Source organism: Pongo pygmaeus, chromosome 18, assembly GCF_028885625.2.
Source record: "Pongo pygmaeus isolate AG05252 chromosome 18, NHGRI_mPonPyg2-v2.0_pri, whole genome shotgun sequence".
Lineage (NCBI taxonomy): Eukaryota > Metazoa > Chordata > Mammalia > Primates > Hominidae > Pongo > Pongo pygmaeus.
Genome location: NC_072391.2, coordinates 34,138,071 through 34,268,693, shown reverse-complemented (window position 1 = coordinate 34,268,693; position 130,623 = coordinate 34,138,071). Strand labels below are relative to the sequence as shown.

General features: G+C 43.4%; 2 protein-coding genes and 3 pseudogenes across 2 annotated transcripts; all 5 read left to right on the top strand.

The window, feature by feature from the left end:
* The first annotated feature begins 25,159 nt into the window (after positions 1–25,159).
* LOC129015219 (vomeronasal type-1 receptor 90-like) lies at positions 25,160–25,882 on the top strand. The gene has a single exon (XM_054452838.2). It carries the CDS (start codon positions 25,160–25,162, stop codon positions 25,880–25,882), a length of 723 nt encoding a protein of 240 aa, XP_054308813.2.
* Positions 25,883–42,086: 16,204 nt separating this feature from the next.
* LOC129015118 (N-lysine methyltransferase KMT5A-like) lies at positions 42,087–43,346 on the top strand (annotated as a pseudogene).
* A 24,446-nt stretch (positions 43,347–67,792) lies between these two features.
* On the top strand, positions 67,793–100,222 carry LOC129015117 (cyclin-Y-like protein 1B). The gene is made up of 11 exons (XM_054452744.1): positions 67,793–67,988; positions 68,193–68,271; positions 74,233–74,278; positions 77,067–77,198; positions 77,339–77,439; positions 80,424–80,459; positions 82,531–82,582; positions 83,174–83,293; positions 87,391–87,557; positions 98,242–98,410; positions 100,037–100,222. Exons 1-11 carry the CDS (start codon positions 67,793–67,795, stop codon positions 100,148–100,150), a joined length of 1,212 nt encoding a protein of 403 aa, XP_054308719.1. The 3' UTR covers positions 100,151–100,222.
* A 20,284-nt stretch (positions 100,223–120,506) lies between these two features.
* On the top strand, positions 120,507–121,735 carry LOC129015116 (double homeobox protein 4-like protein 4; annotated as a pseudogene).
* Positions 121,736–128,822: 7,087 nt separating this feature from the next.
* LOC129015218 (nicotinamide phosphoribosyltransferase-like) lies at positions 128,823–130,301 on the top strand (annotated as a pseudogene).
* Positions 130,302–130,623: the final 322 nt, after the last annotated feature.

Here is a 130,623-nt window from a genome sequence, read left to right as displayed (position 1 = left end):
AAAAGAAAAAGAAAAGGATCTTGCTTTTAAACTGTCATGTTATCAAACTACCAACAGTCTTCAAAAGCATTTTGAAATGCTCATTCCTTTGTTCTGGTTTACAGATTTAGTTTTCATGTTTTATCAAACTTTAGTAGGTAGATTTTATGTTTGAGGGATATATAGTTTTCTAAACGTATGCTTTTAAAAATATCAAACCATTATAAAATGAGAATTTTTAAATTACATATTTTGCAAGGATGGCTTCAGAGGGTGGGGTGGTAAATAGTGCAGCCTTATTGTGCTACCTCTGTTTGACAGATCTGTACAGAACCCCAAGCAACAAAGTTGCTTCGAATTTGAATCTAGTTGTTTATCAGCTCATTTACTTTCAATTTAAGTCCACTTGATGTGAATAGAACCCAATGACAAAAAACAAACAAACAAACAAAACAAAGGAAAGGCATTCCACTTCTCATCCTTCCAAATTAGTGTTGTTCTTTTAAATTAAAAAAATTAATCTCCTCTCATCGTTTATTATGCCAAACTCAAGATATTTGAAGACACAGGATGACAGTAGATGCCACTAAACCTCTCTAAGTCTCAAGCAGAGGCCTTTGTAAAATCAAGGTATATAGGCTTAGGCAGCAGTTCAGTAACGTTTAGGAAAACAAAGGTTACAAGACCCCATTTCTACAATTGTTTTCAAATTAGCTAGGTGTAGTGGTGCATGCCTTTATTCCTAGCTACTAGAGAGGCTGATGTGGAAGGATCACTTGAGCCCAGGAGGTCAAGGCTGTAGTGAGTCATGGTAGCACCACTGTATTTCAGCCTAGGCAACAGAGCAAGACCCTGTCTCAAAAAAAAAGTTGGGGGTGGGTGTGTGAAAAACAACTGTCTATATGTAGATGAGAAACCAGCAAAAAAGACTTGAAAGGAGCAATAGGAGGAGAGAAGCAAGAAGAGGTTGATGTCCTAGACACAGGTGAAGTTAGACTATACCTTTCTCTGGAACTCGCTGGAAAGACTCCATGACCGTCAACACATGATTATCTGGAATAACCAGATTGCACAATAGGAGAAAAAAATGCAAGTTGCTGGAATCCTATTTACAGATATCCTCAAATATGTTACATGTCCAGGTAACAGGCTCTTGAAGATGCTCCAAATAAATGTCCTTCCTCAATTTGTAAACCACAGAGATCTCTGAACCAAATCTTCTCTACTTTGAACTTTAGTTCTCGAGTGAAAGAACAGACAATTGAATACTTTGTAATGTTTTTAATATGAAAATTTTTAAACAATTTATTTTTGACAAAAACTGGAAGGACAACCACCATCTTACAGCCCTGAGTACAATACGAAGGCTTGACAAAGCACACAAAGAGGGCAGGGACATGAGGTCCAATCTTGTAGCAGCTTCTGAGGAAGATCTCAGTCCAACGGCAAGTTCAAGTCCACACGTGAAATGGCCAGGATGCCCTCCTGGAAGTGGAAAGTGGCAGAGCCCTGTGAGGAGGAGAGGCGTCCCTGTCACACAGCAACATCTGCATCAGCCCTGTGACATCAGAGACGAGATGGCGAGGAACCAGAGAGCAGAGGGCAACAGACACCCAGAGAAGGGGACAGAGACCCAGACAGAGGGGCACAGGAATGTGGAAGGACAGAGTCCTAGAAAGAGGAGGAAAGACAGAGCCCGAGCAGGGTCAGGGCACAGGATGGGGGTTAGACAGAGATCCAGAGAGAGTGAAGAATGAGGGCACAGAGTCAGAGAAGGGGAAGAGGGTCCTGGGATATGAACAATTCAGGGCTATGGCTTCATGTACAAATTCTGATTTCAACACTGCATGATGGAGACTTTCCACCCCCACAAGACAAGGATAATAACAGAGCCCCATGAGTTTGTAGTGGGGGCTAAATGGGATCATTCCATTGAAATCTCTGGTGGAGGACGTGACCCCCAAGAAAGCTCACCTGTTATCAGTTCTATAACTGGATGTTGAAGTAAGCCACCAGGGCATGCACATAGTCATTCTGCTTCACCTGCAGGCAGAAGCAGGGGTGAAGGTCCAGTCTCCCACCTTTACAGTGTAGATGTCCACCTCCTGCAGGACCGGAGAGGGAAAGCTCCGGATGTGTCTCCACCCCACTTCATTTCCTCCTCCCGACCCTCGCCAGCTCCTGGAGGGCCCGTGACCTTGCTGTCCCCTTCCTGCTGGTCCTCACTCACTGGTGCCCGGCCTCGGCTCCTCATTCATTTCTCATCCTGCCTGTCTGGCTCCAAACTAACTGCCCCAGGTTCAAGCCTGTATTCCTTGTTCCCTTCTTTCTCACACCCAAACCTGGGAGCTCCACCCTAACTCTGTCCAGTGCCCACTCCTGCCCCGCCCCCCACCTGGCCAAACTTCACTCAAATGCAGGGGCCTTGCTTTGTCCTCTTCCTGAACCCTTCTTGACAAGTCCGCTAACGTGATGACCTCAAATGTTGACCCAAACGCCGACCTCAAACCCTGCGCCAGCTCCCCATGCTCTCAGGAGGGTGGCTTGGGTGGGATGCCTGCCCTTCCAGCCTCCTCTCCTCTGCCACTCAACAACTTCCTCTCCCCCTCAACAACTTCCACTGTCCCGCCGTACCAAACCCCACCCCCCTAGCTCCAGCTCACTAAATACTCACTATCAGCATACTTAAAACAAAACAAAACAAAACAAAACAGGGTCTCTGAAGAATAAAAAGAGAAAAAACAAACAAATAAACACTGTTGCCCAAGTTGTAGTGCAGTGGTGGGATCACAGCTCACTGTAGCCTTGAATTCCCAGGCTCAAGAGATCCTTCCGCCTCAGCCTCCCAAATAGTTGGGACCACAGGCACATCTCCGTGTCTTGGCCATGATGTGATGTGATGATGGCCATGAGACTGCAGATGGAGGCAGTCTCAAGAATTTGTAATAATCATATTCCAAAGCTGTATCTCTTCTGATGTTAAAACTCAGCAGAAAGCTGCAACAGAAACTTGGAGATAATAGGCTAGGGAACTGCTCAGTAGCATCAGACCCCAGCAAGTAGGCTACTTTGATGGGATTGACTTTATTAAATAGATAATAAGGAAATGTATTCAGTGCATGTGTTACTTGCCGTTGACTACATCTGAAGCCCTAGTTGCAACAGAGGGATCTGAGCATGCAAGAAGAGTGCACTGAATCCACAGCTACTGTGTTCTCCACAGAGCTTTTTTCTTTTTTTTCTTTTGAGACAGGGTCTCTTGCTCTGTTACCCAGGCACGATCATAGCTCACTGCAGCCTTGACTTGCTGGGCTCAAGCCCAGCCTCCTGAGTACCTAGGACTACAGACACATGCCACCAAACCTGGCTAATTTTTTATTTTTGTAGAGACGAGACCTCCCTCTGTTGCCCAGGCTGGTCTTGAACTCCCGGGCTCATGAAATCCTCCTACCTCAGCCTCCCAAAGTGCTGGGATTACAGGCATGAGCCACCATGACCAGCTAATGTTTGCATTTTTTGTAGAGATGGTGGTCTTGCTATGTTGCCCAGGCTGTTCTCAAACTCCTGGGCTCAAGTGATCCTCCTGCCTCAGCCTCCCAAAGTGCTGGGATTACAGGTGTGAGCCACCACACCATGCTCCAGAGAGCTTTTTGAGGGAAGAAAAGACATCTTTAATTTCTTATTGGAATGCTGTGATGTTTCTTATTTTTTCACTCTTCTATCATTCCTTGTGCTCTCTGCCCCCACTTTTCCTCCAACAGTCTCTTGAGTAGGATTTGTGGAAAGTATGTCTGGTTGTTTCTTTTTTTTAAGTTAGAATTTTATGAGTATTCTCATGAAATTAGGAGTTATGTGTGTATTTTGGAAGCACAGTTTTAAAACCTACAGCTGTCACTTAATAATTTCACTGTAAGTATAGCTTCAAAAAAATACTTGCACTCTTAAAGCATTTAGATGAACACATTAGAGATAAAGGAAAAATTCACATCCCAGAGCTCTCTAATGTCCTAAAAGTGGTGCTTTATGTGTGCTAGACATCATTCTCAAATGTCACAGAGTCTTTCCTTGGTCTGAAGTTCGCATTTCCCAAGTGCCTTTTTCTTTTCTTTTTCTTTTCTGTTGAGACGGAGTTTCGCCCTTGCTTCCCAGGCTGGAGTGCAATGGCGCGATCTTGGCTCACTGGAACCTCTGCCTCCTGGGTTCAAGCAATTCTCCTGCCTCAGCCTACGAGTAGCTGGTATTACAGGCATGCACCACCACACCCAGCTAATTTTTGTATTTTTAGTAGAGACAGGGTTTCACCATGTTGGCCAGGCTGGTCTTGAACTCCTGACCTCAGGTGATCCGCCTGCCTCGGACTCCCAAACTGCTGGGATTACAGGCATGAGCCACCGCATCCTGCAGCCTGGTGTCTTTCTCATACCATCTTGCCCTCAGGAAAAGGGGCACACTCAGGTTCTGGTCAGAACCCTCCTCCTAGCCTCCATTCTGGCCTTGACCTCATTCTCTACAGCTATAAAAGTAATAAGTTGAATAATACTCTGAACAGAGAGATCCTGCAGCTCTGAGTTTTCATGGTTCCAAGAGCACAAATGAAATAAGAGCATCACCTAAATGTTATAGGAACATGACACTCGACTGTTGTCTAGCCTGTGTGTGTGCATGCGTGTTTTAGTATTCTGGGAAGATGAGAATTACAGTGAATGTGCTTCCAAGCAATGATGAACAATAAAACTGGGTGCAATATGGCTGACCATCTCTACGGCAACCTCTGTTGACCTGTGTATGCATGTTTTACTTATTTTAGTACACCACACTTTAAAATATAAATGATCTTATGTTGATGATCATGCATTTGTGACCATCAGTTATTTGTGACTGTGACAACTTGGCTATTTTTTTTGCTCTGGAATCTTAAAAAAAAGCTGTGGAGGAGTTTGGGGGAGAAGACACCAGGAGAGAGATGCCTCATTTTAACCTTTTCTGGAACAAAGAGGTGATTACTTCAGAAAAAGATGACTTCAGTATCTACTTCCTCCCACCACCCCCATGAGCTTTTCATGGTGATGTAGAAATACCTCAGTTGGCCCTGTCCTTTAAGCACTGACATTAGGCTGGCACTTCTGCTCTGTCACCCAGGCAGGACCACCAGGGCACGATCACAGCTCACTGCAGCCTCCATCTCCCAGGCTTAAAGGATCCTCCCACCTCAGCCTCCTGAGTAGCTGGGACTGCAAGCATGCACCACCTTGCCTGGCCAATTTTTAAATATTTTATAGAGATGGAGTCTCACTACTTTGCCCAGGCTGGTCTTGAACTCTTGGGCTCAAGTTTCCCACTTTCACCTCCCAAAATGCTAGGATTGCAGGCATGAGCCACTGCACCTAACCATCTTCTGTATTTAAATGAGTCTGGGGGAATCTTTTTGGTGAAAGGCTCTGTTGTCTTATGCTTATTTGGGACAACTCTTTGAGGGCCTCAGTTGCTAATGTCTCATCATGGTAATTTAAGAACTGCTATGAAGCATCTTCAACAGCAGTTTAATCATCATTAAACCGGATGGCCACGCAAACTCTTACATGGCAAATCTGAGGTGTCCTGAGGTCACAACTAAGACAGTGAGTTATGGATTTAGACCATGGCTGGGTGCCATGACTCATGACTGTAATCCTGATGATTTGGGAGACCAAGGTGGGTGGATCGCTTGAGGCTGGGAGTTCAAGAACAGCCTTGCTATGTTAGCAAGACTCCATCTCTACAAATAATTTGTTTTACAAATTAGCCAGGTGTAGTGACACTTTCCTGTGGTCCCAGCTACTCAGGAGGCTGAGGTGGGAGAATTAGTGCTTGAGCCCGGGAGGTTAATGCTGCAGTGAGACAAGGTTGCACCACTGCACTCCAACCTGGGTGACAGAGCAGGACTCTGTCTCTTAAAAAAACATTAGATTCAGCCACAACATCTGCAAGGCAGCAGCATTTGAGAAGTCGCTTCTCTCTGTGGTCTGGTATTGGTTTTCATCCTGGTATTAGAAATGCATCAGTGCTCCTAGGGAAGTAGCAAACATCTCTGGCAACTGCCCCATGTACTGTGAAAATGCACATTATAAGAAAGAGCCAGACAGGGCCTGAGTCACTCCTTGACCCATGGGCTGTGATAAAGGTGTCATGGTGGCCACAGGAAGCATGATTGTTTTCTCCTTGTACATTGCAGAGGACTGGAGGTTGAAGACGTGACTTGTGCTGTTGTCCTAGAAGCTGGCACTTTCTCAGGGACTCTTTTCTTGTGATACCTGAACAACCACCCAGAAAATGCGAATTGGTTACTCTCCAAAACTATTGTGAAAAAGCAATGCTTTGGGCTTGAATGCTCCATCACAGTTTCCATCTCATCAAGAAACCCTAGGCCAAGCTTGTGCAATCCTCGGCTGGCAGGCTGCATGTGACCCAGGACAGCTTTAAGTGCAGCCCAATACAAATGTGTAAACTTTCTTAAAACATTATGAGATTTTTTTGCATTTTTTTAAAGCTCATCAGCTATCATTAGTGTTAGTGTATTTTATGTGTGGACCAAGACAATTCTTCCAATGTGGCCCAGGAAAGCCAAAATATTGGCCAGCCCTACCCAGGCTTTTCCAATTTAGCCCTTCCACGTTTCCCACAGCAGGCCAGTCTGTCACACCAGTCTCAATGGCCAGCAGGGCTTTTCCTCACAGACTGACAGCTGTGGTCGCTAAAGTGTTCAAAAGTGATGTTAACATATTCAAGACTCTTTCTTAAGGCTTGAGGGTTCCAGCAAACATCTCTGCCATCTGTCTGCCTGCTTTCCTGCTGTTTCTGTTAATCCTGAAATTCTGACATCATATCCCATAGTCAAAGCAACTGACTTCTGTGGCTACTAGAACTTTCTTTTTTTTCTTCTTCTTTCTTTTCTTTTTTCTTCTCTCTCTCTCTCTCTTTTTTTTTTTTTTGTGAGACAGGGTTTCATCATGTTGCCCAGGCTTGTCTTGAACTCCTGAACTCAGGAAATCCACCTGCCTTGGCATCCTAAAGTTCTAGGGTTACCAGTGCCGGCCACTGAGCTTGGGCCACTACTAGAACTTCCTTCCTGCTTTTCCCACTCTGCATTTCATGCTGCTATGGATGAAACTCAGCTTCTTATTTCTAGGCACTCTCAGAGTAAGAATCCATGGGAGGCTTTGATTCTCAGAGCATATAACCCCATCTTTCCTCTAGTTCTGACGTATTTTTCTGTGCCGTTGTTACTGTGGTTATACCCAGAGAAGTAGCATTATGTTTGCATTCCTAAAAATTCCTACATTTCCCCACAAAGAGATTTCACCATGGTTGTCTATTTTAACAGACAACATGTACATACATTCATTTTCTGAGTGCTTGAAAATAATTTTCAGCTTCTGATCTGCTATATTGTTCTTCCCAGCTACAGTTTTTGGAAGTACAGCGGAATAACTTGCTACTCTTTTGAAGGTCATAATAATAAAACAAAACACACCCTTTTCTATCATCACCCCAAAAGCCTTAATGCATGCAACAAAGATTGTGAAATGGTCAGAGAATAGTTTGTCATACAGAAAGGATGTCTTTGTTTTTTGGCAAAAAGCTGGAACATGAACACCTACAGCACAACAGGATTGTGACTTCCTTCCTTCCTTCCTTCCTTCCTTCCTTTCCTTCCTTCCTTCCCTGCCTCCCTCCCTCCCTCTTTCCTCTCTCTCTCTCTCTCCCCTCCCCCCAGCCCCCAGGCTGGAGTGCAGTGGCACAATCACCGCTCACTGCAACCTCCACTCTCGGGTTCAAGCAGTTTTCCTGCCTCAGCCTTCTGAGTAGCTAAGACTGCAGGTGTGTGTCACTGCAACCAGCTAATTTTTGTATTTTTAGCAGAGACAGGGTTTCACCATGTTGGCCAGGCTGGTCTTGAACTCCTGACCTCAGGTGATCCACCCACCTCGGTCTCCCAAAGTGCTGGGATTATAGGCGTGAGCCACTGCGCCCAGCCTTGACCTGCTTTCTTAATGTGAAATAGTTTAAATTACTTTCAACTTTAGTGTTAAATGGATTTTTTTGGCTTTCAAATCTTTGAAAAGTTAATAATCCAAATGTGGCGTGAGTGGTATTATTTTAGTAGTTAGATGAATGAGCTACCAGATCCCAGTATTTCCCATTTTACCAAATAAAAGGGCATCCTGTAGAATTCTGCTAAACCAAGACAGGCCTTTCCACTGAGCAGTAGTGACAAAGGTGTCTAAATATGTGAACTAGTGGCATTTAAAAAATTTAATAATATTATAATAGAAAGATGGTCCCTCTACATTGCCCAGCCTGGTCTTGAACTTCTGGCCTCAAGTGATCCTTCAGCCTTGCCTCTCAAAATGCTGGGATTATAGGTGTGAGCCACTATGACTGATGGTGGCATTTTTGTCTTCTTCAAGGAAAACATTAAAAGATGGGTTGGATAACTTTGTGAAAATTTTTGTTTCTTAATTACTATTTTGGAAGCGTTTGAGAGAGAGATTGAATGACTTTCTATGAAATGCCAAGACCAGCTGCTCTGAGAGATGATGAGAGAGAGGCCACTAAGGAAAGTCAGGAAAGCAGACGGACACCTGAGGGATTACAACCCTCATCTGCTGGGCGTTAATCAAATCTGCAGTGAATATGATTTACCTTATTAGTGTTAGAGTGCAGTTGCAGCATTTTTATAAATGTTTAAGCTGAACTTTTGAACATTTAGATTTCATTAAGTAGTACAGTATATCAACATGATTTGGCCAGACATAGTGGCTCACACCTATAATTCCAGCAATTTTTGACAGATCGCTTGAGCCTAGGAGTTTGAGACCAGCCTGGGCAACATAGCGAAACCCCATCTCTGCTAAAAATAGAAGAATTAGTCTGGTGTGGTGGTCCAGGCCTGTAGTTCCAGCTGCTCAGGAGGCTGAGCTGGGAGAATCACTTGAGCCAGGGAGGTTGAGTCTACAGTGAGCCAAGATTATGCCCCTTCACTGCAGCCAGTGAAAAGAGCGAGACCGTATTTTAATATTTCCTTATAAAATGCATTTTCGGGATCAATTCTACATATTACAATTGCTCCAAACATTTTCTTGGGGAAAATGGTGTGAGGTGTGTTATATGGCTTCTGTACTTCCATGTATAGACCTATATTGCTAAGTGTATAGATATTTTCTGAAAGTCTGCGGTTCCTAGAAATCTAAGTTTTAGGAAAGCATTTGTGCTCCATTTCTTCTTTATTTTTGCTTATGGAATTAGGATTTTCTTGCTGCAAGTAACAGAGTATTTGACCTGCAGTGTCCAATATAATAGAAATTTGTTTTTTTCAATATCAAGGAGTCCACTGTTGTTTTAATGGCTCAACAATGTCAAGCTTCTGGGCCAATTTTGTAAGGATTTTCATAGCTTACACCTGGTGCCCAAGAGCTTTGACACTGGATTCCAAATGACAATGTCCAATGCAGCAACAGCGGAGTGAAGATTTATCCAGAAGAAGAGTTTATCCCCAAAATGCCCTGGAAGACACTTTCCTGTATGTCTCATTGGCCGTGATTGGGTCACATGCCCATGTCCTAACAATTACTGGTTGGCTTGCAAAGTGAGTCTCTGTTGCTTAAAGCTTTTGTAATAGAAAGACAGCTGCACCAGTAAGGAAGAAAGGAGATGAAAGGGCTTCATAAGAAACCCACTCTCGCATCTAGTGCTCTCATTTTTGAGATTAGGAGAGTGATTATGCACTATTGCATAATCAATGGCTCAAATGCAGATTTCTCTCCATCAAAGAGCATCTCTTTACTCTCACAGAGAGAAGAAATGCTGTGTATAAGTGATGTACTGAGAGAAAAAAAAGAGAAAAAGCATGTGTCATTTATAAAATGAACACCAGCATGCTAGAAAGCATTTCGAGGAAAGTAGTGGTATAACTTTGTGCCCTATGCTTCTGAGAGAGTATGTTCCATGTAGATTAAACTCATGTTTGCTTTTCTCCTTTCCTTCCTGTTTACCTGGGTGCCCCATAACGTTCTAGCAGTGGCCTTTGAATAGCTCTGGTACGACACACTCTCACTTGAGTTATAGACACGGCCCTTCCTAAAAAGGCTTTCCCCCACTGAGTCCACTGCACACACCCATTACCTTCTGGTAGCACCTGTGTGTGGCAGGGGCACTGGACATTAGTTGAAGCATGTCTCATGTAATTTCCCCCAGAGAGATATGCATTTGTATAGAATAAAACTATTTCACCAACCCTTGCAGGGAAAGGTGTTCTGGGCTGGGAGAGACAGGAAGTCTTTGGGGGTTCCAGTCCTTCTGCTCATTCCTGGCATCACAGGGATTAAGATCATGCCTGTTATGTTCCCTCCAGAGATGAAGTCTGGTGAGTCTTCATCAACTAGTCTCTGGGTCAGTCTTAAAAATGTTGGAAGATTTCTTTCTTGCTATTAGACTCTACCTTTCTTGCCTGCTATAGCCATAGCTAGTTTCCCAATGACCAAGTTTGGGCTAAATTATAAATCACTTACAATAGGTAAATATAGAGTAGTGGAAGATTTTTTTTAAAAACACAAGCTCCACTTAATCACCTTGCAGGCTCAGGTGGCTTGTGCCCCTGCCTGAGGCACCTGGTGGGACAGGCACTCACCACTGGGGCTTCTCTCCTGGTATCTTATCTTGCAAGGTTGAATTTCCCAACAGGTGCATTCATCCTGAGCCAGCTGTTTTTATGCCAAACCTATTTATGGTACTGCTCTTTGTCATTATAATTATGTGGTACAATGAAATATTCTAAAAATGAATGAAATATTTTAAAAGAGTTAGTGTGACTATATAATAATAGCAAAAAATGAAAATCACTGCCAAATTAGCTGTAAGCAAGATGACTGTAAATAATGTGGGATTTTTTTTTTTTTTTTTTTTTTTAGAGTAGAAGGAGCATGCACAAAGATAGACTTCATGGGTCTTAAGTTCTTGCCTTATTCTATAGTAACCAAAACCTTGAAGTTTTAGATGATCATTAAGAGTTGTTTTTTGCCAAAAAAAAGTCTCTGTTGCCTGTAGAACAAGATTCAAAAGGGAGAGTTTTAGCTCTACAGCTAAAGCTTGGAAATTAATATATATTTCCATTTTTCTGAATTAAAATAAACTGGTTAAAAAGCACTTTTTGAATTGTTTTCCTCTTTAACTGATATTTTTAAATTAAATTTTAAAAGTTGAGAGTTTTTGCTGTATCCCTTTCTTTATACCTGACATTTTTCTGTTTGAGGATGCCTTGGGATCTGGCAGCGAATGCCAGACAAGATCCTCCCTGGCTGAACTGTATAGACACCAGCTCCTGTCTCCCAGTCCATTGCAGAGAAGGCAGGTCCAGGTGTGGGCGGGAGCAGGTGATGTGTTCTATGGATCCTGGACACCATGGCAACCCTGGGTCAACTGGTAGGCCCAGTGGGAACACCCAGTCCTACTTTGTTCAGTTCAAGGCCTGGAGCACTTCATTACCTGCAGAGATGCCAGTGTGTCCCCATGCTTGCTCTGACCAAAAACTCAGCCAGTCTTGCTTAGGCTTAGGATTTCACAAATGGAGCTCCCTCACCCAGCAAATCAAAGGCTGACCTGTTTCGAAAAAGTTATGGAAGGGCTTTGAGTTTGTAAACAAATTTTTCTTCTCTGAAACTCTCCGTATAATTATGAACATTTCCTATTTGTAAGTTCTCCTAACAGTGAGGATTTAGTTTTGTTGTTTCCTTTTGATTTTTAAAAGCTCCTGTATACCCAGTTCCTATACCATTTTTCCCTATGCACTCTGGCATGTGTACACCAACATGCACTTTACACTTTACATATCTACTATTTTTACTCGGTCTAAAACTAACTGATTTTAACCTGACACCAAAGTTTTCAAACTCTACTATGAATTATTACATAATTTTATAAATATATTTCAATTATACCTACATTTGGCTAACAATATAACTTTAAGTAAGTCCCTGCAAACCATGGTTTTCATGCAATTCAGTCAAACTGAGGGTAAATGCTACAATACTGTTGGGAAGACATATGTGTTCAGTGATGTGTGTATCAGTGTTGGGGGGGTCCTGTGAAGATGAAGGGCAGTAACATTGTTTCTTGACAACACTCACTACTCTGATAAAAACGAGACATTATTACAGTGATTTCTGCCTAACTGGATGTTACATGCTTGGCTTCTCCAAGCGGTGACATTTGCTTGTCACATCAATGATCCAAGTTCAAATCATATTTTCTGTGTGACAGCAGTAGGCTGTCATGGGTGAAATGAAACTTGTCAGTTTCAGGCACAAGAGCAAGTGCTGATTTTTAACACTGACACTGTCAGAATTAAGACTGTCATTTCTAGGAATGAGAATGAAAATAAATATATAATTAAATCTGTCAAATACGTGTTGGTTATTAAATTTGTGTGACCAGTTAGAGATACATTATTTTTGGGACCCTAGTGTGTAACAGCAATGAGAGGTGGCCCATCTTTACTGGAGTCCTCATTCCTCAAAAGAGGCTTCTACAGTGGCTGGGACTTAGGCTGTAAAAAGCTGGCTCTTACCAAGCTTTGTGGTCTAAAGGAGGAATGATTTAGAGTCCTCATAACTTTATTTTTTTCAAGCCATCCCTAACTTATCTACTTGATATCTATGAGACAATATAAAAATAAAAAACTATAGAAATAACTGTAATTTTAAATACGTGTATTTAATTTATATGTTTAAAAATACATGCAACTGCAAAATATGAATTTACAGGGTTTTCAATTTTTTCTTTACTTTTTTTTTTTGAGATGGAGTCTCACTCTGTCGCCTAGACTGGAGCGCAATGGTGTGAACTCAGCTCACTGTAACCTCTGCCTGCTGGGTTCAAGCGATTCTCCTGCCTCAGCCTCCTGTGTAGCTGGGATTACAGGCACACACCACCATGCCTGGCTAATTTTTGTATTTTTAGTAGAGATGGGGTTTCACCATGTTGGTCAGGCTGGTCTCAAACTCCTGACCTCATGATCCACCCACCTTGGCCTCCCAAAGTGCTGGGATTACAGGTGTGAGCCACCATGCCCAGCCAGAGTTTTCAATTAATGAAGTATATGTATGGAGGAGTGAATCATGACATTGATGAATGAGTCTTTACTGAGTGCTGTTTTCTGATAGAAAACATTTATGTCTTTTATTGGGTTTTAATATAATTTGAGTGTTATTAATAGCTCCAAGCATGCAAATTATACTTTCAAGCAGTCACAAAAGGATAGGGGACCTTCAATCTTCAGTGGTTCGTTTATTCATTCATTAAGTATGGATTGAGTGCCAGCTATGTGCATGCTCTCTTCTAGGTTCTGGGAATACAGTAGTGAGCAAAACAAAGTCTTGCCCTCAGGAACTTTATATTCCGGTGTGTTTGGGAGGGAGACAGGAACAAACAAGTCAACGTACATGTGATGCTAGTAAATGCTCTGAAGTAAAATAGAGCAGATGAAAAGGACAATGAGTGCCAGGGTAGGAGTGGCCATTCTAGTATTCTACATATGGTGGCCAACAAAGACCTCATTACTACCATGACATTGGAGGAGAGACCTGCAAAAACTGAGAGGCCAGCTATGCAGATAAGTTGAGGAAGAGTATTCCAGAAAGGGAAGTCAGAACCTGCACAGGCCCTGAGGCATTATATGTTTAGCAAATTCAAGGTACCCCATGAAGGGCCATAGCTTCAGCGTTGTGAATGAAGGGGAGACAGAAGACAGAGGTGAAGTGTGTGGGGTTGGGGACTAGATCTTGTATTGTCTTATGAATGAATGTAAGGATTTGGGCTTTTACTCAAGGTGAAATGGAATCATTTGAGGTGTTTGGAACCAAGGAGTGGTACGAACTGTCTTATGTCTTTAAAGGATCATGCTGGCTGTGTTGAGAATACACTCTAGGCAACAGGGACAAGGGGAAAATGTTATAGAAAGACCAGCAAGGAAGCTACTGCCCTAATAAAGACAAGATAATGGCAGAGAAAGATGGTGATAAATGGCTGTTGTATGCACATATCTTGAATGTGGAACTCATGGGATATTCTGCTGGGTAAGCTGTAGGATGAAAAGAGTCAAGGTTGACTTCAAGGATTTTGGTCTGAGGAAGTAAAGGACAAACCTGTTTGCTGGAGAGAAATACGGTGGGTGAAGCATGCTTGCAAGATCAAAGTGGGAGAGACCAGAAGTCTGAGAAGATGTTAGATATTCAGAAAGAGATGCTACATAGTCAGTGGGATATAAGAGTTTCACATACAGGGGAGAGGTTAGGATTGGGGATGGTACAACTGATGTTTGAAGCCATGACAAAGGAATAATGGGGAGGAAGCTCTTTAGAAAAAAATCACATCTGTGGGTTAGAAATGATGACATGGTCTTCTAATTGAGTCTTTAATGCCGTTTCTATGTAAAGCCAACACTGAGAATTTACCACTTTAAACAGTTCTAGTAGAGTGATGGTAGTGTGCTCTTAAATGTCTGCTGTCAGGAACTCAATCCATTCATGGCAAGCATCACATGTACTTAGAATAACTAGCAATATACAATCTGTAATAATGGAACAGAATCAAGGAAAGCAGCCTGAGTAGAGGGTGAAGAGTCATTAGCTCCTGTTCCCACCAGCTAAGCTTGATTTAGTCCAAAAGCACAGTCAGTTCTTTGATGAATTTTCCTGTTTATACTTTTTTTGTTTGTTCTTTTTGTCATGTCATAATTTGCCTCAATTACAGCATGATAACACTTGTAAATAAAGGTATACTCATCTTCCTAATTCAACTTGAAATGTGTTTATTCTTTTTTAACCTCTCTTAGCATTTAACATTATTTCTTAAAAATAAGAAAACGTGATATTAAGCTACATACACCATGCACAAAGCACCTGGCTAGATGGTATTCAACAAAATGTGCACATAGATTAAAAACTGAGAAAACATCTACAAGATATTCCAAAATCTGACAATTTACACAGCGTATAATAAGAACACAATTTAGTATTAGTGATTTTAATATTATGGATGGTGAGATGGTTGGCTCTGTGTCGCCACCCAAATCTCATCTTGAATTCTAATCCCTATAATCCCCATAATCCCCACATGTTAAAGGAGAGACATGTGGCGGTAATTGAACCATGGGGGCAGTTTCCCTCATACTGTTCTTGTGGCAGTGAGTTACTTCTCACGACAACTGATGGTTTTATAAAAGGCTCTCCCCACTTCGTTCAGCACTTCTCCTTTCTGCTGCCTTGTAAAGAAGGTGCCTTGATTCCCCTTCGCCTTCTGCCATGATAGTAAGTTTCCTGAGGGCTTCCCAACGATGCTGAACTGTGAGTCAATTAAACCTCTTTATAAATTACCCAGTCTCTGGCAGTTCTTTATAGCAGTATGAAAATGAACTAATAAAGATGGATTTTAAAATCTGTGTAATAAGTGGACATTTTGATTTTCTCTAACAGTCGATTACATGCAAGTAGATTTGTAAGAGTTTTATGTTTTTTTCTTGGTACTCCAAGATTAAGATTAAGTTCCAGGTTCAGCTTTATGTTGCAGAAGAACATATAAAGCAGGGGAAATACTGAAAGACTTATGGTATCAACACAAATATGCCATTGCCCAAAATGTGTTTGTGTAGACTAAAAGTTGCATTGTAAACTGGATGTTACGGTATTCCTGTTGAATTGCAGAGCAACGCAGGGTGCCAGAGGGAAACCAGAAAAAAAACCCTGGGTTTTAAATGTTGTCCTTCCACTGACAAACTCTATGACCTTGGACATCTTATACCTTAAAAGCTGGACACAAAGAGAATCTCAAACATCATGCACAGGGCAGGGTACATAATGGGTTCTGTTAAAAAAAATAGCTGTTATTGCCGGGCGAGGTGGCTCATGCTTGTAATCCCAGCACTTTGAGAGGCTGAGGCGGATGGATCACCTAATGTCAGGTGTTTAAGACAAGCCTGACCAACATGGCGAAACCCCGTCTCTAGTAAAAATTCAAAAATTAGCCGGGCGCAGTGGCGGGCGCCTGTAGTCCCAGCTACTCGGGAGGCTGAGGCAGGAGAATGGCGTAAACCCGGGAGGCGAAGCTTGCAGTGAGCCGAGATCCGCCACTGCGCTCCAGCCTGGGCGACAGAGCGAGACTCTGTCTCAAAAAAAAAAAAAAAAAAAAAAAAAAATTAGCCAGTCATGGTGACACACGCCTGTAATCCCATTTACTTGGGAGGCTGAGGCAGGAGAATTGGTTGAATCCGGGAGGCGGAGGTTGTAGTGAGCCGAGATTTTACCACTGCACTCCAGCCTGGGCAATGCAGTGGATGCCGTCTCACAAAAAAAAAAAAAAAAAAAAAAAGCTGTTATTACAGTTGGTCATTTAAATTGAAAGCGCCAGGTAACAGAGACTGCTGAATTGAGACACACATGGTAACAACATGAGACAACAAATAGAAATGTCATGTTCTAAGAGGGGTGCCCCATAAAGACAGATTTTAAATGTGATGCATACCGGTCACATTATGTCTTGGGTGCACAGACATGAACCGTGTAACTTCTATAAATGATCAACCATTTTTTTACACCATTTTTCCATAGCATTTGTTATAGAAATATGTTTCTAAGTAAAGTCAGTTTGTCTTAGATCTAAAGAAACTTGTTCTAGGGAAAGTCATTAAAATCTTTTCTAAAATCAAAACAAACTTCCAAAATAATTTTCCATGCTCTGAAACTAAGGGCCAAGTAAATCATGCAACAACTTTTCAGTAGCTCCAAACTCTGAGTAGTCACTGCACTGTGTTAAAGCCATCCTGTCCCTCACAATGGTATTCAGGTATTAAATGGTATTGAGGTATTCAGGTATTAAAATCTGAATCGAAGTTGCCTCCTTAGTGTGGGAGGCAGCGCATCAGTCTCATAAAATCTTAATTTGAAAATTTCTTTACCACAATATTGTTTAACATTGCAACAACTATTATTTCAGGAAGGCAATTTGCAGGACGCATTTGAAATATATTACTCTAGAGAAAAGAAGAAATAATTTGAGGAATGGCAAAGTAAAAGTAAAATGATTTCTTTAATATATGGTGAGAAGAGTCGTATACACACATACATGCTTCTAATATATGATAGAGAAGTATCTAATTTAATCTGGGAGCATAGTAAAGTGACAGGTTCTGTTCTTAGGAGACACCTCCTGCCTGTAGGTGGAATACATTAGTCCGTCTGTCCTCCATCTCTAACTATGCAGGTATGTCTTGTTCATTGATTGGCTACACAACAAATAATCTGATCTGCCTCATCAACAATTCCTGCTGTTTACAGCAGGTGTCAGTGCTTTATGAAGTGACACATGCTTCTTTCAAACAAACAATAATTGGTTTTGAAGTCATTCCAAACTTATGGAATAGTTACAAGGAAAGTTACAAAATGTACAAAGTACCTTTATTAGATTCACCAACATTATACATTTTGCCATATTTACTCTTCCAATCTCTCTCTCTGTATGTGTGTGTGTGTGTGTGTGTGTGTGTGTGTATCCCTCTTTCTCTCTCTGTGTCTCACTCTTTCTCTCTCTCACTCTCTCTCTATCCCTTTCTGTCTCCCTCTCTCTGTCTCTCTCCAACCAATACTTTAATGTTATTGTCTCAGAAGAAAATCAATCTCTTACAATAACTGTACTACAACTTTCAAATTCACAAAATGTGATTTAATGCCTTAATCACATGGCAGCCTACCACATTTCAAATGTTGCCAGAGGTTCCAACATGCTGAATTTCTGTTTATGCTGAATTCATCTCTATGCTATATTTTTCTTGATGCTACATTTATTTTTATGCTATATCTCTCTTTATGTTATATTTTTCTTTATGCTATATTTCTCTCTATGCTATGTTTTCCTTTATGCGATATTTCTCTGTATGCCATATTTATTTTTCTCCTGGCCAAGGATCCATCCCAGGCTCACACATGGAACTGGGTGGTTCTGCCACCCTGGTCTTCTTCGATCTGGGATGTTATTTATCTCTTCTTTATCTTTCACAGCATGAATATTTGTGAAGAGTGCAGGCTATTGCATGTGCCTCTTGAACTGAAGTTGCACCCCAGGACAATGTCACCCCACAACCTTAAATTCCTATGATTTATTCCTTCCTGGGAATTTCATTGCCATAACAAGGGCTGGACTCTCTACTTCCACTTCACAAAAGAAAAGCCGTGTTGACTCTTAAGAAGCACAAAAAGTGGCAGGAGAGAGCTGCTGAGATGTTTCAAAAATGCATGTCTGGCCCTTGAATTTGGAGATAGTTATGGAGAGAATGATGCGTAATTGTGGAGGTTAAATTTTTTTTTTTTTGTATCAGCCTTACCCAAGTCTACCTATCAGAGCAATGGGCACAAGCATGCATACTCCAAATTAAGCCAGAGAGGAATGAAGCCAGCCCGTGGGGAAGAGGCAGAGGAATGAAGGCACGGCCAGACCAATGAGGAAGGATGGATGTCCTTGGTCATTATCCATGGAAGACATCCCCTCTAGCCTCAGAGGAAGTGCTAATGTCAAGTCAAAAGCACTGTTTAGGAGTGCTGGCCAGGCACAGTGGTTCTGCCTGTTATCCCAGTACTTTGGGAGGCCGAGGAGGGCGGATGACCTGTGGTCGGGAATTCGAGACCAGACTGGCCAACATGGTGAAACCCTGTCTCTACTAAAAATATAAAAATTAGCCAGGTGTGGTGATGGGTGCCTGTAATCCCAGTTACTCGGGAGGCTGAGGTTGGAGAATCACTTGAACCTGCCTGGGCAACAGAGCGAGAATCCATCTCAAAAAAAAAAGAAAAAAAGAGAAGGTACACCTTTGGCAGGAACTAAGAAAGTTACTCATTTTTAGTGGTTCCCTGACTGCTGCTTTGGGCGGTTCTACTGAGGATCAGGGAAACAAACTCATGCATTATGAATGGTCCTTTCCCTCGGAATGCCAAGGACGAAACTGCCAAATTTTTATTTACATTTCAAAAGGAAATGATTATTATCTTAATAATAGGTGCAATGTTTTCTTATTTTCAAACAAGGTTCTTGATGTTGAATTAAAATAGATTTTATGGTAATTTCTTATTACAAAGCAATACATGCATAGAAAAAGATGGAAAATGCAAAAAAATGGAATATATTTTAACATCTATATTTTAATATATTTACTATATTCTATATTTCTACAATTCAAAAAAATTACAGTTAACATCTCAGCATATCACCTTTCTTTTTCTACATACATGTGAATGTAATTTTTATTCAAATATGACAAAATACTGTATCACTGTTTTTGTTCCCTTTTTTCATTTTACATATTCTGAATTTTTTTCTGTGTTAATAAACATTCTTCAGAATGCTTTTTCTGGCTGAAGAGTTTTCTATTTTGTAACTCTGCCACAATTAACTTAATCTGTCTTTTTTTGTTGGGAATTTAGAATATTTCTGGTTTTTGTTAATGGTATAACAGAAATTGCAATAAATATAATGTAACTAGTGTTTTCTATATCCCTGGAATTATTTTTGTGGTACTTTTGACAATATAATTTATGAGTCAAGAGTTAAAGGAAAACATTGAGAAGATCATAGTATTTATATCTAACTTGACCTATGTATATAAAAACATTTTAAACAATGGAGTTATTCTTCTTGTAGGCCAACATCATTTTAATAGACATCTTTGTTTTGGTATGTTTTTGTATTTTTCTTAACTTTTGTTAAAATAACCTAACTTTTGTCTCCAGATGCCAGCAACTTCTGTGTGCCTTGCAGAGCCAAATAATATTCTTTTTTTAATAATGTTAAAACGTTTATTTTATGACTTGTCTTTTTACAAGTGAAGAAAAACTTGTGAAAATTTTGTTTTTTCATTAGCATACTAGCTTAAATCTTTGTTTTTGTTTTTTTTTTTTCCAAAGGCAATGTCCTACTCTGTACTGTCTCAATAACTCCCTGTGATTTCTACAAATGCAGAAGGCTGACTCTTTCCATGATATCTTCCACTGCTCCACCTCTGACCACACAGCCTCTCCCATTTCTTCCAGTTCCCCACTTGCAGTAAGTAAATCTCCCCTTTGTGATTTGCTGTCTTTCCCCTTCCTCTGAGGCCAGAAGGTACACAGATTCCTGAAGTGCAGCTTCAACCTCAATCTGGCTAATCACAGTGTTTTTCTCAATTAGGATAGGTCCTTGCTCAGAGTGTTTCAATTGCAGCTGCTGAGAGAACACAGTTATGGGCCTGGGGGGAAACAAACTGGCAGCATTTCTTTCTTAGAACCATGTCTCAGGGACCACAATCCACATGCACAGAATCACTCCAAGACTCAGCTGCTGAGTATCTGTTTCTCCTTCACTACTAGTGAGTGCTCAAGACTCAGGTGAACGGTGGGAAGAGGTAGGATTTTCTTCATAGTGTCTGTGATTCTCTCATAATTTTATTTTTACTTCTCACTGAATTATGACTAATTAGTAAGAATTTCCAGATGAAATATAAATGTTAATATTATGAGCACACAAATTTACATACTCATGTAATGAAATTTGTGATTTTATAATATCACATTTGAATTGAAGCTTTACTAGGCTATTTTTGATTACAATAAATTAGTATAACAAAGTATTTTATGTATTTATGAAGAATTCTATCTTTCAACACACAACAAATGGAACTAATTTAGAATAATTTAATCATATATCTTTTTTATGGTTTAGAGATACTTCAATATATTTTAATACTTTAGCACTATTTAAATAATGATGTCATAACATAAAATATTTTCAACATTTCACAATACCAATAAATTAGCAGATGACCATAAAACATTATGTTTTATTGGATTATAGTAATTGCTACCAGAAGGATTTTTTTCTTGATAACACAAACTATCTGGCACCATCATTTTTTTGTTATATATTAAAACTCAGTAGTGTGAGTGACCAACTTACATGAATAGAGGCTGGTAATATCCAGTACAATTTCAAATATTTCTTTAAATTTAGTTTGATATTTAGATTTTCTAAATGATCTGAAACATATAAGATGTGTGTATTCACTTGTATAAGATTAGTTAGGAGAGAATAATAATTTGTGAAATCTTCTAAATTTAGTATCTCAAGTGACAAGTAATTTTTAACTCAATTGTTGAAATTCATAATTAACATTTTGTGTATTTAATAAGGTTAATGCCTTTTAGTGTCTATGTTTCTTTAAAATGAAAGACAGAGAGAATGAAAACAAGACACTGTTGCAAACAGAAGAAACAAAACGACAATGACAGAAGTTGTCCATTTTTTACTCACAAGGGCATGAAAGCCTTAAGAAATTTGATCAGTAGCAAACTTTTCTATATCTGTACCATGAGAGAATTTTAAGTTTTTCTTAAACGAGTTCATGTTAAAAGCCTTGTACTTCATGTAGAAGAGGGAAGATGTCTGAAAAGATGGGTCTTAATGGATCCTAATCATTCCTGATCAGGGTACCTGAGCAGAAAGACATGCCCTCCATTTCCTTCTTAATACAATATTTGACACAGTTAATATTAGTATAATTTTTCTGTTACTCTGATGCACAGGGATATGATGGTAAAATACCTTGAAAGCATTTAGGAAAAAAAGTCCTATATTTTGCTCAAAATTTTAGAGTTTGGTAATCAGAAAAATTGCACTGGCAGACATAATTTTATGATTTCCAAAAAGTTATAGCTCAGAATTAGTGATCGAGCCCCTCCCGGGTGGTTTTTTTGTTTCCTACCTCTGCAGTGACACTTTCTTCTCCCATATTTTTTTCTCAGATGAGGTGAAAATAAAATGTCTTGAGATTGTGAATATCTGCACTTGTGAGCACTGTGCTATCATCTGCACTCTTTGCTAAGCTAAATTACAGTAGAATAGTAGATGCATTCCAGTTTCATTTCTCAATGGTATCTGGAACTTGCCAAAATCATTCTTTTGTCATTTGTACAATACACAAACGATATTTATAAAATTGTTTTAGCTGGAAAAGGTGACTCCCTTTTCTGATGTTGCCAGCTGTGTTTGTCAGTTTACCAACTATTGCCAGTGAATAAAAAGACCTACTGCCCTGCCAACTAGGTCATGTGCAATTCTCATAATCACTTCATTCTTCATAATCATAGTTGATGGCCAGTAATATGTTTTAGGACACTGTTCATAGAATACGGTGAAATTGATGAGAATATGACACCTTTCATTATTAAACTAGTAAAAATAAAACAAGGTGTTATTTATTTTCTGATATGGATTTTTAAGCATAAATATATGTCAGGAAGAATGTAAAAAAACTATTAAAACATATCATTAAAAATACAATTCTAAATAGTACATATTAATATAATAATGAAAAGATAGATTTAATCAAACTTTATCTTGTCCAAAATAGCATATTCTGTAATGCAAAATAGTGACAGGTTTGTGAATGGCTTCTTTCTCTCATGACAATCTTTTCTTCTGATGTCTGATCAAGGCTGTTGACTTTATAATCAGCCTTTGGTTACTGGTCCATTGAAAGGTATTGTTTTCCCTAACATCCACGATTGTGCATATCCTTTGGGGCTTACAGTATTAAGAATATCCTGAGAGGAAAGTGAGAATAATGAAGATGAACTTTATGTGTATTATCTGTCTTCTGAGAGTGCTCAGGGGCTTCACCCTCAACCCAAAGGCAAGCTGATTGCCAGATCTCATAGTGAGTGCTGAGAATTGCTTTTAGATTTCTAAGTGTGTACTGCATCAAATAGGACCCGATTCTTACACTCAGATCAACCTATATGACCTCGTGGATTTTTTTCTTCTATTTAATTTCTCTCAGTGGTATACCATGTTTTCAGATCTCATAATTATTTTATGTTGGAATTGCCAGACTCAGCAAATAAAAATACAGAGCATACAGTTAAGTTTAATATTCAGAAAGAAAACAAATAACTTTTTAATATAACTATAAAATATTTAAACATTTGCATGTAGAATTCCTATGCATAACTATTATTACATATTACATATATATACTCACTTTTTATTTATGTGAAATTCATATTTAATACTCTTGTACTTTATCTGTTGATCTCAATCCATAAGAATCATAGTCCTCCTCGGTGTCCAGGCTCAGCACCAATGACCTAGAGTCCCATTGAGTAGAAGGTCACATGAGAGTCATTTACAGAGTAGGGGCATGAATGAAAAATGGTGAGAGGGATGTCTTTGGGGTAAAAAGAGAAAATATTAAAATTATTATTTATGTTACTTTTTCTATTACATTTATTCTCTCTCTTTGTTAGATAATCTACAATACCTGAAGAATAATAATAAAAAGATTCTGGTCCATAGTTATTAAATAATTCCATATGTGTTAGTGATTCATACTCAAATTTTGCTTTTACTTGTACTGGATTGTGAACCTTATAATGTGAAGATCATTAAGACTTTCTGTCGATATTCTTCTGGTGTTTCTCCTGAATGGAATATGGCAACAGATTCAAACTGAGCTGAGGGTGCAGATGTATATTGTCGAGAACTATCAATTGGTTGGTTCTGTAAGTTGAAATAAATATGTCCCTTTAATAGATTAAGTGCTTGAATAAAAAGTAAAAATTATTTGCTGCAATTTTTTTGATAAACTCATACGCATCAAGTGGTCTCAGAGCCTTAGAGCAATGTCTACCTCAACCATTATTTTCTGAGTATGAGCCAAAAACACAGACTATCACATAATCTGCGTTGCCTTACATATTTACACTTAGGGACCAGTTAATTTTAAGTGACCTTGAAAACAATTGAATACTTTTACATCTCAGAAGAAAAATAGAGTGCCTACAGATTTTGTTTCAGTATTATACAGCTGAATTTTTCTATACCAGTATTGAATTGATTTAATAAAATAATAATGCCAGCATCCAGAGCAAATAACAAGAGAACAATTTTTAAACTATTCAGTAAAATTTCAGAAAAATTATTTTGATACAGAGATCTTTCAATTAACATATGATGAAAATTCCCTTTACTATTGAAGAGCAAAGTGTTTTCGAAGGCATGGGAGGGTATTTCTGTATTAAGTGAAGGCTCAAGAAAAAGATCTTCACATAAGCATTTTAATGTAAAATTATGGATGCCATAAACTTGAGAAATGTGTTGTTCATTCCCTTGAAAATTGAAAGCAGGGTTTTTAGTAATTCCTTTCTGAGATGATGAGGGTTTAGATGAGGAGTACCATATTAAAACTAAGCTTCAAGAGAACCAGGACCATTTTGAAAAGATACAGTTAGTACAGCAATGTTCACATCCTAAACCCCAGATCCTGTGAATATCTTAGCTAATACGACAAAGGAAAATTAAGTACAGATGGTGTCAAGGTTAATAAGCATCTGACTTCATGACAGATTATCTTCATCATTAGCAGAAGCCTTATCTAATTAGAAGGGTACTTAAATATGAAACGGAGGCAATAAGAAAAGCATTAGAGTGATGGGATATTGGATTGATTTGCTGCAACTTTTTTCAAAAAAATTTTTGGTGATTCTTTTTCCATTAGCACAAAGTTTACCTCAGTTCAGTTGTAAAAGCATCCATGATTTATTTTATATGCATGTTATTATGGTTGGTGAAAATTAAGCAAACAATACAGAAAGTAAAGAAATTCTTTTTGAGGAGTGAGCCACAGGTACTATATGAGTATAGATAATGTGCACCCTACATAGGTGTGATTGTGGATGTGTTGATATTTGATATATACATGAGTTATTTGTTATAAAATATAATACTCAGGCTGCATTTAAAATTTTTATATGAGATAGTGAGGGTTAATCAAGATAAATGGGTAAAATTAAAATGGTAAGGTTGGTAATAATTTTGACTATACAGTAACAAACATTGATGATAAGAGGTCTATTGCTTTTTTTCAGTTATATAAAATATAATTCCTCTTCATCATTAAGATGACCATGTTCAACTTAAGGTACTGCTAACAACTGCCCTTCTTTTTCAAGCTGGTATTGGACTCACAGCCAACAACTTCCTCCTATTCTTCAGAATCTTCTCACTCCTTCAGGATCAGAGGCCTAAGCCCATGGACCTCATCACCTGTCACCTAGCCCTTGTCCACTTAGTGATGTCCCTCACTGTGGTCTTCTTGGCATCTCCAGACCTGTTTGAGTCACTGTATTTTCAGAGTGACTTCAAGTGTAAGACATTCTTCTACATGCACAGGGTGATGAGGAGCCTCTCCATCTGCACCACCTGCCTCCTGAGCATGCTCCAGGCTGTAGCCATCAGCCCTGGCACCTCCTGGTCTTCAACAATTAAACAGAAGTTCACAGGTTACATCTTTCACTCCTTCTTCTTCCTATGGGTTCTCAGTTTGTCTCTCAGTAGTAACCTGCTCTCCTCCACTGTGGCTTCTTCTAATGGGACCAAGACCAATGTGCTAAGTATCAGCAAATACTTCCATAAGCTACATTATCAGGAGCTGTCTTTCATGCTGCCACTGCTTACGAATGTCTTCTTTGTAGCTATCATGCTGCTCTCAAGTGCATACATGGTAATTCTCTTGTCCAGGCATCAGAGACAATCCCAATACCTTCATAGAACCAACCTGTCTCCAAAAACCTCCCCAGAGAAAAAGGCCACCCAGACCATCCTCCTGCTGGTGAGTTGCTTTGTGGTCATGTACTGGGTGGACCTTATTATCTCATCCTCTTCAGCTCTATTATTGGCTTATGACTCAGTCATTGTGAGTGTCCAGAGGCTTGTGGGCAGTTTCTATTCCACTCTCAGCCTTTTCACACTTATTAGTTCTGATAAAAGAATAATCAAAATTTTGCATAATGTGTGATATAAATATAAATTTTTAATGAATTAATTATAAAATAGTCTGAAAAATAGATTGCTTTGACATTAGTTAAATTATCCAAGAAGTAGATGATTTGATATATAATCTAATGACACTTCTAATCTATCTAAATTCTTTTGAAACCTATGCTGCCAAAGTCTTAGTGGTTTCTTGAATTCAATGTCCACCCTTAGAGTCTCCTGTGTCTACAGGTTCTTTATCTTTAATTTTGATTCCCTAATTTTTCTATAAGACAACTTTTCTATCTTGAAGTGTACACTCAAGAAGCTCCTGTTGGTAAATAGGAGCTTTCTTTCTCTCTCTCCCTTTCTCTCTCTCTCTCTTTTTTTTTTTTTTACTTTTCCAGATAATTTAGTTTACCCTTATTTATTAAAAATATGCTAGCTATGTATCCAATTATAGGTTGAACAATACTTTTTTTCAGAACAGTTCATATTTATTTCTCAGTTTTCTGGGTCTATACGGGCTGTGGAGATTTTACTCTCACCTTGTAGGTTATCTCTCCTTCTCATGGCTTTTAATTGTCTTCATTCTATTTGGTGTTATGCAGTTTGACTGTTATTTTGTTAAATATCTTTCTTTATTGCTCTCTTTTAGACACAACACACTTCTGCATTTATGAGTTTATATCTGGTTTTTAATTTTAGAAATTTGAAAATAATTATTTTATTAGTGTGATTTATTATTTGTATGGACTTAAGTAAAATAATTGTGCTTTGTTCCTTCTTATTCTGTTACTTATATATGTATAATTACATTCATATTGCTATTATTTTGTTTCTCTTACTGTATTTGGCTATATTCATTCTGTTCAATAGTCCAATTCACTAATCCAGTTCACTAATCCTCTCGTCATCAACTCAGTCTAATTTAATATTTAACTCATACATTGTATATTAATATGATTTTAAATTATTCCATTTCTATTTGACTCTTTTCCAAATTTGCTTGTTTAGTTTTCTGATTATTTTGATATCTCCTTTTCCCCATTTGCTTAAAAATTTAAACATATTTTCAACATGCCTAGGTATTGTGATGCCTAATTTCTTCTGACCCCTTTACCTGATGGCTTGTTTTCTTCTGTTTTACAATTTTTAATTTGCTTCTCACACAAATAAAGATCTCACATTGAAACAAAATAGTATGGCTTGGCTTGTAATTTTTGTTAAAAGCAGTAGTATATGTTGTATAAAGCAGTATATTGGGGGTAAATAGTTTTTAGGTTATTGATGAGCAGTTTTCCTTCAGATAGGCCTTAGAGTAGGGGTTTGTGGTCATGTAGATGAGAGGTAGACTGGGATTGAAATTTGTTATGGCAGTAATAACCTTCTGAGCACCAGGGAATTCAAATCCTTTTCAGGATACTTTGCCAATACCTCCCAGGTTTGCTGTGCCTTCCCTTCGTGCCTTTTATCAGAGATGGTCTCGTGCACAGCTGTATTTTACTGTTATTTTTACTCCTTTTTTTTTTTTTTTTTTTTGAGATGGAGTCTTGCTCTTGTCATCCAGCCTGAAGTGCAATGGCACAATCTTGCCTCACTGCAACCTCCCCCTCCCAGGTTCAAGTGATTCTCCTGCCTCAGCCTCCTGAGTAACTGGGATTACAGGCACCCACCACCACGCCTGGCTACTTTTTGTATTTTTAGTAGAGACGGGGAGTCACCATGTTGGCCAGGCTGGTCTTGAACTCCTGACCTTAGGTGATTCACTTGCCTCGGCCTCCCAGAGTGCTGGGATTACAGGTGTGAGCCACTGTGCCCGGCCAACTCCATGTTTTTAACTTGGTGGCAGGGGGTGAGGGAGTGAGGATCTCTCTGATGTTCTGAGGAAGCCTCAGACAGCACTGTCAACTGGGGTGTGTGGTTACTGACGTTTAAAGATTTTCCTGCCCGTCTGTAGATGCAATGCAGGGACACGAGCACATTTCCGTTTCTCCCCCAGTAGTAGAGAGGCTCCTAGTCCATGTTTCTAACTCCCAGTGGAAGTGGGTCTGCAACAGTGCCCTGTAAATTAACGGTTTAGTTTATTTGTTGTTGTTGTTGTTTTGAGACAGGGTCTCACTTTGTCACCCAGGCTAGAGTGCAGTGGCGCAATCTCGGCTTACTGCAGTCTCGACCTTCTGGGCTCAAGCGATCCTGCCGCCTCAGCCCCCCAAGTAGCTGAGACTACAGGCATGTGCCACCATGCCCAGTTATTTTTGGCATTTTTTGTAGAGACAAGGTTTCACCATATTGCTGGTCTTGAACTCCTGGGCTCAATTAATCTGCCTGCCTCGGCCTCTCAGAGTGCTAGAATTATAGGCATAAGCCCTGCGCCTGGCTAGGCTTCAGTTTCTTTATGGGAGATGCATCTGTGCAGAGATGTGGACGTTGGCCTTGTTTCTCCACCATCAGCTGCTGTGAGTTTTTTCATGGTTCCCTCTGGCTCATGTTTGGATGCTCTTACACTGCACATTGGGTCTTGTATTCTATAGGAGAGATGGGAGAGCTATGTCTCCAGAGTTGTAGCAGTGGGTGGGATAGTGGTCCCTCCCCATCAGCATTGTTGGGGAAGCATTCTCAGGATTCTACCTCATCTTCCCTGACAGGCCTTGTAGGGTTGCTAGAAACACTCTAACAAAGCTGTAAACCTTATGTCTGTAGACTCCAGGGTTTCACCTTCTCCTTCACCCACCTACACACAGGCACCAGGTACTACTTCAAAAGTTCTGGTTTAATTTTGCCAGTGTACATGGTCTTTTGGGTGCACATAAAAGCCTGGGGCCCCCATTACCTGCAGGCTTCTGCATCCCCTGATGTTGGGTTTGTTGTCTTCCCTGTGAATTCAGGTGTCCACATGGCTCAGAACAAGCCATTCATTCATTTGAAGTTTCTCCAGCTTTTTTGTTTGTGTAATGTATGAGCAACTCTTTGTCAAGTGTCTACATCTACAAACTTAACTCAGAAGTGAATATTTTTAAATACATTTCTTTTCTATCATACTTTTAGTACTTCTGTACAATTACCTATGCTAATTGTTCTTTAGTATTTTTTATATTTGTATGTCTTTATCACTCTATTTTATTTATTTATTTATTTATTTATTGAGATGGAGTCTCACTCTATTGCCCAGACTAGAGTGCAGTGGCGTGATCTTGGCTCACTGCAACCTCCGCCTCCCAGGTTCAAGCGATTCTCCTACCTTAGCCTCCCCAGTAGCTGGGATTACAGGCATGTGCCACCATGCCTGGTTAATTTTTGTATTTTTTTAGTAGAGACAGGGTTTTGCCATGTTGGCCAGGCTGGTCTCAAACTCCTGAACTCAGGTGATCCACCTGTCTCCTCCTCCCAAGGTGCTGAGATTACAAGTGTGAGCAACTGTGCCTGACCTAGTTAGAAGTAATCTTATTTGTTTATTTTTAGTTTTGTTCCCTGGAATTTTGAGGTTAAGTTCAAAATCTCGTTGCTCAGACCAATGTCATGGGACTTCCACCCTATTTTTTTTTTGTAGCAGTTTCAGAGTGTCAGCTCTTACATTTAAGTTTTTAATAAATTATGAGTTAATTTTTATATATGGTGTAAAATGAAGGTGTTATTTTATTGTTCTCTGTGTGAATACCCAGTTTTCCCAACACCATTTATTGAAGAGACTGTCATTCTTTATTGTGTATTTTTGTTACCTTCATCTAAAATCAATTAGCAGTAAATGCATGAATTTCTGAGCTTTTTATTTTGCTCCATTAACCTATGTGTCTGTTTTTATGCCCATACCATACTGTTTTGGTTACTATAGCTTTGTACCACATTTCATTGTCAAGTAATGTAATGTTTGCACATTTTTTTTTTTTAGCTGATATTGCCCTGACTCTTCAGGGCCTTTTTTGTATCATATAAATTATAGAATTTTTATCTTATGTCTGTAAAGTATGTCACTGATATTTTGATAAGAATTATATTAAATCTGTAGATTATCTTGTGTAATATAGACATTAAAACAATATTAATTCTAGAAATTCATGAATAAGGGACATCTTTCTATTTGTTTTTATTTAATTTTAGACCTCAATTTTTAAAGCTTTTTTTTTAGCTTTTAATGTAGAGATTTTACCTTTTTGATTCAATTTATTTCTGAGTGTACTTTTTGTATGTATTATAGATGGAATTGTTTTCTTGATTTCTTTTTCAAATACTTTTACATAGTTTCCTGTTAGTGTATAAAAACCCTATTGACTTTTGTATGTTGATTTTATCTCTTGCAAGTTTACTACATTTCTACATTAGATCTAACAGTTTTTTAGTGGAGTTTTAAAGGTTTTCTATATAAAATTACGTGGTCTGCAAAGAGTGACAAGTTAACTTCCTTTCCAATCTGTATGCCTTTGATTTTGTTCTCTAATTTCTCTGGCTTGGATATAGAGTATTGTATTGAATAAGACTGAGGAAAGTGGGCATTCTTGTTGTGCTCCAGGTCTCATAGAAAAAGCTTGCAACTTTGTCTCATTTAATATATTATTAGCTGTTTATTTGTAATACATGGCCTTTAATTGGTTTAGGTGAATTTATTCTATACCTAATTTGTTGAGAGTTTTTATCATGAATGGATGTTACTTTGAAAAAAATTTATTCGTGTATTTAAACGTTATACTTGGTCCTGTGGTGTGTCTTTCTGATCAGAAGCTGAGATGTGCATCCATACCTACAGGAGGGCATAAGGGCATCATTTCTCACATTCTGTCAAAATGACCTGCTCGTGAAGTCTACTGTGAGTGTCTGACTCCATAAAATAAATTGAGGCCCAGGAACTGTCATCTGCTTTCTTCGTTGAATTGTGCCAAGTGTCTGAAAAAGTGCTTAATATATACATGATGAATACATAAGCCCTAACTCTCACCTCTTTAGATATATCTGACTGTGACTTTCTCAGCACCCAGGGATATCCATTCTCTCTGGGTCAAGGACAAAATCCAGCTAAAATGAAGCTCAATTGTCCTTTACAAATGTAAGAACAGGTTTGTCTTCTCTATGATTTTCCAATTATAGAAGGACATGAGTCATTGAGACATGAGAAAAAGCTTCTTGGGTGAAAGAACAGAAAAAAAAATATAAATATGAACAACCAGAGCATGCCCAGCAACCTTTCCAGCAAGCCAGGCACTAGGGATCCACTTTTCATGTTCTATGTCATTCATTCCTCACAAAAACCATACGAGGTTCATTGTACAATTCTTTTCAGAGATGGAAACTGAGGCTCATAGAGATGCACTGTTATTCTGAAACACAGTAGCTGGCAGAGTCTCCACTGTGCCTTGGAGAAAACAGAAGTTTGCCTACTGAACAGCTGGTCTGGGAACTGTGGAGTGGTGGTGAAGTCCTGGTAAAAGTTCAGGAAAATGGTAAAGAAGAAGATAGTTTGGCCCCGGAAGTCTGCTGCCAGGGACTGCATCAGCTTCTCCCTTGTGCGTGGCTGGGGGGTTGGCTTCATTCAAATCTCTAGGTTCAGGATAGACTCATTTTCTACTTGTGTGTGTGTTGTGGGGGTGGGGGCGGGGACAAGAAGGAACATACAGTTAGTGATGAGACCATGAAACACCAGAGGACTAGAATGTGTGGCTCAGACCAGGAGGTCCCCATCCTTTGGAGACTTGTGCATGTGGAGGATATAGATGTTCATGGTGAAGAATATTTAGTCTTCCAATGTCAAATTTGATGTGGAGGTAAAGAATAATTACTCCATTAATAACTTCAAGGCATCTTCATCAGACCGTATCAGCTGTAGAACAACAGCACTCACCTGTATTAATAACCTTTATGAAGAGCACTATCCCAGAGAGTTCCCAAAAATCATTCTCAATGTAGAAATGAGAAAACACAGGCTTTGTGATGTCAAATGGCTGCTCCAAAACACATGGGTCAGAATGAAAATCTTTCATGGTGAGGGTTGCATGAAATTTCTTCTAAGCTACCTGAGGCTCAGTCTGTTCCTGACATAAAGGGGAAGGGCATGGGGAAGCCACATTTTCTCTCTGTTTTAAAGACAGGGCACAGGGAAAGAAACCCTAGCACAACCCTTTGTACTTAAAGCAACATAACTGGGTTTTGTAACCTCAAAGGGAGAGAAACAGCTACAGCAACCCCATACCTGGCAAAATCGTCCATGCTGGAAACTCCGGGGTTGGTGAAAGCCCATCAGAGGGCCAAGGATCTGAAGAGATAACTCAGTGAACAGAAAAGCCAAATAAGTATAAAACAACTGAAAGGTAACTCAAACATACCAGTTGGAAAAGTGGAAATAGAAACATAATTTTCTTTGCCACATTGATACCAGTATATCAAATAATTCAAAGAAGGTTAACATCCCAGGGAGTCTGGATCCAAAATGGCAGATACATTCAGAAACTCCTGTTAGCAGTGTACCTGTCACAGCCCTTCTGGAACAGAAACCGGCTTAGCTATTCACACTTTACACATGCCTATTCTTTCACTGAGTCATTTCTTTCCTGGGAGACTCATCTACCAGGGATTAGTACATGTTATGAGCTAAATTGTGTTCCCTTCCCAAAATTTATACTTTCATGTTTTAACACCTAGTGCCTCAGAATGTGACTATATTTGAACATATAGTCTCTGCAAATGTAAGGTTAAGTGAATTCATTGGGACACATCCTAATTCAACTTGACTGGGGCCCTCATTGGAAGAGGCAGTCAGGGCACAGAAAGCACGAGAGAAGATCCTGTGGACACAGAGATAGAAGATGATCAGCTGCAAGCCAAGGACAGGCCTCAGAGAAAACACCTAGCCACCAGCTTCAGGTTGGATTTCTAGCTTCCAGAACTATGAGAAACTCAATTTTTGTTGTTAAAGCACTTCAGCCTGTGTTACTGTATTATGTAAGCCAGAGCAAACTGTCATGGCCTATTAGGACACACATAAGATGTTCCCTGAAGCATGAGTAAAATGGAAATAGAATTTATTACGTCAGGCTCCATCAGGATTAAAAGGCTAAATTACTGAGAAAAAGGCTCTCCCTTATGAAATATTATGAAGACATATGAGGGCACAGGTCCTGCCCTGACGGGGCTATAGGGATGAGTTCTGTGAGATGACTAATGCATAGAGTAACATAAGACCCTTTCTGTGTAACCTCCACTATTTGGATAAAACCCTTCTCTAGTAAGAGTGTACATTTTTAAATCTTAGAAAAGTTCTGGCAGAGAAGGCATTGAAGCTGCCTGCTGCAGGAGGTATCTGGGGTGGGTAGTTAAAACAACAAACATAGTAGCAACCTGCAAAGATACTTGTGGCCTAGTGTAAAGTAAAAACAACACAGAAGTGTTTTCTTTGATATTCTTACAAGTATATGACTGGTGACTGTGCACCTAAGTTGCTATTATGGACTAATGGAGGCCAGATTCCTTTGGGAAGGGATTGTGGGACACTTAATTGAGAAAGCTCTAAAACATTTTCCAGGGAGTCCTCATATTTGGGTCTGGATCTTGGGCCTTCTCTGGTCTTTTGGGTCTCTTTGGAGACCCCACTGTGCCCACTTTCACCCTAGACCAGCTCTGCCCATGGTTGTTGGCATGATGCATCTGCTGTTTGTCCAATGAGATAAAGTAGCTGGACTCATCAAACAGCTCCTCATGGATCTCCTGCATGGAGCTCAGCAAAGAGAGTGCCTGGAAGCCTGGCCAAAAGGTGTCAATAGCATGCCTGGCTTTCCCCACAGGGGACACTCCCATTAGAAATTCTGCCCCCCAGATCAGGCACAAAGGAACATTTGCATTGACCTCCTACCAGGGAGAAAATGAGATGACAGCTTGACGTTTTTAAATAAACATCTGAACAGATAAAGGTGGTCCCCAGCACTCAAATTTCTATCCTGCCAGCCATAACCTGGGGTATAAATTTGACAGACGTGTTAGCTTCTCAACAGCTGGAAACCTGCTCCTGTCAGAAAAGGACCCATTATCTCTTTCTTTCTCACAAGACATGGTGCTGAGGAGAGGTGTAGGGCTGCCCAGATGATATCAAAGGTGGGGCCTGACCTGGATGGGCCTGCCCTGCATGGCCTTCTGTTACCTGTGGGTGCCCCTTTCCAGAAGAGCCAGGGATGACGAATGAGCCAATGTCTACGTCATAAGAAAATGCTGTCAGTTCAAGCCTCCCTGAGGTGAGAGCCTCAGAAATCCACAGCAGGAAAACATCTTGCTGTCTTCAGAGTCTTCTTACTAAACACAGGGATATCTCTAAAATGAGGGTCCCAGTTTACCAGAGTTCTAAATTCTCTTGGAGTCTGTAACTAAGGAAGTGAGGTCACTTCAAGATTCCATCACCTGGGCTCCTTCCTTCAACAAGACCGACCCACAGGCCCTGCTGGGCTCCTGACTGCTCACCCTCCTTTCCCATGTAAACTCCTCACCTGTTCACAATTATGAGAACCCAGCCCCTAGTCCCTTTCTCAGCTTCCTGAGAAGAGCTGGATGTGGTCGAGGACCCAGGTTTGAGACAGACGTGGGTCAGAGCATCTTGTCTTACTCTTTCTGTGACCTTAGACAAGTCAGTGTGTGTTTCAGGACCTTCTCTGTCACCCAACATGCACAATGGTAACAATGCTAGAATCTTCTTCCTGGGAAACTCATCAGGTTTATATGAGGTAAAACTTATAAAACCCATGGTATGGCATCACAAGTAGATAATGCGCAAACTTAAAGATGCAAAAATTACCATAAGGGGTGGGAGGTGGCATGATATATAATTTAAACAGGCCTGGGGTCCAGCAGTGTGATCTTCGGAGAGTCATTTTCTCTCTGTGCCTTATTTTTAATTTTGTGCCATGAGATGTTGAAATTAAATGAAATTCAAATATTGTCATTTTCTAACATTAACCCTTCCAGTGTTTTCTCATATTTAGAATTAGACCCATGTGCCTCACCTTGATATATAAAGTGAGCAGCTGCATAAAATCTCCCAGCATGAAGACGTTAGTGACTCACTTGTGACCAACAGAATATAACAAAAATGTTAGGATAACACCTCAAACTTCAGGCTGCCATAGCAAGGAACCATAGACTGTATGGCTGATAAGCAATGAAATTTTATTTCTTATAGTTGCAGAGTCTGGAAGTTGAATATCAGGATGCCAGTATTGTCAGCCTTTGGTGAGAGCTCTTCTGAATTGCTGACTGCAAACTTCAGGTTGTATCCTCACCTGGTAGAGAGAACAAGAGAAATCTCTCTGAGATTCCTTTTATAAAGCCAGTAATCTTATTCATGAGGACTTCATCCTCAGGACCTAATTATCTCCTACTTCCTAATATCATTACATTAAGGGTTACAATTTCAAGATATAAATTTGGGAGAAAATAGACCATCAGTCTATCATGACTCCCAGAATTACATATGAAAATGTTGTAATTTCCCTTCTACTCACTCTGTCTTGTGCTTGCTCCCTCAATCTCTGTTCCTGTCTCTGTATCTCTCTGGGTCTCTCTGTTGTATTCCTCACATTGCAGAAGCAAGCTCCAATGTTGATGCTATGAGTTGCTATGTGTATGGGTCCATGTGGCAGAGAACTGAAGGAGTGACAAGGCCAATAGACAAAGAAAAATAGGCTCTCAGTCTACACTGAATTCTGCCAACAGCCACGTGAGAGAGCTTGAAAACAAATTCTCCCTCAGTTCAGCTTCAGCCTCATGAAAGACCCTGAGTCAGAGACACCCAACCAAGCTGTGCCCCTATTCCGGTTCCAACAAATTGTGAGATATTAATAATTTATTGTTTAAAGGTGCTGTGTTTTGGGGGCACTCTTTTCAGAGAAGACCAGATTACTACCCTCATCTTTCAGCCCCCAGGATCCTCCCTCTCTCTGTTTCTCTTTTCCCAAGGCTCCCTGCAGTGAAACTGGCCTTTTGCTATACAAAATGCCTATTTTTGGTATATATAAGAAAACCGTCAGTTGTTTAGCCCAGATAGTTGAGATAAATGTCCAAAGATACAGAAAAATTAAATCCATTTTATTGTTTACCTTTATTCATGGGAACCATGATTTCTTCCTGTCCAGGCCCAGTACTGATTCCCTCAAAAGCCTCATTGAAAAAATACAAAAATGATAATCCAGAAAATCTAGTTTTTTCTAGCATGTAATCATCATGTTTAAAGTAAGGAGCATGAATCAATGAGAATGGGTTCAATATCTGCTTGAGGTGAGACAAGAAAATGCTAAAATTATTATCTATTATTTTATCAAATTTTTTGAACTATCTGGTTTTGATGTTTTGCTTGTCATGTATGCAGTATATTAATAAGATTAAATAGACATTCAGTTAATAAATGATTGAACATTTTTTAGTTCCTTCCAAAACACTTTTTTTACTAATACTATAACAAGCAAAAGTTTTTCATACTTTGTGTACATGTGTCTTTTTCATATAATGACTTATTTTATTTTGGATAGGTATCCATAGGGGGATTGCTGGATCAAATGGTAGTTCTATTTTTAGATCTTTAAGAAATTTTCATACTGTTTTCCGTAGTGGTTGTACCAGTTTATGTTCCCACCAGTAGTGTAAAAGTGTTCCCTCTTCATCACATCCATGCCAAAATTTATTTTTATTTATTTTTTATTTTTTAATTATGGCCATTCTTGCAGGACTAAAATGATATCTCATTGTGGTTTTAATTTGCATTTCCCTGATAATTAGTAATGCTTAGCTATTTTTTATATGTTTGTTGGCTGTTTGTATATCTTCTTTTGAGAATTATCTATTAATCCACTTTTTGATGGTTTTTTTCTTGCTAATTTTTGGGGCTTCCTTATAGATTCTGGATATAGTTCTTTGTCAGATGTATAGTTTGCAAATATTTTCTTCAACTTTGTTTGTTGTCTGTTGACTGCTGATTATTTCTTTTGCTATTCAGAAGGTTGGTTTTTAGTTTAACTAGGTTCCATTTGCTTATTTTTGTTCTTGTTGCATTTGCTTTTGGAGTATCAGCCATAAATTATTTGCCTAAACCAATTTCCAAAAGAGCTTTTCTGATGTTATCTTCTAGAATTTTTATGGTTTCTGGTCTTAGATTTAAGTCTTTGATCCATCTTGAGTTGATTTTTGTATATGGTAATAGATGAGGGTCAAGTATGGGGCAGTTTGGGTCTTTGAGGAGAGGTTGTGGACCTCTAAGGCCAGACGAGCTATAAAAAATTTTATCTCCTCTGTTTTCTGAAGTTTAGCAATTGCAAAAAAGTATAGAACTTGAATGGAAGTCCTCCAATGATACTGGGTCCCCAGGTCTTTGGACATTCCTCCTCAACCCAGAAGACAGCCACTTCTTTGTCACTTCAACAACAGCAGGAGCATGGCTGTTTCCAAACACTTTCTACAACTCTCCTCTCAACACACAATCTATACCCCTTAGATTCTGGGTACTTGGTATTGCACGGTTAGTCAGCAACATCCCATCCCTGAGCCCTAGAGGCCCCAACACATACCCTGAAATGACTGAAGCACTGAGACCCCATCTCCTGACACCCCAAACCAAGAGAAAAAGGCTGTTTGTGTCCTACGTTTCTACCAGCTACCCCAAGGCCACATGATTCACAAGTGCACTTCATGGTTCAAACCACCAGTTCCTGCCCCACCCATGGCAGAGTAGACCTTTTTTTTTTTTCTCTACACTTGCAGGGCAGTTACTGACCATGGAGAAAAAACAGTCATAAATTTTGGCCCTACTGTTAAATCTAAGTCTACCCACTAGACCCAAGGAACCATGTACATGATAAAGGGTCAAGCCTTTCTGTTTGCTCATGAGAACTGCACCAAAAAAAAAAAGGGTGGTCCTGTTCGCACTCCATTAGATAATGCATGTTCTTGCAGAGCCTGGTGTTAACCCTTCAGAGACAAACTGTTCCTGGGTAGAGATTTCCTACATAGCAGAGCAGCTCCCTCACTCTGATATATTTATTGAAATAATTGCCATGAGCGTTTGTCCCACAGCACTCAAGGGCGCTCCTCAGGTTCGTACTTTTTTTTTTTTTTTTGGGATAGGGTTTCTCTCTTATCAACCAGACTGGAGTGCAATGGTGTGATCTTGACTCACTGCAATCTCTGCCTCCCCAGTTCAAGCGATTCTCCTGCCTCAGCCTCCCGAGTAGCTGGGATTATAGGTGCACACCACCATGACTGGCTAATTTTTTCATTTTTAGTAGAAAAGGGGTTTCACCATGTTGGCCAGACTGGTCTCAAACTCCTGACCTCAGGTGATCCACCCTCCTGGGCCTCCCAAAGTGCTGGGATTACAGGCATAAGCCACCACACCCGGCCAAGGTTCATCCTTTCTTTCTTTCTCCACCCCGTGGGGAGCAGTGTTCATCGCTGTCCTGCTGTGAACCCTGCAGTATTGATGCAATAGCTGGTCTTTTGAGCTGTTTTTACCTGTGCCAGTAGAGAGGGCTGGAGGCCCCACCTACCCTGTGGGCTTTTGGAGGTGACCAATGCACCCCAAGGCTAGGGGACAGGCATCCTGCCTCTACTCCACTTTCCTGGGGCTTGCTTACTGGCTGGGATGGATTTTGGAAGTGGTTGGAGCTGCCTCCCAACCCCTGTTTTAGGGGTGGCCACAGGCCAGGTAATAGTGAGTATGAGTGGGTCAGGAAGGCTTCCTCTGTCCATGCTTAGATCCCTTCTCTATGATGGAGGAGAGAAGGTCAGACCTGAGCCTCCCTAGAGATGCTCCTCTTTGCCCAGTCCAGGTCAACCAACATGTGGTGTGGTGGGCTACCACTGGCGGGCAGCAGATGTAACCACTCCAGGAAGTTATCAAATGGATTATATGAGTGCCATGGCTACTATGTCTTCTCAAAAAGTCAACCAGATTTTAGGTCTAGGGGTGGAGTGGAGAGAGGGCCCACACTGGCAGGTGGGCAGCCATAGGTCCATAGGTGAAATTCATCCTTAAGGTGGAATGTGGAGGGGTCCAGAGGTTTATGCCAAAAGTAACATGCCATAAAAGTTACTAAAAGTAAATTATAGAACACTGTCAATTATAAACATATAAACTAAACATCAACAATTACAATTACTATTGTTATTCATCATTACTATCATTATTACCACTATTAGAAGCAGTAGTTGTTGTTGCTGCTGCTGTTGCTGTAGGAATGGTAATAAAAACACTAGCAAAGCTCTACCACCTCCTTGCTGGCTTGCTAGTTTGCTAGTCTGGCACAGACTTAGGACCTCTAAGGAGGGAGGAAGGGAAGGGAAGTAAGGAAGTAAAGAAACAAAACTGAATCCTAAATAGTTTTCCCTCCAATTCCGGGGTCTTGTTTTTTAAGTCAAATTCTTGTTTAAAATGAAAACAAAGAATCAAGTTTTTCTAGCCTCCATGTGTGTCTGTTTGACGGAAGACAACAGAAGAGAGGCTTAGGTTCATGAAAAATGTTTAATCCTTCCCGAAGCCCGCGCCTGCTTAAGAGCCCCCTACAGGGAGCCTCACAGGAAATTTTGTGAAGCTGAAGCTTTCAGGCTCCACTGGGGCCAAGGAAAGTTTGAATCAAGACTGAGGACGGGCGGGGCGCGGTGGCTCATGCCTGTAATCCCAGCACTTTGGGAGGCCGAGGCGGGCGGATCACGAGGTCAGGTGATCGAGACTATCTTGGCTAACACGGTGAAACCCCGTCTCTATTAAAAATACAAAAAATTAGCCAGGCATGGTGGCAGGCACCTGTAGTCCCAGCTACTCGGAAGGCTGAGGCAGGAGAATGGCGTGAACCTGGGAGGCGGAGCTTGCAGTGAGCCGAGATCGCGCCACTGCACTCCAGCCTGGGCGACAGAACGAGACTCTGTCTCAAAAAACAAACAAACAAACAAAACAAAACAAAAAACAACAAAAAAACCCTGAGGACAATGATCCTGTGTATTTGAAGGTAGCAGGTAGGGTGGTACTGGACTGCAGCTGAAAGGAAGGAGGCAGGTATCACTTAGTGAGTTAGTGGAAGCCTACATTGAATGACAGAGTTTGTTCATGAGAGAGACCAGATTCCAGTTTTATGAGCAGCGATCAGTAAAACAGACACACCTGCACAGCCGGAAATGGGGGACAAAGATAGAATGTATGTGTTCCAGCAGCAGACAAGGTGTCTACTAAGAACACACCTGCTACTTTACCTTAGAACTCTGTTCTTACAGACCAAGCAGACATTCTCATGTGAAAAACACCATATGTTTCCATCACAACCTGACAGGAAGAGACTGGTAGAGTATCCTTCTCTCTATCCTTTGCTTTCTCCTTCCCCATTTCTCTGCCTTTGTCTTTCTTTCTTTCTCTTTCTTTCTTTCTTTCTTTCTTTCTTTCTCTTTCTTTCTTCGTTCTTTCTCTTTCTTTCTTTTTCTTTTCTTTCTTTCTTTCTTTTCGTTCTCTCTCTCTCTCTCTTTCTTTCTTTCTTCTATTTTTTTTTTTAGAGGAGTCTGGCTCTGTCACCCAGGCTGGAGTGCAGTGACACCATCTTGGCTCACTGCAACCTCCACCTCCGGGATTCAAGCGAATCTCCTGCCTCAGCCTCTGGAGTAGTAGCTGGGATTACAGGTGTGCACCACCACACCCGGCTGATTTTTGTATTTTTAGTAGAGACAGGGTTTCACCATGTTGGCCAGGCTGGTCTCAAACTCCCGACCTCAGGTGATCCCCCGCCTCAGTCCCCCAAAGTGCTGGGATTGCAAGCATGAGCCGCCACACTCGACCACCATTTCTTTACTGTTCAGAAAGTATCTGGCGTAGGTGTACAAGCATACTGAAGTTTCTGTGTGCCTGCTTGTTTTTACTAAATGACCAGTGGGGTCTGTTGATTGACATCCAGTGGAGATAGAGTGGGAACAGAGTCCCTTTCTTCAGTGGCTCCTCACTCAGCCCTTACCCTCATCTACTAGTAATTACTTTGCCCTCATTGATGTTAGAAACAAGTGCTTGTGCCACAAAGAAAACCAGCACTTAGACAGAAAACTTCTCAGCAGGATACATTTACTTCTGCAGAAGGGTGCTGCCTGCTTCCTTCTGATTGCAAGAGCACATCTAGCGGGGTAGGGTAGGAGTTTTTTACCCTTAACGCAATTCCTGTTTCTGTGTCCTTTCCCCATTAGCTGGAGTCAGACCGCACAGTCTAAGCTAACCCTATTGGCTACTGTTTGAAATTGAGTATGGCTAATTAGGAGGGAAGGGAGAGGCTGTACTTTGCTAAGGCGGGAAGGGTTGTTTACAGAAGAAGTACAAGGCATGTCTGGGCACGGGGAAAGGTTGTTTACAGAGTAAAAGAGTAAGAGGTTTGCTAGTTACAGATTAAGAAGAGAAACAAGTGCTCCTTAACAGATTAAGCAGGAAGGGCTGTGTACAGAGCAAGAAAGACTAAGGAAGCTTTGAAGAGGAACTTATTGGTCTTAACCAAAACAAGCACAAATAAACCAAAAAACAAAAATCTGCAACAATGTAAAAACTTTTGCATACATTTTTACACTGGACGATTTTAATGCTTTTTATTATTATAAATTCAAATAAATTTTGTAACTAATCTTTCTGCATATCTCCTCCATATATGACAGTATGTCTCTAGGTAGGGATAGGTGTTTCTAAAAAGAAGAAGAAGAAAGAAGAAGAAGAAGGAGGAGGAGGAAAAAAGAAAAGAGGAAAGGAAGGAAGGAAGGAAAAGAGAAAAAAAGAGAGGAGGGGGAGAGGAAAAGGAGAGAGGAAGGAAAGGGAAGTAAGGAAGTAAAAAAAAAAAAAAACTGAATCCTGAATAGTTTTCCCTCCAATTCCGGCAACTTGTATTTTAAGTCAACTTCTTGTTTAAAATGAAAACAAAAAATCAAGTTTTTCCAGCCTCCATGCGTGTCCATCTGATGGAAGACAACAGAAGAGAGGCTTAGGTTCATGAAAAATGTTTAATCCTTCCAGAAGCCAGCGCCTGCTTAGGAGCCCCCTGCAGGGAGCCTCGCAGGAAATTTTCAAGTCTTACTTAGCCCAGAAGGTGCCTGTGAGGTGAGGGGTTCCTGTCCTGTATCCCCATAGACGTCTCTTTATGGTAAGATTTCTATTTCTTTAGTATATATCCAATAATAGGATTGCTGAGTCGAACGGTACTTCTGTTTTAAGTTCTTTGTGAAATCCCCACTTTGCTTTCCACAGTAGCTGAACTGAGCCCCCTCCCCGGGCCAGGCGCCAGATGGTGGGCAATGGCAGTGGAGAGTGGGCGGGGCCGCAGAGGACAGGGCTCTGCGCCTCCCTCCCTGTGTCTTGTGCTCAGGGCGGCCCGGGGCTGCGGTGGCGCAGGTCCCCGACCCTGCCTCTCCGGACACGGGGGAAGGGGAGCCGCGGGGGCGCTAGTGACGGCGGCATCAGCTGCCACAGCGGCGGTGGCGACTCCTGCGAGAGCGCGGGGTTCCTCCGAGGGCCAGGCGGGGCTATGGGCAGAAAGACGCCCAAGCCCCGCGCGGTGGAGGCGGCGGTGGCAGCGACGGCGCGGGCTGGAGATGGTGGAGTGGAGGGACCCGGGGAGCCCCGCACAGATGGGGAGAATGTATTCACCGGGCAATCAAAGATCTATTCCTACCTGAGTCCCAACAAATGCTCTGGAAAGCGTTTCCCGTTTCAGGAAGAGAGCTCAGTTACGCATCACGGAGTCAAATGCCAAGGAAACCATTAGCCGGAATCTCCAGGAAAAGAGAAGAGAAAGGAAATGCAACAAGGAGCACCAGGAAGTCAGAGGAACAGAAGATCAAACATGCCAGGAGAAGTTCCCTGGCACCTTTTCCAAACCAATAATCTGAAACAGCAGAACCTCCCAAAACTCTAACCTCGTTTTGTGATTCCACCAATGCAGTATCGCCAAGCAAGCTCTGAGAAAGCCCTTCAAGGGCACAGAGCCCCGCCATCCCCCACTCCGGAAAAAAGCTCAAGGAAAAACGCAACAGACTCGCAAACTCTCGGATTTCTACCCTGTACGAAGCAGCTGCAGGAAGAGCAAAGGTGAGCTGCAGTCTGAAGAAAGGAAAATAACAGATGATTTGATTGAAGATGGGAAGAAAGAAGGAATGAAGATTGACCTCGTTGATGGCAAAGGCAGGGATGCGATCGCCATCAAGCAGTTCTCCCAGAGTGACTTTGTGGTGAAATAACCACGAGGCCTCATCAAGACCGCGACGCCAAGATGCAGGAGGCTTTTTACGCACAGGACCCTCCGTAAGCTGCTATATCTACCGTTTTCAGTATCTGAGCAAAACCTGCTGGATGCAACTAGAGACACAAATCCCTTAGGAAGACTGATCAATCACAGCAAATGTGGGAATTGCCAAACCAAACTGCAGGACATCGACAGCTACCTTACGTCATCCTCATCGCCTCCCGAGACAGTGAGGCCTGGGAGGAGCTCCTGTATTACTGTGGGGACCGCCCCAAGGCTCCCTGGAAGCCAACCGGTGCCTGAAGCATTAACCCTGGGCCGGGCGCCCTCTGTGCCCCACCTTCCCTTCTTCAAAGGACAAAGTGCCCTCAAAGGGAATCAATGTTTTTTTACACACTTAATCTTAGCAGATTACTTCAGATGCTTTTAAAAAGTATATTAAGATGTCTTTTCACTGTAGCATTTAAATATATGTTACAGGTTTCCAAGGTGGACTTGAAGAGATGACCTTATATTACCAAAACTTTTCTCTTATAGTTGTTTTTGGACTTTTTTACATGAAGTCAAACGTTTGTGCTTCCCAGCATGCAGTCAAAGACACAGCACAGGTTTTAGAAGAAAGTCAAACACGAGCATGTTCTCCTTTCTCCAGTGGAAGAACCAGGACTGTCCCCTGACACCCCAACATCCAGGGACAGGATGTGAGGAAGATGCTGCCTCTCAACTGCCTGGATGGGATGTTTCCAGGCTCATGTTCTCCTAAAGTCTGAACAGGCATTCATTGAAGCCTGTTAATATGGTTTTAAAAGGTTTCACAGTAAGCTAGGTTTCCCCTCTGGCTTTCTCCAAAGGTTACTGAGCCTGTGGCCCTGAGCAGTGGCCAGGCATAGATTTACTCTTCCAAGCTGCTGCTTTTCTGAATATCTTGAAGCATCAGGGTGCATAATAAAACTAGATGTGGGCAGGGAAACTGTTGCTTACCTTCCCTGCTGCAACAGGGTTTCCTGAAACTGGGTTAATTCTTTATAGAAATGCAAACAATAAGTTTATTTTAATAAAATAAATAAAAAACACAGAAAACAACTTATAGATGTCTTCAAGTGAGTGAAGTGGCTGTGGGTTTTGAGAGCTTTCTTTTTTGCTGTAGATTTTTATATATAAGGAAGTGATTCAGTTTCAATCTTATGTATATGGCTAGCCAGTTTTCCCAGTGCCATTTATTGAATAGGGAGCTTTCTCCCAAATTACTTATTTTTGTTGAATTTGTCAAAGATCAGATTGTTGTAGGTTTGTGGCTTTATTTCTGGGCTCTCTATTCTGGTCCATTGGTCTATGTGTCTGTTTTTGTATTGGTACCATACTCTTTTGGTTACCATAGCTTTGTAGTATAGTTGGAAATTGGGTAACGTGATGCTTCTAGCTCTGTTCTTTTTGCTTGGAATTGCCTTGGCTATTTGGGCTCTTTTTTGATTCCATACAAATGTAAAATAGCTTTTCTTCTAATTCTGTGAAGAATATAATTGGTAGTTTGATAGGAATAGCTTTAAATCTATAAATTGCTTTAGGCAGTATGGCCACTTAAAATATTCTTAAAATATTGATTCTTTCTGTTTATGATGATAGAATATTTTTTCATTTGTTTTTGTCATATCTGATTTCTTCGAGCAATGTTTTGTAATTCTCATTTTAGAGATCTTTCACCACCTTGGTATGCTGTATTTTTAGGTATTTTTTTGTGGCTATTGTGAGTAAGACTGCAATCTTGGTTTAGCTCACAGCTTGGATTTTGTTTGTGTATAAGAATGCTACTGACTTTTGCACATCAATTTTGTATCCGGAAACTTTGCTGAAGTTGTTTATCTTTGGAGCTTTGGGGCAGAGACTATGGGGTTTTCTAGGTATAGAATCATATTGTCTCCAAACAGAGATAGTTTGATTGCCTCTCTTTCCATTTGGATGTCTTTTATTTTCATCTCTTTCATGATTGCTCTGGTTAGGATTTTCAGTACTCATTTAGTATGTTGAATAGGAGTGGTTAGAGAGAGCATCCTTGTCTTTTTCTGGTTCTCAAGTAAAATGCTTCCAGCTTTTGTCCATTCAGTAGGATGTTGTCTGTGATTTTGTCATTGATGGCTATTATTAAGTTATGTTTCTTCAATGCCTAATGTGTTGAGGATTTTTAACGTGAAGGAATGCTGAATTTTATGAAAAACTTTTACTTATGGCTGGAACCATATATGACAGTCAAAATTTCAACTGTGGACTGCATCCATGAGAGATTCAGGACCTCAGCAGTGGGCATTGTCCATATGTGAGGGTGACAAACTTAACTTTTGACTGGATATACATATGAGTCACAATTTAAATTGTATGCCAAGCATTATTTGACATATTCTGTACCATGTGAGAGAATTATACCATATGCTAGAGTTTCATAGTCCTCTGAGACTTCTGTGCAGTCAGGAAACCCAGGACATTACCGATTGCCCAAAGCCTAGGTATGGTCAATATCTTCTTTGGGCTTGGTCTAGGTACAATAGTCAAGATTGTGCTTGTGATATGGATGCAGAAATTAGTCAACATCCAGCCTATTGCCAGATCCACATATGACAGTCACAATTCCAACAGTGGACTGCACTCCACTGCACTTCACGCAGATTGTGTGAAGGTGACAATCCTAATTGTTGGCTGTATGTGCCTATGAGAGTCACATTCTCACCTGTCTGGTGGGCCCTGCTGTCACTCTTTATACAATCCAAAGGCTTTATAAAATACATGTGAGTGCTGTAATCTTCTGTGACCTTTTTAAAATTAGGAGACCAAGGACCTTACTTGTTGCACTAAGTCTACCTATGAAAGTCAAAATTTATCCTATTGGCTAACTCCATGTAAGAAAGTCTTTATTATGACTGTTGCGTGGGCCTAGGTATAGGTCACAATCCCACCTGTTGGTAGGACGAGGGAGGAAAGTCACAACACCTGAATGCTGGGCCAGGGAAATGTCCATATTTCTCCACAAACAGGACTCATGCAGGAAAGTCACATCACCTTTGTTCTAAGGTCAGTAATATGTCACAATTAGGAAGGAAGGAAAGAAAGAAAGAAAGGGAAAAGAGCAGTTTCTAAGATGTGTATCGGGAATACACATTAAAACATATAAGCTATAGATTGGCTACATATTGTTCTTTGTATTAGAGATTCCAGGAACCTGAAGATAATGCATGAGGCAGTTAGTCAGGAACAAAATGTCTTTAAACTAGGAATGGGCAAGGGCCATGGCTGAAGCCCCATACTCATGCTCTCAGGGCCTGATAAGCTTTGCAGACCTCACAGAGCTCAGGCTGCTCTGAGCTTTTCTTCTTTTCTTACCCTTGTGTTCAGAACACAGGAACACTTAAGCAAGTTCAAACAAGAAACTTGCTGAGCCACAAGGAAAATAGCCTGGCAGTGCCCTCCAGGAAGCTGGCCATCACCCTTTTTCCCCACCTTGACTTCAGCTTCCAATACCCACATACCCTGGATCACAAGACCAGCAAATCCGCTCAACAATCTGAGGAGACAGAAGCCACAGAAGGCCCTGGAACCACTGCAGGACCCCTTGGATCACCCTAGGATATACTCACAGCTGTTCTCAGCATTCAGGGGCCGTTTATTTCCATCTTCACATAACACCAAAGAATTTTAAACAGTGACAGGTAGACTAGCTGAAACCTGGAGCTTGGGACAGCTCAGCACTGTAGTCCCTGGTACACATCTGCCCACCTGCCACCCAAGTGAAGATGCTATTGTCAAGAAATCGGAGTCGCTGCAATGGTGGCACATCAACCTATGGTGCAACAGCAACCAGCCAGTGAAGACTCAACTCAGATCCCTTTCATTATCAAGTGATTGGTTTAAACTTCACAGGATAAAATAAGATATTTTTATTAGCAATTAATATGGGTTAATAGAAAACAAATACAGAAATAACTAACTCTACATTTTTCAGAATAGCCTATCCTAATTGTTTCATATACCTTCTACTATAATTCAAATAGGCTTTGTCCTACAATTTTGCAATGGATGTTAAGATAAAATCATATTTGTTAAGTATGTGAAGATAAGCTTACCATGGAGTTCTTCACTCAGTGTGATAACTTAGAGAACACAATGTTGCAGAGAAAAAAGCAGATGTTTTTGAAAGAATTATGAGGGACACATTTTTAGGTATTGAAATGTATATTCTGACATCAGGAAAATGTGCATCTTATTTTGGACTTTGGTTCATAGTAGGTGCTACTGTACATCTGCTGATGCTGCTGAACTTGTTCTTCACCCTGCAGGTGCAGTGGACATAACCTGAGGTTATCACGCTCTCCGTGACTAGGCTCCACTGCTCTTGGTACAGTGAGATGTCAGGTGAGAGAACTGGACCACAGGCCCTGCCCTGCTGCCCCCACGTTCCACCCCCACCTCCAGGCACACCTTGTTGCCCTGATGTGGTGCTCTCTGAGGAAGTCTTGCAGCTCTTCCACCCAGAGGTGGAGAGAGTGGGGTTGCCGATGGCCAGGCAGCAAAAAGCAAATGGGCTGGGTGGCAGGCATGGCAGGCAGCTTCCTGTCCATTAATTGGGGCTAAGTCCATTAGGGGCACTTCTGGCAAAGCTGCACAGGAAGGCCATGGCGGAGGTGGGGTGCAGAGGCCCATCTAGCCCAACCCCCTTCCAAGGCTGCCCCTGCCTACCATCCAGCCTCAGTTTACCCTACTCTGTAGGGAGAATGTTGGCCATTCAAGCCTCTCTACCTGGACTTGATAAGGCTCCCAGGAGCCTCAACACAAAGTCCCCCAACCCCAACCCTCAGAGGTGGGCCATGCATCTTCTCTCCTTCACCTCTTCTTCCTCCAAATGGCCGCTCCTGCTGAGGCCCAGGGTGCTCCAGCTGGGCCTGGAAGCCTTCAGGGCAAAGGGGCATTGTAGGGGGTGCCCCCACCTACTCAGGGAGGCACACTGTGGCAGGCCCACCAACTGGGAGACCCAGAACTCATCAGGCAGCCCAGCTGTGTGAGTGAGCCAGGAGAGGCCTTGAAAGCAGTTAACCAGGAGACACTCCCAGACACCTGCAGAACCAGGAGCCTCAGAGGCAGCCAGGTGGCATCGGTTCACACTGGAATTCGAGACCCTGCACCACCTTCTGCAGAGCTCCAGGCCCTGGCAGGCAACGGGTAAGGATAGCGCCTGAAGCCCTACCTCCTCCTCTTCCTGAAGTCCAGGGCTGCCTCCACCCCCACCCTCACAGCCCAACTGTTTTTTCCCCCCTATGGACTAAGGTGGGACCCACCTTCCTGTTTTGTCTCATGGGGAGGCTGGAGTGCATCCCCCAGGATGGAGGCATTAAGGCCCCAGGACAGGGGAGAGGTAGCCTCCTCCCAACAATGACCTCATGCCATCCACCCTCAGAGATATGCCCACCTTTAAGAGGGGGCTGCCAAGGCACAGGTGGATATAATGTGGACAGACACTAGGAAGAGGCACCTCCCAGAGCTCTGATCTACCCTCTCAGGACTCCCAGGCTGGGGGTTGGAGATCCCTGGGGTGACGGAGAGAGCCCAGCAGGCTCTGGCAGTGGTGTTTCTCAGGACTGGAAGACCACAGTGAGTCAATGCTGCCCACTGCCAGACAGTGCCTTCTGACAGGGGGCCCTCCAGTGACCCGCACAGCCTGAGCCCACCAGGACAGAAACACCTAACACCTGCCTGGGATGGCCGGGTGGGCAGGGGCAAGCAGAGACTCAGGGCAATGGCACCAGGGTGTGTGGTGGGGGCAGGAGCTGCACAGGCAGCTGAACTGGATAAATGTTTATCCTAACCCAGATCTGATCCTTTCCTGGGATCTACTACCCTGGGTTTCCCCCAAGATCTGTCTCTTTGGCTGGTTCCTCTCACCTCCTTGCCTGCTGCACCCCAGAGGGCTCAGGCCATACACCATCTGTCCCCAAGATGTAACTATCCCCACACATCTGTCCCACAAGGACCCTCAACAGCACTTGCTTATCTCTTAGCATTTCCAGTATCAGAACTCCACATCCCAACTGTCTCCACTATGGCTGGGCAAAGTCCACCCGCGACTGTTCCAAGCCAAAATGGCTGGGCATGGTTCCCCTGAGCGCTCTCTCACACCCACAGCCCATCTGCTGAGAAGTGCTGCAGCATCCTCCGTACAGCCCCCACAGCCACTCTCCCCTCCTGCTGGACTGTGACAATCGTCTCCTGCTTCCCTTAACCGTTCACTCTAGCCACCCCGTAGCAGCCACCTGAGCCCCCATGCCTGGTTGTACTCACCCCTGTGGTGGTCCACCTCACCCGGAGCCAACATCAAAGTCCCCACAGGCCAGCGCTGGCCTCCTCATGACTCTTGGAAGCCTTGGAGCCCTGTGCCTCAGTCTCTCCATCTGCAGCATGGGAGTCCCCTGCCGCCCACCCCCAGCCTGCCTTCCAGAGCCCAGGGCCAGGCATCAGAGCCATCCCAGTGGCCCGGCCCCTCCTTCATCCTGAGGAGACCCCTACCCTTGGTGTGACCCCAGGAAGTTTGTCCCCCAGTCCTCAGTCCCTTATTGGCCTCTTGGGGGCAGGGCTTGGTGGGTGGAAGGCAGGCCCCACCCCAGCCAGCCTGTGTGCCTGAAATGTAGCCTCACTGTGCTCTCTCATCTTCCTCACCTCCCGAGGATGGTGCATCTGCAATGCAGGAGACGGGGTGAGTGGCTGGTGGCCTCATGACAGCCCATGTCCAGGCACATGCAGCATCTCAGCTAGGGGACGGAGTCTTTCTTTCCCAGGGCGGAGTCTCTGACCTGCCCCAGGAGGATTCCAGGTGCCCCTCACGCAGGCAGTATCTCCTGTGAGTACCCTTCTTTCTACCAATTATTAGAGAAACTCTGGGGTTGGGGTGCTACAGCCACACCTCTTGAGACCCCGGCAATTCCCCGGAGTGCTGGGCCAGGCAGCTACTCCCTCCCCAAGCAGATGCTGGCAGTGTGCTAGGACCACACCTCCCAGCTGATCTCCATTCAGGTGGTTGGTGGCCAGAACCTTCCTCCTCTCAGCCAGAGTCTGCTTCTTTTCCCACTCAGTCAGCCTCTTTCTACTTTTTCTGTCTGAAGAAGTGACAAGTTGGAGGAATTAGCTAGAATGACCCATATCCCTCCCCAAATTCCCTGTTGGTGGGGGAGATGGAGCGAGGCCTGCAGAAAGACTAGCTTCTTATGCTCTTGTTGCTGCAACACCTTGCACTGTCAACTACCTGGATTCCCTGGGAAATCTCAGGCAAGGGCACGGGGAATCCCAGCAGCCCCGCCTTTCTTTGCCTAACCAGTCCATTCCACCTCTCTTCAGGCTCATTCTCCTCACCCAGCCCAATCTCTGCACTCCTACCCTGCAGCAAAGTGCCTTCCCCTCCCAGGGACTTTTCCAAAACTACGGGGAGGAAGAAGGTCTGAGGTTTTATTGCCCACCTGGGCCTGATAAACCAGGAAACCATGAGAAAGAGCCCCAGAAAGAAAGACCAAGACTACAAAAGAGGCACAGAGAGAAGGCAGAGAACACAAAGGCAAAGAGAGACACAGAACAAAAAAGGAGATAATTCAGACACTTACTATTGGCAGCCTGGTTAACTAGGACTTGAGTGTGGTAGTTAGGGCTGGGACTATTTTGATAGCTGGGTGATGCCAAAGGCTTGGTTAGTACAGTAACCATAGGGGCAGAGGCAGGGACTCTAGCCTAGCTCTAAGCCAGCAACTTTAGAAATCTAAGAAAATGTTTTGTTGCTTTCACTAAATAGAGAAAATGAATTGGACATAAACCCTTCTACCTTGAGAATGGAGGATCTCAGAGGAGTGGGGGACAAAAATCAGGGATTGAGAGTGAGTTCCCAGGGACAAACAACCTCACAGCTGTGTGTAGCACATAGACATGATCCATCTTGGCTCATTTGAGCTTCTTAAAGCAGCAGGGAAGGCAATATTCATCTCAGATGAGGTAACTGAGTCTCAGAGGTTGCATAAAGCCACACATCTCTATGTGGCAAAGCTGGGTCTTTAAACCGAGAGCTCTGACTCTAGACACAGAGACCTAGCTCCACCAGCCCCCTGGGAAGCTCCTGAGCACTGCTGGAGGCAGGGATGGGGTGCTGCAGGGATGACCAGATGCTCCAGGCTCTGCCTGCAGCCCCTTACCCCAGCAGGCACTGCCTGCAGCCCTCTACCCCAGCAAGCCCCTCCTAGTGAAACAGAGGCTGAGCACCAGCTCAGGGTTTGGGCATGAGGAGGTCTCAGTTTTACAACAACAGCAGCTGGGAATATCTTTCTGGAATCCAACAAAAGTCTGCCTGCTGCAGTGGACACCTAATTCCTCACAAATATGCCAGGACTTCCTGGGGATCCCTGCTGCTCCCCTTCTTCCTGGATGTATTCTCCAAAATGCATCATGTTTGACGAAGCCTTCTTTTTAGGGTGTCCTCCTCAAATTTCCTTCTATTCTCCTCATCCTTTCACTGAACCCCATCTTTCTGATTTTCAGAAAGGGGAAAGACAGCAAATGAATGACAAGGACAGGAATCCCTGATTCTTGGCTGAAGCTGGTGGTCTTTATGGGTAAGTTCACCTTCTTCCCACTGGGCAATGAGCTTCCTGAGTGTATACTTACAGCACAAGGCTGGCACACAGGAGTCTACTGAATGAATGAAAAATGAGCAAATGAATCAGATCCAGATTCTTGAGTGTTAGTTTCCATCATCCCCTCCAGCTTGGAGCTACCCGAGAGGGCCTGTTACTGTGATGTCTTCAGCAGTTGCACAAGAAGGAAGCTTCACAGGAAAAGAGCTGGTTTCCGGAAGTTCCCCTGAAATGGGAAGAAGCCTGTGGGTATGCAAAGTGCCACCTGCTGGTAGGTTTAGCATAATCAGAAGGGAAGTACTCCTTGTCCCCCACCTCCACAACACCCACTGCCTCTGGGTGGGCCTCACATGTGTGTCAACTAGCCACCCTGCCCTGCCCCTTTTTGGCTTTCTGAAGCTGCCATGCCCAGGCTGGTAGAGTTTCATTTCTTTTTTTTTTTTGAGATGGAGTCTTGTTCTGTCACCCAGGCTGGAGTACAGTGGTGTGATCTTGGCTCACTGCAACCTCTGCCTCCTGGGATCAAGTGATTCTTGTGCCTCAGCCTCCTGAGTAGCTGGGATTACAGGCACCTGCCACCATCCCCAGCTAATTTTTATATTTTTAGTAGAGATGGCCAGGCTTGTCTCAAACTCTTGGCCTCAAGTGATCCGCCTGCCTCAGCATCCAAAATTGTTGGGATTACAGGTGTCAGCCACTGTGCTGGGCCTCTATTGATTGTCTTTGAGATCAGCAGTAAAGTAAGAGATGAGCGTGGGATCCCCCAGATTCCTCCTGTCTTCGGTATGTTAAGGCTCAGCCTAGAACTGTGCTCAGCCTTCCCATTGTGGCTGAATGTGGGACTCAGGGCATGTCATGTAATCTTTCCAAGTTGAAATTTATTGATAAAGCCCAGATAACAAAAAATAACTTCCATTTATCTCCCTAGGTGTTCTGAGCCTTAAGGTATGGTTGCAGCAATGACGCATTGCAGAACCAAACAATTTAGTCCTTAGGGTAGACTATCCAAAAGCCAATAAACAACAACAAAAAATAAGCTTTCAAACTAACAAGAGAAGACAAGATTGCAGCGCTTTCATAACAGTGTTGCTTTATTGATGCAATGCAAGAAAAACTACGTTAGAATCTATTGATTCTCTTTGAGATTTAGTGATATGCTTTATTCAAATTCTATTCACAAACCACTTCCTCCACTGGTCTTTCACAGGAACTGAAATTGGCCAGTTACAAGCAGAATTGGTTCTACTGTCCTTAGAATCACAGAAGCAGACATGTTTTAGAATACAAAGACACTAAGCTTTCTTTGGGAAACATGTCCTGTTGAGGAAAATAATCTCACTTCTAAACACAAATTAAAAGCATGCCTAACTTTAGATTTATTTGATTACAGAGTCTTTCTCGGGGCAGTTTTAGAACAGGTTCCTGTTGGCATCAGAGAGCCAATAAAAAATCCAGGAGAAGAAGTAACACAACAACTTAGAGAAACAAGGTTGTTCATTTTTTAAACAGCATTGAATTCATATTTACACTGGTGAGTCAACTTATTTATACATACCCTGTAGGTTTTGCATCTCCAGAATTTGTTAGCATTCCGAGGATGATAAACTGTATCTTGAATTATTTGTGAAAAAATAGTAGATGACACCTGGTGGTGTTTATTGAAACTATTATTCAGGTGTAGAGCCAGAGAAACTCAGCAGAAAGGAAGAAGGCCAGGTTTTTAGATGTCACGATGGATGGTTAAGAATTTCAGCTTTGGGGCAGTGTTATAATACTCAAGTTATTTGCCTCTGGTCCTCATTTTCTCCATCTCTAGCATCGGTTCTGAACTCAGGGTTTTCTGCAAGTATTAAATGGAATAACGCATGCTGAGATATCTGTGTGGGCCCGCTCAGGGTTAAGAATCCAATAAATGGTAGCTCATATATCATCATTATTACAGAGAATCTTTGCATGTTTATATTTCATCTTTGGAAAAGAATTAAATTTGTTGAAAAATAAAAAAAGGAGAGTAAGTCTCAGACCTCCTTAGCATGTGTTCTCTCTCAGTTCTAAGAAGGGATTTTGTCTCCCTACGCCCCCAGCATGGAACTGGCAGGATGGAGGGGTTAGTTAGCAGGCAGGGTGAGGAAACACGCAGAGGTTTCACTTTTTCCGTCTTCCCTGTGTAGCTGCAGCATTTGGCTTGATAACTTGTGAATTCCAAGATCAGAAGACCCACCTGAATTGAATTACCAGTGCCCCAATCTTTCCAAATTATATAATGATTTTTAAAAAATTAATTAATTAATTACTTTTATTGAGACAGGGTCTCGCTCTGTTGCCCAGGCTGGAGTACAGTGGCAGGGTCTCAGCTCACTACAACCTCCGCCTCCCAGGTTCAAGGGACTACCCTGCCTCAGCCTCCTGAGTAGTTGGGATTACAGGTGTGTGCCACCACACCCAGCTAATTTTTGTATTTTTAGTGGAGACGGGGTTTCACCATGTTGGCCAGGCTGGTCTTGAACTCCTGATCTCAAGTCATCTGCCCGCATTGGCCTCCCAAAGTGCTGAGATTACAGGTGTGAGCCACCATGCCTGGCTCATGGTAACAATTATAATAATATTCTTCTTTTTTTTCCATATCACTGTGTTATATTGTAGCACAGGACACTAAAGTTGGACCAATGACCATTGGCTAGGAGCCCACTGGGATTCTGATGGTTATTGACTGCATTTGTATGTCCCCTGCAGATTCACATGTTGAAATCCTAACCCCCAATGGGATGATATTAGAAGGTAGGGCCTTTGAGAGGTGATTAGGTCATGAGGGTGGGGCCGTTATGATGGGATTAGTGCCCTTATAAAAGAGACAGGAAAGGCCAGGTGAGGTGGCTCACACCTGTAATCCCAGCACTTTGGGAGGCCAAAACAGTGGATCACTTGAGGTTGGGAGTTCAAGACCAGTCTGGCCAACATGTTGAAACCCTGTCTCTCCTAAAAATACAAAAGTTAGCCAGGCATGGTGGTGCATGCCTGTAGTCCCAGCTTCTTGGGAGGCTGAGGCAGGATAATTGCTTGAGCATGGAAGGCAGAGGTTGCAGTGAGCCAAGATTGTGCCACTGCACTCCAGCCTGGGTGACAGAGTGAGTGAGACTCTGTGTCAAAAAAAAAAAAAAAAAAGGGAAAGAGCTTGCTTCTCTTTCTGCTCTCCACCATGTAAGGTCACAGTGAGAAGGCAGCTGTCTATGAACCAGGAACAGGGCCCTTGCCAGAATCCAATCATGTTGGCACCCTGATCTCAGTCTTCCAGCCTCCAGAACTTTGAGAAATAAATGTTTCATTGTTTAAGCGCCCCAGCCTATGGTAATTTGTGACAGCAAACTGGACTGACAAAAACAAAGATCATTCCAAAAAATAAGAGCCCTTTTTTTGTTTTTCTTTCTGATTCTGGCTCTCAGGTACCACCATGGCAGGTTATTTGGGCTCTCTAAACAACTGATCTGGGATCAAGAGAGATACAGATTTCCCATTTGTCTGTCTCCCTCTGTGAATGACAACTCTAGATTTTATCTAATATCTGTGGGAAAAACATTCAGCAAAGGGAGAGGCCAGTCCACCAACATGCAGAGGCAGCAATGGTCAGGAGAATCCGCCTCACATCATGCAGCCCTCACCCTACCTTGTCTGAAGATGATAATCATGCTGCCATTTATAGAGTGACTCTCTTAGGGGTCAGATGGCGGTGGTAATTTGACAAATTTTATCTCTGAATCTCACAACACATTTTTAGGCAGTTATGATTGCTCCCATTTTACAGATGAGGTAACTGAGGCCTGAGCGTCACAGCTAACAAGTAGAAAGGCCAGGATTTTGGCTCCAGAGCCTGCATTTAAACCATTATTCTATTTTTACTATGTGATTTTTGGGAAGGCACATAACCTTTCAGAGGATCAGTACCCTCTTAAGCAAGACAGAGATAAGAATTCTATCACGCCTGTAATCCCAGCACTTTGGGAGGCTGAGGCAGGTGGATCACAAAGTCAGGCGATCGAGACCATCCCGGCTAACACAGTGAAACCCTGCCTCTACTACTAAAAATACAAAAAATTAGCCAGGCGTGGTGGCAGGCACCTGTAATCCCAGCTACTTGGGAGGCTGAAGCAGGAGAATGGTGTGAACCCAGGAGGCAGAGGTTGCAGTGAGCCAAGATCTCGCCTCTGCACTCCAGCCTGGGCGACAGAGTGAGACTCTGTCTCAAAAAATAAAAATAAAAAAATAAAAAAAACCCAAGAATTCTATTTTGCAATAAGCACAGATAAAGATGTTCAGTCAGAGAAATGCAAATTAAGGAATCCTTGCCAGAACAATCAAGCGAAAGAAAGAAAGAAAGGACATGCAAATTGCTGATGATATGATTGTATACATAGAAAACCCTAAAGACTCCCCCAAAAGACTTCTAGATTTGATAAATGAATTCAATAAAGTCTTAGGTTACAAAATCAATGTATACAAATCAGTAGCACTGCTACTCATCAACGGCCAACCTGAGAATCAAATCAAGAACTCAATCTTTTTTTACAATAGCTTCAAAAAACAAAACAAAACAAAAACAATCCCAGGAATATACTTAACCATGAAGATGAAAGATCTCTGCAAGGAGGACTACAAAATTGTGCTGAATGAAACTGTAGATGACACAAACAAATGGAAACATGTTCCATGCTCATGGATTGGAAGAATCAATATCATGAAAATGACCACACTGCCCAGTGAAATCTACAGATTCAATGTAATTCCTGTAAAAATACCAACTTTGTTTTTCACAGAATTAGAAAAAACAATCCTAAAATTCATATGGCACCAAAAAAGGGCCCAAATAGTTCAAAGCAATCCTAAGTGAAAGAACAAATCTGGAGGCATCATATTACTTTACAAATTATACTACAAGACTATAGTTATCAAAACAGCATAGTACTGATATAAAAGTAGATACATAGACCAATGGAACAGAATGGATAACCCATAAATAAAGCCAAATACTTACAACCAACTGATCTTCAACAAATCATACAAAAGCATAAATTGAAGAAAGGACACTCTATTCAACAAATAATCCTGGGAAAACTGGATAGCCACATGTAAAAGAATAAAACTGGATCCCTATCTCTCACCATATATAAAAATCAACTCAAGATGGGTTAAAGACTTGAATCTAAGACCTGAAACTATAAAAATTCTAGAAAAAAAAAATTGGAAAAACTATTCTGGGCATTGGCCTAGGCAAGGAATTTGTGCCTAAGATCCCAAAAGCAAATGCAATAAAAACAAAAATAAATTCAGGGGATCTAATTAAACTAAAAGCCTTCAGCACAGCAAAAGAAATAATCATCAGACTAAACAGATGATTCACAGAATGGGAGAAAATATTTGCAAACTATATATCTGACAGAGGCCTAATATCCAGAATCTACAAGGAGCTCAAACAAATCAGTAAGAAAAAAACAAATAATCCCATCAAAAAGTAGGCAAATGACATGAATAGACATCTCTCAAAAGAAGATATACAAATGAAAAAATGCTCAACCTCACTAATCATCAGGGAGATGCATATTAAAACCACAGTGACATACCTCCTTACCCCAACCAGAATAGCCATTATTAAAAAGTCAAAAAGCAATAGATGCTGGTGTGGATATAGTTAAAAGGGAATGGTTATGTCCTGCTGGTGGGAATGTAAATTAGTACAACCTCTATGGAAAACAGTATAGAGATTTCTCAAAGAACTACAAGCAGATCAACCATGTGATCCAGCAATCCCACTACTGGGTATCTACCCAAAGGAAAAGAAGTCATTCTATCTGGAAGACACCTGCATGCATATGTTTATTGCAGTACAATTCACAATTGCAAAGATAAGGAATCAGCCTAAGTGCCCATCAGGTGATGAGTGGATAAAGAAAATGTAATATACATATACCATAGAATACTACTCAGCCATAAAAAAGAAAGAAATAATGTCTTTTGCAGCAACTTGGATAGAGCTGAAGGCCATTATTCCAAGTGAAGGAACTTGGGAATGGAAAACCAAATATCACATGTTGTCACTCATAATTGGAAGCTAAGCTATGGGTTTGCAAAGGCATATACAGTGGTATAATGGACATCAAAGACTCAGAAAGGAGGAGGGTGGGAGGGGGTGAGGGACTGAAAAACTGCATTATTGGGTACAGTTTACACTGTTTGGGTGATGAGTACACTAAAATCTCAGACTTGACCACTGTACAATTCATCCATATAACCAAAAACTACTTGTACCCCTAAAGCTACTGAAATAAAAAGAATTGCAAGTGAAAACCACAAGGAGCTGTCACCTCACACCTGTTAGGATGGCCATTATCAAAAAGATCAAAGAAAACAAGTGTAGCCAAGGATGCAGAGAAAAAGGAACCCTTGTTCACTGTTGGTGGGAATGTAAACTGGTACAGCTGCTATGGGAGACAGTGTGGAAGATCCCCCAAAACCTAAAAATAGAACATGATCCAGCAATTCTACTACTGGGTATATATCCAAAGGAATTGAAATCAGTCTGTTGAAGAGATAACTGCACTCTCATGTTCATGGCTGCACTATTCACAGCAGCCAAGATGGGAAATCAAGTTAAGTGTCCATCAATGGATAAAGAAAATGTAGTTTATATACACAATGGGGGCATATTCAGCTATTACAAAGAAGGAAATCCTGTCATTTGTGACAAGACAGATGAACCTGGAGGACACTATGCCAAGTAAAATAAGCCAGGTACAAAAAGACAAATACTGTGTGACCGCACTTCTTCTTCTTCTTTTTTTTTTTTTTTTTGAGATCGAGTTTTGCTCTTGTCACCCAGGCTGGAGGCAATGGCATGACCTTGGCTCACTGCAACCTCTGCCTCCCAGGTTCCAGTGATTCTCCTGCTTCAGCCTCCCGAGTAGCTGGGATTACAGGCATGTGCCACCATGCCCGGTTACTTTTTGTATTTTTAGTATAGATGGGGTTTCACCATGTTGGCCAGGCTAGTCTCGAACTCCTGACATCAAGAGATCCACCCGCATTGGCCTCCCAAAGTGCTGGGATTAGAGGCGTGCGCCACCTCACCCAGCCTTGTGTGATGTCACTTCTATGTGGAACCTAAAAACGTTGAACCCTTAGATGTAGAAAGTAGAATAGTGGTTACCAGGGGCTGGGAGTGGGGAGTGGTGGAGTGGGGAGGGAATCAGATGTTGGTCAAAGGATACAAAGTTTCAGTTAAATATAAAGAATAAGTTTTTGAGATCTATTGCACAGCATGGTGACTGTAGTTAAAAATAACATATAGTATATTGCAAAATTGTTAAGACAATGTATTTCAAATGTTCTCATCACAGAAAATGATGTGCATGAGGTGATTAATAGGTAAATTAGCTAGATTTGATTATTCCATAATGTACACATATATCAAAATGTCACATCATACCCCATAGTTATATACAATATACAATTGTTATTTGTCAAAGATAAAAAATATGTAAAAATATATTTTTAAAAAAAGATGCTCAGCATTATTAATCATCAGAGAGATGCAAATTACAACCACAATGAGATACAACTTCATACTCACTAGGATGGCTATAATAAAACAGACAATCACAAGTATTAGCAAGTGTTGGAGACATCATATCCTTCATACATTGCTGGTAGGAATGCAAAATGGTTCAAATTCTTTCGAAAACAGGTGTTTCCTCAAAAAGTCCAACATAGGCCAGGCATGGTGGCCCACACCTGTGATCCCAGCAGTTTGGGAAGTTGAGGCAGGAGGATGGTCTGACCCCAGGGGTTTGCAACTAGCCTGGGCAATATAGTCAGAATCAGTCTCTTAAAAAGAAAAAGTTAGTGGTGTGTGCCTGTAGTCCCAACTACTCTGGAGGTTAAGGTGGGAGGATTGCTTGAACCCGGGAGGTCAAGGCTGCAGTGAGGTATGATTGTGCCACTGCATTCCAGCCTGGGTGACAGAGCAAGACCGTCTCAAAAAAAAAAAAAAAATCAACATAGAGTTATCTTATGACCCAACAATCCCACACCTAGGCATATACCCAAGAGAACTGAATATATATGTCTGCACAAAAACTGGTACACAAATGTTTAGAGCAGCATTATTTATAATAGCCCAAAAGTGGAAACAACTCAAAGGTCTATCACCTGATAAATGGATAAATAAAATGCAGTCTATCCATGTAACAGAATATTATTTGGCAAAAAGAAGCAATGAAGTGCTGATACTGCTATAACATGGGTGAACCCTGAGAACATGTTGAGTGAAAGAGACCATTCGCAAAAGACTACACATTGTATGATTCCATTTATATGAAATGTCCAGAAGAGACCAATCCAAAGGGAGAGAAAGTAATTAGTGGTTGCCTCGGGCTGGGAACAGAGCAATGTTGGGGAGTGACTGCTCCTGGGTACAGGGTTTCTTCTTGGGGTTATGAAAATGTTCAGGAATTAGATGGTGACGATGGTTGTGCAACTTTGTGAATAAACTAAAAACCAGTGAATTGCACGCTTTAAAATAAAGTGGTGAATTTTATGATATGTGAATTATACCTGAAAAAAAAAGTCAATGAATGCTTAATGCAGAAAATAAGAAATGAAGGAAACAGAAATTGCAATTGCAGCGTCCGGAGATAACCACTGCAAATGTTTTGATGTTGATTTCCAGACTCTTATGTAAGTCTATACATCTTTGGAAAATAAACTGGGATCATATAGCCCATATGCTTTAGTGAAAGTTTTGTTTTTATGTTGTTAGTACTTTTCCTCTGCATTAAGAAATAGTCTCCCGGCCGGGCGCGGTGGAACACGGCTGTAACCCCAGCACTTTGGGAGGCCGAGACGGGCAGATCACGAGGTCAGGAAATCAAGACTAATCGAGACCTGGCTAACACGGTGAAACCGTCTCTACTAAAAATACAAAAAATTAGCCGGGCGTGTTGGCAGGCGCCTGTAGTCCCAGCTACTTGGGAGGCTGAGGCAGGAGAATGGCGTGAACCCGGGAAGCGGAGCTTGCAGTGAGTAGAGATCGCGCCACTGCACTGCAGCCTGGGGGACAGAGCAAGACTCCGTCTCAAAAAAAAAAAAAAAAAAAAAAAAAGAAAAGAACACAGAAAAAAAGAAATAGTCTCCCTAAGTATCTGTGGGTTTCACCTCTATGTCTTCTCAAATGTTTTGCCTTCCCATATTTCTCTGCCAAGCCATGCTCCTCTTCCCTACTCTCTTCTTCAGGAGAAATTTCCGAATTCATCTGCTCCACCTCCCTTTGGCGCCTCCACCCCCCTCAGTGCCTCTGTCTCCCCTGACCGCCTGCCAGAGCTGCTAGAGGAACCAAGGGGAACTGAAGCCTTCCGGAACATGAGGTTTGTGGGACTCGGTGGTTCTGGAGGACAGAGTGAAGGTCAAGACCAGCAGAGTTAGGTGGGCACGTGCACTCCAGAGCATGCATACAAGGGGAGGGGAGAGAGCGAGGTCCAAGGAACACCCAACTGGGCCCAAGAAGGAGTTGGGGAAGGGCACTGACAGGCAGATTATGTGGCCAGAGGTTCTGGTGTCAGGTCCTGGCTCTCCTTCTTCCTTGCCCTTGGTGGGCCTCAATTCCAACAGCTCTAAAAGAGGGAACCGAGTGTTAAACTTTTCCCAACAGTGACACCAACTGTCTGAGCTCCCAGGCTTGACCCACCTCCAGAGGTTCACCCAGGGAACTGGCCCTTCCAGATGCTTCTGTCATGCCACCTAGATGTCTCCATCAGAAGGAAAGGGACAGTGATGCTATCACAGGGAAAGCCGAATTTGCTCTAATTCACTGAGGGAGAGAGTTCCCATCTAATTTTTACTACTTCCAAGTTACTTGTATCCTACTCAGGGCTCTGAAGTTGGGGCCTCACCCTATCTTCCACATGTCCTCAGGCTGTGGTTCCCAAACTTGAATGTGCACCAGGATCACCTGGAGGGCATCATGAAACACACCAGCCCCACTTCCAGAGCCTCTGAGCTCATGGTCTGGGCTGGGGCTGGAGACATTGCATTTCTAGTACGTTTCCAGGTGACGCCGCAAGGAGCACCATTCAAGGAGCACCATTCAACAGCCTCACCTCTTTCTTGCTCCCCCAGCCACCTGCAGCAAATGTCTCCCCACTAAAGTGGGGGCTCCCAGTGATTTTGGTGGCTTTCACCATTCTGGGGATAGTTTGATTGCCATTTCAATATCCTTTAATTCTTTTGGTGGATAGATGGATGATGGAGAGAGTAGGGGTGAGGGGTGGGGATGAAGGAAAAAAAGGCACCAGAGCTTTATTAATAAATGGTAGATTGAGAGGCCAAGGCGGGCAGACCACTTGAGGTCAGGAGATTGACAACAGCCTGGCCAACATAGTGAAACCCTGTCTCTACTAAAAATACAAAAATTAGCCAGACGTGGTGGCGTGTGCCTGTAATTCCAGCTACTGGGGAGGCTGAGCCAGGAGAATCTCTTGAACCGGGGAGGCAGATGTTGCAGTGAGCCAAAATCACACTACTGCACTCCAGCCTGGGCCACAGAGCAATACCCTGTCTTAAAAAAAAAAAGGATAGTCAGTATTTATTTGCACGCTGATTATTCTGATCACAAAGCTCCCTCTTGGAATCATTCTACTAGGTTCCCTTGGAAACATTTTGTTTTTTCGTTTTGAGACAGAGTCTTGCTCTGTCGCCAGGCTGGAGCGCAGTGGCTCAATCTCAGTTCACTACAACCTCTGCCTCCTGGGTTCACATGATTTTCCTGCCTCAGCCTGCTGAGTAGCTGGGACTACAGGCATGTACCAACATGCCCAGCTAATTTTTGTATTTTTGGTAGAGACGGGGCTTTACCATGTTGGCCAGGATGGTCTCGATCTCTTTACCTCGTGATCTGCCCACCTTGGCCTCCCAAAATGCTGGGATTACAGGCGTGAGCCACTGTGCTTAGCCTGGTAACATTTTAATAGAGAACCAGCTGTTAGGTTGAAGAAACTACTTCCCAGCCAATTTCTGGCAGTGTGTTAGGGACATTTCCAATGAGATGATTCAAATAACACACTTTAAACAAGGCCTGACATAGAACCAGTATACAACACATTTCCCTAGGAGTACATCCCACAGCATAGAGATCAGCAGTACAGGCTCTAGATCAGAAGGTCTGGGGTTGGATCCTGGCTCTGCTACTTGTTAACTGTGTGACTTTGGGCAAGTTAGTTAAGCTCTCTGTAACTCAGTCTTCTCACCTGTGAAGTGGGGATGGGGATAATAGTACTCCCAGGCTTATAATGAATAATGGAATTGTTATCTGTAAAATACTTACGACAATGCCTGGCTCAAAAGGAGCATTTAATCAACATGGGCTATCAGTCCTGGTTCAATGCTTTTGTGCAAACTGAAGCATAAAGATCACTGTAAAGGCAAATCACATGGGCTGGGCCCCCACTGGGGTTATTCTAGATGCTTCTCTCCACTAATAAGGCTACTTGACAGGCAAAATAGATGCTAAGAATGTGAGTTGGAGTCATACTCCCTGGATTCAATCCTGGCTAAAAAACTCCTTCTTAGTTATGTGAGCTAGAACAAGGTGCCTCACCTCTTTTATCTGTTAAGTGGGGACAGTAGTGGTATCTACTTCACAGGATGGTGTGATGGTTAACACTGAGTGTCAACTTGATTGGACTGAAGGATGCAAAGTATTGATCCTGGGTGTGTCTGTGAGGGTGTTGCCAAAGGAGATTAATATTTGAGTCTGTGGGCTGGGAAAAGCAGACCTACCCTTAATCTGGGTGGGTACCACCTAATCATCTGCCAGCATGGCCAGGATATAAAGCAGTCAGAAAAATGTGAAAAGGCTAGACTGGCCTAGCCTCCCAGCCTACATCTTTCTTCCATGCTGGATGCTTCTTGCCCTTGAACATCAGTCTCCAAGTTCTTCAGTTTTGGGACTCGAACTGGCTTTCCTTGCTCCTCAGCTTGCAGACAGCCTATTGTGGGACCTTGTGATCACGTGAGCTTATACTTACTAAACTCCTGTATATATCCATCCTATTAGTTCTGTCCCTCTAGAGAACCCTAACTAATACAGATAATTTCGAGGATGACCCTAGTCAAACTGCAGGAATGAAGCTTAAGAACAGTGCCCAGTGTCCAGGCATGGTGGCTGATGCCTGTAATCCCAGCACTTTGGGAGACCAAAGTGGGCGGATCACCTGAGGTCAGGAGTTTGAGACCAGCCTGACCAACATGGAGAAAACCCATCTCTACTAAAAATACAAAATTAGCCAGGTGTGGTGGCACATGCCTGTAATCCCAGCTACTCAGGAGGCTGGGGCAGGAGGATTGCTTGAACCCGGGAGGCGGAGGTTGCTGTGAGCCAAGATCATGCCATTCCACTCCAGCCTGGGCAAAAAGAGAAAAAAAAAAAAAAAAAAAAAACAGTGCCCAGCATGCACTGCAAGTCCAATACATGTTTGACAGTATTCAGAGGGAGTCGGCACTACACATGGTTTGAGAGTCACAAATCTGTTTCTCCAAAGCACGTCACCTGCCAGGTCTGTGTAAAACTGCACAGATTAGGAAGACGCATATGAGAGCACAATCGTGGCCTGAACTCATTAGGTTCTTGGACTTATTTGTTTACAACGATCCACCCCATGTTTTATTTTTCTTATGTAGTCTTTCTCTCCAAATTCCAAAGGCCTTGGTGGTATTGTTTTTTGAACTGATGTGTGAAATGCACTACACCTCAGATGGGTTTCTTCTCGGCTTGCAACTAATGCATTTTTTATAGAGCTCTGTATCCAGTTTCCTTTCAAACTACAGAGAGGATATCCTTTTCCTGTTAAGCTGTAAAATTATTTATTTTCCTTCAAAGTAAAGCATTAACCTCCAGAGTTCTGTAAAATAGGTTTGATGTACATGTTGTGGGAGTAACAAGGAGCTGGAAGCTGAAGTTTTCATTGGAGTTCATATGATACATGAGAAGCCTCTTATTATATTTCAAGATATTTCAGGTTTTCCTGACAGTATCCAAGAAGCAAGCATTACATATATACTGATACATATACCACTGAGTTTTTTCCTTTACCGTTTTTTTAGTAAATGATATGTGTTCATTTTAGAAAACTTGAAGCATATAATTTTTAAAAATCGCATGTAGTTCTACCAGCCAGAGATAACCACTTTTTTCTGTACATGATTGTAAATACTCCTCTTCAAAATGTGATCAGGCGGCCGGGCACGGTGGCTCACGTCTGAAATCCCAGCACTTTGGAAAGCCGAGGCAGGCAGATCATGAGGTCAGGAGTTCGAGACCAGCCTGGCCAACATGGTGAAACCCCGTTTCTACTAAAAATACAAAAATTAGCTAGGCATAGTGGCGCACACCTGTAATCCCAGCTACTCAGGAGGCTAAGGCAGAAGAATTACTTGAACCTGGGAGGCAGAGGTTGCAGTGAGCCAAGATTATGGCACTGCACTGCAGGCTGGGTGACAGGGCAAGACTTGGTCTGAAAGAAAGAAAGAGAGAGAGACAGAAAGAAAGAAAGAGAAAAAGAAAGAAAGAAAGAGAGAAAGAAAGAAAAAGAAAGAAAGAAAAAGAAGGAAAAGAAAGAAAGAAGGAAAGAAAGAAAGAAAGAAAGCGGGTCTCACCATACTGCTCAGGCTGGTCTTGAACTCCTGGCCTCAAGCAGTCCTCCTGCTTTGACCTCTCAAGGTGCTGGGATTAGAGGCTAGAGGCTTGAGCCACTGCACCCAGCCACTCTCTCACATTTTTTAAAGCGTTTTTTGGGGGGCTTTTCTCCTGCCGATATGGTTTGGCTCTGTGTCCCCACTCAAATCTCATTTTGAATTGTAATTCCCACGTGTCAAGGGAGGGGCCTGATGGGAGGTGGTTGGATCATGGGGGTGGTTTCCCCCAAACTATTCTCGTGATAATGAGTGAGTTCTCATGAGATCTGATGGTTTTCTGTTTGGCAGTTCCTCCTTCATTTTCTCTGTTTCCTGCCACCTTGTGAAGATGTGCTTGCTTCTCCTTCACCTTTTGCCATGACTATAAGTTTCCTGAGGCCTCCCCAGGCACGTGGAACTGTGAGTCAATGAAACCTGTTTCCTTTATAAATTATCCAGTCTTGGGTGTTTCTTTATAGCAGTGTGAAAATGGAAGAACACACCTGCATTCAATCTTTCCAATGACTTCGACTAATTTCGCCAACTTCCACCACCTCCTAAAGCTGTATGCTATCATAACGACAGGGTCATGGTGCCTGCAGGCTCCTGGCTAGGAGTCAGTGTCCAGCCAGTGTCCGGGAGTCAGTGGGACATTTAAAATAAGTCCACTCTGCCATGTCTAGTGAACTGATTGCATTGGGGCAAGGCATGGAAGGAACGGGCTGTGGTTATTGTTGCCAGGCAATATTAATGGGGGCAGGTAGGAAGGACAAATGCACTTGAACACCGCATGGTATAATGATAGAAACAAACACAAAATCTTAACAAGAGTCAAAGCTACCTGTGGCTCTCAGTCCATGTTCTAGGAAGCATCAGTGAGAGTCAGGAGGGCGAGAAGGTGGTATAGCTTCACACTAGTGAAATATTTCCCAGAAGGACAGAGCACCATTACTGTGTGCATCACCAGAGGGGGATGGGGTTAGCCTGGGTGTTGTTAATTGAGTCACTTCTGATGTTTTCTGTCTGATAGTTACAAATACATCATTTTTGGAGGGTACTTAATTTAATAATATACAGAGTAAGTATCCTCTATTTTAATGTATTCTCTTTCTCCCTCCATTGCTAGAGTATAGCAGAAAATAGTTTTTCTAACTGAATATGCAACTGGGCCACCACTTCATTGAAACAACTCAGTACACTTAATTTCCCTTGTAAAATTGATTTTCACTCCATGTTTCGAATGTTTTGGCACTGTGTTAGAGGACACGCACAAATGGAAGTCTAGACAGCTGGTTTCTGGTTTCTAACCACTCCTGCCTTGATTGTGCTTGTTATCAGCTTCACTTTTGGAAAGCATTTTAAAGGAAAGATAAAGTAGCTAGTTTCAGAGTTTAGGTTTAAAATGTCTTTCCATTTTTCAGTCAAAAGTCCAAAATGGCCAAAAATAAAACAATTAAAAAGGCCTTTAATTATCAGGTCTATTTGGAATATCAATGTGTGTAAAGCATGTGGGGCACCACCCACTCCAAGCTCCATCTCTAGAACATTTTTTTTAAACTGTGATTCATTTAAACTTTTTTAAATTTCACCAATAACAAAATAGAAATAAACAAATATGTATATACACACTTATCTGTATATATTATTTTAGGGGGGATAATCAATTTCACGCGTTTGAGGTTACAAAACACAATAGAATAGAAGTTGATCCGTGTAAATTCAAGTTGGTCTGAATCACTAGCATTTATTAATTATCATGGAGCACAACCTGCATCTCTTTGGTCGATTTACTGACACAATTTCCTCAATTATGAAGAGCGGTGAGGGGGCGGCATTAGGGGAAAAGGCAAGTCCACGTAATCTAAGACAATGCAATATAAGGGAAAGGAGAGGACCGTAAAAGGCTCCTGATGCATCCCATGATACAGCCACTGTCCAACCGGCCTGACCCTCCCCTCACTCTTGGGTTCTGTGATAAAGGCTCCCGGTTTGGGCTGATGGGAGAAGGCAAGTCACTTCCTGTAACAGGCAGCACTGGGAAGCCACGGCTCAATCTAGTCAGAACAACTGGGTTTCATATTCATAGAAATCTCAGGTCCAACTTTAATCAGTCCACTCTTGCTGGGCAAAGGGGAGAAAGGGTATCCTGAACATGTTTTCACCAGGGCCTGAAATCTTAACAGCCTGACAACACAAGGCTTAGATTCCAGTGGAAAGATGGGTGATAAACACACACATAAATAAGCAAGTAATTTCAGAGAGAGGCAAGCGATGTGAAGGGTCAGAGGCAGGGGGTCTGGGGAGTTGTCCTGCAGCGCTGACATCTATGAGGCAGCGTCAAGCAAAGGTGCAGGCCAAGGCAGAGAGGAACGGAGGCGCCACAGATGGAACATGCTGCTCCCCAATGCCAGCCCCAAGCAAAGCCAGCCCAGGGTGAGGTGGACGGAACCGCCACGCAGCTGTAACATCACGGAGGCGGAGTTGGCAGTAGCACCACATCCCACTGCTGTGGAGCCTGCCCAGTCGGATTTCAGAGCCCAAGAGGGCCATGACCTGCAGCACATCAGCGACCAGGAGATGCCCAAAGGTAAGGAGGCTACTGATACTGTTTGCCCTCAGGTGCGCCTGTGGCCACCGCTGACCCAAGGTCCCCACTAGAGGTATCCACAGCCTCGGGCTCCTGCCTTCTGCCCCTAGCCAGCTTTCCTAGACCCAGGGACCAGGCAGGAGGACTGGCCTTGCTTCGTGCCTGCCTACCCTCCCCCCGACCCCCAATTCTTTTTCCCTGCAGCATCTGGTGGTTTCTCTCCTGCTCCCGACCCCAGTGCCCAGTTCTGGCCCCTTTCTCATCCCCCCAGGCTGGCCGAAAAGTAAGTTTCCAAAATAGAAAATGTATGCTATAGATTTCATTGCTATAGAGGAAGTGTCTTACAGCTCTTCTGTTTATACTTTGGTTGGCCTCTGAATTTATTTAAACGTTAGAATAATTAAGCTTCATGATGAATGTGCCTTTGTAACTGGAAAGTAGTGTACTCTCGGAATATTGAAAAATCGTGAAAGAATGAACAAAGATAGTATGTGAATGAATTGTACCTTTATACACAAAGCATGCAAGTACTTGTGAAAGTTTTTCCTTGTTTGGTGGTGTAAGTTAAGCCTCTGAGTGGTTTTACACACTAGGTAGTAGATGGGTAGTGCTGGATGAGAGTCCAAAATAGACTCCTTGTATCATTCTTTAGGATTTACAACACATTTCTATGTATGTCTCATGTATCACCCTGCCTCTACAAAAAAATGGTTAAAAATTAGCCAGGTGTGGTGGCTTGCACCAATAGTCTCAGCTGCAAGGGGATCGCTTGAGCCCAGCAGTTTGAGGCTTCAGTGAGCTATGCTGGCTCCATTGCACCATTGCACCACTCCAGCCCGGGCAACACAATGAAACCCTGTCTCTTTAAAAAATCGTTTTTTTCCCAAAACAGCTCTTTGTTTTAACATATTTGACATACTGAGCCGGTGTCTGACAGTAATTGACCACAACATCACTTGCTGCTTGAGACTTTCCCTGAAATGTGCTGGTAATAGCAACATACAGGAGGGTGGGTATATTTGATACGAAGAAGGAGGAGGGCATGTATATGATTCATCTACAAGTTGCATCAGTTTAGGTGTAAGTTTTAAAAAGAAGTCCCAGACACAGCCTGGTTTCATTCCACATACGTGGAGAGCTTCTGTGATTTTTTCATTCTCCAGTAGAATTGGGACATTGTGGCTTTTATTTTCTTTACATTTATTACTAAAAACTTTTCTCAAGACTGTTAAAAGTGATTAAAATGGATGTGTAGCTTTAAAAAGAATCTTTTCTACTCATCTAAATTATTACATTTTTCCTTCTTCTTCCTCTACAGATTTTGCTTCTGACCATCCAAAGGAAAGCACACTCTTCCTGAGAAAATATCAAATGAGTGGTAAGACAATATTGTTTCTTCCTCCAAGCAAAAAACTACAAACTTTCTGTTTTGTGTATTACAGAAAGTATTTAGAGGAACTCAGATATTAGTTAAAAGTTTTTCATGTTTAATATATTTACTTGTCTTATTTTAATATGTGACATAATTTCCTTTAGTTGTCATTGTTCATGGAAACATGCAGACTTTGTGTTTACACCTTTGGCGACATTTTTATCAATGCAATTAATTGGCCACATGATTTAATGTAGTAGTCATGGATTTATGCCTTTTTCTTCATACGTCTTTGCCATTTTTCGCTTGCTCCAAAGAGTACATTTTGATGATGCGTGATAGGATTTAGGCTACAGCTTGGATTTCACTTGAACAAATCAAAAGAATCCATTGTTCTAGATTGGGTCTGTGATTTTGTCCTCCTTTTTACACAGTGCTCTAACCACATGAGCCTATCACATCCGTGTTCATGCTACTCAGAACTTATTCATTCGAATGTAATGGAAATGTAAACATGGCCTGTGCTGTTTTCCAGGTTAGCCTTAGTGTGTGAAACTAGTGTAAAGTTTCCACATCCTGCTTGTTTTAGGATGAGAATTAGAACTGTAGGAGTTTTCTGTACTCCTGCTTGTTTTTTGTAACATTCTGCTAAATCTTACTTTATTTTCAAAAAAGCCATACACCATGTTTTTCAGTTAATTTCACCAGCAAGAATACAAGAAGTGGGGGTTCTATAATAACATCTGAAGTAATGCAGCACAGTAAAAAATGGGTTTCTCCCCTGCATTTTCATAGTTTGTGTGGACTTTGCCTGTCTTGAGCTGGTAACTTCTGGTTAGGATTGTTGTATTTCTCAGTTTCTTCCAGAGCCATGGGCTTCTCACACACAGAGTACATGGAAGTAGAAGAAAACCTACCCCATGCCCCTGTCTCTTCAGCAGTGAGAAATGTGTGTCAGTGAGACCAGTTCAACTTCAAAGGAGGAGGCATTGTAGGGAACAAAGTGTGGCCCAAGTCCCCCTTGTAGCTTTTATTCTTGGGACCTGTGTTAGAACAAAATGATTGTGTGTGCTGAGGATACCATGCTCAATTAGGTTGGACACTCATTTTAACATTTGAGTTTAAGATAGGCTACTTTTCAGTTGTGTAAAGACCCATTTATTTTTTCAGTAACATATCAGTAGATGACCGATAAGTCCTTTGGGATGCTTGCAGGGATTCTAGTGCATCTAGAGATTGGCTCCTGGCCAGAAACTGGTTCTTAGAACTGTCAGCTATGAGATCTTGTAATGAAAGTTATGTGTAAATGTAGAATCAGAAAACACTACTGCCTAGGGGTTCAGATATACAGTAGGTAAATTTTTTATTAGCTAAATTTTTCATCTGTCCTGTATTTTGGCATTTCTATGAAGGAATACCTGAGACTGGATAATTTATAAAGAAAAGAGGCTTTATTGGCTCACAGTTCTACAGGCTGTACAGGAAGTATGGTGCTAGCATCTGCTTCTGGCAAGGGCCTCAAGAAGCTAATAATCATGGTGAAAGGTGAAGAAGTCATTTTTCACATGGTGACAGAAGGAGAAAGAGAGAGTGAGAGGTTCTGTGTGCTTTTAAACAAGCAGATCAGGCCAGGTGGAGTGGCTCACTCCTGTAACCCCAGTACTTGGGAGGCTGAGGCAGGCAGATCACTTGAGGCCAGAGTATGAGACCAGCCTTGGCCAACATAGTGAGACCCTGTCTCTACAGAAAATTTAAAAATTAGCCAGGTGTGGTGGTGCATGCCTGCAGCCCCTGCTATTCTTGAGGCTAAGGTGGGAGGATCACTTGAGCCCAGGAGGTCAAGGCTGAAGGTTGCAGTGAACCATAATCACGCCACTGTACTCCAGCCTGGGCGTCAGAGTGAGACCCTGTCTCAGAACAACAACAACAACAAAAAGCCAAGAAGATTATGCATGAACTCAGAGCAGGAACTCACTCATCCCCAAGGGGATGGCGCTAATCCATTCATGAGGGATCTGCCCCTGTGATGCAAACACTTCCCCACCTCCAACACTGGGCACTACATTTCAACATGAGATTTGGAGGGCACACATGTTCCCTAATTTGTTTTGCCTTTCCTTGTGTACATGGCGATTCTTTCAGTTTTACGTAATGGAATATCTGTTAGGTCAAAACTAAAACTATGTTTTTAGCTTTTACTTTATGAGATTCATCATGCCAGATTATTTAAATTATAAATTTTGTTGGTAAGAATTTTTAAAAATGGAATTTTGTCACATTTTCTATAGTGATAATCAGATGATTAGCAACTACTTTTATTCTATGGTATTTATACCAGAACTCATTAGTTATTTTTTCATTCTTAGTGCAAGAAAAGAGGAAGAGCTCTCACCTATATTATGTAAGTAAGCTTTCGAAAAGTTAAGAAATCAATTGTTTGAATTAAAAGTCTGTCAAGATTCCTTAAAAATTTAACAGGGAGCCAGTGCTGTTAGCATGATCCTTTTTTGGTGGATTTTCTAAATCTCTTCTATTTTCCTAAGTATCAGATTTATGCAGGAAAGTCTTTAGTTTACTGTGCCCATTTTAAGGGTGTCTGACATTTAAGTTACATAATTTGGTTGTGATATAAATATCTGCCTTAAATATTTAATCTTTTGGCTGGGCACGGTGGCTCACGCCTGTAATCCCAGCACTTCGGGAGGCCGAGGCTGGTGCATCATGAGGTCAGGAGTTCAAAACCAGCCTGACCAAGAGGGTGAAACCCCACCTCTACTAAAAATACAAAAATTAGCCAGGTGTGGTGGTGCATGCCTGTAATCCCAGCTACTTGGGAGGCTGAGGCAAAAGGATTTCTTGAACCCAGGATGCAGAGAGGTTTCAGTGAGCCGAGATCATGCCACTGCACTCCAGCCTGCGTGACAGAGTGAAGCTCCATCTCAAAAAAAATTAATCTTTTTTAATCAAATCAAATGAAAAATAGCTAAGTCCATTTTCTTTAACACATTCTGCTGACTTCTTTTCATAGCAGGTGAAAGTGTAGCTTCCTCACTCCACTGTAACCTTATTTACCTCTCTGTTTCTTTCCTCCACCTCTAACACATTTTGTATTAAATAACTAATTGGTATTTACATGATTATGACTAAGCACATATTATTCACTGCTGAGTCATAGAGTATTCTGACTGTGCCTTCTCCTTGTACATCCTTCATTCTTTATCTTAAATTTAAACACTTCTGCACTTCTCCCAGATAACCCCCCTTTTCCTAGCGCATGATAGCTCATAAAGCCAAATGCAACCATTAGACCCCAGCTGGCCTCCTTGTTTTCACATCCTGCATTATTTTGTGTGTGGAATTAATTTTCTGACTATGTTCCTTCACCTCTTTTTTAACAGGTATTCTTCCTGAAGTGTTGTAACATTTGTTACATGCCTATCAAAAATAGTGTTTTACCTACTAAAACATATGTTCCATGTTTTTTCTTGAAGCAACTTTCCTTGGCCTTTGGTTATCCTCCTCCAGGATAGACTATGTTTTCCTAGGCTGTCCTTGGCCTGTTTGCCTGGGAGCCCTCTCTGAACTCTTCTGGGACCACTCATGTTGGATCAGTGAGTCCTAGATTGTGCATTGCCCTCTGCCTTGTGTTACTCCCCAGTGGTGCTAGAGCACAGTTTCTGAGGAAAGGCTCGTGGACACACATGTATAGAGATCTAGCCTCTCTCAAAACCCCTCCTTTGTTGTAGAGTATAAAATTCTAGAGTGAAAACTAAATTTCATGGCTCTGAAGACAATTTTCTATTGTGTTTTCATTATACTGTTCTTGAAACTATTACCATTGTGTGACACATCATATGTAACCAATTTTTACATTTCTCAAGATTTTTAGGACCTTCTCTATCCCTGGGATTCTGAAATTGTATAATAAAGATTGCTGGGGACCTTTTATTTTGTTGGGGCCATTAAGTCTGCAGACTATCTCTTCTAGAGAATTTTCCTATTTTCTCTGTTTCATTATTATTATTTTAGTATTCTTATGATTCAGATGTTGGGCCTCATAGACCAGTATTTCTGCATTGATCTTTAATTTCTTCCCCTCCTATTTTCCAGTTTGTCTGTCATTCTGCTTCTTAGAGATTCTTTGACTTTCTGTGCTAACTGTTCTATTGATTTTTTAACTCCTTAATGATATTTTAAGATAATTTTTTAAAGTTTTGCTCCTGACTTTTTACTGGTCCCAGGAATTCCTTTCTCCTGTTGTTTTGATCTCTTATTGGAGGCTTCCCTCAAATGTGTGGTGATCTTTGGCTTTCTCTGATTGGAAGCAGGACCCTTGTTCACTGAGGGGTCTCACTGTGGGAATTTGGAAGTCGAGCAGCTTTTCATTTGGGGGACATTAGTGTATTGTGTGAGGGTATGATGGTTCAGTTTTCTTCCAAGAAGGTCTCCCAATTTTCTGCCTTGGCAGTGCAAGCTTGGCTGCTGGTTTTCCAGAAGTAGGTTTGGGAAGGAAGGTGCAGTTTCACTTTGTGTGTGCAATTTATTCCCATTTCCCAGGTTTCAGCCATGGTAGCTGTGAGCCCAGATACCCTCAGGTATAATATATCCGGATAATACACATCCAAATTCCTTATCAGATGGGAGGGGAGGTGGACTTGGAGCTCTAAGCACAGCTTTACAGTTGACCTTGCTGGCTTCTGTTGTATGTTTCACCCTACCTTCCCAGGTACCATGTGCTTCTGATTTTGGAGCCTGGGTTGGGTTCTTCAAAACAAACAAGATTGCTTGTTTCTGTTCAAGTCACTCCCTGTCAGCTCCAAAGCTGCGCTTCCATGTCAGTTGCCACTCCTCTATCTGCTTTTCACCTTGTAGCATTGACTCAGAATCATGTGCCGTCAATCCTGTCTCCTGGTCCTGTGTATAATGTTTATTTTATGACTAATGCTAATGAGATTTCAGAAGGAAGAGAAAATAAATTTCTGGTCAATCCATCATATTTAATCCAAATTTAGAACCTATATATAAGTGTAAATCTAAGTTTAAATTTGACATAATTATGACATTAATTCAGGCAATTTCTATTTATACCTCCAATAAGCATATTACACTTTTCCACTCAGGCCTTGTGTAAGAATTCTATTCAAACTCCATACATGCCATGTGGTCCCATTGCTGTGCAACACAGATGGAGCTGTTTTTGTTAGTGCACAAAGTGTTAGAAATTTTTAAGTTAGCTAAAAGTCATTAATCATTTAAAAAATATCTGAAACATGTCTTGTAAAAAAACGTGGGGGGAAAAGTAGGGCTCTTGAGATCCGGACATGGTGGTCATGCCTGTAATCCCAGCACTTTGGGGGACTGAGGCAAGTGGATCACTTGAGGCCGGGAGTTTGAGAGCATCCTGGTCAATATGGTGAAACCTTGTCTCTAGTAAAAATACAAAAATTAGCCTGGCATGGTGGCACACGCCTTTAGTTCCAGCTACACAGGAGGCTGAGGCAGGAGAATTGCTTGAACATGGGAGGCAGAGGTTGCTGTGAGCTGAGATCAAGCCACTGCACTCCAGCCAGGGAAACAGAGCAAGAATTACTCTAAAAAAACCCCACAATCCAATATACATTCATTATAAGAAATGTTAAATAGAAGAAAATGGGGACAGATATCACCTAAAGCTGTACCAACTAGTTTGGGTTTTGGTGCATTATTTTCGTGTTCTTTTTATTCTCATATATGGATTTTTTCTCAGAATTGAGTTTTGTGATGGTGTAGTATTATGCTGTATTACCCCTAATAGTACCGACCTTAAGGGATACCTTCTTTCACTTTGAATAAAAGTATCCGAATGAGTCCATTTTCATTTTTCATGCTATATTTGTGTTTTGAGGCAATAATAGTATGTACATTGACACGCATACATGCTTAATGTAAAGTATATACATTAATAGAATAGCTTAAGAGATTTAAGAGTTTAGCTAGAGGTAAAACATTTCTACCTTGAAGGAGAATTTGGTCCTTCAAATAGTAATATTGTTCAAAACCATCTGGAATATTTGTTAAGAAATAAGTGAATTTACAGTAAAAAGCATCTGAAACGAGCAAAATGGTGTTAGACTGTATGGATATTTCTGATTACTGGCTACAGGCAATTTTTAAAAGCTGTGTACTTTTATAAACAACCACTAGATCTTCCCCCTTCCCTGTCTTTCATGTATTTGTGGGAGGCCTTGATGGAAGAGTGTGATAACATGATGCAAACAAGCATATTAATAGGAGGAAAGAAGGCTCATCTGAGTTATTTTTTAAGTTAAAATAATAGGTATTTTGTGGTTTTAAATAATGCTGTTGATCTTTTCAACTATTTGGTGACTGGGATTTGGTTACTGCCATTATTTTTAAGAAAGAGCATTTTTTTTTTCTTTTTTTCTTTTTTCTTTTCTTTTTTTTTTTTTTTGACAGAGTCTTGCTCTGTCGCCCAGGCTGGAGTGCAGTGGCTGGGATTACAGGCACACCCGCCACCACACCTGGCTAATTTTTGTATTTTTAGTAGAGATGGGGTTTCACCATCTTGGCCAGGCTGGTCTTAAAGTACTGACCTCGTGATCCACCCGCCTCAGCCTCCCAAAGTGCTGGGATTACAGGAGTGAGCCACCGCGCCCGGCCGGGAAGTGCATTTTCTTAACATAGATGAGGCAGTTTCCATATTGGCTATTGCACTCTTGACGAGTGAACAGATACATTTAAAGTGTTTTAGAGATAGTTTATTTTCTAGAGGGTTCAAAAGATTCACTGTCATCTCTCTGATAGCACTGCAGGTAAATTTTCATTGATTTGTAACTGTAGGAAGATTTACCTTCCAAATTGTAACTGATTTAAATAACTTGTCAAGCATTTATTGACCTCCTGAATTTCTCCCACATTCTGTGCTCAGCAGCTGCGGTTAGGAGAGGAAGGGCCCTCCCTCTCCTGGAGAGGCTTACTTTCTCACCAGGGGGATCCTCTGCAGGCAATTGCTATCATGTAACACGCAGTGAATTAGACTGACGAGTACACAAAACCGGAAGTGTTTTGTGGTGTGGCTGCTGGCAGAGGGATCCCAGAAGGCAGAGGAGGTGAAGCTTGCTGGGACAAGGGGGAAAGAAATAGGTATTCCGGGCAGAGAGCAGCATGAATGAGGCAGGACAGTGCCATGATGTGTGTCAAATAACTTACAGAATAAAATCAATCAACTTTTGAAATGAATGTAAAGTATTCTCGGAAGTTCTCATTTGAGTCATGTAATAGCAGTCTTACATAAACATGAAGTGAAAGTTAAATTCCCGTAGTTGTTTTCATCATCTGATTTCTAGATGTGAGAGAGTCTTAAAGCAGTACTTTTTCTATCTTCCCCCAAGGAAATAGGCCCAGAGAGACCTATAGCCCCTCACTTGTTTGGTCACTGAGCAGCGCTGGCACACAGGGTCTCTGACTCTAAAACGCTGGTTCCATCACACTGTCTCTTGAATGAGTACACTTAGGATTAGTAACTTAGTGAATGTAGTATGAGGTCTTTATTTACTGCAATAAAAATGGTCTTGTGCCAATATTATTTAATGTATGACATTTTGTTGTGGTTAATGAATAACAGAAATAGAAAATCTCAGCTGCCTTTTACTGCATAATAAAAAAACACGAAATGTTATTTTAAACTTTTCCCATTATTTATAAAGGGAGTTCATAATAGAGGCTTGCCAGGTTTGATGATTGGTATCATAGCAAGGGCGGCATTTTATAACCCATTCCTCAAACATCATCTGCGGAAGTTAAGCACCTCCAATGAGTTTCCCATAGAGCTGCTCACGGTACCACACTCAGGCAGGTCATGGGGCGTAAGAAATACCTTAATGCTTTATTGTTTGACATTTTGACTAAGGAAAAAAGCCCACACTTTTGTAGGTTCAGCCTGCTGTAAACATTTTTCTCTATCTTCCTTCTCCTTCAGATACCTCCATGGCATCTTGACAGAAAATACTCCTCATGTTCCACCATATTGCTAGGTAACAGCACAGTCAGCCAGCCTGATCTTAGACACACACTAGAAAGGTGAATACAACGAGGCTGCCAAGGGCTGAGTGACAGACCCCCATATGCTAAAAGCATCCTGGCCATCCTCTGTCATTTCAGCCATTTGGTTGCCCTTTTCAGCAAGCAGTTTAAGAAATTGATGTCAATGATATATGGATTTCCAGGACCGAAATATGAATTTTCTGTTTTTCTTTTAATTTTAGACACTGTGTGGTAGAAGGGAAAGCTACTTAGCAAATAAGCAATCCCAGAAAAGCCATAGCTATTTATTTGATGCATTCATGTTATGAGAGTGTTGAACCTAATTGGAAGGAGAGGTGCTTTTTATTGGATGTTTCTGGGAAAAATTATTAGTTCTTTATGAGCTACAGGCCTAAGACGATGGGTACTACTTTGGAAACTACTCTTGGAAGAAGGAATGGCTTGTCCTCCAGGGGTACCATAGTGTATCTGCATTTAAATTTTCCATCATGCGTGAGCACTTCATAGGCTACAATCAGACATGCCTTTTCAAAACACCCTTGAACGATGGGTTCAAGTTTATTTAAAAAGTCACAACAAAGCCCAGTTCCACTGAAGATCTCCAGGGAACATTATTAACATCTCCTTAGATTATGAGTGTTGATTTTTGGGAAAACAGTTTGAGAAGTACTACCTTAGAATATTAATGTCCTTATCCCTAACTTCCAGTCTATAAATATGACTAGCTTACAAGCTTAATTTTGTTTCTAATGTACTAGCTTTTTAAGCTAATTTGTCAGTAACTTCTACTTTAATTAAAAATGGTAAATTTATGCTCATAATAATGTCACTTTCCTCTCTCATGTATAATAATTATCGAGATCAAATTGTGTTTCAGCAGTAACTGGAATCCACCTGTGTCTAAAGCCCTGAGCTTTGGCCTCTATGGAGTCATCACTTAATGTTTGTATTCAACCCTAAGTAAAAAGGCACTCTGTTTTAGCTAGAGTCCCTGGTTTCTTCTGATTTCAAAAGATTCTGATGTTTCAGTATGCAATTCAAAAGTAATTTTTAAGCTTCACCTTGCTCAAACAAGTAGAGATTCTACTTTTTCTTCCAGCATAGTCTAATTCTTACAAGTTTCTTTAAAATAGACTTTTTTTGTTGTTTTTAGAGACAGGGTTTTGCTCTGTTTGCCAGGCTGGTTTCAAAACTCCTGGGCTCAAGCAATCCACCCAACTCAGCCTCCCAAAGTGCTATGATTACAGGCACCAGCTACCACACCTGGCCTAGAAGTCTATTTTTGAAGTACAGTTAGTTTTAATTTGCTCTCCAATTTTAGAAGGGATCATTTGGTATATTTACTTTTGGTGAAATGAAGGTTTACTGAGTAAATTAATACAGCAAATTGGCTTTTTGGAAAGATTTTGAAAAATGTTTTTCATAGTTAGTAGTCCATTGTTCTCAAAGGGATGAGTGAGCCATATTAGAATCACATATACATGTTTCTTCAAAATATATGTCTGCAAACACATGCATCTTCCCAGCTCCACATTCCCTCCATCTCTGGGCACTCATAAGCCTTTTAGAAAAATGCTTAAGTATGTGAGGCATCATTATATGGACAAAAGCATCCCAGATGATTCTGACCTTAACCCTAACTCAGTCATTCACAAACTTTGCTGCACATTGGAATCACCTGGGGAACTTTGCCAACAACCCTGATGTCCAAATCATACCCAATGCAAGTTAAATCAGAATGTCTCCAGCTGGCAGTGAGGCCATTTTTAAAGCTTCTCGGGTGATCCAGTGTGCAGCAAACATGGGGAACACTGCTTCCTTTGCATGGAGGAGTGATGGTTCTCATGTATAAATTACACGTTTTCCCAGTCATTTGCTCTTCTTTCTACCTATAGAGCCTTTCGTCTGTGCAAGTCATTTCTATGTATGTGTGCATATGCTTAAATTTAAACTGTGCCGTAGTGTTTCATGAACACCTGCAGCTCACAAAAGCACTATGTGGGGACCTTGGGCAAGTCAGTTTGAAGCCTTGGTTCTCTTGTTTGTAAAATGAGTGGTTCATGGAGTGTCATGTAAGATTCAGTGGTCTTTTCAGCATGTAACTTCAAATTCTGTGATTTTAAAATCAATTTGGAGATTAAACTGTTTGAGGCACTATAGAAATATCCATCTTAAATGCTAATAATGTTCTAAGGCCTACTTTTTACAACTCAAATTTCCCTTCTCAAATTATTCTGAGCCTCATTTTAAATGCTGAGGGCAAATGGAAGCACAGAACTTATCCAAGAGAAGCACCTGTTTGCTGACACACAACATCTGAGGATGACTTAGGACCAGAGTAACATACATCTGAAGAGTTGTATTTGTTCACTAATATTTTGTTTAAACAAATGTGGAAATACCTGTCATGAATATTGTATGATGCGGTGTTACGCTGTTTAGTGCTGTTTATTTCAGGATAGCTACAAATGTCATCGATTTTTGTGTGCATTTTGTTTACTAATAAATTTTCTGCTAATAATTATGCATAGGTGATTTTATATTACTTTATGTGGTATAAAGCACATTGATGATGTGCTTTTAGGGAAATAATGACAAATGGGTGAGTAGGTGATGGTGAACTAAATCAGCTGAAATGCAGGGCCTAGCCCCTTAAAAAGCAAAACATTACTGTATGGCCTAAATAGAAGCATATGTACACATAGATATAACTGACTTGCACAGGATGAAAGGTTCTATGGGTAGAAGAGCAAATGACAGGGAAAATATGTAATTGTTTATATGCAATAACCATCAGCAGAAACATCTTCTAACAACATATTGCCTAGCATTTTAGTTCTCCCATTTTCGCTATAAAGCCAGAGAGCTAAAACAAAAGAAAAGTGCTCATACAGTACTCTTTCAAACAAGAAGATTTCAGGGCCACTGAGAGGGTTTCCTCCTCCCCCTTTTAAAAACATATCTTCAGGCCAAAACAAATGATAAAATCAGTACTTACAAATATTTTTTTCCCTCCACAGTGTGACTTTGGCAATATATTACAACATAAAGCACAGGTGAGCTCTTTGAAAACCTGCCTTGTTACTCCAGCTCATCGCTTTGTATAATATGACACACAGTTAGGTTGTAACTATAGACATAAGCTGTAAAGTGTTTATTTTACAGTATTAAAGTGAATCATTTGTGGGTTTTTAAAGACTCTTTTACCTCTTAAATTATTGAGGGTCCCAAAGTGTATTTGCTTATGTCTTGTTTGCAATTTATTGTAAAGAAGCAATAAAAGGATGACCTGGCCTCATGCAAATATATAGTACAAAAAAACATGCATTTTTAAAGCTTTCAGGTAATTGTGGGTATTTTTAACCACACCAAAACTCCACAAGGGCTAAGTTATTAAAATAGTTATAGTGGGATTGTACATATCAATGAATTCATTCCACTAATACTCACTGATCTTTCTTGTACACTGAATGGATCTTTCCCCTTACCAGCTTTTATAATATTATGCATTGGCTATCTGGAAAATATTAATTCATGTTTATTTATAGTATGAAAACTCACTTTCATTAGTATCCCCACAATTATAAAAATGTCTTCGAACATTGAGATGCTGTCAAGCTCACAGTATTAGGTATGAGTTTTCCAAGTCCTGATTTTTAGCTTGAAAGCATTAGATTTATTATACACAACAAATACTTGTTATTTTCCTTGAAATGACAAACTGCTCTTCTCTTTGAGAATGATAGTCAGTCATACTTTCAGATAGAAATGGTGCTCTGTGAAAAATTGGCTTGTTCAGCTCACAGTTAAATCACAAGTGCTTTTCCTTAACATAACCGTACTTCAGTATGCAGAAGTGCTTTATGTGAACTTTCTACTTAGAATACTAAAAAGAGAGGTCAAGATTTAATAACACCATTAATTTTTACTGTTTCATCAAGGACATTCTTAAGTGAAGCAGGCTACTTTAAGAAAAACTCCAAGGGCAGTGAAGAGTGGAATGAATTCTAGTATAATTTGGTACCACAGCCTTTATTCATACTGAGAAACCAGCAGTTTTACCCACTTTGGCTTTTATGCAATCATTACAAGTGTTGAACAGTGAGAAAGCAAGCAATGTCTTAATACTTTTAGAAAGTAATAAATTATTCTTATGTTTTATTTTCAATCAACTTCTCAGGTTGAATTGTATTCTTATAAGAACATTTAGGGCCATAGGTCGTGGTTGACACCTGTAACCACAGCACTTTGGGAGGCCAAGGTGAGAGAATTACATGCGACCAGGAGTTTGAGACTAGTCCGAGTAATGTGGCAAGACCCCATCCATACCAAAAAAGAATTAAAAATTAGCTGAGCATGGTAGTGTGCACATTTCATCCCAGCTACTTGGGAGGCCGAGGCAGAAGGATCTCTTGAGCTCAGGGAGTCAAGCCTGCAATAAGCCATGTTTGTACCACTGTGCTCCATCCTGGCTGAAAGAAAAAAACCCTGTCTCAAAAAAACAAAAACAAAGTTTTGACATCATGGGCCTCCTAGGGAATCTCAGGGGTCCACAAACCACATTTGGAGAACCACTGGTTTCCTAAATCAACACACAATGTGTTAGTTTTTTAAAGTTCATTAAGACTGGCCTCTTTTAAAATAAAAAGACAATTAAGTTTGTAACTCAAACTACTTAAACAAATATGATAAAAGTATAATAAAGAAATATTTGGGAAATCTCAGTCTCATTCACATTTAATAAAAGTTCTAAAAATTTTACTGCCAACCACTACTGCTTTAAAAATGTTCTTGTCTTCCAGCATGAGGTTAGAGGAGTGAAAATAGATATAGTTTATTACCATTGCCTGTTAGCGGGGTCAATATTTAAAGGCAAGTCTGGCTCATCAATGTAGAAAAGACTTCACAGTTTAGAGTATTATGTGCTGAAGAAAAAGAGGTCAAGAAACCCTCTGAAGGCCAGGATCCAGGAGAAAAATTTGCAAAACCTGTTTTGGTGAGCAAATTTTACCAAAGCAAACAAGATGTGTCTCCCTCCACCCTCCATGCCCTACTCCCAGCAGATACTTTACTAAGATGTTAACAATTCCCAAATTAATTTCATAAATGCACATTCTTATTTTATAGATATGCAAATAGATCTCTGGCTATTTTTGACGAGCCAATACATCCACTTCCAGTAAGTGTCACTTTCTTTGAGGTTCTATTTTTGTCTCATAGAGTTGTGTTTAGTTCATGCTGAAGTAAAAATCATCCACCTTTAAGTCTTGCCTCTGTTGTGTCTAATCATCTTATATAAGGAGTGTTGTCAAGTGGGCATGCTGGAGTAAGAGCTGACTTGCAGCTTTGTTTAATTAGTGTGCTAAGGGGAGTAAATATACCATCGAGATAACAAAATGCATCATTTTAAAAGATAATTTTCTGTAGCAGCAAACAATATAAATATTTGTAAATAGTCGACAAATATGCACAATCTCTGTGAATAGAATTAGAAAACAATTTAAATTTAAATCAGTTTAAATGCTATAAAAATTTTAAAACTTCCTTCTTCAGATATGTGATAGCCACAGGGCCACTTAGCATCTCTGTTTATAGGAAACCAAAAATATTTTAAGATCCCACTGTTTATATTTTTAAAAACTGAAAGATATTTTATCCCATCCAAATTATTTTAAGGGACATGTGGGCACAAATGGGAGCACCGCCGTCTTAAGAATACTTAAAAAGTTTTCTTGAGTGGATATTTATGTTGCCTTTTTTCTTCTTTCAGCAAGGAAAGGCTCCAGGGAAATCCTTCGAGCATGATCCCGAACGCAACTGTATTTTCAGATATTTCTGTACTCTTTTTCTAGTCACAAAACTAACACCTCCATGTGCAATCGTAGCTTTGGTAAGATATTTCTTATCTATAAAGCATCTTTAACAACTGGTCTCCTACACAGGGTATGGCCGTGTTTCTAACTAAAAGTAGATTCCTGGAATTATCATCAGATCTTTTAAAAGAAACCTGTGCAAGCAAAGTAAATACACATATTTGAGTTTAATCATCATTACGGTTTAAAATGATGCAATTGCTTTTCTTATCAGAGAATAATTGCTATTAAAGGCAGCAGGAGAGATTTCTGGTTTCTCCTTCAACAGATTCCAATGTAGATCTAAGCTGAGTCCCAGGCCATATTCTCTGGGCACTTCTGATATATGCTGTGACTGGGAGCTGCTGCTCTGAATGCTTTGTTGTTCCTGCTGACCTCTTGTGCCTGCTCCAGAAATTGCCCAGGAATGTGCTACCAGTTAATGCTTGGACACAGGCTTTGCTAGTTAGCCTGCTAAGCTGTAGCTGTGTCCTTACCTCTACATCATTCTCACAGAATTCCTGTGGTGAGACTCATTCTGAATATGAAGTCCTCTTCAGATGGCTGGGATTGTTTTACCCCTCCCCACACTAACCTGTAGAGGAATGTCAACCGTGCAGCCGGGAGAGAAAAGATAATTAGAGCAGTAGCCTCTCCTTTGGCATCCGGCTAGAGCTTAGAAGAGAAGGCTTTTGCTGGGCACCTGCATAGAAACCCCTCCATGGGCAATGGATCAGATGCAGGCCTTTTCACGGAGCTGAAGGCCATTTGGCATGCTCAGCACAGCTGTCAGGAAGCAGGAGTGGTACTTCCAGCTAGAGAGAGAGCGAGCAGATGCAGGAGGGAAAGCTGGATTGAAAGAAGGGGGAGTTCACTGTAGACAGGCTAAATTTGGTGTGCCTGTAAGATAGGAGAGTGGCCGTGTGCAGTCATTATTTGGATCTATAGGACTGGAGCATGAATCTGAGCTGGAAATAAGAAATGAGGAGTGAGAGTAGCTGCGGAAGGCTTGGTGCGGTGGCTCACACTTGTAATCCCAGCACTTTGGGAGGCTAAGGCAGATGGATCACCTGAGGTCAGGAGTTCGAGACCAGCCTGACAAACATGGTGAAACCCTGTCTGTATTAAAAAATACAAAAAAATTAGCTGTGCATGGTGGTGGATGCCTATAATCCCAGCCATTTGGGAGGTTGAGGCAGGACAATTGCTTGAACCTGGGAGGCAGAGATTGCAGTGAGCTGAGATCACACCACTGCACTCCAGCCTGGGCAAAAAGAGTGAAACTCTGTCTCAAAATACTACTACTACTACTACTACTAATAATAATAATAATAATAATAATAATAGTGTAGCTGCTCAAATGCAGAGAAAGTGTTTAGAATGAAAGTGGAGAAGCCGGGCATGGTGGGACACACCTATAGTCCCATCTACTCGGGAGGCTGATGCAAGAGAATGACTTGAGTTCAGGAGTTTGTGTCCAGCCTGGCCAGCATAGCAAGTCCCCACCTCTAAAAAGGAAAAGAAAAGAAAGAGGACAGAAGATAGCTCTGTAAGGACAACCAGCATGTAAGGGACAAGCCCCCAGTAAAGTGGCTAGAGTGGGAGGAGGAAGAGCACGAGAGGATAATAAAAGAAGAACAAAGGGTTCAAGATAGGAAAGGCTGTGGTCACCGTGCTAAATGCTGCAAGAAGTTGTCCGTTCCATAAACACCCGCTGGATGCCGACCCTGTCCCACTCTTCTAAGTGCTGGGGTAGAGAAGAGGACAGGTTGAACACATTCCTTGTCTTTATGAGCTTATGTTGTAATGAGAAAAGCATTTTTTCAGGTAATGGCAAATAGCAAAACAATAAAGCAGGATAAAGAGAGAGGGATGAGAGGGGCTCACTATTTCAGAATGATCAGGAAAAGTCTCTCTAGAGAGGTCACATTTGAACAGTGCCCTGAATATAAAGCGAGGACTATAAGGAGTGCTGGCATGACAGGCAGTGGGATGAGTGCAAAGACTGAGCTAGGAACATGTTTCATGTGTGCTTAAGGAACAAACAGCAGGGGGCCCGCATGGTGAGAGGAATGAAGGAAAGAACGGAAGAGATAAGACTGCACAGGCAGTGCCACAGCTCACAGAGCCTTTTGGCTTGCAGGCCATGGGAAGGAGTTCAGGTTTTATTCCAGTTTGATGGGGGCACTCATGGTAGATCTTGAGCAGGGGAGTGCAGTGTTCTTAATTGAAGAGGTTATGGCGACGGCTTTGGGGAGAGTAGACCATAGTTAGGAGGAAGGTTGGGGCAGAGAAGAGGACCAAGAAGCTACTAGGGTGATATAGGTGAGCCGTGACCCATGGTGGCTCAGAATCTGAAGCAGGCAGGCTACCAGTGAAGGTAGGCCTAGAGGGATTGCACACAGATTGGAACAGGGTAACTCACATGTAAGTATTAGTCCCCAGGAGCTAGGCCAATGGCAATTGCTTAGACAAGATTAGGGACAGCTTGGGGATTGGGTCCTTGGGGTGAAGGGCTCTGGTTTGTAGGTGTCAAGACTCTGAGGACCTTGGGAAGGGGCGTCTCAGGTGAGTGATGGGGTGGGTGAGGTGGGTTAAGGAGAGATGGGAGGTGAGGAGCTGGCAACAGGGCCTGATGCTGTGAGCAAGTGAGAAGATGCCTCTGGGGAGCTGTGGGGAGCAGGATGGGAACAGGAAACACATTTGTATTGGGGGGAATTTCTGGCAGAGAGGGAGAAAGTCTTCAAGAAGAGGTGATTTGGGGAACAGTGTTCTGCAAAAGTGGGATGGGATCCACCATGGTGATAGAAGAGTTGGTGTTAAAAAAGGAACTTTCTCACTGACCCAGGAGGGCAAGAGGTATCGGTGAGTGTCAGCAGGTCCAGCTTACCAGTAAAGGTGACAGGAAGGTGAGGCCTCACCAATGCTGTTTAAGTGCTCTCTAATGAGTCCTGTGGAGTTGAACCCTGGGAGGAAGGGTCATTCCTAGGACACCCAATTGTGCAGAGTTGGGGGAAAGGGAACAGAATCTCTCATATGTACATATCACGTTCAACAGCCATTTGATTTTAAAAACACATTTGAGTTTGGAGAACATTGCCAGATCTGAGCCACCAATCTGATAATCTTCAGACAATAAATGAACTCTCTTAAAATGAACTGTGTTCCTTTGGTCTTGATACAAAGACGTCAAGTAGCATAGAGACATACTTTTCTGCAGAGCACCCTCTGGGGTAGCAATGCCTCACAGCTCACCTCTGTAACCTTCACGCAGCTGGTCCCTCACCCAGTTCTTTATGGGATAGAGATTGGATAGATAGAAAATACTTACTGAGATTGTCTCACAAACTACTTGGCAGGTTTAGAGGAACTCCAGGGATACAGAGGCCGACAGCTGTCTCTGCCTTCAAACCAACTGAATTGACTGAATGCAGATACTGTAGGACAAGAAATGAGTTTTCATGAAGTGATTGTGGAGACATGGAAAATAGGGGCTGTGAGCAGGACCCTCCTTTCACACACATGCGTTCCTTATCAAGGCACTGAATATGGAGATTATTTCTGAGCCACAGAGACCTGCACTTGTCATGCTGTCTGCACAGCAGGCATTGGGAAGTGCTCTTGACCCGCAGTTCCTCAGCTGGTGTCCCAAGAGTGGGTTAGTTATTGTGAAAAGGAGAAGACAGCAGTGTTCTCAATATCACTTGGATATTACATATTCAAGCATGGCACACCTGTAAAATTCCTATCTACCTGCCAGGGAGGTGTGATGCCGCACACGGACGGCACTGGAGTGTTTCCTGAACAACCTTAATCTGCATTGGGCCTGAGTTTGTACTGCTTTTCATGAGTGTGAAGGTGCTGATGGTGCCTCTCTTCATGCCTACAGGGATGTCCAGTCATCCCTGTGACCGAAATTCATCTGGAAATGTCTACGGGCAGAGTAGGCTGCAGAGGTATCTCACTATGATTGTGATTTGGCCTCTTGCTTGGTCTGAGCAAAGTCTCTGCAGAACATAAGAATTAAAAGGCACTTACTTTCTGGTCAAAACCAGAAGAAATCTTTCATTCTTAAATGTTCGTATCACCACACATAAACTGAACTGAAATCAAAGAGCAGCGCTCTATTTTGCAGGTGTACATTGAACGACTTTTAACTAGTGCTAACATCGATCTTTGTCCTACTAATTGGAAAAAGATAGTCCACGGAGCCATGCTTCTTGCCTCCAAGGTTGGGAGAAATCGTGGTCTGTGGAGTGTGGATGACAGCCAGAATCCCGAGGACATTGCAGTTGAGAACATGTGAGTTTGTAAAATTTTGGCGATATTTGTAACCATTTTCCATGCCCCATTTGCTCTCCAAGTTAACACTGCAAGAAATATCTTTATAGGTTTCATTGTGCAGATAAAAGAAATAGGTATAAGACCACAGTCTTCTCTCTATCCAGCTTTAGTGTAACAGTTTGTATTTTCCAGCAGTAATGGGTAGGTCTTGATGTGTTATTGTTGTAATAACCTGCTTGATAAATTGAAAAGTATTTTTCTGATTGTTTTTTGGCAAACCTCTTACAAGTGTACTATCAGAATGACACAGTACAGTAAATATCTTTATAACTTTTGAGAAGCTGCCTGCCAGTTTCAGTCCCTTTTTAAGGGACAAACATCTGGCCTTTGAAATGATTGGCCACTGTTAACGTCATAAGGCCTCTGGACTATGGGGAAGTTATGGCTTCAACTTCAGTCACCCATTGTGTATTTGCTTTTGCTGGTCCTTTCTTCTCCCTTTTATCTAAAGATCTGTTTTTATAGGAACCTTGAGATATGAAGTTAAATAGCCACAGATTCCTGTGCCCTGGCCCCTCCCCACTGAGAGTGTTACATGTGTTTGGAAATTGGTCTGATGAGTTAGAAGCTCCAGCGTTCACCAACCGCAGTGTGAGAAGCATTTCTGGGGCATCACCCCATGCCCACCACACTCACAAGGCTCCATGGGTACTGAGACATCTGCAGCAGCACTCAGGTGTCTGGAGTTGCCCATGAGAGTGTGAAGAGCCTTGCAGAGTCATGGGGTTCCTCCAAGATGCATCAACACGACACTGAAACACAGCTTCACCAGGGCTCCCTTCCAATCCGGCCTCATGACTGCTGTGAAGGGAAGGGCCCTGGAGCTGGCAGGCAGGGTGAGCAGGGAGGCATTTCCAGCAGAGCCTTTCTAGGTGCCCACTAGACAGTGAGGATAGCTGTGCAGCCTGCATCTGTGCAAGACAAGGGAGCAGTTTTGTTTACATTGAGCAGCAGCAGCAGATCAACATCATGCCAGGCATTGGCATGAGTTAGTTTTGTGACTTTTACTTATGACTCCAGATAAAACTGTCATTCAGAATCACCTCAGTGTATGTCTACAATTGAAGATATAGTGTCTATTGTAGATATACCTCAGAGTATATCTACATTCAAACATGACCACTTGGCAGCTGAGCTCAATGGCTCATGCCTGTAATCCCAGCACTTCACGAGGCTGAGGTGAGTGGATCGCTTGAGCTCAGGAGTTGAAGACCTGCTGGGTAACACAGTGAACCCTGTCTGTACCAAATGTTTTTTAAAAAATTAGCTGGGTGTGGTGGCAGGCAGCTGTAGTAGTCCCAGCTACTTGGGAGTCTGAGGTGGGAGAATTGCCTGAGCCTGGGAAGTTGAGGCTGTAGTGAACTGTGATCACATCACTGCACTCTAGCCCTGGGTGATGGAGCCAGATCTTGTCTCAAAAAGAAAAACAAAAAAACATTTTTGCCATTACTTTGCTAATAGTATAAACCAAGTGATCATGGTGATATTTCTGGTAGCCATTTTAGCAAAGAGTGTGACCGCAAATGAATTTGAAACAAGTGGAATTACTTTGGAAGTTCCAAACACTAAAGTGGCCTTGATCATAGTCATCCTTTTGCAAACTGGTCCCTCAAAGGAAGCAAGATTTGTGACTGCCTGAGTTCTCCTTGCCTGCTGCCTAGCCAGAGCTGATTTATTAAGACAGGGGAATTGCAATAAAGAGTTTAATTCACACAGAGGCAGCTGTATGGGAGACCAGAGTTTTACTATTACTCAAATTAGTCTCTCCAAAAACTCTGGGATAGTTTTTTAAAGAATAATTTGGTGGGTAGGGAGTCAGAAAGTGGGGAGTGCTGATTGATCATTCAGAGATGGAATCACAGTTAGTGGAAGGTGTCCTCCTGCACTGAATCGGCTCCTGGGTGGGGGCCACAAAATCAGATAAACGAAGTTTATTGATTGAGGTGGTGCCACCTGATCCCAGTACAGGGTCTGCAAAATATCTGAAGCACTGATCTTAGGTTTTACAATAGTGATGTTATTCCGAGGAGCAATATGGGGAGGTTCGGACTCTTGCAGCCTTCAGCCACATGACTCCTAAACCATAATTTCTAATCTTGTGGCTAATTTGTTAGTCCTCGAAAGGCAGTCCAGTCCCCAGGCAGGAAGCAGGTTTGTTTTGGGAAAGGGCTGTTACCATCTTTGTTTCAAAGTTAAACTATAAACTAAGTTTCTCCTGAAGTTAGTTTGGCCTCTGCCTAGGAAAGAACAAGGACAGCTTGGAGGTTAGAAGCAAGATGAAGTCAGTTAGATCAGCTCTCTTTCACTATCATGATTTTCTCAGTTCCAATTTTTGCAAAGCCGGTTTCAAATTTGTAATCATGAACACTTAGTTCTACCATCATGGCAGCTGAATGGTTCTCAAAACATGCGGCTCAGCTGGCTGGGGCTCTGAGTTCTAGTCACAAGATCAGAGAGCATGCAGGGCTATGTGCAGGTTTCCACAGAAGTGAGCTCCAGGAGCAGTGAGGGCAGAGGCCAGCTCCAAGAAGACCAGTTCCAAACAGTGCTGTTGGTGTGTGAACTGAGAAACACCAGGAGCTATGCTTGGAACACGCTGCTTCTGTTTATGATCTTGGGAAGATGAAAAGCATTATACCAGCCGGGTGCAGTGGCTCATGCCTGTAATTTCAGCACTTTCGGAGGCCAAGGCAGGCAGATCACGAGGTCAGGAGATCAAGACCATCCTGGCTAACACAATGAAACCCCGTCTCTACTAAAAATACAAAAAAATTAGCCGGGCGCCGTGGCAGGTGCCTGTAGACCCAGCTACTGGGGAGGCTGAGGCAGGAGAATGGTGTGAACCCGGGAGGCAGAGCTTGCAGTGAGCCGAGATAGCGCCACTGCAGTCCGGTCTGGGCGAAACAGCGAGACTCCGTCGCAAAAAATAAAAAAGGAAAAAAAAAGAAAAGCATTATACCAAAGCTCTTAATAGACATTTGTCTCAGCCCCCTGCTGTTGACTGTTTGCAGTGGTCCCATTTTGAGTGTAAATTGAATAGTTAAAAATTGGTGTCTATCAGATTTTTCTTAAAATTTTCCAACATCTATGTGTCTTCCTAGAATATCTTTCCTTTCTAAAGAGTAAGTTAAACTGAGTAGCCGCTATTCCGAAAATTTGCTGTGTCTGTAAAGGTTATGCCATTCAATCATCTAGCCATTTTAAAAAACCACAAAGCGAGCTCCCAGCGTGAGCGACGCAGAAGACAGGTGATTTCTGCATTTTCATCTGAGGTACCGGGTTCATCTCACAAGGGAGTGCCAGACAGTGGGCGCAGGTGAGTGGGTGCGCACACCGTGCGTGAGCTGAAGAAGGGCGAGGCATTGCCTCACTCAGGAAGCGCAAGGGGTCAGGGAGTTCCCTTTCCTAGTCAAAGAAAGGGGTGACAGAGGGCACCTGGAAAATCGGGTCACTCCCGCCAGAATACTGCGCTTTTCCGACGGGCTTAAAAACGGCGCACCAGGAGGTTATATCCTGCACCTGGCTCAGAGGGTCCTATGCCCACAGAGTCTCGCTGATTGCTAGCACAGCAGTCTGAAATCAAACTGCAAGGCAGCAGCGAGCTGGGGGAGGGGCGCCCGCCATTGCCCAGGCTTGCTTAGGTAAACAAAGCAGCCCGAAGCTCGAACTGGGTGGAGCCCACCACAGCTCAAGGAGGCCTGCCTGCCTCTGTAAGCTCCACCTCTGGGGGCAGGGCACAGACAAACAAAAAGACAGCAGTAACCTCTGCAGACTTAAATGTCCCTGTCTGACAGCTTTGAAGAGAGCAGTGGTTCTCCCAGCATGCAGCTTGAGATCTGAGAACGGGCAGACTGCCTCCTCAAGTGGGTCCCTGACCCCTGGCCCCCGAGGAGCCTAACTGGGAGGCACCCCCCAGCAGGGGCAGACTGACACCTCACAAGGCTGGGTACTCCAACAGACCTGCAGCTGAGGGTCCTGTCTGTTAGAAGGAAAACTAACAAACAGAAAGGACATCCACACCAAAAACCCATCTGTACATCACCATCATCAAAGACCAAAAGTAGATAAAACCACAAAGATGGGGAAAAAACAGAGCAGAAAAACTGGAAACTCTAAAAAGCAGAGTGCCTCTCCTCCTCCAAAGGAGCACAGTTCATCACCAGCAACAGAACAAAGCTGGACGGAGAATGACTTTGACGAGCTGAGAGAAGAAGGCTTCAGACGATCAAATTACTCCGAGCTACGGGAGGATATTCAAACCAAAGGCAAAGAAGTTGAAAACTTTGAAAAAAATTTAGAAGGATGTATAACTAGAATAACCAATACAGAGAAGTGCTTAAAGGAGCTGATGGAGCTGAAAACCAAGGCTTGAGAACTACGTGAAGAATGCAGAAGCCTCAGGGGCAGATGTGATCAAATGGAAAAAAGGGTATCAGCGATGGAAGATGAAATGAATGAAATGAAGCGAGAAGGGAAGTTTAGAGAAAAAGGAATAAAAAGAAAAGAGCAAAGCCTCCAAGAAATATGGGACTATGTGAAAAGACCAAATCTACGTCTGATTGGTGTACCTGAAAGTGACGGGGAGAATGGAACCAAGTTGGAAAACACTCTGCAGGATATTATCCAGGAGAACTTCCTCAATCTAGCAAGGCAGGCCAACATTTAGATTCAGGAAATACAGAGAACGCCACAAAGATACTCCTCGAGAAGAGCAACTCCAAGACACATAATTGTCAGATTCACCAAAGTTGAAATGAAGGAAAAAATGTTAAGGGCAGCCAGAGAGAAAGGTCGGGTTACCCTCAAAGGGAAGCCCATCAGACTAACAGCGTATCTCTTGGCAGAAACTCTACAAGCCAGAAGAGAGTGGGGGCCAATATTCAACATTCTTAAAGAAAAGAATTTTCAACCCAGAATTTCATATCCAGCCAAACTAAGCTTCATAAGTGAAGGAGAAATAAAATCCTTTACAGACAAGCAAATGCTGAGAGATTTTGTCACCACCAGGCTTGCCCTAAAAGAGCTCCTGAAGGAACAGCTAAACATGGAAAGGAACAACCGATACCAGCCGCTGCAAAATCATGCCAAAATGTAAAGACCATCGAGACTAGGAAGAGACTGCACCAACTAACGAGCAAAATAACTAGCTAACATCATAATGACAGGATCAAATTCACACATAACAATATTAACTTTAAATGTAAATGGACTAAATGCTCCAATTAAAAGACACAGACTGGCAAACTGGATAAAGAGTCAAGACCCATCAGTGTGCTGTATTCAGGAAACCCATCTCACGTGAAGAGACACACATAGGCTCAAAATAAAAGGATGGAGGAAGATCTACCAAGCAAATGGAAAACAAAAAAAGGCAGGGGTTGCAATCCTAGTCTCTGATCAAACAGACTTTAAACCAACGAAGATCAAAAGAGACAAAGAAGGCCATTACATAATGGTAAAGGGATCAATTCAACAAGAAGAGCTAACTATCCTAAATATATATGCACCCAATACAGGAGCACCCAGATTCATAAAGCAAGTCCTGAGTGACCTACAAAGAGACTTAGACTCCCACACATTAATAATGGGAGACTTTAACACCCCACTATCAACATTAGACAGATCAATGAGACAGAAAGTCAACAAGGATACCCAGGAATTGAACTCAGCTCTACACCAAGCAGACCTAATAGACATCTACAGAACTCTCCACCCCAAATCAACAGAATATACATTTTTTTCAGCACCACACTACACCTATTCCAAAATTGACCACATACTTGGAAGTATGTGGTCTTGCTCTCCTCAGCAAATGTAAAAGAACAGAAATTATAACAAACTGTCTCTCAGATCACAGTGCAATCAAACTAGAACTCAGGATTAAGAATCTCACTGGAAACTGCTCAACTACATGGAAACTGAACAACCTGCTCCTGAATGACTACTGGGTACATAACCAAATGAAGGCAGAAATAAAGATGTTCTTTGAAACCAACGAGAACAAAGACACAACATACCAGAATCTCTGGGACGCATTCAAAGCAGTGTGTAGAGGGAAATTTATAGCACTAAATGTCCACAAGAGAAAGCAGGAAAGATAAAATTGACACCCTAACATCACAATTAAAAGAACTAGAAAAGCAAGAGCAAACACATTCAAAAGCTAGCAGAAGGCAAGAAATAACTAAAATCAGAGCAGAACTGAAGGAAATAGAGACACAAAAAACCCTTCAAAAAATTAATGAATCCAGGAGCTGGTTTTTTGAAAGGATCAACAAAATTGATAGACCGCTAGCAAGACTAATAAAGAAAAAAAGAGAGAAGAATCAAATAGATGCAATAAAAAATGATAAAGGGGATATCACCACCGATCCCACAGAAATACAAACTACCATCAGAGAATACTACAAACACCTCTACACAAATAAACTAGGAAATCTAGAAGAAATGGATAAATTCCTCGACACATACACGCTCCCAAGACTAAACCAGGAAGAAGTTGAATCTCTGAATAGACCAATAACGAGCTGAAATTCTGGCAATAATCAATAGCTTACCAACCAAAAAGAGTCCAGGACCAGATGGATTCACAGCCGAATTCTACCAGAGGTACAAGGAGGAACTGGTACCATTCCTTCTGAAACTATTCCAATCAATAGAAAAAGAGAGAATCCTCCCTAACTCATTTTATGAGGCCAGCATCATCCTGATACCAAAGCCGGGCAGAGACACAACCAAAAAAGAGAATTTTAGACCAATATCCTTGATGAACATTGATGCAAAAATCCTCAATAAAATACTGGCAAACTGAATCCAGCAGCACATCAAAAAGCTTATCCACCATGATCAAGTGGGCTTCATCCCTGGGATGCAAGGCTGGTTCCATATATGCAAATCTATAAATGTAATCCAGCATATAAACAGAACCAAAGACAAAAACCACATGATTATCTCAATAGATGCAGAAAAGGCCTTTGACAAAATTCAACAGCCCTTCATGCTAAAAACTCTCAATAAATTAGGTATTGATGGGACGTATCTCAAAATAATAAGAGCTATCTATGACAAACCCACAGCCAATATCATACTGAGTGGGCAAAAACTGGAAGCATTCCCTTTGAAAACTGGCACAAGACAGGGATGCCCTCTCTCACCACTCCTATTCAACTTAGTGTTGGAAGTTCTGGCCAGGGCAATTAGGCAGGAGAAGGAAATAATGGGTATTCAATTAGGAAAAGAGGAAGTCAAATTGTCCCTGTTTGCAGATGACATGATTGTATATCTAGAAAACCCCATTGTCTCAGCCCAAAATCTCCTTAAGCTGATAAGCAACTTCAACAAAGTCTCAGGATACAAAATCAATGTACAAAAATCACAAGCATTCTTATACACCAATAACAGACAGAGAGCCAAATCATGAGTGAACTCCCTTTAACAATTGCTTCAAAGAGAACACCTAGGAATCCAACTTACAAGGGATGTGAAGGACCTCTTCAAGGAGTACTACAAACCACTGCTCAAGGAAATAAAAAAGGATACAAACCAATGGAAGAACATTCCATGCTCATGGGTAGGAAGAATCAATATCTTGAAAATGGCCTTACTGCCCAAGGTAATTTACAGATTCAATGCCATCCCCATCAAGCTACCAATGACTTTCTTCACAGAATTGGAAAAAACTACTTTAAAGTTCATATGGAACCAAAAAAGAGCCCGCATCACCAAGTCATCCTAAGCCAAAAGAACAAAGCTGGAGGCATCACGCTACCTGACTTCAGACTATACTACAAGGCTACAGTAACCAAAACAGCATGGTACTGGTACCAAAACAGAGATATAGATCAATGGAACAGAACAGAGCCCTCAGAAATAACGCTGCATATCTACAACTATCTGATCTTTGACAAACCTGAGAAAAACAAGCAATGGAGAAAGGATTCCCTACTTAATAAATGGTGCTGGGAAAACTGGCTAGCCATATGTAGAAAGCTGAAACTGGATCCCTTCCTTACACCTTATACAAAAATCAATTCAAGATGGATTAAAGACTTAAATGTTAGACCTAAAACCATAAAAACCCTAGAAGAAAACCTAGGCATTACCATTCAGGACATAGGCATGGGCAAGGACTTCATGTTTAGCACACCAAAAGCAATGGCAAGAAAAGCCAAAATTGACAAATGGCATGTAATTAAACTAAAGAGCTTATGCACAGCAAAGGAAACTACCATCAGAGTGAACAGGCAACCTACAAAATGGGAGACAATTTTCGCAACCTACTCATCTGACAAAGGGCTAATATCCAGAATCTACAATGAATACAAACAAATTTACAAGAAAAAAACAAACAACCCCATCAAAAAGTTGGTGAAGGACATGAACAGACACTTCTCAAAAGAAGACATTTATGCAGCCAAAAAACACATGAAAAAATGCTCACCATCACTGGCCATCAGAGAAATGCAAATCAAAACCACAATGAGATAGCATCTCAAACCAGTTAGAATGGCAATCATTAAAAAGTCAGGAAACAACAGGTGCGGGAGAGGATGTGGAGAAATAGGAAAACTTTTACACTGTTGGTGGGACTGTAAACTAGTTCAACCATTGTGGAAGACAGTGTGGCGATTCCTCAGGGATCTAGAACTAGAAATACCATTTGACCCAGCCATCCCATTACTGGGTATATACCCAAAGGACTATAAATCATGCTGCTATAAAGACACATGCACACGTATGTTTATTGCGGCACTATTCACAATAGCAAAGACTTGGAACCAAACCAAATGTCCAACAATGATAGACTGGATTAAGAAAAGGTGGCACATATACACCATGGAATACTATGCAGCCATAAAAAATGATGAGTTCATGTCCTTTGTAGGGACATGGATGAAATTGGAAATCATCATTCTCAGTAAACTATCACAAGAACAAAAAACCAAACACCACATATTCTCACTCATAGGTGGGAATTGAACAATAAGAACACATGGACACAGGAAGGGGAACATCACACTCTGGGGACTGTTGTGGGGTGGAGGGACGGGGGAGGGATAGCATTGGGAGATATACCTAATGCTGGATGATGAGTTGGTGGGTGCAGCGCACCAGCATGGCACATGTATACATATGTAACTAGCTTGCATATTGTGCACATGTACCCTAGAACTTAAAGTATAATAATAATAAAAAAAACCACAAAGCCCAGAAGATGCATATTCTATATACAGAATGCTTTTCTTCAGTGATTAAACTTCTATTAATAGACATGTTAATTCTGTGAAGTACTGTATTTCTACACAGTTACAATGTACTAGTGGAGAAAATAAAAAGGGATCATGAAGTGCTATTAATTCCTGTAGTAACTCGGGTCCTGATCAGCTGTCTATCCAAATATTATTTGATTTACATTTCTATAGGCTTATGGACATGTGAACAGGAAATTAATTTTAGAAGTAGGTTCAGCTGGGTTTTAAGTTCAGCAAATGAGATCACCACATCTTGGCTCATAGTCTGACTGTCCCCTTAACAGGAGAACATCAAGCATTTGTTGACTTAGCCAGTGGGTAAAATATTAGAGCTTTCAAACCAAGAAACCAAATATATTGTTCAGATACTGATCATTTTTAAGCAATTAACTCATTACAGAGGTTACTCTGAAAGCAGCCAGATTTACCCTGTGTACCTATTAATTTAGCCTTGGTGAGGATGGCTGGATGACCTTGTGGCAGAGGATGGGTCCCAGCCCTTTCCTTTCCCACTGCATTCAACTCCCCCACATCCCGTTCTGGCCAGGGGTGACAGATGCTGAGCACTTCAGGGTTGCATTCCCAACTCAGGAGCAACACTGCGTGTATAAGGCCAGGGCCCTACTAGAAATCACATCATAAAATGGGTTTAGTCTAGCCAAAATGTCTCTCCTTGATTTTTCTGCCTTTCAAACTTTAAAGAATATCCTTGCCCTGTCATAGTGGCAGTTTCAACTCTTCATAATACTAAGGTGAGCAGAAACTTGCTTTATGACCCCTTGACATAGCCTTGTGGGCTGGAGCAGAGGGAAGTGGATTCTTTTTGCCATGGAATGTAGCTTGCTTAGGTATTTATTTAGGATGAATCCTTCTTGTAGCCTTAGAGTTTTTCCTCCTCTGAGATAATAGGATGGCTCTCCATGGGTCCATTTGTTGCCTTGGTGATGTGCCCAGTCCTCCTGTTGGTGCTTCTCTACTTCAGTAAGCCCCTTTCTGTTATTGTCCTGGTAAAAATGCCTGGAGATCCTTCTGAGCTAATAAATGGCACCCATCATTCTTGTCATGTGATTGCTATTGCAGGGCTCGTGAGTGAGCATGGAGTCTGAGTTGTGCAGCTGCCCTAAGGGAACTCTCAAGAATGAGCCCTGAGTCCGCAGCAGGAGTGCAGAAGAGGCTACCACCTTTCCCTCATCCCAAACTTGGGGTGCTGGGATGCAGAAGAGACCCAAAGCAACTGTGTCTTTCTTGGACATTAGTGTAGGAACCCGACCAGGCAGCCTTTGTTTCAAAACAGAATTTAGAGCATCCTAGCAGCTCAGAATGATATTTTTTAAGTTAACCCACTTGACTAGAACTGTCTTATTGGTTTAATTGTGTTTCTTCTACCCCAGGAGCAAGATGGAGAAGTGTTTCTTGGAGCTACTTGAGTTTAATATTCATGTGTCTGCCAGTGTTTATGCAAAATATTACTTTGACCTGCGTCATTTGATCTTGGCAAATGACCATGGTGTGTATTTTCTATTTCATCTTCTTCACAAAGATAAAGCACAGAAACTGAAGGTAAGTATGTGAAGTCACTTAGTGGAGTTTTCCATTGGCCACAGAAGCCAGCGTCTGTGACAAAATCATGTTAAGTAGTGATTAGGAAAATGAAAGCCTTAAAATTAACAGACCAAAACACTTCTATTTCTTTGGCAAAATATTTCTTTTCTTGTATGGTTTATACAAGGATCCATAGTCATTTATTTATTTATTTATTTATTTATTTATTTATTTATGAGACAGAGATTCACTCTTGTTGCCCAAGCTGGAGTGCAATGGTGCAATCTCAGCTCACTGCAACCTCCGCCTCCCGGGTTCAAGTGATTCTCCTGCCTCAGCCTCCTGAGTAGCTGGGATTACAGGCATGCGCCACCACTGGCTAATTTTGTATTTTTAGTAGAGACAGGGTTTCTCCATGTTGGTCAGGCTGGTCTCTAACTCCTGACGTCAGGTGATCCACCCGCCTCAGTCTCCCAAATTACTGGGATTACAGGCGTGAGCTACCGTGCCCAGTCAAGGATCCATATTCTTAAAAATGTATTGATATCCTTTCTGCTGTGACCATAATTCAGAATGTTGTTAATTAAATTTAGTCTGTTCTTAATGGGTTTTATTTTTAACCTCTACCCATTCACATAACAATACATTATATCTACATTATATCTACATTCACATAACGATACGTGAATAAATGCAATAGTATTCCTAATTATATCTACATACACAGTACACTTACTGCTCTTGACTGTCTTTTACTTATGCAGTTTGCAAATTCGTGTTATTATCTACTGTATATATCATGGTGCAGTCCCATGAGTTTATTAGACAAAGCAGTAGTGGCTGAAAGACTTGTACTTAGACTGTATAAGGTGCCAGTGTTTCAAGTACTGGGTAGGAAGGACATGGGTTTTTAATGAAAATGGTAACTTTCATGGGGCAACGTATGATTTATGGCGTATGACTCTTGGTGAGTATACAGGAAAATTACCACTGAAATACAGATGTTTAAAATTGCCACTTTCTCTGGTATCTTGGTGGTACTTTAGAATAATACATTTTTCTACCACAATGTGCATGTAAAGTAGCACCTTTTGGTGTTTCAGTCATGAGACTTCTTGGGTGTTCCAAGACAGTCCAGCACACACCTGCCTCATTAAAATTTGCTTTGAGTATATAGTAACTAACAAGGATTGGGGAGAATTTGAATTGCTGAGTAAACTGATTTTTTGGCACAAGTTTATGTTTATTATGTTGAAGGAACATATACACAGGTAAGATGTGCACAGGTAACAAATGATATTTTTCTTATGTGCTTGTCACAATACTCTTGAAATCTTTAGGAGTCCTATTTTATTTTTTATGTGACAGTATCATCAAGCAATGAGCCCAATTTTAAAATAACATAATAAAATAAATTCCTCTTGGCTCTGGCAATCTATTCATAGCCCTTAAAGGAGATCACCTTAGTGAATGGGCAGGGAGTAGCATCCTCAGACCCTGGCCCTGTAAACCTCAGCCAAAGCAGCTGCAAAGGAACCATCTAAAGGAATCTGTATGTGTGGCTTCTCATCAGCGATGCCTTTTAAAAAATGTTGGAGCCCTTTTTAAAATTGTACTTGTTTTCTCTTTGATTGAATTTTCTAGGCTATGTCATGGCCGTGTGAATACAAAGACTTGCATCAAGATGCCGCTGCTACGAAAAGGGCTATCAGCATGAATTTCATTGGTATTCGGTGCACTAATGCCATCTTATCTTAAAGAGAGAAATTAGCCTTATAAGATCCTGAACTTCTCAACAATAAAGAAAAGAAAATATCACTTGTCCTGCTGAAAAAAAAATTAGGATTTTCTTTTTTTCTTTTCTTTTCTTTTTTTTTTTTTTTGTTGTTGTTAGTGTTTAGGATTTTCATCAAGAGGAAACATCTTCCAGTTAGCCACATTGTGGAACTGGGTGACGGTGGTATGAACAGTGGGTGCCAGGTGCTTCCTGCCCTTCCTCTTCCACTGGGTCCAGATGGCATTCCTAGGGTGCCACGTTGTTGAACGACTCTTGGGGAGAAGGAGTGTCACATGGACACTGCACATCCCAGCTCAGAGTCCAGTCACCCACAGTGTCAAACAAGTGCCAGTGGTGTCCAGAGTCACCCACAGTCTTAAGCAGGTGCCAGTGGTCTGAGCTGAGCTGGAGCTCAAAAAGCTTTAGAATCAGCTCCAGATTTGTGAGAGCACCTGGGTTTGGTTCTCTGTCCACTGAGGCACTGAATACATGATGGCCCAAAATTCAACAATAGTGGGAAGAGAGAGTGGCATCGGGACAAGGCTGTCATTACTGCAAGCACCAGGGTGGCTCAGTCCTGCTCTCTAGTCTTTGGAGGGAATCTGTGCATGTGAAATGAGGCCCCTACATCACGAATATAAAGGAAGAGATGAAATCAGCTCATCTTCCCCCAGGTCACCTAGAGGGAAGCAGTAGGAAAGCCACTTAGGGAAGCAGTAGAAGACCTGGCCTTGGGATTGTTAGGGGAGCTGCAGAAGTGAAAACTGAATTTACCCAGTTCCGGGAAAACAACAAAGGAGGAACATCTGGGTTCAAAACACTATCAGAAGATCATTTTCCCAGCTAATCTTGCCCTGGTGCATTGTGTGATCTCAGCACTTGTCAAAAAAACAAAAGCCTCTCAATAATTCTAACACAGGGACACACCACAACTCACATTTTCCAGTGCACCTCAGTGGTTCAAGAGATTACTGGTGCTGCCTGCATCTGTCAGTCTGTTCACATATGGAGAGGAGCAGTGGTTCTCATGGGAGCAGCCTCTGCATCCTGAGGAAGTTTGTCCAGACATTGGTTGCAATAACTGGTTGCACCCACTGACGTGCAGTCAACAACGGGAATCCTATGGTGCACAGGACTGCCCCCCTTCTCAATCAAGAAGGAATTTTCTGGCTTCCAAAATAGAAAGTGCTGAAGATCAACTGCCCCAGAGTCTACAAGGGAAACACTTTCTGAGACTATTTTTTTTTTTTTCTAACAAGAACACCAGATCCCCACCAATGTGAGATGTTAGATCAAGTTTTTGTGCAAGGGTGGATGTTGGGGGTAGAAATCTAAGATACCCCATGATCCCTGCTGTCTTTTGTTACACCTTGAATCCTCATCTTTCTTTGGGTACGGCCAGACCTGTGCCTTTTTCTAGACATTTGAATATGGCAAAGTGAGGCAGTGGCTTTCTGGGAGTTACCTTTCCTTTCCTTTTATCAGGAACAATAGGAATCCCTATTTTCTTTCTTGAGTTTACTTTCACAGTGCAGTGGTTTGGAATATCCCACTGTCGGTTTGCGATTTCCTCCTCCAACCATAATCTGTGGGCCTTTATAAGTAATTGAATATTTTCATGTATTGATATTTTGTGTCTGAAGATGAAATATTAGACTAAACCTGTGAAAACATTTCATGCAAAGCCTTCAGTGGTTGTAGAGTCTACTCTTTGGTGAATACACAAATTGATCTGTTAAAAATTGTATTAGATGAGATAATGATATTTTCTTTTTTATCTTCACTTGTTAGATATACTTACTTAAATTCTTCCAAAATTAATGATATTGTATTTTCTATTTGATTTAAAATACTACTAGGATATTTAGAGTTGATAGTTGAAAATAAATGGCAAAATAAGAATTGCTGAAACTTAGCTATAATGCACTTAGGATGGGTTTATTATTTATTATCCCTATCATTAAATGTTTAAATTTCCATGCAAACCTATACATAAGAACTTAAAATTTTCTATAAAACCCTTCTTGCCCTGCACTTTAGCTCCATTGCATAACGAATAAAAGGAAAATGGATTCTCCTGCGGGAAGTTTGGCTGGACTCTCCCTTTCTTTTCCCTGCAATGTAGGGAGAGCGTTTTGAGGTCACCATGGGGTGAGGTGGCCATGAGTGGGGGCCCTGGAGATGCCGGACTGGAGGAGTGCATGTGTGGACATGGATTTTGTGGCCACGATTCTCCCTTGGGTCTTTCTGATTCTGGGTAGTGGCTTTGAGGATGGTGTCTGAGGATCCTCTCCAGGGGAGTTCTCCACTTGTGCAGTCTCCCTCTGGAGAGGGCGCGAGGATGTCTGGCGAGGGATTCATAGGGTCACCCCTGTGTGACACAGGCGCCCTGTGCGTGGTCTCCGGGAAAGCATCCTTTTAGGGGTGGTGGGGGGAAGCCATCGCCTGAGTGGAGGGTGGGGCCTGGTCTCCCCTGTAGGGTGGGCGGGATGTCGGAGGGAGTGCTGGAGGGTCGTCCTGTGTGTCGGGGTCGCTGTGTGGGGGTCTCAGTACAGCCCTCGACCTGGGGAACTCATTGTGGAGACTCCGAGGTGGTTGGGGCGGGGAAGGGGCAGCCTGGGCGGTCGCCGCGGTATGTCAGCTTCGCTGATGCTAGGATACAGGTTTGGGAGGAGTCTTTGGAGGGGAATAATTGTGGAGTCCCCACGTTCTGGGTGGGGAAAACTCGAGGGTGCTCTAAGGCCGGAGGCCAATGCGGGGTACGCAGGAATAACCTAGTGAGGCTCGCAGGGGAATAATGGGTGCCCCAGGGAGTAAAGGGTGGAAGGAAGGGGCCTCAGCAGGTCAGGTCTTGCAGGGCACTTCTATAGGGCTTCTGGGAGATAGATCCTTGGAGCTACTGAGGTCGCCCCTACCCGGGGCGGGGTATTTTCCCGGCGTCAGACTTTCCTGGGTACTGGAGGAAGAAAGAGAAACCGGCTTCGCGGTCTCCACCACCAGGCTGGATGCGGCCAAGAGGGCGGTGCTCCCGTCTGCCCCACCTGGCGCTTGGCAAACGCAGTTCGGGGGAGTCGCGGGGCTCCTCGGCAGGGAAGCTCCTTGAGCCTTGGGGATAGCGGGGCCACCCTTTTAGGGCCGGCAGCAGGAAGGGCTGGAGCTAGTCGAGCACCTCTGCATCCTTTTATTTCGGAATTGGAATTGGGTTTTCTTGGCTGACGGTGCAGAGTGGAGGGTGGGGCGGGCGTCCCTCTGCTCCTTCTCTACCAGGCGCAGTTTCCAGCGCAGATGCGAGCCCCTGCGACGCGGCCACGGGCTCCTGGGACTGTCAGGGGCCATCTGCGCCCTGCGAGAGCCAGATCCCCAACAGCTCCTGCGCTGGCCAACGGGGGCGCCCGGTGCGGCACGTGGACCAGCAGCCCAAGCTCCCGAGGTGGACAATTTTGCTCCAGAACCAGCTGGGCCAGGTAGGGCTACAAACAGAGGGAATGGAGAGAGCTGGTCAAAAAATGAAGAAAAAAAGGCAAATTATTGAATGCGGTAGTCATGAAATGTGGGGTTTCGTGTTGGATTTGAGTGTTACACTGGGTTTCTAATGAATGACTGCAATGCAGTTTTAGGACTGGCGGTAGACAACTGCAAAACTCCAGGCAACTGCGGACAGGAGAGTCGTTGGTAACCTTTCTATGAGATGACTCTTTTGAGCTGAGTCTGATAAGAAATATGCCCAACCCTACGAGTACAGCTTTCACATTCCTAAAAATCTGAGTCACCCTGAGTCAGAGTAGTCTTCAATAAATTACGATCATTTCCTTTGCTTTTCTGACCTGGTTCAACGAATCACATGGTTCCTGCCCATTAATGCCCCTGCATCAGTGACCAAACCTTTGCGTGTTAGCTTGCCGCCTCCCTTTTCTTTATTATGCTTTGCAATGGACAAGACATAGATTTCATTTTTACAATCTGTGCCTTGGGTTTCTGAAAGTCTAAAACAACCTTAGTGTATGTTGACATGTTGATTCTTTAAAACGCTTTACTGAGGTATATTTTATATAATATAATCACATATTTTAAGTGCAACTCCAAGCTATTTAGAATACTTATAGAGCCATGCGAGCTTAATTACCACCTAAGTTTAGAATATTTGTATCTTTTAAGAGGAAAATGCATCCTATTTACATTCGTCTTTGCCATGTCAGATCTAGACAACAATCAATTTTATGTCTCTATAGATGAGCCTATTATCAGAGTTCTAATAGCCAGGATCATGAATTATGTGGTGTTTTGGGACTGGTTTCTTTCACTTAGCCTAATGTTTTTGGGTTTCATTTCTGTTATAGCTCGCATCATTACATCATTCCTCTTGGATGGCAAGTAGCGTTCTATTGCATGGACATTACCACATGTTATGAGCATTCATATAAGAGTCTTTGTATGACTACAGGAATGTCATTCCTTTTGCATACTAACTTTGGGTTGGAACTTTTGTGTCCTGTAGTCATTTTATGTGCAACATTTTGAGGGATAGCCACAATTTTATTTCATATTGTTTTGTTTTCAAGGTGGCGCAATATTTTACATTCCTATTTGCAGCATATGTGAGTTCCATATTCTCCACTTCTTTTCTAACATTTCTCATTGTATCTTTGGTATAGCCATTCTAGTGAGTGTCAATTAATATTAATTGTAGTTTGACTTGCATTATCTTAGCAACTAATGAAATTGAACAAATTGGCAAATTGTATATCTTCTATGGAAAACGTCTATTCAAATCTTTTGTCCATTTTTAATTGGTCAATAGTTGTTTTATTATTGACTGATAAGAGTTTTTTTATATATTCTATATACACTAGCTTCTCTGAGTTTGGTTTTTAAGATTCCATATATACATGAGATTTTATATACATATAAAATATTCTTTATAAACTCTAATATACCCAAATCTTGTATACAATTTAAAATATTTTCTCCCATTAAGCAGCATAATTTTTCATATTCTTTTTGATGTTCTAAGAACAAAACTTTCCAATTCAATAAAGTATAATTCACAAGGTGTCATATCTTAGACATATTTATGTAATCCAAGAATACAAATATTAACTCTAAGATTTCTCCAAAGAATTTTGTGTTTTACCTCTTACATTTTGATATATTATCCCTTTTGAGTGTTTTTGGGCATCTGCAGTTTGAGTTAGGGGTCCATCTTATCCTTTTGCAAAGTGGATATTTGGTTTTCCCAGCAAAATTTTTTGAAACTACATTTACTTTCCTATTACAATTTCTTGGCATCTTTGACGCAATCAATTTACTTTAAATTAATGTGTTTATTAGTTGCCCTTCTATTCTATTCTATTGGGCTACATGAATCTGTGCTTAAGTTAGTACCAGACTATAACACTGCAATAAAAATTGATATTGGGTGTGTGGGCATGGTGGCTGACACTTGTAATCCAAGCATTTTGCGAGGCTGAGGCAGGATAATTGCTTGATCCAAGGAGTTTGAGACTAGCCTGGGCAACACACCAAGACCCCATCTCTACAAGAAGAAACAACGTTAGCAGGATGGGTGGCATGCACTTGTAGTCCCATCTACTCCTGAGGCTGAGGTGAGAAGATCGTTTGAGCCGGGAATTCCAGGATGCAGTGAGCTGTGATTGTGCCAATGAACTCCAGCCAAGGTGACAGAGCAAGACCCTGTCGCTGAAAAACAAAAACAAAAAGATATTGGCAATGTAGGTCATTACATTTTGTTATTTTTTTTAAATTGCATTTATTTTATTTCGGTTGCATATCCACATGCATGTTAGGAAGAGCTTTAAAATTTCTATTGAAAACACTAAGGAATTTGCATTGAATCTATAGAACCAGCTTTTAGTATTTTGATGTTAATATTAAGTACTGTTATTCTTGAATATTGATGTCACTCAACATATTCAGTTCTTTGATTACTTATAGCATTTTAGAATAATTTTTCACCATAAAGTCATTGCATTTATTTTGTTACATTTATTTCTGAATATTTCTTCCTTTTTGATGCTTTTACCAATGGAAATTTTGTCTTCATTTAATTTTTAGTATAACTGATTTTATGCAGTAGTACAATTTAATTTTGTGTGTTGATCTTGTATCTGATTGTATCTAATTAACTTATTAATTCATACAGGTTTTCAATAAATTTCTTACACATATTTATAAAAAATTATGACATGTGAAATGACCTATTTCTTTTTCAATCTGAGGAAGGGGTAGGAGAGGGGTTCTGCCTAGGCCTGGCCCCTATTCCCATCTGGTCATTGTGTGAGGCCTAGAACCCTTGTTGGGGGCTATGGAGAGGCACAGGCTCAGCCTGGGTCCCTGGGCCTGGAGGGGCAGGGATGGAGGGAGAGCCTGGCTCCCACTTAACCTGGTTAGGAGGGATGCCAGAGTCATCCTGATGGGGCCCTGGCAGCACAGCAGAGGTGCAGGTGAGGCGCCCTGGTGAGCTGGGCATGCTCCCTCTCCCCAGCTGAGCTGCCCTTAGCCTCTTGGTGCCAGCTCTATTCCCTCTGGGAGAGACTTGATTCCCTCCTGGCAGGGAAGGGGCTGTGAGGATGGGAAGGTGGAGCCGCCAGCTTCTCAGCTGGAGCTCAGAGGCCTGGGGCACCAGTGCAGTTGTCCTCTGGGAGACAGGGATGGGGGGTTCCATCCCCTCCCTCTCACCAGCACCAGTGACTCTCAGGAAGGAGGTGACTGTCAGGACACCTGCAGGAGGCAGCAGGAACCAAAGGCCCCAGCCAGCCACTAGGCCCATAAGGCAGAGGAGATGCTCAGTGTCTGTGACTGGCAGACTGGGGTAGCCCCTCAGGGCCTGGGCCCCGGTCTGCATCAGCTGTTGCCAAAGCAGTTCTGCCCGACCCTCTGGAGTGGAAGCTGTGCGGAGGACCCCACTACTGGGACCTGCCCCTGTCAGTCAGTCTCCTAGGCCCTCAATCTTGAGGGGCCCGGGTACCCCAAATGCTGGGTTCTCCTGTCCCCCAGTGGCCTTGCCAGCAGTGGCCCCATTCTGGCGGTGTAGGGAGGTGGGCCGAAGTGCAGATAGCTGTGCTTCCTGGTATCTTGGAGCCACTGGGGCCTCCTGGCCCACAGCCATCCTTCTGGCCAACCTAGAGCCAGATGCAAGGCAAGGGGAGTGCACCCTTCCTGGGGCTGCCTTGGCAGGTGTGCTCCCATTGAAGCCCAAAACCAGCTTGAGCTGCAGCCCAGGACCCACCAGCTGCATTAGGCCAAGGGTAGCAGCAGAGACAGGAGTGGAGGACACAGGTGGTACCAGTCCTGGGCCAGAGAGCTGGCTACTTTGCTACCATGGCTGTCCTGAGACCCCAGGGCCCAGGAGAGGGTGGCACCAGGGCAGCAGTGGAGGCTCATGAACAAGTTGGCTACTCTCTCACTGAGGAGGTCTGCAGGCCTTCACCCAGAGATGAGGAGAGCTTCAGGGTTCTCCAGAGGAAGGAGGATGGCCAGGACAGACCCCAATGGGCAAAATGAGGCCTCTGTGGAACCAGCCACATTGCTTTGCAATCTGATCAGGGGATAGATGCCCTCTGCAGGTGGTGACCTCCCAGGGCTGGGGAGGGAGGATGGGGCCTGTGGCCACCTGGCCTTCTCTTCCCTCCCCTCCTCCATGCCTCCCATTTCAGACATGCCAAGGAGCACAGGCTGCTCATCTAGGTCCAGGTCTCTGCCTACCTACTTCTAGGATCTCAGAGCTCAAAACTGCTGCTGCACAATGGGTAGGGGCCGTTCCTGCTTCTCCCTTTGTTCCAAGGGCGTGCCACTCAGCACAGCCTTTCTCGTGGACCTGGTAGGGGAAGTTCCTCCTCCCATCTGCCCTTCCTCTTGCTGCTTCTTGAAAGCCAACCGATCTCTGTCCCTCCTACTCCTGTCTGCTCAGTCATTAGAGTCAGGCAATTTTTCACTGTGGGGCAGGGCTGCTCACTTACCAAGAGCTTGGGGTTACCCTGCCTGGTGCTGTTGGGTCACCAGAAGGGAGAAGAAGTCCTTGTGCATCCTCCTGGTTCTTGGGGGTTTCATGGAGGGGTGACAGCAGACGCAGTTATTGAAGGCCTGCAGTGGCCAGGGTTTCGGGCAGTGCAGCAGTGTGGGGGTGTGACTGTGGAAGGGAATGTGGGGTTTCTTCTGACCACTGACCTTGGGCCAGGCTCTGAACCTTTCTGGGCCTCAAACACCCTTTTGTGGGGTGAGGAGGAGGGGAGGGGACCATATCTGAGCTCCTGGAGGTGCTATTTCTTCTATGTCCTGGGATACAGGGGAGGGAGAGTGGCTTCTCTCCATGTCCCTGGTGTGCCTTTCTGTAGTAGTGAATCCCTTGTCCAAGGCTCCTGCTCCATGCTTCCAGTGGGTCTGGTTTGGGCCCACACAGTTCTGGGAAATGCACTTTAACTCCACTGCTGAGAGCTGGATAGGGAAGAGCAGGTGGAGCTGGCTGGGATGGGTGGAGCGAGGTGAGCCGTTCTATCTGGAAGGAAGCCCAGACCCTGCTCAGAGCTGGGAACTTTAAGCTCCCAGCCAAGCCAAGCAAAGCAGACCTCCCTGGCTGATGGGCACACCCTGGGGGCCCAGGTCCCCATTTGCCCAGTGGGCATTCAGGCAGGCCTGTGTTTGCTGGAGGGTTTCTGAGAGGAGGTCCCAGCTCCCAAGGGCATGGAGGGGTTGTCATTGTTACCCTGGTGCCTAGGTAAGAATGGAAGGTTTTGTCACCTACTCCCCGCTCTCCTCACAGCCTGTAAGCTGGGGGAAGGGGCGTAATTCTGCCGTCAGTGGTCATATGGGTGGACTTTTGAGAAGAGGGTTTATTTCACTAGGCCTAGAAGGATGAGTGTCTGTGCCTGAAAGAATGAGACGTAAGGGGCAGCATGGACAAAGTACAGAGGTGGGAGGGCAGGTGCGGGGTCCTCAGGCTTCTGTGCTTTGGTGCATCTAGACCTAGGTGGGAAGCAGTAAGGAACTGAGGCTGGCTTTAGGTTGGTGCCTGAGAGTGCTGGCTTAAGAAGCTCGACCTAGAGAGCAGTGGGCTTATTAGAGAGGTTCCATGTGGCACTCTTAAAATAGGCGAAACACCCATCACAGGACTGTGGCCACAGAGGTTGGGGTCCATGGGTCATTTGGGAGATTTAGGGTGGGTGATTCGATAGGGGAGGGGGACTTTCACAGAGCGGCAGCCAGTTTGTGGAGGAAGGTAAATTCCATCCCCACAAGATGAGTCTTCAGTGATGCGTAAGGGCCAGCCACATGTGATGCCTGGGAGGCAGCTGTCTCCTTCTTCTGAAAAGCCTGATCAGAGCCAGGATTGGCCATGGGAGCTTCAAGGTGGGAGGATATTAGAAGCTATGGAGAGGGTGAGGTGAGAATGAGGCGAGGCTGGGCCCAGGCACATCCCCAGCTCAGGGCTGGTATAAGGAGATGGAACTGGAGAGGGAGGCACAGGGGTGTTGCATTGGTCAGGGAAGAGGAGGAGGGAGTGTGCAATGGTGTGGGGTGCTGCTGAGAAGTCACACACATCAGGACTGGAGAAGATCCTTGGGCTGGGCCCTAACAGTGGCATTGGTGACCCTGGGGAGAGTGCTTTGGGCAGTGTGCTGAGGTGGCAGCCATGCTGTGGTGGGCCAAGGAGAAGTAGATGGGAAGGGAGGGCTCAGGATGTGGGAGGGAGGAGGTGGTAGACTGCAGGGGTGCCAAGGTTGGGTGGGACTCTGGGGCAGAGACTCAGGAGGGCATGCAGACACTATTCCATAAGGCACATGCCCCCCGAGGTGGAGTGAGGTGGACTGCCCTCCCTCACCAACTAAGCCCATCTTACTCAGCTCTATTCTTGTCAACCCCAGAGCCACCATCAGTCATGCTCTTGAACAGGGACTGCCCAGAGAACTCAAAGAAGGAGGTTGGGGCAGCTAAGTCCCCCAGAAAAGGTGGGCTGGATGAGGTCGAGTTGGGAGAAAAGACCCCAGGACAGGAAGTCATTGTCATTCAGAACATGGGGAGATCCTGGCCTCCAGGATAGAGCCTTTCTCTCACAGGTGAGGTGGAGGAAGGGATGCTGGAGACCAGGCCTGAGTCTGCTGGGGAGGATGAGGCTAAAATACCAAGTCTTACCCATGCTCCTTCTGACCCCATGTCATAGGCAGGAAGCCGAGAGTCCGTGCCTTGCCCAGGGTCATTCAGCCAGTGTGCTGGACATGGGAATGGGATCCAGACTTCGGTCACTGCCCCACTGCTAGAGCACAGCTACCAGCTGAACCTGCCAGGCCTGTTTGGGGAGAGGAGTGGGAGTGGCTTGCTGGTGGCATAGGGATCCCAGTACTCCCCAGACTCTTGCTCTGTGCCCTCAGGCAAGTCACCTCTCTCTGGGCCATGACTTCACCATTTGCCAGAGGGGAGGTGGTGTTGAGTGGTCTCCAAGGGCAGAGCCAGCCCAGAGGTCTTGCATGCTTTTAACTCATTAGGGAACCAGGCAAAGCCCTCTCATGTCCTCTGTGTTCCCAGGGTTGGGCCTTGGAGAACCCCTAATTGGAAAGTGAAAGCCATTTTTCCTGGGGCCATTAGTACCGGTTTAGGGAGGAGACAAGGCTGTTCTTTTCCCTCCCCTTGCTCTTCCATGCCCCCCAACTCTGCTCAGGGGCTACACTTGGCCTCAGGAATAGCCAGCAGGGCTGGGCTCCATCCAGCATGCACACATGAGCAGATGGGCATGGTGTGTACAGCCAGGGCCTGGAATGTAAGCCAAAAAGTGGAAACTGAGTATGTTGGGCATTTATTCTTGGAACCTGGGTATTTTGGGCTGGGGACAGGGGAGCATGTCCTTTCTCCCTGCCATATGGCCTCTTCCCCAAGTTACTGGGGGCCTTATCACTGGCAGAAGTCTTCCCCCAGGAGATGAAGCCAGAGATCCACCAGACACTCATGGACCACAGGGTCCCGTGACATTACACCTGCTTCTTGCTGCACCCAGAAGACAACACAGTGGAGCACTTCTCAGTTCTGCACAGCATCCAGGGGCTGCAAGAGGGCTCAGTGCTGTGCAAGGTGGAGGTTGGTCTGAAGTTGGGTGGCCTGCTCAGGCAAGGGCTCCTGGAGGCCCCTGCCCTGCTGGGGTCTCTGTGTCACAGTATCACATGGGGGCAGGATTGGAGCACAGTTCTGCCTCTCAGGCCATCACACCTGCTCCCTCCAAATACATGGCCCACGGGTTAAGAAACAGTTATGATGCTAAAAATATCAGGGAGTACCAAGCCAGGCAGGAAATCAGCCTGATGGAATTCTGTAAGGATAAATAACAAGTCACCTAAGAAAACCAAAAAGTCCCACAGCTCCAGAGTGGGGAAGTCAGCCTGATCCAGCACCGTCAGCGGGTGTGGTGAGAGTGGCTTGGTTGTAAACTCTGCTTTCATGGACTCAGGTTCTTTGGGAAGAAGCTGCTCAGGATCCTAGGGTCTCTCTGCTTGTTAAGAGCAATTGTGGAAACGGTCTGTAGTTCAATGACACACACAGTCGATCATAGATCCTCTCTCCTCCCCCTAAATAATTGCCATTCCAAATCCCATGAAACACATGGAGGGGCAGTGTTCAAGTTGGGGACCCTGGGAAGTCTTCAGGCCACCACTGCATGCGGGCTGCCCCAGGAGAGCAGGGCGAGGTTGTAGAGGCCCCGAAGCTCTGATGGCCCTGCCCACCTGGGACACAGGCCCACACAGAGGAGGTGGCCTTGTGGGCTCCCCAAGGCCTGGGTGTCCTCTGAAAGCATTTGAGAGAAGGTTCTTTGCAAACAAGAATCCCTGCCCACCTGCAGGCAGGTGTGTGTGTGTGTGTATGTGTGTGTAAAGCAGAATTTCAGGGTTCATAGTGGAATTTGAAAATAAAAGCCTAAAGCTGAAGATTAAACCACACATGATAACACACCTGAAAACTCTGCTCTGTGCTAGGGGTGGTATTCCAGAGTGCAGTGCCCTGGGAACCCCTGACTTCCTGACAGAGCCCTATACTGTGTGTAAGGTCCACATCCATGTGCACCAGGGTGGAGACCTGCACAAGAGCACAGACCTGAACCCATATGATGCCTCCAATAGGGCTAAGGGTAGCTTTTTGTCCTTCCTGAGCATTTTCACTGGGGATGACTATCAGGGGAACCAGCCCCCAATATTTCAATGTAGGTTCTTTTCTATTTTCCCTAAGTATCAGCCAGTCTGAGAAATAAAGAGAAAGTGTACAAAGAGAGAAATTTTACAGCTGGGCCTCCAGGGGTGCTGTCACATATTGGTAGGACTGTGATGGTGACCTCGAGCCACAAAACCAGCAAGTTTTTATTACGGATTTTGAAAGGGGAGGGAGTGTACAAACAGGGAGTAAGTCACAAAGATCACATGCTTCAAAACGCAATAAAGATCACAAGGCAAGGCAAAATTAGAATTACTGATGAAGGTCCATGTCCCGCTGTGCATGCATTGTCTTGATAAACATCTTAACAGGAAACAGGGTTCGAGAGCAGACAACTGGTCTGACTAGGATTCACCAGGCTGGAATTTCCCAATCCTAGTAAGCCTGAGGGTACTGCAGGAGAGAGACCAGGGCGTATTTCAGTCCTGATCTCAACAGCATAAGACAGACACTCCCAGAGCGGCCGTTTATAGACCTCTCCCCAGGAATGCATTTCTTCCCCAGGGTATCAATTATTAATATTCCTTTCTGGGAAAAGAATTCAGCCATATTTCTCATACTCACACATCCGTCTATAGGCTTTCTGTGAGAAGAAAAATATGGCTCTATTCTGCCCAACCCCACAGGCAATCAGACCTTATGGTTATCTTTCCTTGTTCCCTGAAAATCACTGTTATTCTGTTCTTTTTCAGGGTGCGCTGATTTCATAATGTTCAAACACACGTTTTACAAACAATTTGTACAATTAATCATCACAGGGTCCTGAGGTGACATACATCCTCAGCTTGCGAAGATGACGGGATTAAGAGATTAAAGACAGGCATAAGAAATTATAAGAGTATTGATTGGGAAAGTGATAAATGTCCATGAAATCTTCACAATTTATGTTCAGAGATTGCAGTAAAGACAGGCGTAAGAAATTATACAAGTATTAATTTTAGGAACTAATAAATGTCCATGAAATATTCACAATTTATGTTCTTCTGCCTTGGTTTCAACAGGTCCCACCATTTGAGGCCCCTGACTTCCTGCAACAGGTGACCTGGGAGGTGCATGAGGCACTGGGGCTGGGAATTGGGCAGAAGAGCAGGGAACATAGGGGCCAGGGACTGATGAAGGGGCTGAGGACCAAGCCTTCCCACTGGAGTGGTCTGGGGAGGCACCCAGACCAGGACCATATTTGGGAATAAAGACAGCTGGCCCTGGATGTCCTTACCTTGTGCTGACCAGTGGCCATGGGGCCCTCAGAAACGCTTGAAGATGGAGCCCCTCGGTGGCACACCACCTGAATACATCCATCCAGAGAGCCAGGAGCAGCCATGGTGTGTCCTGCAGTCCCAGAACTGTGACTGGAGTGTGGGACTGCCAGGGGGAGCAAGAAAGAGGCTCTTGGGTGGAGTGGAGGGCCAAACTCCAGGACTCCCGGTGCATTCATGCTGGGCCATTCCTACATCCCTTGCAGTGCTTGAAAGTGCTCACCCTAAGCAACCAAAACCCATCTTCTGAAGTCTGCAGTATGCACAGGAACCTTACCTGCTTGTTTGTGATCACGGCTGAGGACATGCAAGGCCGCATCACCGCATACACATGGGGCTTTCACCTGAATCAGTGAGTCCTTGCCAGCCAGCCATGATGCCCTGACATGTTATCGGTTCTGAGTCTGTGGGCAGACACCCAGCCATCTGCTCAGTGACCACCCTTTCCTTGTAGATCCATGGCCTCTCACCGCAACCCCAAACCTACCAGCACCGCTTCTGAAGCCCTTCCCTAGCCGAGCTGCTTGACTGTATCAGCAGGGCCTGCAGAAACTACTTTGCAGGAATGCAGAAGAAAAGATGGTGCCTGTGTCATTTCTGCCCTGCCTTGTCTCATGCACATGGAGGAATGGGATGAACCGGCCAGCCTGAACTCCAGGGCATCCACCTGAAGAAACTGTCCCCAGCCACTGGTGCCTGAGTCCCCTTCTAGGGAGTTGTCAGCCAGCGTGGGGAGGGCAGCCCTGGGAGAGGAGCTAGTTTGCTTCTGTCTGAGTTCAGGGCAGTGTCTCAGGGTGCAGAGAACCCAGAGCAGGGAGGCCTCGGGGCAGAAGGGGCCCATGGCAGGACACTGAGCTTTGTGGGCTGCCCCATCTCCCCATTGCCTGCCTGACACAGTGTCCAGAGTAATGGCCACTTTGTTCTAGATGTGCAGCTGGATGACCACCAGGGAGAACACACCATGGACTGCCTGTGCACACAGGACACCTCCACCTCGAGGCTGGGCTGTAAGGAGCACATTTCTGGACAGGGGCCTGGGGCCTGGCCGTGTGCTTGCCAGGCACCCCCTTCCCTCCTGGGTGCCAGACGGTTCTGTTCACTCTCCTGTAGGCTCCATGCTGGACTTTTCGTTAGGGCATCTGGGCCTGTTCACAGGGAGGTGGAAGAAGGGACATTGCAGAGGTGGTCTCAGCCACAGGTGAGCCCATGTCTCCCTCCCTGGCTCCTCTGCAGACCTGGAGCTGGAGTGAGAAGTTCCAGATGATGAGGAAGCTGCTCCCCAAGGATCTGCTTGAGCCACTGCTTTAAAAAAGGGCCATATTGAAGGCACCCACAGCCTCTGATGTGTGACTGGCAGCCTCAGACCCACCTGCCACCTGCTGCCAGGTTCTCCTATGGAGAGGGGTAAAATGAGGGAAGCTGGCACAGGCCCAGCCCTGTCAGGTGCCCTGAAGGCTGGTCAGGGTCCCCTGCAAGGCCTTCTAGCCTTCTGCTTCCTGGAAGGCCACCTCAGTGTCTTTTTCTGGCCCCTCTGAGTCTCTGGGAGGAGAAGGCCCAATTTCCCACTGGGCTGAGTGCCCAGGGCCATCCAGCCTCCTGCCCTCCATTGACACCATGGGGCCCACACCTGGGCCCATGCTGTCCAGCCATGGTCCTTTAAGGGCAGGATTTCCTTTGCATAGGACATTTGGCTTGCTGGTGTTTAAAAGTGACTAGTGATGTTGCTAAGAGAAATGAGGAAAAATTGTTGCTCAGTAAAACTCTCATAATCTTACTTCCTAGAGATGATGATGGAAGAAGTAGGAGCTGGAATTTCTTGGGTTCTAACTTTACCAGGGATGATGCAGCTGCTTTCTACACGTAATATTCTATAATCTTTTGGACACCTTGTAAATGTCAATACTTTTATTGTTATTGTTTTTGTTGTTACTCAGGGATGAGGAAACTGAGTCTGAGAGGTTCCTGCCCAAGCCCACCGGGCACACAGCTGCTGCACCCCAAACCTGCTCCAGCCCTCACACTCCACATTCATTACTAAGCACTGCTGTCTCCTTGTGTTCAGTTTTTTCAAAAAATGTTTTTCTTGCCCTTTTCTATGAAGAGACTGAGGCTAAGGTTCCTGGGCTCCCAAGGCAGACCTGGTTGCCTCCACCATCTAGGTGAGCTTGGCCAGGTAGATACAGCCTGAGGCTCCTGTGAGTGAGGCCTGAACCCTCCCAACCTTGGTCCTCCCAGGTACACAGCAACTTCATAGCAGCAGCCACACAGGGGCCATGATGGTCATCACCAGCAGCGTGACAGCCATCAGCCCAGTGAGGAGACCAAGATGCAGATGGTCATCGGGAAAGGCATGTTCTTCAGCCTGGGCTTTGACCAAAGTTCAGTGCTACTACAAGGATTTTGGAAAGGTGGTGGCCTCCGTAGCACCCACCACCAACCTGAATGGCGAGCACTAATACAAGGCAGTGGACATGGAGGGGCAGTGCACACTGGTCAGGGTGATGGTGGATGACCGTGGTTACCGGCTAATGGCCCAGTCCATTATCCCTGTCACCCCAGCCTGGGAGCAGGAGCAGAACTTTATAGTTTGGCTCCACTGAATTTGGCAAGATAGTGGTATCACAATCATGGTACCTGGAGCTGCTGGAGAGCTCAAGTTGGTGCTCAAGATACTGAGGCACTGGGTGCTCAATGACCACAATGAGGAGGTGGAGCTCTGCTCCCTGGTGGGTGCAAGGACATCATTGGCAAGACAGGCACCACCACAGCCTCCACCTGCTCTGTGTCTTCCCCCAGCCACAGCTTCCTGCCTGGGCCAGGGTGGAGCTTCCACGACGGCTTCCTCCATGGCCATTGGCACAAACTCTTCTCCTTGTGTCAGGAGCTGGTGGATGCCTTCGTGGACAACAGGGAGGAACAGCCCTGGGAGTCTATAGCAGGGGACGGCTGCATCTAGAGAGCATGGGCACCCTGGGTTGTTCTGGGACTGGGTTCTTGAATAGACAAGTTCTGGAAAGTGAAGAAGCCACACTCAATAGAGTCCCCTTCCCATCTCTCACCCACCCTGTGGTCAGTCTCCCAAATGCAGAGGTCAGGGGCTCGGCATTGATTGCAGACTAGAGAGCAGCCAAACCACTGACACAGCAGGGGCGAGCTGATCTATTAAGGAGCATGTGGAAATCTGCTGGGTGGCTGTGAATGTCACAATGCTGGGGTGGGCAGGTGGGGCACTGGGTGTTGGTGCTGCTGGTGTTTTGTGCTTAGGAGTTGGCCTCATCAAATATACCAAAGCATGAAGAACTCTCTTTCTCAAAATGCCAGTGGCATTCCTGTCACTATTGAGAGCTCAGGCCTGAATGGGGAGCCCCTTTCTGAACCCCTCATTCTATAGCTCTCTTCCTGCTTTGGGAGATGGTGGTTTTGCTGTGACTCGCTGCTGTTGGGTGTGTGCAGGCACACATTGACTCTTGAACACTGGACAAGATATGACCCCATGCCTGCAGGCTGTGCAGCCCCAACTTTCCTCAACCACAGCCAGCCACGAAGCTGCCAGGCCAGCAAAGCTTTCGAATACCCCATCCCATTTCCTGCTCCACCGTGTCTGCTGTGATCCAGGTACCCTACTTCATGAAGCTGACTGCCCTGCAGCAGATACAGCAGAAAGCCAGCAAGCTGGAGGACCCCACCTCCCTGGAAAATAGAAGTCCTCTCCCCATAGAGTATTAGCTTGAAGACCCTCTGGGACCCAAGGCAGAAAATCAGGAGAAGGGCAGCAACACTGGCAGCTTGGCCAAGGGGAAGGGGCTGTCCGAGACCATTGCTACAAAGGACAGCCCAAGGGAGATTGCCATGGATGCCACGGGAGAGTCCCCAGTCTGTCCTGACAGCTTGTCCTTGACAGGCATAGCTCATGACCCAGCCTCTGAGACAGGCAGGCAGACTTCTCCACAAGGAGATGTCAGGCGAGGCTCCAACAGTGTACCCCACCAATGGTGGTGGGAGGCCACCTCCCATCAGGCCCTGTCTCCACAGCAGACTCTTGGCACCAGGAGGTGATCCTCAACATGTACGAGGGAGTCAGCTTTATCAGCATCATGGCCTTCCACATTCCCTCAACCCCACATCTTCTCACCAGGCAAGGTGGTGACTGGTCAGCACAGGAGCCCTGGAGGACAGGGCAGAGCCTCTTGGGGTTAGAGGGAGGAACTGGGGCCCTCTGTGCTGGTGGGCCTGTCCAGCCATCTGAGCCCTGCTCCTGCCAGCCCCAGGTGGCCTCTGTCTTGCCACCCCTTTCTCCCTTCTGCCTGGCTCCAAGCTTCTCTGCTCCTCCTCCAGGGGTTCGCTTCCCCAAGTCCAGATGAAGTTCAGAACCAGGAGCAGCTGCTGAAAGATGTAGCTGCCTTCTAATGCTCTCCTGCTGGATCCCTGCTTGGAGAGGGAGGGGCCACAGGGGTAGGTGTGGGGCTTTCAGGCTTTATCACCCCAGTTGAAAGGCTTTTCCCTCTAGCTAGTGTAAGATGAATTTGGAAAGATGGGCTTCTTGCACTGTTGTTGGTGGGAACCAAGGGTGGCCTAGGGAATGTGTAGGGGCCACAGCTCCTGGGTGCTCTTCTGGAAAGATGTAGTTTCTGGAACTTTGCTAGAGTGACACAAAACAACCATGGTCAGTGAAACGTCAGTTCTTGGAGTCAGCTTGTGGTTTTAATCCCCCTTCCTCCCCAGCAGTGGATTGGGCAGGGTACTTCCTGCTCTAAGAAGCAGAGCCGGGCTCTGCAAAGCACCAGGGAGGCCTCTAGCCCACAGGCTCAGCTGCTCCTGACTTCCTCAGCTTCAAGGACTCATCTCTCGATCTCTCTCTCTCTCTCTCTCTCTCTTTCTCTCTCTCCATCTTCCCCCACTCCCTTCCAGCTGGCTCTGCCCTGTGGCTGCAGGGCTTGCGGGATGAACTCAAGGATAATTCTGGGGTGCACCCTGCCACCTTTACAGCCCACACTGCACAGGCTCGTTATCCCTATGGCCAGTTAGAGTACAGGGATCTCCTGGTGATCCGAGAATGCCATGCTGAGAGCACAGGCACACTCAAGGCCTGGCTCAAGGGGCACCCCAAGAACCCCTGTCCCACCTCACTCCAGTCCCCACCAGCTTTGCCAATGTGCACCAATGCCTCCAGAACAAGGTGATTTTCTCCTGTGGGGCGTGCACAGCAAGAACCAAGAGAATGGAGGACAGAGCCAGCCTTGGTAGTGACACTGAGGGCGACCCTGAGAAGGCAGAGGATGGACGATGAGGAGATCCACCTGGAGAGCATCCAGCTCAAGACCAATAAGCATGATGGTCACCAGAGCAAGGAGGGTGATGAGGATAGGGCTAAGGCGCTACAGATGCTCTGCCACCCTCACCTGGGACAGGGGCTCCCCTCTAGCCACCACCAAGGTGCTCCAACCCCAAGCCTCGCCCTAGGGCCTGGCCCTCCAGATCGCCAGCCTGGGTTACTTCATCCCAGAGCCATTCAGACAAATTCCGTCTCCCAAGGAAGGAGCGAATTTCACAAAGAGCAAAGAGCCGAGACTCGGGTGGTAGTCTGTTTTTCATCCACATCTTTCACAGATGACATATCCCCACGTGGCTTGTTTTGGGGGTGGTAAGGAAGGCAGGAGGACTGAATTCAGTTTTAGACAGTTTAATCTGAGGAAGCTTTGAGACACCTGGTGAAGCTGTTCTAGGAGTCAAAGCAAGGATAGAGACAGAGTTGGGAGGCTTTAGCATAACTACAATAACGGATGGCATGTGAGAGACTGACACTGACTAGGCACAAATAAGTAAGCCAGACAAGAGAAGAAGGTCAAGGCCAGAACACTAATATGAAAGGGGTAGGCAGAATATTAAAAGCTCACAGAGAGGAGAGGTAGCCTGAGAGGCAGGAGAAAAACCTGGAAAGCATGATGAACACTGAATGGTATTTTTCTTCTTTTTCCTTATGTGAATTTTCTCCACTTCTTTATTTAATAAACTCTGTTCTTCCCTCCCTCCATCCATCCCTTTCTTTCTCCCTCCCTCCCTCTTTTCCTCCCTCCCTCTGGTGAATTCCATCTCCCAAAAAATGAGCGAATTCCCCAAAGAGCAAAGAGCTGAGACTCAGGTGGTAGTCCCTTTTCCATCCACATGGTTCACAGATGACATATCTCCACATTCAGCCCTGCAAAACAGCGCGAGCCAGACAGTTTCATCCACACAGGAATCACACTCAGGCCAACTGAAGCATGATTTTGGATTCCACGTTCCTTTGCCCTCTGCAAGGGTGCCTGCTGTTGACGTCTCTCTGGCCCCTGAAAGCACGATCATGTTGACTGTTTGTTTCCCGAGCTCTGTGTGGACAAAGAAACTTCCAGGGAAGTGTGAAAAACCAGCATCATGTCGGTGCTCTCCTTTCCAGTTTCCAAACCGGCCATATTAAAGACTCCCCATGTTGCAGGAAACAGGAATCCATCCTCAGGCCCTCGTGAACGGGATGTTTCTTTTCTCTGTGGTTTTGCCAAGAGAGAGAATTCCAGTTTCCGTAGAATTCCTGGAGAACCCCAGAGAGCCAGCCCTGAGGCCCCCCTTCCGCCGCTTCTTTGGCCTCACCCCAACCCACCCCACAAGGCCCTGGTCCCTGTGGTTTTCAGCTTCATCGGGCGGGCTACACTGGCCCCTTGGGCCCCGAAGCTCATGCATATTCACAAAAAGGTGGAGCCTGCAGGGGTTTACAAGAGCCTCTGGCAAGGCCGGCCTCCTGGCTGGATGTGTGCGCAGTGCAGAGGCCTACTGAGGCACAGGGGAGCCCGCTGGCCTTACTCTGTCCGTGTCTGTCTGTGAAATTCCGGCCAGGTCTCCAGCCATGGCTCTTCCCACACGTTCCAACAGCCCTCTAGCGCAGGAAGCCCGAGGATGAGGACGACAAAGGAGGCTCCTTTGGGCCCCGCGCAATACTGATTCCTTGCGAGCATACTTTGAACGAACCTGTACCCTGGCATGCCACCAGAGTACAGCTGGCCCACGCGATCGGCATTCAGGAGCCCAGGGTCCAGATTTGGTTTCAGAATGAGAGATCGCACCAGCTGAGGCAGCACCGGCGGGAACCTCGGCTCTGGCCCGGGAAACGCAGTCCACAAGAAGGCAGGCGAAAGCTACGACCATCAGCTGATCTCAGACCACCGTGTTACTCCTAGCCTTTGAGTAACATCGCTCTCCAGGCATTGCCACCAGGGAGGAACTGGCCAGAGAGACGGGCCTCCCAGAGTCCAGGATTCAGATTTGGTGTCAGAATCAAAGGGCCAAGCATCCAGGCCGGGGTGGGGTGCAACACAGGTGGCTGGTGCAACGCGCCCCTGGGCAGATGCCACTCTCCCCACACCAGGGCGTGGGAAAGGTCACTTCCCGCACCCCACATGCACAGCCCGCCTTGGGTTCTCCCACAGAGAGCTTTCGTGAGCCAGGCAGCAAGGGCCTTCACTCTGCTCCAACCCAGCCAGGCTGCGCAGGCATAAGGAATCTCCCACCCGCCTTGACACTCAGGGTTTTGGGGTTCGATGTCCTGGCCCCTACGGAAGTGACTGTCTCCCACTGTCAGACTCCTCGGTGGCCTCCGCACCTGAACAGATGCCAGGAGGACCAGGACCCACAGCACGGCGGCCTGCTGGGGGCATGCTCAGTGGGACATCTTGGGCCTGGTCAAGCTGAGTCACAGAGGCAAGGTGTACTTGCGCCCCACCCGTCCCACCTGAGTCCACGGTGGGACTGCGGCCAGGGGCCCCAGGTCACCAGGGCGGCATGGGAACCCGAAGCCAAGGTGCCTCCACCTCCACAGCTCGCGCCCGCGTAGGCCTCCGCGTGGCAGGGGCAGATGCAAACCATCCAGGCACCCTCCCAACTGCTCCAACAGCCGGAGAGCTCATCTGCACTCACCACCTGTTAGATGAGCTCCTGTCGACCCCAGAGTTTCAGCAAAAGGCAGAATTTCTTCTAGATCCAGAGCCACTGGGGAAACTAAAAGATGTGGAAAAGCCCACTCCGCTGGAACCACTTCTAAGCGAGGAAGAATACTGGGTCCTGCCCCAGGAGCTTTAGGACGCGCGATTGGGGCAGGGTGAGGGCAGGGTGGTGGACTCTTTTTGGCGGTGAACATTAGGCTCGGTATGGAGAGGCATCTCTTCTCTTTCACCTGACCTGTGTAGAATCTTTGAGTTCCAGGTCCTGTGAGTGACTACACATAGAGGAGAGTTGTCATCCTTTCCTGAGCATCCCGGGGATCCCAGAGCCCTCCCAAATACACGAAGGTGGGCCGTCTACTGCGCATGCACAGGACCGCAGGCAGCTGGCTAGTCTTTGGGATCAGCCCAGGCAGAGGTCTCATCCCTTTTTCGTCCCGCGTTCTTCAGTGGGGTGGGGGGAGAACTCGGTCCTGCGAAACACTGGGGCCGGGCAGCAGACAGGTCTGCTCTCTTTTCCTCCGCTCGCCTCCCCTGCCTCCCCGCTCCAACGTCACTCACCCACCACTGCCCCGCCAGCCTCCTCGCTATCACTCATGAGCGCCTGGTAGCTCAATGTAGAGCCAAAACCCCGCGCAAAGGAGGAAGGCAAAGGAGACTCATTTGGACCCCGACCCAAAGGGATGACCTGCGAGCGTGCTGTGAGCGGAACTTGTACCCTGGCATCACCACCAGAGAACAGTTGGCCCAAGCGATCGGCATTCAGGAGCCCAGTGTCCAGATTTGGTTTCAGAATGAGAAATCACGCCAGCTGAGGCAGCACCGGCGGGAACCTCGGCCCTGGCCTGGAAAATGCAGCCCTCAAGAAGGCAGGAGAAAGCAAACCGCTGTCACCTGATCCCAGACAACCTTGCTCCTCTGAGCATTTGAGAAAGATCACTTTCCAGGTATCAGCAACAGGGAGGAACCGGCTGGGTTCCCTTGAAAAGGCAACTCTCTGCATGGTCTCTGACTTTTGGAGGAAAGACAAATGCTTTTGAGTATATTTTCCTCTTTTATTTTTTTGAGGCCGGTTGGTGGGTGGGGTAAGGCCAAGACTGGAGTTGAATTTTGAAGGTTCAGCGCTGGTGTCCATATGTCCCACTGGGTGAGCTAACCTGTGGCCTCACACAGTGATCCTGGGCCTTTTATGCCTGCTGTCCTTCAGAACTGTTTTTACTATTTAATGGAATGATGTGTGTGCTTCAGCTTGTTTAGCAAAACCACTCTCAAATCAGTTAACTTTTGAGATTAAAAAACACAAAACTATAGCACAGCTGTCTTTATTTATTTATTTTTTTTTTATTTATTTATTTTTTTTGACAGAGTCTCACTCTGTCACCCAGGCTAGAGTGCAATGGCAAGGTCTCAGCTCACTGCGACCTCCGCCTCCTGGGTTCAAATGATTCTCCTGCCACGGCCTCCTGAGTAACTGGGACTACAGGTGCTTGCCACCACACCTAGCTATCATTTTTGTATTTTTAGTATAGACAGGGTTTCACTATGTTGGCCAGGCAGGTCTCGAACTCCTGACCTCATGATTCACCCACCTCGGCCTCCCAAAGTGCTGGAATTACAGGTATGAGCCACTGCGCTCAACCCGCACAGCTGTCTTTAGGCAAGCAAGATCACGTCTACTCCAGCGCAATCTGTCATCTGAAGACTTGAAAACAAAAACAAAGTTTTTATAGTCACTGGGTAAGCAGAGTCTGAATGCAAACTAATTAACACAAATCTTTGAAAGGTTACACTCAGTACAGAACTTTTAAACCTTGCTTTGTATGAAATGTACTTTTTGAACATAAGCTGCACTTTATTTTCTAATCCGAAGGATGAATAAGTTAAATACATGCTTTGAGGATGCTAGTAGTTGCGAGTGACATCTGATTGTGATTTTGCTTTGCAGTTTCCTAATGAATAACATATTGAGCATCTTTTCATGAGCTCATTGGCCACTTGGATCATTTAGTCCTATACTGACTTGTTGTCATCACTAATCATCAAAATGTCATCTGATAGAATATGTTTTCTAAGTTAATTTACTTTTGAGAAATTTACAAGGGTATAAAATAATGTGCTCAGTGAATGTAGTCATCTCACTTAATCTTCGATGTTTTAGATGACAATATTTTTTGAATTTTTGAGACAGAGTCTCATTCTATCGCCCAGGCTGGAGTGCAGGAGGGAGAACACAGCTCACTGCAGCCTCGACTTCCCAGGCTTAAGGGGTCCTCCAGCCTCAGTTTCTGGAGTAGCTGTGGCTACATGAATGCACCACCATATCCAGCTTTTTGTAAATTTTGTAGAGATGGGGTTTTGCTATCTTGCCCAGGCTGGTCTCAAACTCCTGAGCTCCAAAAATCTGCCCAACTCAGACTCCCAAAGTGCTGAGATTACAGGCATCAGCCACCAAACCTGGCTAAGATGGCTTGGTTTTCTTATTGGCATATTCTATATTCACCAAATGAAGTATCTACAGTCTCAGTCCTGGTAGGGTAAGCAAAAATAAATAATCTACAGTAATTTTGCATGCTTACATACAAATTTTATATCCAAATCCATAACTTATATTGGCCTAATTTTAAAGTTTTTTAAACAATATATATAATGGCCATCTAAATCTTTCATGGCCTTTTAAAATTAAAAGAGATTTGAAAGAATATCTAAATCTGAAAAATGTTTAAAGAGACATTTAAAACAATGAGAAATTTTGGTTATGTTTCAAAGAGATTTTAAATGTGTTCCTTTTTTTTACTTCCTAAATATTCTTATCTTAGTGTTTGTAGCCTGTATATTTAAAAAATTACTTATTCCTCTTAGTTTCTTAACTTATTACCAACACGTTTTTATATTAATCTCCACAGTTGCAAAACTCTATCAATAGTTTTAATACTGCTTATTCTTAATAATATTTACATGTGTCTTTCACATTTTTTGTATCCTTTTCGTTTTATTAATGAATCAGAACATAGGCAATAAAAATTCAAAGCCAATGTCTCTTCTTCCGTTTGTCAAACCAACAATCTGTGAACACGGGATTACAATAAAAGAGAAAATGACTGTCTTGAACATCAGCGGATTCTCTTCCCTGTTCTCATTCATGCTGGCAGACTCCAGCTTGTGAGGAAGCGAGCCCAGCTGGGACCAACAGGCAGAAGATGCTGCACACACGTCCAGCTTAGGAGCAAAATGCAGCTCCTAACATTTCAAGCCATCTTGAAGAGGTTCTGAGGAAAGCCTCTGCACTGGGCGGAGGCTGTGGGGACTAGAACTCTGTGGCTCCTCTAAGGACAAACTGCGAGACAGCCTCTGCCCGCACTTTTTCTTTAGACTAAGGAGTGGTGATTGCCATAAAAGAATACCAGAAACGCAGAAATCCAAGCTCTGCTGCTCTGGCTCCCGATATTGGCAGTGGCTGCTGCCATCACGCCGGCTGCAGCAGGGAGGCGCGGCGGGGGCTGCACACTCCATGGAGCCCTGGGAGCCCCATCCCTTCTGAGTTGGAGCCTGAACTCCCCGGTGCGCGGCAGCCGCCCAAACCGCAGCTGCAGACCCAGGCCTCCTGCTCTACCGAGCAGCCAGGAGCCCCGCCCTCCCGAACTGCGGCTGTAGGTCCGAGCTTCCCTGTGCTCTTGGGTGCGGGCCGGGAACAGGCAATATCTGCCCTCCCGGGTGCAGCTGCAGCGACTGACCTCGGTTGCAGACCTGAGCCTCCTGTTTCACAGAGCAGGCAGGAGCCAGGCACAAGCGGGAGCCCTGCCCCTTCCGAGTTGGCGGGGCGGGATCTCCCCTGTGCAGCTGCCTCCGGCCGCCAGCTCAGGTGCAGGACCCGGGCGTCTCTGCAGCCTGCAGCCTCGGGGACACCAGGAAGGATCTGTGTCCCTGCAGGCTCAGGGGTATCAGCTACTGCTGCCTGGCCTCCCTCTGCTCCTGTCGCCTGCTCAGATGGCAGAGCAGGGGATGGGGCCGAGCCTTAGGGGCCATGAATGGCAGCGGGAGGCAGATTGATTACTGGGCAGAAGGGGGAGGGTCCTCAGTAAGGACCCACCTGCGGGCCTGGGAGGGCCTGAAGGCTAGAGGCTGGGCTGCCAGTCCCGTGGACCGGAGTCTGATTGTGTTCTGGAGACAGAAGTTTATTGCAAAGAAGAATAGACAAATTAAAATATATGAAAAGTCTATGGAGAAAAATAGAGCAAGTTCTCATATATGTTTTAAGAACTTGGAAAGTAAAATTTTTCTGTAATTGACTTATGAATAGTCTGAGATCAATGGAATACAAACTTTGCAAATAGAATAAAACATATGAAAATGTACCGTACAATAAAAGCCGTGGTGTAAGAGGAATGCAAGCTTGGTGTGCCTCACTGGAGACTGATGCCCACAAATATGTAGCAAAGACCTTGTCTCTCAACATGTTTGCCTCTTACAGATCTGGCATTTCCAGATGTACAGGAAGGTCATTTAATACTCCAGCAAGACTATCTTTGGCTATGGTCTGATGGACCAGCTCTTTCCTGACTCAAAAAACATTGTAACCTGTTCTCACGGTTCACAGTGTGTTCCCTGTTGATTTGAGATGTTACTGCTGACAGCAAAAGTTTGCAACCTGTTATGGATCCCCTTGCTGGGTTAGAAAACCTTGAAGACAGTGCCACATAGTTTCATTAATGTTTTCTATTGGTGGCTTTCCTGGTTAAGATGTAGTTGAGGGACTCCTTCTTGCCCTAGGTACAGAGCTGGTAAGAGTTTGGAAACACTCCAGGGGGGGGACCAACACTGTAGGGACTTTGGGATGAGCTATCGCAAAGTGGGATACTCTAACCCTATACCCCATTGTGGCCCAGCGAGAGAATTCAGCACACTGATTTAAAATGTCAACTTACATAAAAAGTTTATATCCCCTTTACATTTATCTAATTTATCTATATAAACAATGTACCTGGATTACTCACAAGAACTGGGATATTAGAAAAAGCTAGTTGCCGTTTCAACTTATTTCTGTTAATTATTCTTTTACCATTTTATTATCTGGTGTTCACCAATGTAAGAAACTTAAGTACATGAGTATTTTGACAATAACTCAGAAGATACACCTGTTTTTACTAAACAAACTATTAAATAAGCCTTAATTATTTAGAAAGTATATAAACAAAAATTATTCTGTTTCATACTGGGCTGATATTTGTACATAATCCTTCTTGTCAAACACTAGCACCTTAAAACCCTTGTCAGGCACAAATATTAAACTGTTTTACCAGTAAACCCAGACAAAAAGTATGGTGACAATTTAAAAACATGTTCATTTTTATTTACTAATAATTTGTAAAGCAACTCATTTTTTAAAGATTTGCTCAAGTCATTTGACTAAACAGCATCCAGCTTAAATACTATATATTTTCTATGAGGGCTCATTTATCCTTAAGGAATTTCTGGCCAACGACACCAGATTTTTCCGTGTAGACACAATATAAAACATAATCTAGACACATATATATATAAACAAATCTACACACATACATAAACAAACCTACACACATATAAACAGAGACCTTAAAGTTTTAATTGTAGGATTTTAGTCATAAAATAGTAATACAAACTCACCAGTTAGACAATTGAATCAAAATTCTGTGCTTTATGACACATGAGATTTGTACATATTGATGGAGGTATGTATGATATTTTGTTACGTGGATAGAATGGGCAGTGAGCAAGTCAGGGCATTTAGGATATTCATCACCATGAGCATTTCCTATTTCTATGTGTTGAGATCGTTTCAAGTCCTTATGTCTTGCTGTTTTGAAATGTACAATATATCGTTGAAAACAATAATCACCCTCCTCTACTATCAAACATTAGAATTTATTACTTCTATTTGACTGTGTTTGTACCCATTCTCCAACCTCTCTTCTCCCCCACACATAACCACATCTTTCCCAACCCCTGGTAAATATTATTGTACTCTAATTGAGACCTATTCACCTGGCTAAACTGTATTTGCCCCAGTAGGTAATCCACTGAAGGCTATAGACCAAAATTTTGAGTAAAGCAATACATGTGGCAGTTTGGTTTTTCAAAAACCATTTTTACCTTTTCTTACCCTCCCTTTTTTTAAGTTTTAAATGAGTTTAGCATTAAATTTCCAATGTTCATATTTTAACGACGACTGACTGAACTGTATTTTTTTAAAAAACCAAAATCTCCATGTAGCCTCGAATTAGTAACACATATTTTTCTTTGATGCTCTAATTTGCTTGATTAGCAAATGTAGCTTATATTCCTTGCCATTTTCCTTTTGGCCTCTATGTGACAGAAAAAGCAAAAATTTTATGCTAGACAAAATTACCTTATATTACTGCTCTGAGCTCAAGATTTTGACCTGTTTGATCTTCCAATCTAACCCTTTTTTTTTTTTTTTCTTTTGAGACGAAGTTTCCCTCTTGTTGCCCAGGCTAGAGTGCAATGGCATGATCTCAGCTCACCGCAACCTTCGCCTCCCGGGTTCAAGCGATTCTCCTGCCTCAGCCTCCCGAGTAGCTGGGATTACAGGCATGTGCCACGACGACTGGCTAATTTTGTATTTTTAGTAGAGATGGGGGTTTCTCCATGTTGGTCAGGCTGGTCTCGAACTCCGACCTCAGGCGATCCGCCTGGCTCGGCCTCCCAAAGTGCTGGGATTACAGGCGTAAGCCACCGCGCCCAGCCCTACCAGTCTAACTTTTTGAAATATTTCTCTAGTTCTTTTTTGTTTAGGTTATTAATTGTCCAATTAAGTTTTCTATCTTTGTACAAAATTGTTAGGCAAACCTAAATTTATATTTGTAAAAGGTGTCTAGGTTTTTGGTTACCATGGAGCTGTTGCAACTTATAAAGCCATTAGTTTGAAAGCATTTTAGGTCTTCTTTTTTACAAATCTTTGGCTGGGCGAGGTGGGGAGGCCGCCAGAGCTCCCAGACTGCCAGCCCCCCAGCCGCCGCGGCCACCGCAGTCACCCACGCAGCGTCACGGCTTCTGGGCCCGCCCTCCCCTGACCCCGCCCCTCTCTCCGTTTCCCCCTCCTCTCCCCTTCTTCCTCCTCCGACCCAGCAGTGACTTAATCAACCAACAGAGCGCGGTGAAGCCCATTTTTCTCCTTCCTCGCAGCCAAGCCGGGCAGCTCGCGGCACGCGGCTTCTGCCTTCCGGCCGGAGATGAATGCTGGGGCAGAAGCCGAGTTCAACATCCTCCTGGCTACCGACTCCTGCAAGGTTACTCTCTATAAACAATATCCACCCAACACAAGCAAAGTTTATTCCTACTTTGAATGCTGTGAAAAGAAGACAGAAAATTCCAAAATTAAGGAAGGCGAAATACAAGGAAACAGTACTTTATGGGTTGCCGTACATTCTTAATAAGTACTTTAAAGGTAAAGTAGTAGCCAAAGAGAAAATCCAGGGAGCCAAAGAGGTCTACAAAGAACATTTCCAAGATGATGTCTTTAATGAAAAGGGATGGGACTACATTCCTAAGAAATATGATGGGCATCTTCCAATAGAAGTAAAAGCTGTTCCCGAGGGCTCTGTCACTCCCAGAGGAAATGTTCTCTTCACGGTGGAAAACACAGATCCAAAGTGTTACTGGCTTACAAATTGGATTGAGACTATCCTTGTTCAGTCCTGGTATCTAACCACAGTGGCCACAAATTCTAGAGAGCAGAAGAAAATATTGGCCAAATGTTTGTTAGAAACTTCTGGTAACTTAGATGGTCTGGAATACAAGTTACATGATTTTGGCTACAGAGGAGCCTCTTCCTAAGAGACTGCTGGCATAGGAGCATCTGCTCATTTGGTTAACTTCAAAGGAACAGATACAGTAGCAGGAATTGCTCTAATTAAAAAAATATTATGGAACGAAAGATCCTGTTCCAGGCTGTTCTTTTCCAGCAGCAGAACACAGTACCGTAACAGCTTGGGGGAAAGACCATGAAAAAGATGCTTTTGAACATATAGTAACACAGTTTTCATCAGTGCCTGTATCTGTGGTCAGCAATAGCTATGACATCTATAATAAGTGTGAGAAAATATGGGGTGAAGATCTAAGACATTTAATAGTATCGAGAAGTACAGAGGCACCACTAATAATCAGACCTGATTCTGGAAACCCTCTTGACACTGTGTTAAAGGTTTTGGAGATTTTAGTAAGAAGTTTCCTGTTACTGAGAACTCAAAGGGCTACAAGTTGCTGCCACCTTATCTTAGAGTTATTCAAGGGGATGGAGTAGTTATTAATACCTTACAAGAGATTGTAGAAGGCATGAAACAAAAAAAGGTGGAGTATTGAAAATGTTTCCTTCGGTTCTGGTGGAGCTTTGCTACAGAAGTTAACAAGAGATCTCTTGAATTGTTCCTTCAAGTGTGGTTATGTTGTAACCAATGGCCTTGGGATTAACGTCTTCAAGGACCCAGTTGCTGATCCCAACAAAAGTTCCAGAAGGGCCGATTATCTTTACATAGAACGCCAGCAGGGAATTTTGTTACACTGGGGGAAGGAATAGGAGACCTTGAGGAATATGGTCATGATCTTCTCCATACTGTCTTCAAGAATGGCAATGTGACAAAAAGCTGTTCATTTGATGAAGTAAGAAAAAATGCACAGGTGAATATTGAACTGGAAGCAGCACCTCATTAGGCTTTATGACTGGGTGTGTGTTGCGTGTGTGTGTGTGTATGTAATACATGTTTATTGTTACAGATGTCTCGGGTTTCTTTGTGTTTTATGATACGTTACAGCCAAATTATTTGTTGGTTTATGGACATACTGGCCTTTCATTTTTTTTTTCCAGTGTTTAGGTGATCTCAAATTAGGAAATGCCCTTAACCATGTAAAAGATTTGTGCTAAAGTAAGCTTTTTAGGGCCCTTTGCCAATAGATAATCATTCAATCTGGTATTGATCTTTTCCCAAATAACAGAACTGAGAAACTTTCTATATATAACTGATGATCACATAAAAC

Bases quoted from the DNA above. Each gene is read 5' to 3' on its own strand.
- LOC129015117 (XM_054452744.1), top strand. From the start codon at position 67,793: ATGCTGCTCCCCAATGCCAGCCCCAAGCAAAGCCAGCCCAGGGTGAGG. The intron at 74,279-77,066 runs GTATAATGTTTA...TTATTTATAAAG, and splicing joins ATCCTGTCTCCTGGTCCTGT to GGAGTTCATAATAGAGGCTT. The intron at 77,440-80,423 runs GTGAATACAACG...TTCCCTCCACAG, and splicing joins CTTAGACACACACTAGAAAG to TGTGACTTTGGCAATATATT.
- LOC129015219 (XM_054452838.2), top strand. From the start codon at position 25,160: ATGTCCCTCACTGTGGTCTTCTTGGCATCTCCAGACCTGTTTGAGTCA.